The following is a 129,318-nucleotide window of genomic DNA, read 5'->3' on the forward strand; positions in this document are numbered from 1 at the left end:
ATTAAAAAAAAAAAAAAAAAAGACAAAGAGAGAATCTTAAAGGCAGCAAGAGAAAACTGTTACATATAAAGGAGTTCCCATAAGGCTGACACCTGATTTCTCATCAGAAACTCTACAGGTCAGAAGGGAATGGCATGAAGTACTCAAGGTAATGGAAAGCAAGGATCTGAGACCGGGATGACTATATCCAGCAAAACTATCATTCAAAATAGACAGTCAAATAAAGAACTTCCCAGACAAAAAAAGGCTAAAGGAGTTCATCACCACCAAGCCAGCATTATAAGAAATGCTAAAGGGAATGCTGTAAAAGATTGCTGAGGAGAAACAGAGAGAAACCTAGCCATACAGAATTAAAATGGATATAAATAAGTACCTCTCAATAACAACCCTACATGTAAATGGATTAAATGCTCCAATCCAAAGCTTTTGGGTAGCTGAATGGATAAAAAAAAAAAACATGACCCAACTATATGCTGTCTACAAGAGACCCACCTCAAAACAAAAGACACACACAAGATGAAAGTGAAGAGATGGAAAAAAATTTTTCCATGCAAATGGAAAAGAAAAAAAGCTGGAGTAGCAATACTTATATCCGACAAAATAGACTTTAAAAGAAATCATGCTAAGCAAAATAAGCAAGTTGGAGAAAGATAAATATCATACAGTCTCACTCAGTTGTGGAATATAATGAACAACATAAACTGATGAACAAAATTAGAACCAGAGTCATAGAAGCATGGAACAGACTGTACAACCTATGAGGGAAGGCAGGGGTGATGAGGTAAGAGATCAACCAAAGGACTTGTATGCATACATAGAAGCAAAACCAATGGACACAGACAATAGTGGGGGTAAGGGCTTGTGCTTGGGGGAGGTGGTGGTGGGGGAGAGGTCAATGAAGGAAAAAAGAGACTCATGTAATACTTTAAACAATAAAGAATTAAAAAAAATATAGAGCTGGGGGGGGGGATATTCTAGAAGTAATCCTGTTATTTGCAGATTTTTAATATTTCCTACAACTTTTGTGATACCATACTATGTTAGTACAGTGTTGGTAATATTATTAAACTTAAAATCCTTTTATTCTTGAAATATTAATGTTTATTGCATGTAACATCATTATATTTAAGATCGTTTTTCTTGAAATAAAAAAAGACTTAAAAAAAGGAACACTTGGACAACAAAATTACAGAGAAAAACACTAAACTTTAAATAAAATTTAATGATAAATACATATCGATAGAAATAATTAAATTCTTGTATGAAGGCAGCATCCAAGGAATCTCTTCATTTTCATGGCTCCCAGCCCTTCCCTCCGGGCTGATGGGGCAACTTGAGACCCACTAAGCCAGCTGCCTCCTCCACTGAGCGCTCACCCTTCCCATGAAATTCCTGATGAAGGGCCACGTGTTCCCGGATGCTACGGAGCAGGCAGAGATAGGTGGCAGCTTGGAAATGGAGCTCATGTTGGGCTCTGCACAGCTTCTCACTGGTGACCTAGAGAAGTAGCAAAGTCAGATACTTTATCAACAGCCCGGCTAAAGGCCAAAGAGTAAGATATAATAAACATTCTCTAGAATGAAGGAAAATTGCAGAGAGGAAACAGAAACCTGTATTTGTGTATACTTAATAGATATATAGAGGAACTCTGTAATTGTGATGATTAGGAAAGCTGACCTCCAGTTCACTGACAAGTTTTACACCAGGTGGCTCAGTTGGTTAGAGCAACATCCCCAATAGGCCAATGTGTCGGGTTCCATGCCGTCAGGGCATATACAAGAAGCAAGCAATGACTGCATAAGTGGAAAAACAAATTGATTTCTGTCTCTCTCTCTTTCTAAAATCAACAAATAAAACTTTTTTTTAAAGGTGGGGAGAAAAAAAGTTTTACAAAGTTTCACTGGGATGTTGCATTGAGTGATTGCACATTTTAGAAGAAAGTCATCTAGTTTCAATTCTCTCATTTTACAAATAAGAAAACTAAAGCCCAGAGAGGCTGGGTGGTTGGTTAATGGCAGAGGTGGGTAATTATAATCAGGTCATGATCACTTCACTAATATCACTTCAGAAATATAATGTAGAACTTTCTCCCCTTCAAACCAATGAAGGGCTGCTTCTTATGACTGTGGACTTTGGTTAATGTGGAATATGCCTTTCATTTCAATGAAAACTTAAAACTTATTTTGTCTGTAAAATAATAGCTTTGTCCTCAATAGTAACAAAATGGTTTTGCATATAAAATATGCACATATTCATATTACTTGTACTCACTCTCACAATTTACTTATCCACCTGAAAAATCTGGATTTTGATAACCTTAAGAAGCTGGAGACTTCATAGCCATTCTGAAGTTCTCTAAACCCTGTTTCTTCTTCATCATAATTTCCAGCTGAAGGAAATTATTTCACTATTCTTTATTTGACTAGTTTTGAGGTTGTGAGAAAGGGGCAGGAAGGTAGAGATGGAGATGTGTGCAAAGCCTCAAATGACGTAAGGAGCCCTGTCCAATGTCAGTTAATCTCTGGCACCACTGCCTACAGAATCCCCTTTAACTTTTATTTAAATACCTAGGGTTGGAATCTGAAAACTAGAGTGTGGCTTAAGATCTGCAGATCACATATGGGAAAATGCCACTCATAAGCTGCTCAAAAAGGCAAAATTCATCTGCTTCAATAAACTTAATTTTTTTTTTTTTTTTTTTTTTTAGAGTGGGAAGGAGAAACATCAATGTGAAAGAGAGAGATTGATCAGTTGCCTCCCGTATCTGCCGTGACTGGGGATTGAACCCTCAACCTAGGTATGTGTCCTGGCTGGGAATCAAACCCGAGACCTTCCGGTACACGGGCTGACACTCCAACCAACTGAGCCACACTGGCCAGGGCAAGCAATTAAAAAATTTTTTTTTATAATTAAAAATTTGAGATTAATACCATGTCAAACATCAACAAATGGTAATACCCACGTGTATAAACCTAAATTGATAGGATTTGAAACAAGAATTCTGTTAGTATAGGACAGTGGTTCTCAACCTTCCTAATGCCGAGACCCTTTAATACAGTTCCTCATGTTGTGGGGACCCCCAACCATAAAATTATTTTCGTTGCTACTTCATAACTAATTTTGCTACTGTTAGGAATCGTAATGTAAATATCTGATATGCAGGATGTATTTTCATTGTTACAAATTGAACATAATTAAAGCATAGTGATTAATCACAAAAACAATATGTAATTATGTGTTTTCCGATGGCCTTAGGCGATGCCTGTGAAAGGGTCATTCAACCCCCAAAGGGGTCGCGACCCACAGGTTGAGAACCGCTGGTATAGGACAAGGGAATACTGACCTTGATTTAGGCCTTAATCATAAGGAGTCTGAAGACAGGGTCAATCAAAATGTAACAGTATGCTTTGCCAGTGTGTTTCAGTGGACAGTGTTGGCCCTCCTAGAGAAGGTTTCCGAGTTCGATTCCCAGGGAAGGGCATGTACCTGGGCTGCAGGTTCAATCATCAGGAGGCAACTGGTTAATGCATCTCTCTCACATTTGATCATTCGCTCTCTCCAACGCCCTGCCTCCCATCCTTCCACTCTTTTTAAAAATCAATCCTCAGGTGAGGGTTAAAAAAAAAAAGAATATAACAGTAAATGAATCATGAGAGAGACCAAAAGAGCCCGGCCGGCGTGGGTCAGTGGTTGAGCGTGGACCTATGAGCCAGGAGGTCAGAGCACAAGCCGGGTTAGGGGTTGCAGGCTCCATCACAGTGGGTGCAGGAGGCAGCAGATCAATGATCCTCTTGTCGGTTCCTAATATTATGACCTTTGAACAATCAGCTAAATGTTAGTTCTGACATTTTGCATTCTAACTTCCATGGCTCAGAAATTCAGTATTTAGGTTAATGATCTCGTTTCCCACATTGTTCAAAGGACGGCAAGCTTCCTTCCACAGAGCCAAACTGACGCTCCGATTTATTATTTCTGAGATAGGCTGCAACCTCTCCCCAAGCCAGACCCTGACTTCAAAGGCGTTCATTAATGGACTCTCGTTTGGGAAGCAGGGAACCTACATTTTAGTTCTCATACGTGTCCTTGGGAGGGTCACTGTCCCCGAGTCTCAGCTGCCCCATTTGAAAAATGAAACTATCTTTCATCGCTCTTGCCCAAGGGTGATATGGAGAGTGAATTTCACAAAGCGATTTCTCAAGTATGTTTCCCCATATGTTCCTATTTATCAGCTACGGAAGGACAACAGGTATCTGGACATACATGGCGCTCATGTCATGACTGACAGTGCAACCTCATTACAAGTTCCTGGTTCCGTCCTACGCGGCGCCACCTGTTCGGTGCAGGGGATACAACGTCAGGTAAACAGTTCCCGATCCTCAGGAAGCTCCCAATACTTCATGTCCTATTACAGTTTCTCTTTCTGCCTCAAAACTGGCTTCTGAGAATCGCTTCGCCGGGGAAAGGGCAGGAAATGAAGAGATGCGGCGGCGGCGGCCCCCACCCGCCCCAGGGCGTCCACCTCTTCTCTTTCCCTCCGACTCTCCCCTTCATTCTGCAAAGGGCGGCCAGTGGAACCCTCGGGGCCGGCTCCACCCCGGTGACTGCGCCCCCGCGGTCCGGGCCAGGCTCGGGGCTGAGGCCGTGGACCCGAGCCTAGACGGGTGGAGCGGGGCCTTTGGGGCCGGAACCGGCGCTGGGTGGAGGGTCGGCCTCAGAAACGCGGGCGCTCAGGCCCGGCGCTCCCTCCCACCCCGGGGAAGGGACGCTGGAGCACGCGGACACGGGCCTCCGTACCCGGTGTGCTCGGAAAGCCTTCACGAGGTACCGATAGGCTTCGGTGTCGCGATAGGGTCGGCCGGTGCCGGCGCTCATGTAGCGCAACTCCCGCAGAAGACCTCGCAGGGTGCGCGCCGGCGGCCCGAGCGCCGCCATGTTCCCGTCCTCGGAGCCCGGTGCCCCACGACCCCTTCACCCCCAGCCCCGCCGCCGAATGGTACGGTCGAACCCAGCCTGCTGCTCTCCTCGACGGCTCAGCAGTGGAAGGGCTCACTTCCCCCTGCGGAGCCTCACGAGTCGAACGCCGAGCGCGCCCTGAGACGTTAAGGGGAAAGCAGCGGAAAGCCGAGCCGCGGCCGGGCCGGGCCGGGCAGAAGGAAGGCCTTCCGGGCTGCGCCATTGGAGATGCCGTTCGCTTAACCGACCTTTCCAGCCTCGAGAGAGAGAGAGCCTGGCGCGAATGGGTGTTGATTTGAAACAGAACACGCTGAAAAGACATTATTTCTAGCGGTGACAACAAAATTCAACGTATTGACTTCCCAAAATCAGAGGCGGAAAATGGAGTATGCTGACTCTCGTAAACTGTAACCTAACACCTAGGGGAACCACACATACATGTCTTATTTATAAAAAGTAAAATTGTTAGCGTATTTCACTACAGATGCTTAAGGAAAACACAAAAAGCCTCACCACCCCAGATGGGACTCGAACCCACAATCCCTGGCTTAGGAGGCCAATGCCTTATCCATTAGGCCACTGGGGCTTCTGTGAACGATGGCCTGAAACAACGTATTCAATTTTTTTTCCTTTCGTACGTCATCCTCCCTGACGTTCCTTTTGAGCCTATCCTGGGAGACCGCATCTAGCATCACTATGAGGGCCGAGGCATGCCGGGAGTTGTAGTTAAGAGAACAAAAGGCTGCGTTACAGCTCCAAAGGCTTTACCCTCCAAACGGCAACGTCGCGCCCAGCGGAGACCGGGTGCGCGCACGGCCGGGCAGACGCGTTTCCCGCGGGGTGGTCCCCGCGCCTGCGCAGAAGCAGACGCGACGTTGCGGAGCCGGGCGCGCAGGACACACTGGCCGAGTCTCCGTGAATCGCCCTTTTAGCCTCTGCTCCGTGGGGTCCTACCGGAAACAGCCGGCCCCTTCCGGTTCCAAGGCTTCCCAGACTGACTTTGCGTCTAGCCGACCGTTAGGTGGCGCGAGCCGCGGTCACTGTCTGTTTCCGGGTGAAGGGCTGAGGCCATTTCCGCAGGGCCCGTGGCGGCTTGGGATGTGTGCCTGGTCTTCCGGTTTGGCGGTTCCGGGATAGACATGGGAGGGCGGGGAGCGTTAGGAATGTGTTACCTAGAAATGGCCGGGAGTGAGTTCATTTTCCTGGGGCTGTTGCTCACTGTGTAACTCGGACAAGCCGCTTCTCTGGGACACGGCGGTCGCTAGCCCTTGGCCACAATCCAGCGGCTCCCCGCGGCCTCTGCTTGTCCCGACTCCGGGACCGGCCTGAACCGAGCCTTGTTTCAGCTTCATCGCTCACGGCTCCCTCTCACCCTCCGCCCAGGTGTCTGGACTGATGGTTTTCTTCCCCACCGTGTTACTCTTTCTGCCTGAAACTTAGCTGTTGTATTAATCTCCTGTTTACCTTGCGGGCCTCAAGTTTCTTAGGGAAGTTTAGGCCAGGCCTTCGCAGACAGTGTGGCGAGGTTGGAATGACTCACTGCACCTCTGCGGGCTCCTCTGGATGACCTCTGGCTTTATTTACTTACAGCAGGTTACCCCTGGGCCAGCTCCATCATCCCCGCACGAACCAAGATGCCACTCTTCAGGCCAGAAATGCCCACTCCACCAGGGCTCCCCAGGTCCCTGTCAGGGTCCCTTTCCTATTTTGGCTGCAATCCTGACACTTCCAGGATTAATAGACGAGGAAACTGGTGTGACAATATGAATGAATGACTCCCTGTTAAGCACATAAAATATTCATTTTATCAACCCGTAATTCACAAGTTTCTGATTTTAAAAGGCAAATATGCATGCAGGAGAGGTTAGGGAGAATGCTCTCATTTATCCTCAATATAAATTTGTTGAGGCAATCAGTAATTTTTTTTAAAATATATTTTTATTGACTTAAGAGAGGAAGAGAGGGAGAGATAGAAACACCAATGATGAGAGAGAATCATTGATTGCCTCCTGCAAGCTCCACACTGGGGACCAAGCCGACAACCCAGGCATGTGCCTTGACGGGGAATTGAACCGTGACCTCCCTGTTCATAGGTTAACACTGAGCCACACTGGCTGGGCAATAAGAAATAATTTTGAATTCCTTTTTACTGTGCTACCAAGAGACACTTCTTCCATCCTAAGCCATCCTCACACTAAAAGTAGATAATCAAAATGTTAGCTCTAAAAATAATTTTTTAAAAAAAGTTACCTCTAGCCCAGCCAGTGTGGCTCAGTGGCTGAGCATCCACCTATGAACCAGGAGGTCATGGGCTCAATTTCCAACCCCATCAGGGCACATGCCTGGGTTTTGGGCTTAATCCCCAGTAGGGGGCATGCAGGAGGCAGTCAGTCAATGATTCTCTCTCATCATTGACGTTTCTATCTCTCCCTCTCCCTTCATCTCTGATATCAACAAAAATATTTAATAATAATAAAAAAGTTAGCTCTTATGTAGTCACAAGCCGCCATAGATGCCACCCTCCCAAAAGTCGTGTGTGTGTGTTGTTCCTTATGTCAAGAGGAAATGCTTATTTCCCATCCCATGCATCCCTCCCCCTTTTGAATCTCAGGCAAGCCTTGTGACTAGCTTTGACCAATAGAATGTAGCAGAAGTGACATTCTGGGACTTCTATGGAATCCCAGGCCTTGAAACCAGCAACTTTCACTTCCCGCTTCTTATCTAGTTACCATGCTGGGAAAGCCTCAAGGCAGGTGAGGAAGTACTAAGACGGCCCAGCTTAGCCTCAGCTGACAGCACTAATTACCCACTCTGGGACTGAGCCATCTTGAATGTCCCAATCTAGAGGCACCAGATGACTACTGTCTCAATCAACATCATATGGAGCAGAGAACTGCCCACCTAAACCCAGTCAATCCAAAGAAACATTAAAGATAACAAAATGGCCGAGACCGGTTTGGCTCAGTGGATGGAGCGTCGGCCTGCGGACAGAAGGGTCCCCGGTTCGATTCCGGTCGAGGGCATGTGCCTGGGTTGAGGGCACTTCCCCAGTGGGGGATGTGCAGGGGGCGGCTGATCGATGTTTCTCTCTCATCGGTGTTTCTAGCTCTCTGTCTCTCTCTCTTCCTCTCTGTAAAAAATCAATAAAATATATTTAAAAAAAAAAAGATAACAAAATGGCAGTTGTTTAGAAATAATTCCACTATGTTTTGATTACTGCGCAGCAATCAGAAAACCAATCAGTCTGAAAAGTTTCTTAGAGACAATTTAGCCGAAGTTTTAAGTTTTGCAGCTTTAGAAATCTTTAAATTCCTAGTACAGGGCTACGCATTCAAACTCTACAGCTGGGACCAGGCAGTTAATAGATTGAATCAGGCCGTGAATTCTCACCTCCTCCAAAGGAGCTAGCTAGCCAGTGGTTGTCAACCTTCCTAATGCTGCGACCCTTTAATACAGTTCCTCATGTTGTGGTGACGCCCAATTTCATTGTTACAAATTGAACATAATTAAAGCATAGTGATTAATCACGAAAACAATATGTAATTATGTATGTGCTTTCAGATGGTCTTAGGCGACCCCTGTGAAAGGGTCGTTCAACCCCCAAAGGGGTCGCGACCCACAGGTTGAGAACCGCTGAAGACAATTCAACACAATCTGATTGTTGCAAAGTAGGAATGTCATGCCAGTGCTGATTTTTTAAAAAATTTTATTGTTTTTTTCTTTAAAATATGGAACACTTCTCAAATTTGCGTGTCATCCTTGCTCAGGGGCCATGCTAATCTTCTCTGTATTATTCCGATTTTAGTATATGTGCTGCCGAAGCGAGTACAGAGCTTCTGATTTTTTAAAGAGAAGTTATAAATCTAGAATTTTTATGAAATGCCATAACTTAAGTGTTAGCAGCCAGTTAAACACAACACTATTTGTCAAAACACTTCTGGTTGCAAGTGTGCGAGCTATGTCCCAGGGCATTTTACAGGTAATGTTTCATTTGATCTCACCACAATCCTATGAGGTAGTACTCTGATTTTACCAACTTACAAATCTCAGAGCAGTTTCATGATTTAGCCAACTGATCATTGGCGAAGCTGCTGTTTGACCCCACACAATCTTAACTCAAAACCTTTTTTTTTGCCCCCCCCCCCCCCCATCAGCCACACTCGCTGACGCAGCGGGAAGCGGCCAAAACCTTTTTTTTTTTCTTTTTTGAAATTATAAGAGAAAATGTATTTAGAAAGTCACCGAGGTTAAAAAAAAAAAAAAAAAAAAAAGTGATCCAGCTGAGCTGTGTGGACTCAGGAAATTAGTTACAGAGGCAAAAAAAAAAAAAAAAAAAAAGAGGCCCTTGGAGCTTAGGAAAAAGAGATAGACCTTACCTGGGGAAAGAAGAGAGGGAAAGGCATGGGCATGGTCCAGAGAACGAAAAAGCTTGCTCAAAGTCCCCCCCTTTTTTCAAAGTTAAAGTTTTATAGCAGAAAAGGAATTTTCATTAAAAAAATTCTGGGTGATTCTCAGAATTTCTTGGTATGGCTAGATATCAGGCTTGGAAGCTACACAGCCAAGAACTTCACCCTAAATTCTGCCCCAGATCTAGTCCAGTGAAACCACCACCAGGCACAGTCACTACAGCTTGCAAGGTTGACACAGTGACACTGGACTAGATCTGGGGCAAGCAGAGCAGGTAAAATGTCCTATTCATGAAGCTTCCATTCTAGAAAGGTGGACAGACAATAAATAAAACATAAAATTTGTCAAATGTTGATTGCTGTGGAGGACAATAAAGCTAGGGGCAGGGATTTGGGACCTGCTGCTTTATCGTGTCTTCAGGGAGATCCTAACTGATAAGGTGACATTTTTGTAGAGACCAAAATAATGTGAAGGCATCTTCAGCTTACATGTGTGCAAGTGTTGGGGTGGGGTAAAACCCACACTTTTAAGTAGAGACACCCTCCTCCCATTCCCCAGCCACTGTGAGGCCACCATTATTTTGTCCTTCAAGGTCTCTGAGGGTAATGAGTTGTTTTGGGACAAGTTTTCTATGCCCAGTGAAACTGTGTGAACAGACCCCCTGGAGTCCAGTCTTAATGCTGCAACTACAGCAGTGACTGGCCTTGCAAATGGATATTTGGGGGAAATTTTGGTGGGAAAAAGCCAGGACTAATCAAAGAGGGTGTATCTGAGAGTATACATCTGTAGGCACTCATTCCCATCAACTGTGATACTATAGATAAAAGTGCTGATTTCTTCTTTTTCTTTCACATGACCCACATTAGTTCTCATTCTGACCAGTGGGCCATAGTAAAAGTTAATCCATGGATTAACTGTAGCTCAGAGCTAATGTTCAATAATCCTCAAGTCCTTTCTCTATAGTGCACAGCCATCCTTGGCAAATGGTAGCGGATCCCATCGGAGAAGGCCAGAAGATTGCTACATTACTTACATGTGATGGCATCTTAGGGCCTTTTTCAAGGCTTTTCTGGGTTCCCTCCTTCATTGATGGGCTTTCAGGTCTGTGAACTGACTCTTGTCTGGGCACTGGTTATTCTGTGTGTGTGTGTGTGTGTGTTTTACTCTATTATGGCAGCTCATTTTATGCCTTTGTTATTTTTTTAATCCTCACCTGAGGATATTTTTCCTTTGATTTTTAGAGAGAGTGGGAGAGAGAAAGAGAGACATCAATTGGTTGTCTTCGTACACACTCCAACCAGGGACAGGAATTGAGCCTGCAATAGAGGAATCAAACACGGGACCCTTCATTCCCCAGGCTGATGCTCTTTCCACAGTCAAACCAGCTAGGGCTATGCCTTTGTTCTTTAGAAATAAGGGCTTTTGTTGTTTTCTTCTTGTTTATTTTTGTTTATATTTATTTATCGTTTTCTTAAAAATATATTTTATTTATTTTTTTACAGAGAGGAAGGGAGAGGAATAGAGAGTTAGAAACATCGATGAGAGAGGAACATTGATCAGCTACCTCCTGCACACCCCCTACTGGGGATGTGCCCGTAACCAAGGTACATGCCCTTGACCAGAATCAAACCTGGAACCCTTCAGTCCGCAGGCCGACACTATCCACTGAGCCAAACTGGTTAGGGCTATTTATTTATTGTTAATCCTCACCCAAGGATATTTTTCCATGGATTTTTAGAGAGAGAGGGAGAGACAGAGAGAAACATCAATGTGAGAGAAACACATTGATTGGTTGCCTCCTGCACGAGCCCTGACCAGGGCCCGGGCTGGAAAGGAGCCTGCAACCTTGGGTCCACAGGCCAACGCTCTATTCACCTAGCCAAACCAGTTAGGGCGGGCTGTTTTGTTTTTATATCAAAAGCCATCTTAGTGGGTTGCTCTATATTTTCGTACTGGGCATCCCAGGATCCCAAGATCACTTTGTTCTGAACCATATAATAATTGTACTGGCCCAATTACCTATTACCATAACCATGTCTAGCATGTCTTTTAAAAAACATTTATTTTCATTTTTTATGGGGTTTATTGGGGTGACATTGATTAACAAAATTATACACGTTTCAGGTGCACAATTCTAGAACACATCCTCTATACACTGTATTGTGTGTTCACCACCCCAAGTCAAGTCTCTGTACATCACTATTCATCTAAAGCACTGATTTCTAAACTTTTTTGATTGTATGTATTGATAGCAGTAAACATCTTGTGCCTCTGCCATAGTCTTTGTATCTTTTTTTAAATCACATACATGTACTACTGAGCCAATGTAGTGTATGCATTTAAAACATACACAAAACAGAAATAAAAGTGATGTTTTTAAAAATGAACAATATTTTGAAAACATTTTCATTTTATTAACAGTAAAAAAAAAAAGTCCTAATTTTTCTTAGTAAAGAACAACTATTACTGTTTATTTTATTGAAAACAATGTATAATTCAGTGTGTTTCATTATTTTGAAAATCTCGGTTTAACACATTACTTTGGGCAACAAAATCACATGGTGATAAACATTTCTAAACATCCATTTTCAAATTTCTCTCTTCATTACATGAGTTTCTTTTAAAAAGGCAGTTAATACCTCACTTATAAATTTAGAAAATTACTTCTAACTTAAAGGGACTCATTAAGTATGTCCACTTATTTCAAAATATCAGCAGGCAGCTTAGTCAGAAATAGAAACCATTGTAGGCCTTTCAAACTGAAAAAATTGAGTGCAGGGCACTGAGGTGATTATGCACTCTCAGAAGGACTGCAGGAATTAGGGGAGTTGCCATTAACATTCAGAAGTTCAGAATACTAGGAGGTTTCTGCTGTTACCCAGATCAGAAAAATGCAGGGAACCCCCACTGCTGATCAGAGTTGCCCCCAAGTACTGAAATGGGGGCTGAAAGGAGGTCACTTGGTGAGTACAGCAGAATTTTAAGCCTACCGTGGCCTACGTTTTGCTAGGTGTGGCCAGAGAAAAAGTCATGCCACTTCTTTCTCCCACCTATGAAATTTCACATGAATACACTGGCAGAAATGAAATCACACCCATAACCTTGAAGGCAAAGGTGTTTGGGAAATGTAGTTTCCGTAATTCTGTATAACACAGAGAGTAGCACAGAAGGATGTGGAAATGAATGCTGGCTGCCAAAAAGCAGTCTTCAGATCACACAGCAGCATACTCCTAACAGCCCCTTGTCATCACAGAGGAGGACAGCAAATGAGAAACACTTGCCTGCTTCGTAGAATTAATCCTGAAGTTTGACAATTCTTGTAAAAACTTTTCAGCAAGATAATCACTCAATCTCTATGGTTTACAGGATTTCCATGGGTACTTCCCATTACATCGTAGTTGCTGCTATTTAAAGGTCTTAACCTTATTGATAACATCCTGTAGTATATAAATTGCAGTACATTATAATACTCAGAAGTAAATGTGACTATTGACAAACAAGCTGGACTTGCTAGATGCTAACAGAGAGCATTTTACTCTTCTTAGCCCGGCTGCTGTTTTTGTTTTTTTTTTTTTTCTCTCCAGTATGAAATCGTGGGTGGTTCATGCAGCTTTTCCAGGAAATAACAGGACAATTAGCCGTTTTTTCTTTGGTTTTAAAAAATTCCAGTCTGTGTAACAGTGAAACTCCAAACCTCAGCCATAAAATGTCTCCCCATGGTTAGCTGAGGCTGGCTGCCAGGGGAAGAAAACTGGGCAGGACGGAGGACATGGCCAACCTCTCCATCTTCCTGATCTGCTCTTCTACTCTTCACATGCAACCTGCTTGTGGAACAAGCTAGACTTGTGATGTATAAACAGAAAGCAACTTTATTTTCTCACGAGTGTCCCTATGAACCTTCTGTAATAATTTGTTCTTATGTCTGGATGAAATGGATAGCTTTCCCAGTCTATTTTCAGTAACAAACAGGTTAAAGAGTTATCATCATTTTTAAAATCATCTCTTTTTCTAGGTATTGACAAGCCTCATCCAGTGTCCTATTAAAACTCCAAATATCAGTTAATTTAAAATGTCTCCCCTCCTCCAGCCTGGAAATCTAAACGAGAAAGGAGTTGACAGTCATTGTCAGTTCTAGTCTCATACACTACCGTCTCCTCACTTGCTAGCTGCTGTCCTTTGATGGCCAGGCAAGAAAGAGGGAAGCTCTTACTGATCGGTAGAGCTGTAAAGTGTGCCCATGTCCTCTGGGAGTAGTATTCCCAATGTTGATCCTTTTCTCATAGGTGCTTTCTCCTGGTTCTCCAGTTTCTCCATCACTGGGGATCTCTCCCCTGTTGTTCCCTTGTAGGCCATGCCTTCTCTGGCTACTTAGGATTCCTGTCCCAGCCCCTTAGTTTCCGGCAGCTTCCCCGCCAAGGTCATTTCACCCCTCCAAGGTGTTTCCTTGGGTGGATTCCTTCTTAAACTGATCAAATCTGCTCCCTTTCTTGAGAACCACATCAGGCCACAAGAACTCATGAGCACTGAGAGTGCAAGCTGTTCTGAAGGCAGCCTTCTCTCTTCTTCTGTCTTCTCAAGGAGCTAGTCACCTACCATTTGTCTTTAGACTGTTGGGAATCAGACACCAGTTCCTGTGTCCCTCAAACTCCACAGGATGCATCAAGCTCTCCAAATGGTCCTCTTGAAGTGCCCCCCATTCATTTGGCATGAGGTGCAGAGGGAGCACCCCCACCCTCCCAAGCGTGAGAAGGGAAATGTCCAGCATACTCTTATATAGCCTGGAGGTGGCGGCCGAGCTAATCCTTCCCAGTGTGGAACTGGTGCTTCCCAGTTTCTAGCTCCTCCTCCCTTTAGAGTGTGGACGGACTTGGCACCTATTGTTTTGTTCTCAGCCTTTGGGGTTTCTGGTGAAACTGACACAGAAAGAGTCCCATTTTAGTAAATGAAATTACCATTGTCAACCACTCCTCCCTATGGAACTCCTGTTCTTCATCAGGACACCTGATGCCCTGGAGGGGACATATGGGACAGTCTGACTTCTGAATCGGATATAGTGAATATACAGCTAATATAGCACTATTAAGTATTTATATATTAATGATCAATTCTAGTTTTATATTAATTACATTAATACTTACATATTACCTGTTTACAGATGTAATTATCTTTACACAAAAAACATATAGGACTTTTGTTTTTGACATTATGGGAGATTAGATGTACAGAAAAATCTCAATATATAAAATATCATATACTTTAAACAATAAAGAATTTAAATTAAAAACAAAAAACCCCCACAAAACAACAACAAAATAATCACAGAGTGCTGGAAAAATTTTAGCCAATACACAAAAATACTTTTTCAAAGCATGACTGAGCTGACAAAGTAAAGGAAGCCAGAGTAACTGGAGGTCAGAGAGTGGGAATGGGTCAGAGGGCACGAAAAGCATTTGCTTTGAGGATATCTGCTGATTCCCAGTGGCCTTGAGTCTGGATTTTCATTTGCAGTCAGAAGGAAAGAAAGCCTCAGACTAGAATAGTGGGAGGTCAGATCATAAACTCCTGCAAAATGATAGAATGCCCAATGATTGACCTCATTACTGGGAATGAAAAAACAATATCCCTTACCTCACCAAGAAGAGGCTTCTCTGAATCAACCTCAGCTCAGGGTGGGTGGCAGGTAGGGAATCTTCTACAGTTTTGTGTGTTTTTTTTAAATGTATTTTTATTGATTTCAGAGAGGAAGGGAGAGAGATAGAAACATCAATGATGAGATAGAATCATTGATTGGCTGCCTCCTGGGGGGGCAGGCCCCCTACTGGGGATAGAGCTGCAACCCAGGCATGTGCCCTTGAATGGAACTGAACCTGGGACCCTTCAGTCCACAGGCCGATCCTCTATCCACTTAGCTAAACCAGCTAGGGCTAAGGGAGTTCTAAACCACCAGCAATGCATATGTGGTGAAATTCGTCCTATTGCTGTGGCCCCGAAATCTTTAGCTAAACATTTAGTTTGAAGTGGTCCTGGGTTGGTAATGTTCCCAGGAGCCTGGAAGAAGCAAACTCAAATACTCTTCAGAGGAAAACACTTTAAATCCAGGTCTCGAAGAATGTCCATAGCTAAAGTCCCAAAGTGCAGGGATATATAATACAACATCACCAAACACAGAGAGATAAGCTACTGTGAACAAGTTAGAAGAAAACACAGTTGGGTTCAAGGTTTGACTCTGATGCCTGGGATCTCACTGTGGGAAATGCTCTCTTTTGCTAGAGACCTTGGCCTCTCCCCTTAGTGTACATCATCAGCTAAGAAAACTGATAACCCCAGGAAAAAACAAGCTCACAGGTGAAAATAATCAGTCACAATAAGAGACAGTCACAATAAGAGACAGTCACAATAAGAGACAGTCAAGTCATAATAAGAGACAGTAATGGAACAAACTGTATTAGACAAACCAGAATAGAACAAGACAGATCAAGAACTTGAGCATAATAAAGATCCTCACAGAGATAAGAGGGTAATAATAGGGAACAAGAAGTTATACAGAACCAAATGGAAATACTGGGTAGGAAATATGTACTAGTTGAACAAAACCAATAGCTTGGATAAACACAAGAATGGCTACACAGCTGAAAGATGAGTAATGATCTAGATCTGTTCAAGCAACTTTCCCAGAAGGCACTGGAAAGAGATGGAAAATATGAACATATAACAAATAATAATAATGTCAGTACCTATAAATATGAGTCCCAGGAAGAGAGAAAATGGGCTTAGGGAAGAGAATGCTTAAAGCAATCATAAGTAAAGAACTTAACAAAAATTTAAGATAAAAGGACTCCAATTCAAAGGTCTCATGGAGCACCACACAGAATAAGTATGGTAAAAGCAAAACTTTGACACATTATAATGAAATTTAGAAAAATTAAAGACAAAACAAAATTGGAAAAGCTTCTAGAGAGAAGAGACAAGCTGTCCACAGAAGAATAAGAAATAGATTGGCATTAGTTTTCCCTGACACAAACGCTGGAGACAACAACAACAATGAAGTTTATTTTCTAAATGATGAAGAAAAATAACTTAGAGACTATTATAGCCAGATAAATTATTACTTAAATGTGAGGAATCAAAGACGATACATTTAGATATACAAGCCTTAGAAAGTTTACAGCACAAAGAGTCTCTTTGAAAATTCTCCTGAAAGAAGTACTTTTATACTTATACTAATATAAGTAAATTACACTTAATGTAGTAAGTATTTAACAAGCACATGAAAAGATTGTTCAATACCATCAATCATTAGGGAAATACAAATCAAAAGGAATGTGATATCACTTTATACCTACCAGCTGTAATTTTTTTAAAAAAAGGAAAAGAGTACATTGGTGGGAATGTAAAAACGGTTTAAGTTACCATAGAGATCCAGCAATTCCACTCCTAGGTATATACCCAAGAAACATACATTGACATAAAAACTTGTACACAAATGTTCATAGCAGCATTATTTATAATACAGGGGTAGGTTTACATTAGCAATACAAATAAAAGTAGGTTTACAGTGTAATACAAATAAATAATACAATAATAAATAATAATACAATAATAAACTGTTTTGTGTAACTTAAACTGTAAACCTACTTTTACCCACCACTGTATTCAAAAAGTGGTAAGAGCCCAAATGCCTATCAGCTGATGAATGGGTAAATAAAAATGTGATATGTTCATACAATGGACTCTTATTCACGATATACATAGCTGATATATAAAATTTAATATTAGGACAAAACACATCATAAAGAAAAATGAGGGACATTATATAATGGTTAAAAAATAGATCAAAATATATAGCCACAATAAACATATATGCACCCAGAAAAATTAATGGTTCCTTGAAAAGTTAGTAAGAATAAATGTCTGGCAAGACTGATTAAGAAAAAGATGCATGTAAATAAATCAATATGAAAACAGGAAAACAAATACAGATACCACAGAGATGATAAGAATAAAAAATGTGCCATAACCGGTTTGGCTCAGTGGATAGAGCGTCCGCCTGCGGACTGAAAGATCCCAGGTTGGATTCCGGTCAAGGGCATGTACCTTGGTTGCGGGCACATCCCCAGTAGGAGGTGTGCAGAAGGCAGCTGATCGATGTTTCTCTCTCATCAATGTTTCTAACTCTCTATTTCTCCCTTCCTCTCTGTAAAAACTCAATAAAATATATTTAAAAAAAAAATAAAAAATGTATTATGAATACATTTCTAAGAAATTTTCTGCAAGTGTTGATCATATTCGGGTGTTATGGGAAATCACCTAATATAATTCAATTCATATTTATAACATTCCCATAAGATTAGGGATAGAAAACTATCTTAACTTCATAAAATTACATAACAAAAATCTAGAATAAACACTACACTTAATGAAGAAAATTTATATATATTTTTCCATTATCATAAGGAACAAAGATGCCACTTTCACCACTACTGTCTAACACAGTATCAAGGAAGCAGTCTAATGCTCTAAAACATAAAAAGTGAAAGAATTGGGAGAGGAAATTCACCTGTCATTATTTTAAGTTATATGAATATTTCCATGGAAAAGTTAAGAAAATAATCAGACTAGTTATAGAATAAGAGAGTTTAACAAAATTGCTGGATACAGCCAGGCTGGTGTGTCTCCGTGGTTGAGCATGGACCAATGAACCAGAAGGTCACAGTTTGATTCCGGTCAGGGCACATGCCTGGTTTGCGCCTTGATCCCCAGTAGGGGGCGTGAGGAGACAGCCTATTTACAATTCTCTCTCATTGATGCTTCTCTTTCTCTCTCTGAAATCAATAAAAACATATTTTTTAAAAAGTTACTGAATGCAAACTCAACTTCCAAAAACAACAGCATTCCTTGATATCAGCAAAAACCATGAGAAAATATAGTACTCATAAAAGCTGTATTGAAAGACATAAAAAAGGATTTGAATTTCCACAAATGAGTATAGATTACACTTATCTTCCTAAACTATCCTACAAATGAAATATAATATATATTTCAGCTTGGTTTTTAATAAAATTTGAAGATTTTATTCTAAAATATAAAAAGGGATAAAAATCCAAAATTAGCAGTCAACATAGAAGAGCAAAGAGGGAGACTCTCCTTACTAGATATAAGTCCCCCCTTTATCCCAAAGGGATAAGTGTTCCAAGACCCTCAGTAGATGTCTGAAACGGCCGACAGCACTTCACGCTATATATACTATGTCTTTTCCTATAGATATATGAATATCCACCCAACAGAAGTACTCTAAGGCTTCTCCTTGGCATATCTGAATTGCCGGCATCACTACTCTTGAGCTTTGGGGCCACTATTAAGTAAAATAAGGGTGACATGAACACAAGCACTGCGATGCCTTGATAGTCAGTCTGATAACCGAGACAGCTAAGTGACTAATGGGCAGGTAGTGCACACAGGTAGCATGGAGATGCTGGACAAAAGGATGATTCACATCCCTGGGTGGGACAGAGTGGACAGTGAGAGATTTCATATTACTCAGAATGGTTCGTAATTTAAAAGGTATGAACTGTTTATTTCTGGATTTTTTCCATCTAATATTTTTGGACTAGCGGTTGCCCATGGGTAACTAAAAATGCAAAAAGCAAAATCACAGATAAGGGGGAACTTCTGTATTAAGGCATACTATAAACCTATAGTACTGAAAAACATTGATACTGGCACAGAAATAAACAAAAACAAAATAAAAACAAAAATGAATGGGAGAAGTACTGACTTACTAGATAGGGCTGGGAAAATTGCCTCACTAAATGAAGAAAAGTAAAGCTGGATCCCTATATAATTATTATACAACATACAAAGGTGGACAAGAGCTGGATCATAAGTGAAAAACTGAAAGGCAAAACTATAAAGCCAATAGAAGAAAATGTAGGGCATATCTTTGCAACCTAGGGCTAGGCAAATATTTCATAACAAATCCTTCAAAACATAAATGTAGACAAAAAGTAGATTGATTAAACCATTAAAAAGTAAGGTTTTCTGTTTAGTAAAGGATGCCATTGACACAGTTAAAAGACAGGTAACAGTCTAAAGTCTAAAATATCTGACACATCTAAAACTGATAAGAGGTTATTATCTGTAACAAAAAAAATGGAAATGTCAAAAAAAAAAAAGAAATGTCATTGAATGATGAGCAGAGATGAACAGGCAGTTCACAGTAGACTACAGCCTTTCTAGTGGCAGTAAGGAATTAGAGGCAATCTAGATATCCACCTCTAGGGGGCAGATATGTAAAATTAGATGGATGTACAGTGTGGAATACTAGGCAGAGATAAGAAGCAACACATAGGATGTACATACAGCATCATGGATAAATTTAAGAAAAGTGAGAAAGGCAGGAAGCAGCAAAATTTATCACACGGGACTATTTGTATAAATTTAAATTGCATATTCATAAAATAACATTGTTTTAGAAGGGTGCAGGCATAACAAGGGCACCTGTTATAAAAGTAAGAGTGGGTGCCTATGGGACTGAAGACAATGGAGACTAAGGAAGGAAAAACTTAACTGATAATAAAAACAAAGTGAGTTCTTGTACTGAGTGATGATAATCATGTCCTATGAATTGAGGCACATGATTCATGCATTGCTTTGCACTTGGGGCAATAAAGCAAAAATAAAGTAGATACAACACACACTAACTTCTGGCTATAAAGGGAGAGCAGGAAGTTGTTGGAGGCTACCTGTGAAACCTGACACTTTGAATGCCAGAGCAGAGATAGGGCAGGGCCTTGGTGACATTAAGTCACTGAATAAAGCTTCACCTAAACTAGGTTTATTTCTACTCAGTTATATGAACTAAAAGATTCCCTTTACTGTTTTAACAGACTATATTTTAGGGTAGTTTCCTTTTACTTATTAAGCCAGGAGTTTGATACCTGCAATGAAAGAATCTTCACTGATATTTATCAATGCCTGTAATATATATACATATTTTTAAAAACACCGTGAAAAGAAAAAAATAAAATTTTAAAAAGGAAAAAAAAAATAAAAACACTGTGGTTTCTCTTAGGTATTTGGGGAAATTAGGAGAGCAAAGGGAAGCATGAATTTAAGAAGGAAAAAAGGCAGAAAACAGAATAGTAGCCACCGTTTATTAGCTCTATGTGCTAGGCACTATGCTAGGTGCTCTCTATACATGTCACTAATTCAACAAGGAACCCGCCACTGGGTCTTACCACTGTACAAATGGGAAAACAGGCTGACATCTTGTTGGAAGTGTCACAGTCATGTAAACTCAAGTTTTTAATGTCTGCCTGTTCCCTTCATGCTATGCCACCCTACTAGAAAAGATAGGGGCAAGTAGTGGAGGGGCAGACACAAGAACACAGAAGAGGTAAATACACAGACAGAAAAAGCAGGCCATGTTGAGGCACACATTGATGAGGAAGAGCGATTGTTTTTGAGCTAAGGACACTCATGACAGACCAGAGTATATCTGCATCAGAGGGGTTTGTCCTTTTCAAAGCTCATGATCTCACTTGCAATGGAACTCAACCCTTAGTGCACCCAGAATCAGCTCTTGTGCTTTCATCTCCAATTTTCAAAACTCTTTTAAGTAAAAGATTTACTTATTTATTTTTTTTTAAATATATTTTATTGATTTTTTACAGAGGAAGGGTGAGGGATAGAGAGTTAGAAACATCGATGAGAGAGAAACATCGATGAGCTGCCTCCTGCACACCCCCTACTGGGGATGTGCCCGCAACCAAGGTACATGCCCTTGACCGGAATCGAACCTGGGACCCTTGAGTCTGCAGGCCGACGCTCTATCCACTGAGCCAAACCGGTTAGGGCAAGATTTATGTTCTCATATTTCTCAAAGCTTACAGGGATATGAAGCAATCACAGATTCTAGGCAGACTTTCAAATCTAGGTTAGGTCATTATTATCTATGCCAAAATGAACTTTAAACTGTCCATTTGATATGCACTCACAGACTGTAGATATAGAAAGGATATTACAGTTTGACCTGTGATGGTAATCTAAATGCCCACCAGTAAAGAATGAATACAATACATTGTCATGATATCCCAACTATGGAATACCATGAGCTATAAAAAAAGAACATAGAGACTTCTAGGTACTGAGGTGGAGTAATCTCCAAGAAAATTGGAAGAGACCAGCCTGTGTGGCTCAGTGGTTGAGTGTCCATCCATGAACCAAGAGGTCATGGGTTCGATTCCCAGTCGGGGCACATACCTGAGTTGCAGGCTTGATCCTTGATGGAGGGTGTGCAGGAGGCAGCCAATTTATGAAGTTTCTCTCTCTCTACCTTCCTATCTAAAAAAAAAAATCAACAAAAAGATATCTTAAAACATTTTTTTAAAAAAATATATATTTTATTGATTTTTTACATAGAGGGAGGGGAATAGAGAGTTAGAAACATCAATCAGCTGCCTCCTGCACACCCTCCTACTGGGGATGTGCCTGCAACCAAGGTACATGCCCTTGACTGGAATCGAACCTGGGACCTTTCAGTCTGCAGGCCGACGCTCTATCCACTGAGCCAAACTAGTCAGGGCTTAAAAAAAATTTTTTTGGAAGAAATGCTAGGTATAGTATGAAAGATATGTATGTTATATTTATGTTTAAAAGTCACATACATATTTATAATTAGAACTGGAGAAATTGGTAACAGTGGTTGCTCTGGGTAAAGAAAATTGGGACCATGTGTAGGAAATAAATGCTTTGTATGGACTTGGTATTTTTTTTAAACTAAGTGCAAGAATAATCTTTTCCAAAAATTCACGATTTTAAATCAAGCAGGTCATTGTGTTTTGACCTCCAAGCCAGACCCAATTTTGGGATCCAGTAGGGTCTGAGTGGAATAAATTCTTTTCCTTTCTCCCAGTGATAAGTTTTCTTCCCATTTCTTTCTCCCTCTCTTCAACCAAGTCCACCTGTTTGTTTCTTAAAAAACAAAACAAAAAAACCCCCAAAAAACAAACAAACAAAAAAACCCTCAAAGAACTGCTCTAGCCAGTTTGGCTCAGTGAATAGAGCATCTGACTGCAGACCAAAGGGTCCCGGGTTCGATTCCAGTCAAGGGCATGTACCTTGGTTGCAGGCTCCTCGCCGGCTCAGGCCCAGGTCAGGGCGCATACAGGAGGCAACCAATTGATGTATTTCTCTCATATCAATATCTCTCTCTGCCTTTCCTTCTCTCTTCCACTCTCTCTAAAAATCAATGGAAAAATATCCTGGGGTGAGGATTAAAAAAACAAAAAACAAACAAACCCCAAAACAAACCCAAAGAACTTACTCATGTTGCTCATGTTCATTGAAAACACAATTAAATAAAACACAACTCTGTATTTTGGGGTGTGTGCCCTAAATGTTTCCCTGTGCCGAGGTGCATTTACATTTCTAACTGCTCTTCTATTTAATACATGCACATCTTGGTCTTATCTTAAAATTTTCATTTAATATTATTTTACTTACTGAACCAATCCCTTCTAACACGGCATTAGATTGTTTCAAACTTTTACTGTTATGAGCAACATTGAGATGAATATTCTTATACAGAAAACTGTGTACAAGTCCATGTTCCCCTTATAAAAATTTTGTAAAAAGCAGTTATTTTCCTGTGCCAAAACTCAGGTCTGACACATTTCCTGCCTACGTGGTCAAGTGTAAAACATACTTCCCATTTCATATATTTCCCTATACTCCCTTGAACAAACCCACGTTTTGGATACCTGATTCTCATTCAACACTACAGAATTGGTTGCACTTCTCTACCTGCTTACTTCTTGAAATCCTTAACTCCTTGGGCCATAGTTTTTTTTTCTTAAAAACTTAAAAAAAAATAAATATAATAAAACAAAACTAGTATGAGTGATAATAAAAAGGCATCCCAGCCCTAACCAGTTTGGCTTAGTGGATAGAGCGTTGGCATATGGACTGAAGGGTCCCAGGTTCAATTCCGGTCAAGGGCATGTACCTTGGTTGTGGGCACATCCTCGGTAGGAGGTGTGCAGGAGGCAGCTGATCGATGTTTCTCTTATCGATGTTTCTAACTCTATCCCTCTCCCTTCTTCTCTGTAAAAAATCAATAAAATATATTTTTTAAAAAAAGGCATCCCAGGGTCAAATAAGGGGAAATTGTGGGTTAAAAAAATCTTGTCTAACAGTGGCCCTTTAAAAATGTTAATATAGCACTGGCCGGTTTATCTCAGTGGTTACAGTATCGGCCTGCAGATTCCTGGTCCGGCCCCAGTTCGGGGAATGTGGGAGGCAACCAATAGATGTGTGTCTTTCTCTCCCCTTCCTGCCTCCCTTCCACTCTTGAAAAAAAAAAAAAAAGTCAATGGGAAAAATAACCTCAAGCAAGGATTAAAAAAAATAAAGTCAAATACATTTATAAGATGGCGACAACATAGTTAAGTGTAGTCAAATTATTTAAGCATACTTTTCTTAGGGGACTACTACTCCCAAGAACACACTTTTGCAAAACTGTCCTTAAACATTATTTTCTCTAATAAAGGCATTTCTATTCTTTCCCCCATGCATGAGGACCCATGCTTTTCAAAATTCTTCATCTGAGGACAACACACTGAAAACACACTTAAGTGAAAGGAAAAATAAAAATGACTCATACTACCACTCCTTTTCTATATACACTTGTAAATGACAAACTTTTCAATTTCTGACAAGTTGCTTTCTAGCTCTTCACCTTTTTCCCATTCCCTAGTTAGGTTTCTGAGGCTGAATTTTTTTTTTTCTACTCTTTTCTCTTAGTAATACGGTTCCTAGAAGTGCTCTATAAGTAAGACTTTAAAAGATGATCACTTTTGCAGATAATTCCCATGTCTACATTTCAAGCCTTGACCCTAGTAGCATTCTGGAATACACACACAAACCCTATAACCCAAAGTCCTGCACTCCAGGACTCCCTCAATCTGGCTGCTACTAATCCCTATGTATACTTCGTACCAGACTGGTCTACTTACTGCTCCATCCTGTCCACTCGGGACATTCCTTTTTCCTTCTTCCCAGCCAAATCCCACTTATCTTCAGAGGCCCAGCTCAACTACCATTCACTTGACAAAGTCTTCCCAAATTTCTCTGGTCCAGTGATGGCGAACCTATGACACGCGTGTCAGAGGTAACACACGAATTCATTTTTTTGGTTGATTTTTCTTTGTTAAATGGCATTTAAATATATAAAATAAATATCAAAAATATAAGTCTTTGTTTCACTATGGTTGCAAATATCAAAAAATTTCTATATGTGACACGGCACCAGAGTTAAGTTAGGGTTTTTCAAAATGCTGACACACCGAGCTCAAAAGGTTTGCCATCACTGCAGTCTAGTCTAATTTCTCCCTTGTTCTCAACTAAATGTCAGGTGGCAATGGACCACAACTTTGTGACAAAGTTTGAACTGGCATCTTTTAACCTATCATGTGATTGTAAACTGTCGATATACTGAGGGTGGGGACTGTGTACTTTACTTCTGTATCCCATAGTGCCTAGTGCAGTGAGATACAGACAACAAATACTCAACTACTGAAAGAATAAGATGTTAAAATCCAAGTTAGCCCAATAATACAACAGACACAAGAATAATATGCACATTCCTCTTTATTTAATACAATAAACACGTAACACATACAAAAAGAAAAAACCACGCATGTAAAAGGCCCTGTCACAAAGAATTGACAGGAAACAACTACACTAAATCAAATAAGGCTCCTGCTTTAAAACAGGGGTTCGCTAGCTACACCTGGAATATGAGCAAGGCTGTTGCAAAAAAAGAAAAAAGAAAAAGTTCCCCTGCACTGAAGGAGTATATCCATGGGGTTAATTTACCAAATTCAAAGATCCATATTCAGGAATGTTTAAGTCCTCTCACATATCCATAACTCATCAGGGTTTTATGAAATGTGTGATTTTGGTTAAAAAAATTATCTGTCCTTCTTTCTTAGAAAATAGTGATAAGAGTTCTCTAAAAACTAGAGACCAGTGAATCCCCCAAAGATTGGAAAGCTTTACCATTAAACTTCAAAGGGTATGCGAACTCAGAATACAGAGCAAGATGGCAGTGGGAAGAATTTAAGTTCTTAGTCATTTCTTGGTAGCTCGTTTCTAATCAACCACTGGGAAAGATAAAATGGAAATACCTAGGCTCAGTGCAGAGTACAGTAGCAGCAGTTGTCCATATTCCTGCTCTGATTAGAGCCGGAAATTAAACAAGCACCAGTTCATCTCATAAGAGCCTTATACAAACACACACACATACATACCACACCCATTCACATGTCATTACCACCCCCTTTTATTTAAATTTATTATTATTTTTTTACTAAAATAATACAAAAAAGGGAGACAGGTATATTTACAAAAATCCATGGCTGGTACAGTACATAATTTTTAAGACACACTAAATGCTACAATCTTTCAGGTCCTGAGATTATTACAAATATCAACTCAAAGCTTTGTTCAGGTCCAGTTTTAAAGGAAGAAAAATAACCCCAAAATATTAAGTCACACACTTATTTAAAATACAGTATATCCCTTCAAGTTAGTATAAATGCACCTCCCTATAAATACACGTGATACAATAAGCAGTGCCTTTCCCTCAAAGGAGCAGCAATTATTCAGGCTCCTTCCTTCAAGATTGTGGAGAAACACACTGGCATCTCTAACAAGTGTGGAGGTGGCTATGGTAAGAGGAAGATGTGCAACTGGAGGGAAGTTCCTCTACAGAGTGAACATTCACTGTATAAGTTAAGACCTGTTTTTCCTTCTGTTAACAAACAAGTCTTTCCCTTATCAAAATTTATAGCGTAAAAGTTGGAAATATGTGCTTAGCCAGATTAAAAATCAGAATCCGTATTTCCAATCAGCAAATAGATCTGCAGTCCCACAATAATTTTTACAACTACAAATAAACTTTCTTGCTTATAAAAAAGGGAGAAAACACCCATCACTTCATTACCTTAGTAGACTTTAACACATTATTTGGGGCACAAAATTTTTGCCAGCCAGAGATTTCTTTTCCTCTTCTTTTAAGCTTGATAATGATTAGCAAGCAAAACACAATGGCAAGCCTCAGATCTGCCTACTCTCCTTAAGAACAATTAATATTTTTGATACTTTCTATAATACAATTTTTCCGTGACAGCCTACAAAGGACAGTACCAAGCTTGAATCTGTTCTCTGGAGACTGGCCTTGGACCCTACCTCTCCTGGTGGAAGGGCCCCTTGTTTATCTGAAGGTCTATGTAATTAATTATGTAGGCAGAGCCGGGACTTTAAAAGTTGGCTGAAGGTGGCCAACTTTCTCACTAACTATATAAAACCTTTGTTAATTGAGAAAAACTCTTTTAATGCCTCTAGCCCAAATTGGGGTAATCCTTGGTAATTTTGCAGGTATGGGAAAGAAAATGCCATGTGCTGGCACAGAGCACAATACCCTTGTAAGCAGCAGAGATAAGCAAAAAAACAAAACAAACAAAAAACATGAGGTTATGGCTGCAAGGACAGAAAATACAAGACAGCTGAGGTCTGACAAATTAAGGGCAGGTTGTCAAACAGAAAAACATATCAACAGCTGGTCTTGGTTACTGCTAACTCCTAAATGTGCTTAGAGGCTGAATGGAGCTGTTGACTTAAAAAATTGAAGTATTTCCGAGTTATCTTGGGTAATAGTCATCTTGCTTGAATTTAATTAGGTTTCCATCAATGCTCCATTATAAAATATTTTAACACTAGATTTAAGATAAAATCCTATATAATAAAAGCCTAATATGCTAAGTGTCCAGTCGTCTGTTCAACCAATCAAAGCATAATATGCTAATGATATGCTAAGGCCGCTCAACCACTCACTATGACGTGCACTGACCATCAGGGGGCAGATAGTCGACTGGTCAACCAGTCACTATGACGTGCACTGACCACCAGGGGGCAGACACTCCTATTGGTAGGTTAGCTTGCTGCTGAGGTCCTGCTGATCAGGACTGAGCGAGATGGGCTGGACATGCCCTGGAGCCCTCCCGCAGTCCCTCCCAGGCTAGACAACCTCCCGCGTCCCTCCCCGACCCCAACCATGCACCAGTGGGGGTCCCTCAGTCTGGCCTGCGCCCTCTCGCAATCTGGGACCCCTCGGGGGAAGTTGGAGAGCCGGTTTCAGCCTGATCCCGCAGGCCAGGCCGAGGGATCCCGCTGGTGCACGAATTTGTGCATCGGGTTTCTAGTAGAATTATATTATTATTAGCAAAATGGGAGCAAATGATGTAGAAAGAGTTTTCTAAAAAAACATAAAATTCGTACTAAGGATTCATATGACCTGTTTGACTTAACTCTTTGCAAAGTAGGTTTTTTTCCCCAGGGAAGTATGAAAAAAAGCTAGGCAGAGAATTATGAGAACTAAACTCCTAACAAAGGCCTGAACAACCTCGAAAGCATCAAGAAGAAGCCATAAACTGCAGCTACTACATTATATAGTAGAGAAATCTATTTTTTAATACAAAGGAGAAGAGAAAAAAAAATTCTGGTCACCAGTGATAATTCTAATTCCTGGAAATATCAACCCCGTTAATTACACTACTAAGACTTCTGAAAGTACTCTTGACCTGTTTGGTTAACAGTTCGGGAAAGTGTCAGAAACTTAAGTATTAATCTGTTATAAACTGAAAATATGTAAGAAAGATTGAGAAGTAAAGTAGAAGTATTACAGTATGAGGAAATTAAAGACCACAAATAGTTACTTTCAAGCAAATGGTACTTTGGGAGTAGCTAAGAAAAAAGCAATTTAATGTCAAGTTATTCAGTGGCAGTCTAATTAAAGCCCTAGCGTCTCTCTCTCAGTCTGTGCTGGGATGTGAACAGTCTCCTGGAACAGACTGTAGTCTTTACTGCTGAATTCAATGGGACACAGGGTAGATAGCCATGTGAGTGAGAAAAGGAGGTGAAAGACAGGTTAACCTTTCCTCCCCAGATTCTTCGCAATACGCAATACTCCAGTGTAGCAACTGGCTGACGAAATGGTTAACTTAAGAGCTCAAATTAAAGGAAAGAAGAATGAAGACTAAAGGAAATAAAGAAGAATACAACATTAATATTCAAAGCTATTTTAAATTAGAGTTGGACAATCTGTTCAGTTCTACGAACCTGAACACTGTGCTGCAGAACCTAAATCTTTCTCAGAATTGAACGCTGGGGTGATAATGTAACTTAACAACCCAATGGTATTCCATGATTCTAAGTTTTGCACCAGTGAAAGGATGTGCACTTAATTTTTTAATATAAGATTCACATTTTATGAGAGAAGAACAAATAAAATATCTCTATTTTATGCTTCTGTTAATTTTCTCTAGCGGAACAGATACACATTCAACAAAACCTTAATGCCTTATTTCTTTGGGTAGAAGTCTTAACATGTTATTTAAAGAATGGATAAGAAAGGATGTGTAAAATAAAGAGTACATTTATCTGCATAGTTGATACTCAGAGGCTACTAAGGCCTTATCTGGAAAAAGTAATAAAAACGTCCCGTCACTAGAGGTTAAATGAGCCTTGGCAATTCTGGGTATCAGTCCAGTGCTTTGCCTGCTGGGGCTGCTGCTTTCTCCTGACTCACTTGAGCTAGATAGTTTGTTCTTCACCTCCCTTCATGTTCTTTCCTAATCCTGAACATGTGCTACGATTTAAATCAGCACTCAACCCCCAGCAATTGTTGCTCAGCATTTACTCCTAACTAGAAAGGCAGCATCCATTTTTCCTGTGGTTTAAATGATAGAGGAAAATTCTATGTATTACTATCCTTTCCTCTTCAGAGATGGGCAAACCGTGTTTCCTTCCACCCCCGGTCTCCCAACCCTGCCCCAGCTAGAAAGTGAATCCTGCCTCCCCTCTCCCATTTCCTACAACTCTTCCATGGGTTGAAGAAACATAAATCACAAAGGGAAACTGGCTAGAAGTGTACCCTGCTGACTGTGTGTAGTGCTTGCCCCTTCAGTGCAAAGATGGATAAACCTATAGTTGCAGGAACAGTACACTGTCTCCAATTTACAAGAATGAGGAGACTCCCATTCTTTCTTAGATAGTTAAACGCTTTGCTATGCATCACCAAACAACTAATACAAGAAAATTAGATGGAGAAGATGGAAACGTGAGGCAGATAAAACTTTCGGGATCATTAACCAACTCCAATGACAAACCATCCAAATTTTACATAGTTTCAGCTCTGAAACCTTGGCAAAAATCACACCTGTAATAAATAACACCATAAAAGGCAAAAAAAAAAAAAAAATCTACATATGATTAAGAAACAATGTGTTACTTCCCCCTTCCCACTTACTAATCTGAAAGTAACCATTTTACCCCACCACAAATATAAAATACTTAAATAACAAATATGTATCTTAACTAGAATTCCAGTGATTTATTTTTAAAATTAAAAATTAAATGGTGCTTTTTATACCCATTCTTTAGCCTCTGCAGGACGATGATAATACTTTTTTAATTACATAGGACATTTTAGAAAAACTCAAAGTATTTTTGAACTAGTAAAGTCTCTGATATCCCTGGGAGGTAGGTGAATATTATTATACCCAACATTCTAATGGGTAATCTGAGGCACGAAGGTTAAATGATATTCCCCCTAACGTAGTAATCCAAGAGTAACACGACTAAACAGAGGCTGCCTAATAACAGTGTTGCTATCAGGTAACACTACCAGGAGCCTCTGCTTTCTCCTTTTAGCCACTAGTCTCCTCTTCCCAATTAATATGTATTTAAGAGGGAGCACTTACTAGATATTTGTACTGGGTTTTGAGGATTGGTTCAACTTAGTCTCCCTTAACATGTCAAACATGTTTTCAACAAAAAACAAATGAATCTTAGATGCTGAAAATTATGTTATTTGGCTCAAGGGAGGGATTTAAATAGTCATAAAAGCAGATTAAGCCAAATGTAATTATCTGGCAAATGAAAACTGAAGATCTTTCAATAATGCTATAGGTTATATGAGTGTTTTCCCCGGCACCTGAAGTCCTTCTACTTCTAAATGTATTAACCTTTGACAGATATGCAAAATAGCTATATGAATTCTCCAAAAAGAATTTCCCCAAAATGCAGTTTCAATGTTGACAAAGTTGCTAACTTCCTTGAAAACTTATTCAAATACAATATCATGATTCTAACTCTAGCTCCCCCATGGCTGTCTGCCTGCCATAGTGCACCTTACTGGCTTGACCCACAAAAGACTTGTTACTCCAATGCTCTCTCCAGTATTACTCATGCCAAGTTTGAAGGGCATAGGGCAGTGGGTTCAGCCCAGGAATAGTCAATGAGTTGGCTAAATTTATTTTACTTGTAATAACTACTTATTTTATATATATATATATATGTATGTATGCACGCACACACACACGCACACAAACAGATGCTCTTAGGGGGAAAGACAATTTCCCAGTCTATCCATTTGAATTGATTAAAAGCAGTGGAATAAACAGGCAGAAGTCTTGCAAACACTGACAGGAAGTGTTCAGAAAGGATGCAATGGTACAGCAGCTACTAGTTTTATATATATATTACATATGTATACATATATATATACACATATATATGTATGTATGTATCTTATACACATATCCATATACATATAAAGAAAAGGAAGAACATTACAGCATGACATGAAGTTGGCAAGTTTGAGATTCCTCCTCCTGAATCCCCTGACTTATTAGCCTGTACTTCAGGGTATATGAGAACAGTTTGAAAAGGGTGGGGGGAGGGGAGAGAAAAAAAGGCACTTAAAAAAGAGAAAGGCCTGAATTGAGCATGTTTTAGAGGAGCAATATAAGCATTTTACCAGAGCTAAGAAATGATTTACAGAGAGTTAAACTTTTCCCCTTAGATTTTATAAAATAAAACTGCATAACATGTTTGTAACCAGTCATTGACCTACTACTGCATTTTTCTTCTGCTTCATTATTACAAAAACAAAAGCCCCCAAAGCAAAAAACAACAAAACAAACACAATCATACATGCACAACATAAAGTAAAAGTGCCCCATCTGAGGACGGACGGTCAGCAGAAACGACAGTGCTGAAGCACAGGGAACTTTTTGAGTTTAGCCTGATTATAGGTTTTATCACTCTTCTAATTTAAAACAAAACAAAACAAGCAAACTCAAATTCAAAGCCTAAGTGAAGATAAAAATACAGGGACCAGTATTCTGTTATGGTATACTCCTGAAATAAAGTATCCTAATTCTATACATGGGTCAAATGATAAGACAAAACCTCTAGAAATAAAGAACTGTAAATTAGGTTAAAGTCGATCAATACAGGCAAAGTTCATTCTACAAATGTAGCAGCAAACATGATAGAAAACTGGAGTTCTAAGAGGTGATCCCAAGAGACACAGAGTTCTCACAATCAATGGCAGTTTGAAAAACAGTAGAATTTCCATTTCAGAAAATGTCTTGAACCAAGTAGAGCTGGAAAGGGGTGTGGTAGAGGGCAACCAGAGAAGCAAGACTAGAGGTGTCTGCCCTTTCCAACCCTGGGTAGTAAACAATTTAGATCTGCTTTGGGAGAAAAAAAAATTCTGGGTTAAAACTCTTGTTCATTAAGTTGTTTTCAAACAGGTGTCAAACCCACAGTATTTAAACATGTATGTGCCCCAATCTTACTCCTACCTTGGCAATACAATAACCCTATTCAACTTCTATGATATAAAATGTTATTTGGGCTAACAACATCCATCAAAAGGGGAGTAGGCATGAAAGAATGTACTAATACACCATCAGGACTTTGTGACTTCAGATTAACCTCACTTCTTTTCCCAAAACCTTTTTCTTCAGGCTGTTTTAAAACCATGATTTCTCTTACCCTTCAATTTCAGAAGCACAGGAGAAAGAATTATAATCGACTTGTAATGGAATTATTGCTTGCATTGACTTTGGAGGCTCCGAATGAGCTTAACACTTTGCTCCCAAACAGTCTCCAACAGGGGCTCAGCACTGCTATCTCTGAAGACAACTCTGCCGACCATTATTGCTTGTGAATACTGAGGATTAATTTGTATGTACAGTAATAGCTTATACATCAGTGAAGGCAATTTAAAATATAAGACAATTGAAAACAAACAGCTTAATTTTCCTGATTCAAGAATCCCACTGAATGGGATGTAATTAAGTGTGCTGATTATTTTTGCATTGGGATGTTATTAACGCTCTTCAGAAATACACACTGCTCTATATCCTTTTTAATAACTTACCATTTTAAAAAATAAATGCAAAAATATACTATGAGTCACAAGTCTCTGTCCTAAAAATAACCAATTTATATGTTTGTTTTTAAGAAAACTGTAAAGATAGCTGACCATAAATATGGACATCATTTTTAATGTTATGATCTAGAAAAGAAATAGTTTTGTATTTACATGTAGAAATTCGCTGATCATACTTATCTATTAAGAAATATAAGGATGTTTGTTTCACTTGTTTAACATAATAAAAAGGGTAGTCTTGACTGAAATGGATATATGTTTGTGAAAATAGTGGGGAGGGAGAAGGAGGGGCGGAGGAGGTTGGGTCTGGCAGCAGTTCCCAAGATACCAAGACTGAAGAGAACAGAACATAATCTCCACATATGCGGACTTCTCAGAGCCAAGGGCCTTCAGATTACTTTTTTTTTAAAAAATATATTTTATTGATTTTTTACAGAGAGGAAGGGAGAAGGATAGAGAGTTAGAAACATCGATGAGAGAGAAACATCGATAAGCTGCCTCCTGCACACCTCCTACTGGGGACGTGCCCGCAACCAAGGTACATGCCCTTGACCTGAATCGAACCTGGGACCCTTCAGTCTGCAGGCTGATGCTCTATCCACTGAGCCAAACCGGTCAGGGCCTTCAGATTACTTTTAATGGTTAGTTATAAAATGATACTGGGGGAAGAACTGATAAACCAATGACAGCAGAATCACCAGTGAATCCTCACAAGGTATAATTCAGAACTGATGATGGAGTTATTAAGAAATTAAAATTATTATTTCTTGACTTAAAATAGTAATGAAGTTATATATGAATAAATAGATGCACACACACACACACACGCACACACATGAGTACATGCACAATTATCAGCAGGAAGAGATTAACATGCACTCTGACTTCCCTCCTGGTATGGGAAGTAAAACAAAGGCTAGCTTCCCAAAGGAAAACTCCTATATAGCATTAGCAAAGACCTTCCCCGCCCCCCCCCAAATTAGATAAAACTTCAATAAAAGAGGTATGCTACATTGGAATAACTCAATTGGGTAAGCTTGCCTAATTAAAAAAACAAATTGTAATCAAACATACTCAATTCAAGCCAAACCTCTCTGCAACATCCCAATATCCTCCCAAAATATCTACCAGGGCTGATGCAATATTCAGATTTGTTTTACTGGTAATCTAAATTCTGAGATGCAAGTAATTATATCAATGATTCCTTTGAAATAATCTTTTGCTCTTACTGTAACAAGTTCTTGGAACTAAAGTTTTCAGTTACTTATTAACTTTTTGCTGTGAAGCCAGCCAATGTGACTTTGAATTCAAATATAGGTTTACAGATCTAAACAGATCTGCAGTAATTTATTCACAGTCCTACCGGCTATTTGGGACTTTTTCTTATAAAAGGAGAAAAAGGGCCTGATTAATACTCTTATTTGAATAAACCTAACAGTATAGGGTGATGTGTGATGAAAACATACACAAGCAATGTTGCGTCTATCAATCTGATGTGGCTCTTTAGGTTAGTCTATCATTAAAAATGGACCAAGCTTACACCATTCTTGGGTACACTTTGAAACATTTAGAAGCCTAAACAGGAAGGAAAAAAAGAGAGAAAGAAAAGAAAGGCTAGAATGATGAGGTGTAAAAAAAAAAAGTATCCAAACAAAGCCATAAATTTCTCCCTTAATGTCCTCTGTTGAATGCTATTTGCATAAGGACACCATGATAACTACAGAGTCTTACTATCTGCAGATTTACTCACATGTCAATATTCTGAGTCAATATTAGGAAATGATCCAAATCAATTTCACTACACTGGATATAGGGAGTAAAAATACACTGTGATTTTTATAAAAAATAATCCCTTGTACACACATGATTCGAATGTAATTTCTCCCTTTAAAATACTATCTTGAAAATTCCAAAAATATATATATATATGCTATTTGAATGACCAATGTAGAAGCATGTGTAGTACACACTTATAGCTGTTTATATCAATATTTAATAGTCACCTGAAGTACCACTTAGCTAACAGAACAGAAGTTGTGAACTGAGGTGAAGCTGGGAGAAATTAGTTCATAGTGTAGACCTGCAAGGGCTAAGAGCATCAAAGCCGAAGCCCTACAGCAAAGATCCCCATTTCTCAAGAGAAAAATGTGAATAGTCACATTTTAACATCAAGAATGGAAATAAGAATTAATGTCAATACCAGATGCACAAATCACCTGAAGAAGAGAGTTAAGTACCTGCTTCTGAAAGGAAGATGAAATTGACCCTTTTATAAAAAGGGGACATCTAAGTTTCGTCTGTTAAGAGCAACAGGCTCAATTTCGTGACTTTTAAAAATCTCGATGATTTAATAATACATATCACTGTGCTAAAATAACTTTCCTGAAGCATCTCTAGTCCACTGATTCACATGGGGAGTTGCTACACACTGGGGAAGATTCAAGTTTGTTCAGGATTTTTGAGGGTATAGTATTTTCTACGGTCTGTATCAGACATAAAGTCATTATTTTTTTTGTACGGCAAATTTGCTCCACAGTCCACTCAAATAGACATGATCCTTACTCCTGACAAACTGACCTAATTCCAGATATATTGCCTTTTATTATGCAATTATGACTATACATGTTCAGATCCAACCCCCAGGATGGATGGAGTTTACCCAAATCCTCAATTTTCCTTCTTCCTCCCTCAGGGGGAAAAAACAAATTTGTACTTCTGTGGGTTTGACAACTGAGTCTCTTTTAATTCAGTTAACATGGTAACTTTGTCTTTCTTTAGAAGAGACCAAAAGTCACTAACTTTGCAAGAAAACATTTCTTCCTCCTGCACCTGGCTTTACATCAAGTAATGTTTTCTTTTCTTTTTCCTCCTCACCACAGTGCTTGGGACGAGAGAATGTAAACATCGACAGAACAGCAGCCCTATGACCACATGAGTACTTTCCCATCAGGTAGATTCCATCAGCCAGCTGAGTGTCTCATCTCCTTTGCTTGTTTGGAAGTCACTGAGATTTCCGTGGCAATTTAGTGTCCCCTTTACTTTGGCCTCCATCTAAGAAAAGAGATGTTTAATTGGTATGGGAAGGCATGGTATTAAAAATAGATTTAAGAAGCAAAGCAAAAAGAATTAACTTTTAATTTTTATATGGATTACATTGCTAAAGAGATAACCTTTAACATAAAACATGCTATATATAGCATTATAGAGGTTGAAAAAACATATAGGAGATAAAAACTCAACAAGAATGATTCTCTTATCCCAAATGACTGTGGTTTAGTAGGTTTTCAGCATCCTACAAATACTATTTCAACAAGTATTTATTCCTAGAGGCCTGGTGCAGGGATTTGTGCACATTGAAAGGAAATTACTTAGAAGGTGGCTGGCGGGGCAGGACTGGGCGAGACGGCCGGACACACCCTGGAGTCAACCTCCTGCGGTCTCTCCCCAGCTGGCCGCACCTAGGGTGGCGCCGGGCTTGAAGGATGTCTGCAGAGTGAGCAGGGCCCTTCCAGCAGGTGGGGTCCCTCGGCCTGGCCTGCAGGGATTGGGACAAAACAGGCTCTCTGACATCCCCCAAGAGGTCCTGGATTGTGAGAGGGCGGTTCTCAGGTGATGCACCCTGGAATCAGGCTCCCCCCTCTCTGGTTCCAGGTGCATCACCCGAGAACTGCAGCTGCCAAGTCACCACAGCTCCTATGTTGAGTGTCTGCCCCCTGGTGGTTATTGTGTGTCATAGCTACCGGTTGGACAGGACAGTCAAATGGTCGGGTGGTCAGTTAGGCTTTTATATATATACTAGAGGCCCAGTGCATGAATTCGTGCACAAGTGACAGGTGGGGTCCAGCTGGCCCAGTCCCAATTAGGGCGGATTGGGGCAGGGCCTCTTGGGAGGAGGTGGTGGGAGGTTGGCTGGCCAGCCTGCCCCCATCAGAGCCAGGCTAGCTGGGGAGAGGGGCCGTGGGCAATTGGCCGGCGGGCCCCGCTCCCTATTGGGGTGGGGGGCCGACCATGGGGAGGGGCTATGGGCAGTGGGCCAGCCAGCCCTACCCCCAAGTGAGGTGGGGGGGCTGATCGAGGGTCAGTGGGAGGTTGGCTGACCAGCTCCACCCGATTGGTGTGTGAGGTGGGCAACTGGGGCAGAGCTGGTTGGGGGGAGGGGCCACAGGCTGATAGGGGTGGTGGGGGCTCATCGGGGGGTGGGCCGCTGGGGGGAGGGGCTGCAGGAGGTTGGCTGGCCAGCCCTGCCCCCTACTGGGGTTGGGGGTGTGATCAGGGGCAGGGCCAACTGGGGGGAGGGGCCTAGGGAGTTTGGCTGGCTGGCCCCACCCCCCGATTGGGCCAGTTCGCTGGACACAGTGGGCGTCATAGTGACCAGTCATTCCAGTCGCTGGCTTTTTATATATATAAATAGGATTCTACCTCACAGACAATATGCTAAATGCTGTGAGGATTATAAAGGATCATAAAAACATAATCCCCACCTTCAAGGGACATACCACATAGATTCATTTAGAAGACAAGGTCAATTTCATTCTTTTGCAAGTAAAGTTAAATTTCTTGCCATGACATAGCATTTGATAATTCACAATTATTTATGTAAATGATGGGGCACATTGGTAGTGAAAAATCCAGCTGAGTCTTTTTTTGGCCCTAACCTATGAAAGTTTAGCTGATAGGAAAGTCTGCTACTAGGAATAAGGGTTTCCAGTTCTACGTGTGACTATTTAACTTTTACTAGAAAAATGCTGTTTTCTCTATTTAAACTGGGTAAGAGTTGGACCCAGTGACTTTGAAAGCCAAAAAAATATAGAGGGAGTCTCTAACAGGTCATTACCTTAACAAGGAATAAGACACCTCCCATCCCCACCCAATAGGATTAACAGAAAAAGACAGGGAGGCATGGTAGAAATACTACACAGGTGAAAAGAACAAAATATTGTACTACAATAACAAACTTAAGGCTGGAGGAGAGCACAAAAGTCATATTGCTAGGTCCACTCATGTGATATCTAAATTACTCTGGTAAAACACAAACCGAAAAAATTCCTCTACTAAAGAAAAGATGTATCAACAAAATATGATCATTTCAAAAGCTGTATAAACAGAATACTAGTAAAATAAGTTTGGCGACAACATCTAAGGAACTGGCTTTTTCATTGATAATGAGATATTACATACTTACATTTGTAGAGAAAAATGATTTAACTTTAGGCATAATTAAACTTATAAAATGGCAAGATGGAATTTTGCTCAAAGAAGCTTTGGTTAATTAGCAAAATAAAATGCTCATATTAAATGGACTCTGAGAGTCTTTAAAGCAAGACCTTCCCAAGGGCCAAATCTGGCCACCACCTCTTTTTTATTTGTTTGTTTTTTTACACTTCTTTTTATAAATAAAAAGTTGTATTGGAATTCAGCCATACTCATATTAGATATTCTCTATGGCTATTTTCACTACACTACAGAGTTGAGTAGTTGTGATAGAGACTAAATGGCCTGCAAAGGCTAAATATTTACTATTTGGGCCTTTAGAGAAAAAAGTTTACTGATCTCTGTCTTTAGATAAAGTAAGAGAATTGACATTAATAATCTGAACTCTTACTATGTATAAGGCACTATGCTAGAAGCCTTAAATTATTTTCATTAAATTCTCATAAGAAGCCTATTAAAAACATCTTCTTGTCCCCCGTTTACAAGCAAGAGATTGTGATGGTCAAACGAGTTAAGAAACTTGCTCTGAGTGGCAGTTTTGGGATTAAAAAATCAAAGCCTAATTCTCAAATTCGGTGTCTTATACTTTTAAACGTCTTTAAAATAAAAAAAATTGTAAACTTTCCTTTCTCCCTCTGGAAGAGTGGTGCTGCTCAGACAAGAATAAAAGCTGGATTACTGGGGTCATGTTGAACCATGAGGTTCCTGTTTGTCTCATTCCTTACAAGTCCATACCAGTCCATCCATGAAAAAACAGCTCTAAACTGAACTCATTATACCAGCAACTGCTTTAGTCACAGGGCAGTTTTCCTTAAGCATTAAAACCTAGTTCAGGAAGATTAGGATTGCTGAATCTGTGTCTATTTTGTGTCCCCCATTTGTACAACAGTGATTTTATATTCATTCTTACCATGTAAGGTCCGTTACAGGATTCATTACAACTTGTTGCTTTGAGATTGCTACATAGCTTTCATTCTACTTTTGACCAATTGTAAACTTGTTCAAAGATAATATGAAATGCAGTGGCCAAAAAGAATAGTGAAGCCCCAGTCAACTTCAAAGTTAAGAGGGCAGATGAGCAATTATTTCTGCTCAAAAGATCCTCAAAATGGCCTTCCGAATACTATCAGCAGTCTACTGAGGTCAACTGCTGGAGGTTGATGTGTATGTCCAGTATCTACTACCTAATTTCAGAAAGATACATCTATGCTGCAAGAATATAATGTATAGAGTTTAGATGATATTAATTTAAGGACTGCAAAGTTTAATGGTTAAGAGCTGTCTGTGGAGTCAGACTTCCTGGATCTGTATCTCAGATCGAACACCTTAGTGTATCATCTTGGGAAAGCTGCTTATCTCTGATTCAGTTTCCTGGTCTATAAAATGGAGATTGTTATCTCATTCACAGGCTTGTTGTAAAGATTAAATTAGCTAATATAGTAAGTGGTCACAAGATTATCTGGCACTTGGTAAACTTCCCATCAGTATAAACTATTACAATTACTGGATATGACTTTTGCACATTGCCTTATGAACCCTCTTCTTTGTCATCACTTCTATATAACACTTTCAAAACCACTCTCTTCACATGTAACAAGAGATTTCATTTTACTTATTTCCTTTCTCTTAAAAGGAGTTTGTTGCTAATGAGGATTCAGTCACATCAAAGTCTGTTTTTTTCAACCTTTGTCATTTCATTCACGTTTTCAGAAAAAATGTTCAGTCCAATCTATATAGCTATATAAACAACAAAGAGATGAAGAAAGAGGTGGCTTTCTTACCATTAAATGTTTGCTGTAAATGTGTAGGCAGAGGTGAGTGGGAAAGTGTTGCTGCATGCTGAGCTCCTGGCTGTAAACCCTTTAGTAAATCTGAGAGGAAAACAGACTTGTCAGTGATCTTCTTAAATCTGGTTGAGCCCTCTGAGAGCAAAAATGAAAATAGTTTAATTTATCTAATGCAAGCACAGCCCTGACTTCAAAGGCCTTCTTTGAGTATATACATGTTAAAAAATTTACATACATAAATGTACCTGTGAATGCAAACACTCAGCAAATCTGACTTCCTCTTATTATAAATTTTTTTTAGAAATGTGGTACAGTGGTTCATTTAAAAATTATAAATAAAATCTCAGAGTCCAATAATTTGATTATACATAGATAAAATACATTGCATCTCTTTTTTTAAAAATTCTATAATCTATACAAGTCCAACTGGTATAATGAGTATAATTTTGTTTCCTGTTCTGTCAAACTAGGTAGCCACGTAAACAAAGGCCCCACTTACTCTGAGTTAAGCTATGGTGGAGAGCGGCTGAGGTAGATCCCGAGGTGGTTGTCACTCCAGCTGTGTCCGTTCCAAAGCCAAGTAGCTCCAAGGGAAACTGGAAGGGCATGGTCACTGGAACAAGGCCACCCAGCATCCCAAAAGGAGTCACATTTTGATTTGTTACAGACAAAGGTGATGTCATGAGAGTCAGAGGTGAGGCATTAGCCAATAATGATGCTCCTGCTGTGGACTGCAGAAACCAGGGGTCAAAATACATAAGAAATCAAATCTTTAACCTGAATTGATTTATTTAATATCCTCATGGGCACAAGACTATGTTTTATATTTGCTCTAACAGAAACCTTGATATAGAAATGAAGATGGAGGTGAACAATACAATTCAAAGTGCTACTTAATAATTCTATACTCAGCTCTTCATCACGTTTAGACTCTTCCTTAAGTTATTTTATTGCCTATATTAACACCCATCACCCTCTCAATCCATTCACTTCTTTTTTTAAATTTTTTTTAAAAAATATATTTTATTGATTTTTTTTACAGAGAGGAAGGGAGAGGGATAGAGAGTTAGAAACATCGATGAGAGAGAAACATCTATCAGCTGCCTCCTGCACATTCCCCAATGGGGATGTGCCCGCAACCAAGGTACATGCCCTTGACTGGAATCAAACCTGGGACCCTTCAGTCTGCAGGCCGATGCTCTATCCATTGAGCCAAATCAGTTAGGGCAATTCACTTCTTTTTAAAAAAATACATATTTTATTGATTTTTTATAGAGAGGAAGGGAGAGGGATAGTGTTAGAAACATGAGAGAGAAACATCGATCAGCTGCCTCCTGCTGGGGATGTGCCCGAAACCAAGGTACATGCCCCCGACCAGAATCGAACCTGGCACCTTTCAGTCCGCAGCTGACGCCCTATCCACTGAGCCAAACTGGTTAGGGCTCCATTCACTTCTAATCTTAGATTCCCCTAGATCTGAACCAATTTCAATGTGGTCTCTGAACATGCTCAGTCTCTTTGCTATTTGTCTATACTGTTTCCTGGCACAGTCTCTGCAGTTGCTGCTACAGATTATTATTACTCTCTCAGAGCCCCTAACTCTGTGTCCTTTACTTCCATCCTAACACCTTACAGAGATGAGGCCACCTGGGATGTTCTTCCTCATCAGACTCACCCGCCTCTTCTCCAAAAGCTATGACCTATGAACTGGCCTATGCCATGAATCCCATTAATGTAGAACTTCCTGGTACAAATAATCTAGTATTCGCACTTTTTCCATGTTTCCTCTGCCTTCTCATATACAGAGAATTCTTTTTTTCCCTTTATTGATTAAGATATTGAAAATGTGTCCTTATCCTCCCAATCTTATCTCTTTTTTAAAAAATATCTTTTGATTTTTAGAGAGGAAGAAGGGAGAGGGATAGAGAGATAGAAACATTGATGAGAGAGGAACATCATCGATCAGTTGCCTCCTGCACAGCCCCTACTGGGGGATTGAGCCAGCAACTGAGGTACGCGCCCTTGACTGGAATCGAACCTGGGACCCTTCAGTCCAAAGGCCGACGCTCCATCCACTGAGCCAAACCGGCCAGGACTCATCTCTTTTTACAACCACTTATTCCTGGCTCTTCCTCAACTTTGGAAACCACTTGACTTATTTGTATTCCTTTTATCTTCAAACTTAGTGAATGACAGCCTCCACTTTCCACATTATCTAGTCCAGCCGTGGGCAAACTACGGCCCGCGGGCTGTATCCGGCCCGTTTGAAATGAATAAAACTAAAAAAAAAAAAAAAAGACCGTACCCTTTTATGTAATGATGTTTACTTTGAATTTATATTAGTTCACACAAACACTCCATCCATGCTTTTGTTCCGGCCCTCCGGTCCAGTTTAAGAACCCATTGTGGCCCTCGAGTCAAAAAGTTTGCCCACCCTTCTAGTCTCTCCTTAACCCCTGTAAGTTGGTTTCCATCTCTACTACTTTTCTGAACTTAGACTCTCTAAGGTAAAGGCAAATTAGAGGGTGTTTTGACACTCCCCTATCTGTTTGTTCTTTTAATATATTTTCATTGATTTCAGAAAGGAAGGGAGAGGGAGAGATAGAAATATCAATGATGAGAGAAAATCATTGATTAGCTGCCTCCTCCACACCCCCTATTGGAGATCAAGCCCGCAACCGGGGAATGTGCCCTGACTAGGAATTGAACCGTGATCTCCTGGATCATAGGTTGACATTCAACCACTGAGCAACACCAGCCGGGGACCTACCTGTGTTTTAATGCTGTTTATGAGTAAAAACAGTGAAATGAAAAATATGCTAACATTGAACTTTCATTGAGAAATTACTTAAATATACTTCATTAAGCTAATTTAATTCTTTGAACAATTTTCTATACAGCAATTAAGTAATTTTTTCCCATTTTGACATTTATTTTCTATGTGAATTTATCAACAAAGATTATAAGCTTTTCTCAGTATTAGATATTATCTATTATAGTTTCTGCAACTGTTAAGTTTTCTTTTGTAGCCTTATTTTACTAATTCTAAATTTCCCTGACTAAATATTTTACATGTTAGCCACTGTCAGGCTGATTTTATGTGTTTATTATTCAACCAGTAAACATTATTCATTAATAAAGGCTGAATCATTTTGCTTAGTTAATATATGAGAAAATATAGGTGATCTTCCCATCCATCTATGCCACATTACATAGTACTAGTATATACTTAGTGGTCCATGCTACTGCTGCACATGAATTGCAGAACAACCTCAAGAAGCTTCTCATTCTGTTTTTTCCACTCTCTCCAATAGCCTTCCCTCCCATTATCTCCTTTAATTTTAATTTCTCAAATTTATATTCACACTCCTGACCTCTCATCTCAATTTCAATCCTGTATATCTAGAAGTTCAATGAAGAATCTAACTTGGATATCTAACACTCACCTACTTGGCATGTCCACAACTAAACTCATCATCACCTGCTATGTTAACTGCTATCAGCAATAGTCTTGTTCTTACCTGCCACTTAGGTTTGACACCTTAGTTTTCAGGCATTAAAAAGTAAAGGACAAGGTGAGCTTGTGGGCAACATACACATTCTTTCTTTTTTTCCACAACTTCCTCCAACACTTACGTATAAGTCTTTATCACTTTCTGCTTGGCATTAACTATCTTTCTTATTTTCCAGTCTTCTTCTCTATTGTGCCAATCGTGATAGACAAAATGGGCACATTAAAAAAACAATTACTAAGTAAATAATAAGTGAAGCAATTTAGATAGAAAGGATCCTGTATCAATTTGAGAATTAACAAGAGTTCTTTCTTCTTTTTAGTCGTAATTCTATTGCAGTCTCAGGGTAACATGAGGCACATACTTCAAGGCAGTACACCATAAACAGAGCCCCCTAGTGAGAAACAGCTAATAAAGAAAACTTTTTCTGGAGGAGGCTAATTGAACCATTAAAATCTATGGAAAATGCCCTGTCCAGTGTGGCTCAATTGCTTAGAGCAGCGGTTCTCAACCTGTGGGCGCGACCCCTTTGGCGGTCGAACGACCCTTTCACAGGGGTCGCCTAAGACCATCCTGCATATCAGATGTTTACATTACGATTCACAACAGTAGCAACATTACAGTTATGAAGTAGCAACAAAAATAATTTTATGGTTGGGTCACAACATGAGGAATTGTATTTAAAGGGCCAGAAGGTTGAGAACCACTGGCTTAGAGCGTCATCCCACACACCTGATTTCTGGTCAGGGAACATACCTAGATTGGGGGGTGTACTCAAGGCAACCTAACCATATCTCTCTCTCTCAAAAAACAAATAAACAAAAAACCCCAATAAACATAGATGGAAAATGTAAATTAAGGCAACTTCCAAAATTAAATAATTGAGTATTAGCAATAAAAAACGGTGTCATGCCATAAGTGCCTAACATTTTTGTATGGTCAGCATTTCTGTATCTAATTTTGTTTTTAAAACTAAAATGAAATATCAGATTATCTATGTTACATGGGTATAAATTTCTCTCTCCTAAACATGGAGACTTTTCAAAGGGGGGCATCCCACCAGTGGTATCATTCAGAAGCATACAGGAGAAGTTGTCAACCTGAAGTAGGCAAACAGCTCAGGATAATGCCCCATAATCAAAAATATTTTCTATGATCTCCACATTTCATTCCCAAGGGAAAATATGAAGAGAATCCTTGCTCTCTCTTCCCATGGTTAGCATTACTTTTTTTTAAAACCACGTTTTATATTTTGGTTAAGTGCATCCACCCCCCTCATTCCCTACAACATCCAGAGTGATCTTTAGAAATATTAGTCAAACCATACCACTGTCCTCCCTGTAAAAGACCCTCCAATAGCTTCCCACTGCACACAGAATAAATTCCAAAGTCTTTATCATGGCCCACAAGGTCCTTCATCACATGGTACTGTTGAATTCCAACCTCATCACCTACCCATCTCTTCCTAGTCTTGCCATGCAGGTCCACATGTCTTCTACAGGCCTGTTCTTGCCTCTCTTCACACCACCCACTTTGCCTGGACTGTTTGTTCTCTCTTATTTCCAAAGGCTGAATCCTGCTCATTCAATTCTCCACTTAAATGCTGCCCCCTCAAAGAGGCCTTCCCCAACTCCTTTATCTATGTTAGCAATAATCATACTTTATCGTATTATCCCATTTTATTTTTTCATAACACTTTATATATTTTTAAAATTTGTGTTTTGTTCATTTTCCTACCTAAAATATATGCTCCATAAAGAGGAGGGGGTTTGAATATGAATGTTTACCCTATTTCCCCAGCACCTAGAACAGTGCCTGGCACATATTAAACACTTAGTAAGCATTTGCTTAATAAAGCAATTATTTTCAGAATTCTAAAGTGGCAAAGACAGGATTCAGAGAAAATCAGTAAGTTGAAGGGCAAGAAAGAAGAGGAACATGTTGAGTAGAAAATTATTCAATAAAAAGCAGGTAGAGGTAATAATCTGTTAAACTCAAGACCTGTCACTTTCACTCTGCAAATGAGTAGACAGCTGATGATGTATTTCAGACAGGAGTTAAATACTTTGCAGGCACAGATAGGAAATCTGTTTTTAGTGTTGGAGGACTTGAGAGACAGGATCTAGAGGCCACAGATAGCTGATAAGATTTCAGTGAGATGCTATATTAAAAAAAAAACAAACACCAAAAAAACCCCTTAGGACACCAATAGTTAGAAACAACCTTACTCAATTATTGACCTTTTCTTCAGTAAAACCAGTAAGAAGTGAACGAAAAGGATCAGATATGAAGGCAGGAACACTAAGGGTTCCAAATCATAAAGTCATTTTGGAGAGGAAGAAAACCAGGAGGGAGTACATTTTAGAAACACAAATTTTGTCATGTAGGTTCATGGTGAGAAACTAATTGACAAGTAACTGTATACCAAGTATATGTGTTCTTTTATAGCATAAATGATTGATTACAAGAAGGATTTCTGGAAAGAAAATAAAACTGCTAGATTCTGGAGATGACAAAGGATAAAGATTTAATGTTAAATTCAGAGAAAACAAAACAAGTGAAAAAAAATTTTTTTAGCTCCAAGGAAAAACCCAAAATATAATAAGAAAGCAAATGAAACTATCGTGTGCGATATTTAGCTCAACAGAGACAATATTTTACATAGTCATGGATTTTACCAAAAGTTGTTATTTTACTCTTTCAGGAGAATGGAAAAAATATAAGGGAGCTAAGAGCCTCATTATCATAATGAGAAGTCAAAGATAATACTAAAAAAATAAATTAAGAGTCTTCCATTCATTCTTATTTAAAATCCCAGAGAAAAAGCTAAGAGAGTTAAAAGTAGTAAGCAGGAGGATATGGGGTAGGGAACTGCCATTTTTGTGATAATCCTCTCAAATATTCCTTTGAACAAATTAAAGATTCGAAAACGTCAACATTTTAATAAAGGTAATACAAACAGGAATGTGGGCTAACTTGCAGATTTAAGTTATAACTTAGATTTTAACATACAATCCCGAATCAGTTTGTTTTTAGTGTTACTTTCATATTTCTGATTAAAAGTAAAATTACATAGATAAAATATCAATAAATCCTAGATTCTAATTAATAAAATATCAGTTAACTGAATTTTGTTCTATATTAGAATTCTGGAATCAATTCATTTCTAAGACTACAGTAATGGCAGAGTGATGATTTTGGTTTTAAGTGTACACTGAATACCAATGCTTAGCTTATACTGAATAGCAGAGAACCTCTATGAACACCAAGGGGAAAATTCTTTCATAAAATGTTCGTATTCCACATAACCAGGATGCAGTATAAAGTTAGAGCATTTTGTTAGAGAACAGAATTCCATAAATCAATAAAAGTCATGTTTTCAAAGAATATTTAAGAACCTAAGAACACATCATAAAATGTTATATTTTTAAAAAGCTTATTATGAAACAGAATATTATGTAAAACGCACATTCTTAAAAAAGTCTAAAAAAGTACCAGGAAAATATACACAGTGATGGAATAATGGATGATTTTAATTTTCTTTTTTGAATTTGCCTACAGTGAGCATGTATTTCTTTTCGGTGGGGGGAGGGGGCGATATATTAAAGAAACTAAGTCAGTAATGTGAAAGTCTCAGAATACAAAGTGGGAGATAGATGGAAATAATAACAGAGAAGATGATATGGAAGGCAGAGAAATGAAATACATGAGTAATAAAGAGTTCTCAAAAATTCTAGGCCAAATGGGTCAGAAATAATTATCACATGTAATCAAATGAAATATTCTTGAGCTGAAAAAAAAAAAAAAAAAAAAAAAAAGCCAGTTTGAAATTGAAAAGACTTTCCATGTTCTAGGTACAGAATTACTGAAAACAAGATAAACCAAGCCAAAGTCTGTAAACCCTTGAATTGCAACAAAAAAGAGAAAATCTTACTAGCATTTAGGCAGAGAAAACACATTACTGATAAGAGAACCTCAGAATTCTCTATAATCCTAAATACAAAGGGTCAGTGGAACAGTATATATAAAATTTGAAGTGAGACAATTAGTGATCCAAGAAATCTGTAACTATTCAACTGTGATAGCACAGAAATGACCATATATGTAAGAGCTAAGGTAAAATAGCTTTCATTTTAGCCTTTTTGAAAACGTTCCTTGAGTGAGGAACGCCTATTAACTGAGAGATATTTTAAAATCTCACAAATGGGGAAGCTGTGGTATAAAAGGATTAATGATACTAATTTGACAGAGAATTATAAATGAATAATTGCAAAATAAAAATTTTATTCAAAAAGACAGATTAAAGGAAAAAATAACATGCATGTATAAATTTGATTAAATAAAAAAGTTGGCAGGAGAAAGGGGACTATAGTGGAGAATAGAGGAGACAAGTGAAGGTATGTTAAATTCCTAAGTTACTACTTTGTTCTGGACTTTAATAAGATAGTTTTAAATATGCATTTTAGTTATGTCTTTTGACATTTTTGAAAGTGAGCATGTATTACTTGAATGAAAAATAAATAAATCCACATTCCAACAAAAATCTCACCCCCAAGTATCCCCATCACTGTTATGTCAACATTAGGAACATTCCTTGGCAATAAACTATTGGCTATTTGGCTATTACAAACAACCTATATACTGTAATAAGGAAAGGTTATACACTAATACATTTTACCCCATGAATGTATATAACATACATACCTGCACACTGGCTGTTACCACTGAAGACCCTGAGGCAGAGGATGGTCTATGTGGAGTAGACAACGGTTTAGTAGCACCCTGTGTTCCACCTCCTGTTCCCCCAGATAGACTAGTCCTATTAGCTCCGCTTGAGTTAAGGTTGCTACCTCTGCTGGCAGGTGCATTCACTGCAATTCCACTCAAGCTATTCTTCCCAACAGTTCCAGTGGATGATGAGTTTGGTAGCTTTGATGAGGCCTGAAGATTTTTTGTAGACGGAAGGCCTGAAGTGCGATTAGAGGGCAATAAATTCAAGGTGGGAGACTGTCTGCTGATATTTATTCCACTGGGTTGTTTATGGACTGGGTTGTTACTGCTGGAGTGGCTACTCTGGGCTACTAGTGCACTTGGACTGGAAGAACTTGAGGATACAGTAGGCTTGGGAGTTGGGTTCGATTTAGAAATAAGTTTAGTTGATACTGAAGGCTTAGCTGACAGAGAGGGCTTGGGGGAGGCAGAAGGCTTAGGTGAGGGCAAAGGTTTAGGGGATGTGGCAGGTTTGGGAGATGCGGCAAGTTTTGGGGATGCAGCCATTGAGAAGGGAGATTTGAAACCCTGCGTGGAGATTTGTGACACCATAGCCTTAGCTAAGTAGTTACTGGAGGTAGTGGTGCTAGGTACTGTCCTAGAAACCAGGGAGTGGGACCCTTGAGAACCATTTCCAGGTGAGGGAGTAGGTAAGGGAAGGCGGTACATAAGTGACTTATCTGAAGTCTTAACAAGTGGGGATGAACAGGAAAGCTGGGGATTATTACTTAATTTCACCACTGGGTTGCTCTGTGATTTACTAATGGTTGCTTGCAGTGGAGACACATAATTTTGTTGGACAGCTGAATGCTGGTGCACCTTTGTTACTTGTGTTAACGAAGAAGCATCTTGGGCCTCTGATGTTCCCAGAGCGTGAGAGGAGGCAGCAACTTGGGCTTGGGAGGAAGAGGAGACATGGGTCTGTGAAGAGGAAGAAGCATGAATCTGGCTTGACCTCTGTAGTCCTTGTTGAAGTAGCCTGGCTGGCAAAGGTTCTAAGGAAACTTTAGGGTTCTGAATTGAAGAACCAGCAATAAGGCCTGAAGAGATGCCAGTATGAGCTAAATCCTGGGGTTTCTTTGGTACTGGCCCGGTGTGACCAGCAATAAGACTAGATGAATGTGCAGTCTGAGCAGAATCTAGTTTTTTGGGAGTAGCCAGTGGCAGCTTACTCATTATACTTGCTAATTTTTCTTCTCTCAGTCCTGGACGAGGTTTTGCAGCTGGCATGCTTATCTTTGAGCCAGCTGGAGGGCCCTTGTTCCCATTGTTGATAACAGCTAAAGCTTCAGAAACAAGATCCAGTGCAGGTGGGTGGAAAGAAAGGTCTTCATCTAGTGAGTCATCAAGGCAGATCGTCTCCTGGGCTGGAGTAGAGCTAGAGCTGGTGGAGGCCATGGCAGATGTGACAGAACTTGAAGGACCACCAATTGAAGCCACCAAGGATGCAGGAGTTTTCTGGTCCTTTTTTGGACTACACTCCTAGTATAAACAGCATTGTATTAGAAAAAAACGCAATGATTAATAAAAAATTACAAGTATTGGTTTTTAAAAGACTAAGAAGTTCTCATGATTACTAAAATTCTACTGGAACTCTTCTTTAGAGACTGTAAACACCACTTTTTTTTTTTAAAGCATAGAGGGGGTGTGGGAGGCAGCCAACTGATGCATCTCTGTCACATCAATGTCTCTTTCTCTCTCTCGCATCCACTCTTTCTAAAATCAAGGGGAAAATATCCTCTCTCCTTGGGTGATGATTTAAAAAAACCAAAACCAAACCCAAGCCCAAGGTCTTACATTATATATTGATTTATAGGACCACAGCACTTACCTTAACCATAGTGGGAAAAAATGGAGAGGAAGGGTCTTTACCATCACTTTCTAAGGTACTACAGTAAAAAAGCTGTTAAGAATGCTGTTATACTCTAAATCCCTGAGCAATTTTTCTAAGTTTCTGTTCTAAAAGTCCTGACTGAAAACATCACTGCCTCTCAGAAGTCTGCATGGTAACTGCATTAAGATCAAAATTGTCTGCTAGCATGAATGGCTAATGCAGATGTGACGTGTTCACTTTGGCATGCCATGTAATTACATGATTAGTAAAAATCCCATTATAATAAAAAGTACAAAAACTGTGGGTTGGGGAGTATATCAGAATAATATTGGCAGTGTTACCAGTATAAAACTGCTGGTTTTGTTTTTTAAAAAAATATATTTGTATTGATTTCAGAGAGGAAGGGAGAAGAAAAGAGAGATAGAAACATCAATGATGAGACAGAATCATTGACTGGCTGCCTCTTGCACCTCCCCGCCACTGGGGATGGAGCCTAAAACCTGGGCATGGGCCCTTGACCAGAACTGAACCCAGGATCCTTTAGTCAGCAGGTCGATGCTCTAGCCACTGAGCCAAACCAGCTAGGGCTAAAATTGCTGTTTTAAGTAACCTTTTTATTAATATTTTTCTTTATAAAATTAACAAATCATGCCCCGGTCAGTGTGGCTCAATTGGTTGGAGCTTCATCCCATATACTGAAAGGTCCCAAGTTTGATCCCAGTCAGGGTATATACCAGCCGTGGGCAAACTACGGCCTGTGGGCTGGATACGGCCCGTTTGAAATGAATAAAACTAAAAAAAAAAAAAAAAAGACCGTACCCTTTTATGTAATGATGTTTACTTTGAATTTATATTAGTTCACACAAACACTCCATCCATGCTTTTGTTCCGGCCCTCCGGTCCAGTTTAAGAACCCATTGTGGCCCTCGAGTCAAAAAGTTTGCCCACCCATGGTATATACCTAGGTTGCCAGTTTGGTTAAGGTTGGGGCGCATACAAGAGGGAACCAATCACTGTTTCTGTTTCTCTCTCTCTCTGTCTCTCTCTCTCTCTCAGATTGGTAAATATATCCTTGGGTGAAGATTTAAAAACAAAAACAAAAAAACAGATCAGGCCCTGGACGGGTAGCTCAGTTGGGTAGATCGCCACCCTGATATGCCGAGGTTTTCGGTTCAGTCACCAATCAGGGCACATACAAGAAGCAATCAATGAATTCATAACTGGAATGACAAGTCAAAGTTTTTCTCCATTCTCTCTCTCTAAAATCAATCAATAAAAAGTTAAAAAACAGTAACAAATCCACTGTACTGTGGAGATTTACATCGGCAGAAAAATTGTTCAGGACGTATATTTGAGTAAAAACACCAGATTATCCCACTGACACAAAATGTTAACTCAAGCTGGATAAGTGAATGGTTGGACAGATAGACGGAAGGAGGTGAGGTAGGGTCAAAGATCCAGAAAAAGGGAGGGCAGCTGTGAACCAGAAAGTTAAAAGTTTTTTTTTTTTTCTCTGAGTGAGCAGAAATTTCTACTTTTCTCCTTCTTACTGTTCCCAATTGTTTGCATGTTCTACTGTAAGCATTTCTTTATATTAACTCTCTAACTAAAATAAGTATTTGAGGGATGGCAGGATGGGAAAAAAAGTCAGCAATACAGTTTTTCCATTTTGGGGAAAGGAAAAAGTAATTTAATCATAAACAAACAAAACAGGTAACTTCCCTATAGTATCCTAACACTTCCATTATTAGAGTTCTGATAAATTAATCATTATCTAAACAGATGCATCAAAATTTAAAAAACTCTCAATGAAGGGTATTAGTTGTTTACAAATAAGGTGTGAAGCCGAAACCGGTTTGGCTCAGTGGATGGAGCGTCGGCCTGCGGACTGAGAGGTCCCGGGTTCGATTCCGGTCAAGGGCATGTACCTGGGTTGCGGGCATATCCCCAGTAGGAGATGTGCAGGAGGCAGCTGATCGATGATTCTCTCTCATCGATGTTTCTAACTCTCTATCTCTCTCCCTTCCTCTCTGTAAAAAATCAATAAAATATATTTAAAAAAAAAAAAAATAAGGTGTGAAAATAAAGCATGAACTCAACAGATTTAATAAAATATTGTCTCAATATTATTTAGAAGACAAAGTAGGTTACTAAAAAAAAGGAGTGTTGCTCTGTATTCAAAGAGCCTCTAAAAGAAGGCACACAGCTGGTGTAGCTCTCTTACATCTATGTTTCTTTCTCTCTCCCTTCCTCCTTTTCTAAAATCAATAAAAAAAAACAAAAATAAAAACTTTTTACATATAGCTGGTGGGAAGGCCAAATTTGTCCAGAGTGGCTCTGCCCCACCTTTACAACAAAAAAAGCCCTGGCAAGTGTGGCTCAGTTGGTTGAGCATTGTCCCATGCACCAAAAGTTCACTGGTTTAATTCCTGGTCAGGGGACATACCCAGGTTATGGGATAAATCCCTAGCCAGGGTGCGTGCTGGAGGCAGTCGATCAATGTTTCTCTCTCACATCAATGTTTCTGTCTCCCCCCCCGCTCTAAAATAAATAAAAACCTATCTAAAAAATAAACCAATCAATTAATTAAATTAAAAATAATGCATTTCAACAGTCATCATTATGACTACTATAAGACTTAATTCAGAACTTACCTTTACTTTGGGTTTAGGTGCAGGAATCACCTTTTTCTTTGCCCTAACACAAAAAATTAAAAAGGAGAGCATTTCAGTAGCAGTTAGGTCACTCATTAGGAAAGTGTAACATAATCTTGTAATTACATGGGTAAATAATTTCTTCTGCTATTTAGAAAACTCTCTGAAGGAAGGAACTATATGTAAGCGCTTAATTCATATGTGAATAGGCAGCAACATTTCCCCCAATTTTGATGAAAAACCAAAATATGAAATGTAGATAAAGTTTTTTAAAAAATTAAATGTGAATATTCACAATAAAATAAAAATAACTCAAAATAGGCTAACAAAGTTGCCTAAGGCTTCTCACTTCAAAGAACTGGTAAAAATTTAAATTATTTATAGGAAAACAGCTTTGAAAAACTTCCAGCTCAAATTAAATCATGCTAAGAAATTGTAAATGAGATATTTGAAAAACAAAACAAAACCCTTGCTGAATAGCTCAGTTGGTTAGAATGTTAGCACAATATGCCAAGGTTTCTGGTTCAATCCCTGATCAGGCACATTCAAAAGTCAACCAATAAATGCATGAATATGTGGGACAGCAAATCATTGTCTCTCTCTGTCTCCATACCCCCTTACTCTCTATTTCTCTAAAAGGAAAAAAGTTTTGCCCGGCTGGTGTTGCTCAGTGGCTGCATGTCTACCTATGAACCAGAAGGTCAACTTTTGATTGACAGCCAGGGCACATGCCTGGGTTGCAGACTCGATCCCCAGTATGGAGCATGCAGGAGGCAACTGACAGATGATTCTCTCTTATCATTAATGTTTCTATCTCTTTCTCCCTTTCTCTCTGATTACACACACACACACACACACACACACACACACACTAGTGACCCGTTGTACCAAGATTCGCGCAATAGGCCTTCCTTCCACTGGCTGCCGACACCGGTTCTCCTCTGGCACCTGGGACCCAGGCCTTTGGTCCAGCCACAGCAGCGAGGCTTGGCTTCTCTGCTGCGGCTGCTCCCAGGCCCCCCCCCCCCCCCAGCTCTTTGAGCAGAGCCCAGGGGTGGCTAGAAGCCTGGTCGCTGGCAACCCAGGCCCCCAGCCCCTCCTTGAGCGGAGCCTAGGACCAGCAGGAAGCTTGGCTTCCTCTGTCGCTGGGACCAACCCAAGCCTCCTGCTCGCTCCAGCTCCGTGCCTGCCGCCATCTTCAGTCTTTGCTCCGTGCCTGCATATGCAAATTAACTACCATCTTTGCTGGGTTAATTTGCATAGTCACTCTGATTGGCTGGTGGGTGTAGTGGCGTGGCAGAGTGATGGAGTGATGGTTAATTTGCATGTTTCTCTTTTATTAGTGTAGATAGATATATATATATTTTTTGCAAAAATTTGTCTGAATTATTTTTTCTATTTTTTCCCCAATTACAGCTGACATACAGGTTTTCTTTCCTTTTAAAAAATGTTTTTTAAAAATTATTTTTAGGAAAAATACCACATGATCTCACTCATTCATGGATAATAGAGACCATTATAAACTTTTGAACAATAATAGATACAGAGGCAGAGCTGCCTCAAACAGATTGTCAAACTGCGTTGGGAAGGCCGGGGAGGGTTGCGGGGCAGGAGGGAGAGGGGTAAGAGATCAACCGAAGGACTTGTATGCATGCATATAAACATAACCAATGGACATAAGACACTGGGGGGTAGGGGAGGCCAGGGGATTGTCAAGGGCGGGGAAAAAAAAGGACACATATGTAATACCCTTTGTAATACTTTAAGCAATAAAAAAAAAAATTATTTTTAACATAAAACTCAAATAAAAATGTTGAAACAACAGAAAAAAAGGCAAGAAAAAATACCATGGAAACTTTGGAAGCCAGTGTGAAAAAGTTTGAAGATTAAAACACTCATAAGTTCCATAGTAGGAGAAAGTACTCAAATATTTGTTGAATAATTAAAGAATTGACAAGCTAAAATACCTCACATTGTTTGAATATTTGTATTTCACTTAATTGAATGTCATTACTTAGATTAACAAATATCTTTTTTTTAAAACAAATTTTTATTGTTTTCAGAGAGGAAGGGAGAGGGAGAGAGAGAGAAACATCAATGATGAGAATCATTGATTGGCTGCCTCCTGCATGCCCCCAACTGGGGTTCGAGCCTACAACCCAGGCATGTGCCCTTGACCAGAATCGAACCTGTGACCTTTCATTCCACAGGCCAACGCTCTATACACTGAGACAAACCAGCTAGGGCAGATTAACAAATATTTTAATTAAAACTGCCAATCTACAACTTTATTAAGACAACAGTAATATTCAAAGTGTTTTTTGTTTGTTTGTTTGTTTGTTTTTTTAAGAAACAGCACTTGAACAAAAGATTTCCAGTCTCACCTATCCCATAGATTCCTACGTTCTGGTACAAAACAAAACAGAAAATTAGTTATATATAGCTCCCCACTGTAGGATAACTAAACCACTTGCAACAAAGTACACCTATAATATATGAAACCAAGCTACTCCACATTTATAATAAAACTAGTGGTCCAGTGCACAAAATTCATGCACGGGGGTGGGGGGGTGGGGGAGTGTCCCTCAGCCTGGCCTGCACCCTCTCCAATCTGGGACCCCTTAGGAGATGTCCGACTGCTGGTTTAGGCCTGAAACCTGCAGTTGGACATCCCTCTCGCAATCTGGGACCACTGGCTCCTAACCGCTCACCGGCTTGCCTGCCTTATCGCCCCTAACCATTCTGCCTGCCAGCCTGCTGGCCCCCAACTGCCTCCTCTTGCCGGTCTGCTCGCCCCCAAATGCCTCCCCACCCCCGCTGACCTGATCGCTCCCAACTGCCCTCCCCTCCTGGCCTGATCGCCCCTAATCGCCTCTGCCTCAGCCCTGCCACCATGGCTATGTCCAGAAGGTCTCCTGGTCTAATTAGCATATTACCCTTTTATTAGTATAGATAATAAAAGAATTGAAAACCACAACTAACTCAATACATCTCTGATGGTGTACTAAGAAACTGTCCTTCCTACCAGCTGCAAAAAAATTCCATCTATTATAACTTATACAAGGAGAGGGGGAATTTTGTAATGTTACCCAGAGGATGTTACCAAGACCTCTTAGCAGAATACTGAATTAGAATGCTCAGTAAATTCTCAGTAACTTGCTAAATTTTATGCTTTATTAACCCCTTAATACTACACTTTTAGACTACAGGGAATTAGCCCTAAGTTGAAGGTAAAGATAAAATTCTTGTTGAGTTAACCAGTACTCATTAAAAAATGTAACCATGCCTTTTTATTACTGTGTACAGGAGGATAAGAGAGCTTTCTTTAGTAATCACATCACTAAGGAAATACCTGGTTTTGAACAGAAGAAAGGACACAAAGAGTAAGTTAATTTTGTGGAATAAAACACTGCAAGGCCAGGAAGTGTAGTATGTACACAGAACTGTCTTGGAAAGCACAAGGTGTTGGGCTACCTAAGTAGATAGTCATTAACAAGGGGGAGAAAAAGGGCACAAAAGAACTGAAGGGCACATACCCAGGTTATGGTATGTTATGGTTCCCAAGAACAAAGGAAACCACCAGAGCCTTGTTTACATGGCTCTTTACTACCATATCTCAGGCCAATGTTAACATTATGGATTCAGATTTTTGAAAACCACCCTGAGAACTGTTAATAGATAAGTGTGTTCCAGGTTATATAGTCAACAGTAAAAATAATCTTTTTAAAAGAGGCAGTGGTAACATGGAGATTGTCTAAATGTACGTTTAAGTCAGATTTCAAATAGCAATAAATAAATGATACTTTTGTTTACTAAAGCATATGATTTGAATAAAAATAGAATCTGAATTTACTCACGGGGCAGAAGTAAGATGATTATGTACACTCCGACTTTCCTTAAAAAGCATTCTGGAAAAATTTAAAGGACACAATTAATTTTTTATAGTAGATAAATAATATGATAATCACTTTATCATTTCAATCATTTGATTTTCAACAATCTATTATTTGCTTATTTACCAAGTAAAAGTTATCAGTAAATTCAATAATCAATTTTACACAGTTTTATATTACCTCTATTTTAAATCATTAACAGATCAACAGATGTCTTCTGTTGATTTAAGATGGAATGCTTTAAGATGACAGGTTGAGACAGCCAAGTCTAATACTTAACTCTTTAAATTGTAAATTAGTTTTGAGATACCACTCTATATTGAATACTTTCAACAGAACCTATTGCTATGCCTCTTTTTCTGTACTATTCTAGATCTTGTATTCAGTCCCTTATCTTCACAATACCCATATGAAGTTCCCCTTCCAAAGTTCAAAGCCATCTTTCTCCCTACTACAAAATTTAGATATGAAAAAGAAAAAGTGGTCGGTTAAAAAAATCACCTTATGTATATTCTACATCACTATGTCCATGTGACTCATTCTTTAGTCTTTTAAGTACTTGAAGTTTGCAAAGCACAGAGCATCTGAGATGATTATACAGAATTTTAAACGTATTAGGTTCTTAGCAAAATGAATGTCATGTATGTGTGTGTACAATGTATCTTTAATAACAGCAGTAAGAAGAAAGTAAATAAATAAAATCTAGGATGTCATATTTCTTACCTTGCCTGCATCCAGCCCTTAGGCCACAATGGTTTCACCTCTGTCTCCATAAAGGATTTAAGATAATCCTCAGCAGACTGGCTTTTATTTGGCTCTAACTCATAGCATCCCAATTTGATCTCAACAAGGTTACATAACAAAGTTCTAAACAGATTAAAAATATATATTTATATATAAATCTGACTGAAAAATTTTAGAAAATTAAGCTTGAAACAGATTTTTTTAAAAGCACATAAATCTGACAGCAATAGTAAAGAATTATTATCTGAAGAAATCAGATAACATGAAGATAAATAATTTTTATCATATATTATTCATTGCACTATAGCTAAATCCCCACATGAAACAATTTCCTTTGATACCTTTAATCTAGGCACCAAAGACTGAAAGAGATAGTCCTACAACTAAACCCTTACTTGGGGTACCGAACTGCTGATAAGCAAGATGACTGACAACACAAGTATATTGAGTCCTTTTCCTTCTGAAACCAGTACATGGCTTACTCGATAATTGAATAATTAGCTTTAAAAAATCATTATATAAAAATAAAAGTTATAGCATTCTAAAAATAATAGGACCATGTCAACCTTCCCTTGAATAAATTTTTTCTATATACTTATCTTTGGTTGTTCCCAATCTAGTCTTCGACTTATTGTAGATTCTTTTTATGAAAACCTTACATCTCCATTATCTACTTAGTTACAAGTGAAGGCTTTGGTTACAACTTACCTAATGGTGTCATCCCAGTGGAATTTCTTTCTTGGTCCTATGACACGTTTCCCTGGTTTCTCATCATCATCTTCCTCGGATCCATTTTTTTCTCGTTCTTCATCTGTTTGCAACCTAAAAATAAAAAACATTTTGTAAAGCAGAGTTTTAACTCAACATTGCATATAATAATACACTCCCTAGAAACTTGTTGAATTGCTTCACTGGATGTTAATTTAAAAGACAAGGTAAATAGGAAATCTACCATTCTACGTAATACTTTGAATTTCATTTGGGGTTATAAAGTCATTTGGTAAATAAGGTCTTCAAACTATAATATAAAGGCATGAATACTTATTTTTTAGTTCAGAATATATTTGTGTCCAATCTCAGATAGTCAAGTTGGTCAACATGTGAAATGTCTGACCAGTGGTGTCAGCTCTTGCTTTGACCACACCCATACAATAAATCAACAGACCTTTCACCTTTGAAATCAAAGCAATTAAGTGGGAAGTGAAGTGTCATTTAGAATATATTTATTAGGTAAGTTTTAAATATTTTGATAAAAACCCACCTATTGGCATAATACCCACATATAGTACAAAAACCCACATATACAATTTTAGAGGTAAATATATATCTCTACTTGGTGGTAAAGTCTACTTAACACCAACCCTTAACACCTAAAAATATTTATCAAACAAAACCCAGTTCAAATAGAATAAGTACATACTTGGCACACTTAGCTTGACTACGAGCCTGGCAGTCCTCCTGGTATTTAAATAGCTGTTGAGGCATGACATTGCTAACAGCCAGTTTCAGTTTTTGCAGAGGTTCTCTTAAACGATCATCCTAAGAAAAAAAAAAGTTTTTTCAAACATATTTACAAAACTTAATTTGTAAGCAGGTCCTGAAATGATGAACATTTATGCTTTTAGACATTAATTATAAATATGAAATGTTTATATAATTAAGTACAGACATTGGTTTTACAATACTGACTGTTCATAATGCACATTGGATATAAAATTAGTATGACCATACTTCCCAAGGAAAGTCTGTTTTTGCCTATTGCCCTAGCATAATTATTAATAATGCTCCTTTACATTCCTAGAAATGCCTCATGTTTGGCTGACGAATTACATGAATACTTTAACTGTAATACAAATGATCAAATAGAGAACAAAATCTACATTGTGCAGACCACTACTGGATAATCTCATTATGATGGGGAACAAGTACCACAAGGAGAGAAACTGCTTCCGAACACTGCAACACATGATACAGCATGGAAGACTACCAACAGGATGTTGGTTGACATCCTGTTCTCTCATTTATTGTTAGTAATTGTGACTTATGTTGCAAGCAAAAATGCAAGGTAAGACCAAAATAAAAAAGGAAACTGGAAAACTCTTATTCACATGGGTTCAGAGCAAAAAGCAAGTAAATTTGTATCTGCCAGCTTTAACTAACCAATTAAATTATTTTCATCTTGCAAATAACAATATATGTAATTATTAAAACACATTTTTATTACTGTCATAGGTGCAGATATATTATACAACTTTTCTTTTCTTCACTGACACAACTATTTTTAAAATGTGATTTCTGGTAAGGATAGGATTTTTAGGAATACAGTTACCATATTATGGCAGGTATACTTTACAAATTAAAACATTTTATTTCATCAATAAACATTTATCTTATTAATAAAACCAAACTCAAATATTACTACTAATAAGCATTTACCTCTTTCAGGCATGCCAATGAATATTATTGCAACATCAAAGTGTCTGCTATAAAATCCCCATTTTTCAAAATGTGAACATCCAGTATATCACATGGTTCCTGGGTGATAGTGTTCACACAGCAGTAAAACTGTATGGAGGCACACTCCGCGCTTTCTTCCCTCTCAGGCCTTCATCTTCTAAACCAGGGGTCCTCAAACTTTTTAAACAGGGGGCCAGTTCACTGTCCCTCAGACCGTTGGAGGGCCGGACTATAGTTTAAAAAAAACTATGAACAAATTCCTATGCACACTGCACATGTCTTATTTTGAAGTAAAAAAACAAAACGGGAACAAATACAATATTTGTATTTGCATGTGGCCCGCGGGCCGTAGTTTGAGGACCCCTGTTCTAAACTCTATGGGACCCCACAAGACTTGCAACCAGGGGAGCAAAAGTCAGCAGCATCTCATCTTGGGCTAACCCCCTAAACCTGTCTCCAAGGCCCCTTTTCTTTGACTTTCCAGAGAACCAGAGCATCCCCGCCTAGAGTCTCTCTTGTTGCTTCTTCTATCATAAGTCCTTTCTTGTTTCACTTTAATAAACATACCCTCAAAATAAAATTAAAAAAACTGTATGGAGTTCCACCACAGGTAAAGACAGATAAATTTGAATTACATAATGTTGAGTGTAAAAAGGCAAGCTGCGAAACAAAATAGACAGTATGACTCAATTTATATGAAGATCAAAAACATGTAAAACCAAACGATTTAATGCTTAGGTTTACAAACATGTGTGATAAAAGTCATATAAAGAAATGCAAAGGTAAGATAAACACCTTTCTGCCTTAGCCAGTAGATCTATACTAACCGGTCATCTTCCAGACATCCTTCTGGACAAAGCCACAGTGGTGAGGGCCGAGGCAGAGCTAGTTAGGGGTGATGAGGACGGCAGGGGAGAGCAGTTGGGGGTGGTGAGGCCGGTAGGGGAGAGCAGTTGGAGGCGATCAGGCCGGCAGGGGAGGGCAGTTGGGGGCAATCAGGCTGGTAGGCAGAGGCGGTTAGGGGCGATCAGGCAGGCAAGCAGGTGAGCAGTTAGGAGCCAGTTGTCCCGGATTGCGAAAGGGATCCCAGATTGGAAAGGATGCAGGGCGGGCTGAGAGACCCTCCCGCCCTGTGCACGAATTTCTTGCACTGGGCCTCTAGCATTAAATAACTTCAAATACCAAACCTGAAATGTCCCTTACAAAATATTTTACAATATGCAAAAAATTGTCTTCCTACTTCTAATTATTATTTTTATTAATAAGGAGCTAGGCATAGACACAAATTCTGAGACCTTAGATAAATTTCACTAGTTCATTAACTGCTTTGAATTGAGAAAGAACTATACTTTCTCAATTCAAAGAAGTATTTTATTAACAGAAGCTGAGTACCTACTGTAAAGAATTCCATGTCTGCCTGGCTAGATGTGGCTGAGCGGTTGAGCATTGACCCAGGAACCAAGAGGTCACTGGTTCGATTCCCAGTTAGGGCATATGCCCGGGTTGTGGGCTTGATCCCAGAAGAGGCGGGTGTGCAAGCAGCAGCCAATCGATGATTTTCTCTCATCATTGATGTTTCTACCTTTCTCCCTCTCCCTTCCTCTCTAAAATCAATAAAAGTATATACTAAAAAAAACCCACAAAAAACATTGTCTGTCAGATCACACCTAATACAGTGAGCCAGACATATTTATTCTCCCATTAGCACCATGATAGACCTTGGATAGCCATATTGTGCTGTGTGACTCCCACCCCCAACCAGAAAAGTTTAGGTTGACCCAAAATATTAAAATCAGATTGTCTGACCTAGGAATTTGGACTGGGATGAGTGAACTGAGTCAGTTTCTGTGTGTGGCTTTTCTGTGTAATGTAAAACCTTGAGAATCAAGTAATCTTATCTGCAGATGTACATAACAGGATAAAAATGAGATGTGGGGAGAGAGGTAGAAAAAGAGTTAATCCAAATGATCAGTTCCCATCCTTCCTGGCTGCGTTCTTTTTTTTTTTTTTTTAAATATATTTTCTTGACATTTTTACAGAGAGAAAGGGAGCGGGATAGAGAGTTGGAAACATCGATGAGAGATAAGCATCCATCAGCTGCCTCCTGCACATCTCCTACTGGGGATGTGCCCGCAACCAAAGTATATGCCCTTGACAGGAATCGAACCTGGGACCTTTCAGTCCGTAGGCCGACACCTCTATCTACTGAGCCAAACCGGTTAGGGCCTGACTGCATCCTTGCCCTTAGTTCCATGAAAAACCTTTATTCATAGAAAAAATGTCCTTGTTTGTCTTAAACTACATTCAAGTTATTTTCTGTTACTTGTAAGTTATAAATATTTTTTAATTATAGAGGCAAAAAATCATTAAGTGAAAAGTAATCAGGACAATAAAGGCATGAAAAACCATTTTATATGAAGTGAAGAAGGAGACATAACAAATGCTTTCAAAAACATGAAAGCGATGAAGTGGACAAATGATTAGATTTGTGGATGAATTCAAAGGTAGAATTAGGACCAACAGCTTAGAAAGCACCTGGGTTTGGCACAGAGCATGGAAGAACTTTCTGATATTATCCTATACTAGAGGCCCAAAGCATGAAAATTCATGCAGGCGTAGGCCTTCCTTCCCCCAGTTGCTGACACCGGCTTCCCTCCAGCACCTGGGACCTGAATTGGCTTCCCTCTGTCCCCGGCTTTGTCAGGAAGGACGTCTGGAATGACATCTGGTCTAATATGCATATTACTCTTTCATTATTATAGACTAGAGGCCTGGTGCACAAAATTCGTGCACAAAGGGGTGGGTCCCCTCAGCCCAGCCTGCACCTTCTCCAATCTGGGACCCCTCAGGGGATGTCCGACTGATCCCTGGGATAGGGCCTAAACTGCAGTCTGACATCCCTCACACAATCTGGGACCACTGGCTCCTAACTGCTCACCTGCCTGACTGCCTGATGGCCCTTAATTGCCGCCCCTGCCAGCCTGGTCACCCCCAACTGCCCCTCCCACCGGCCTGGTTGCCCCTAACCGCCCCCCTTCCCCCCGGCGGCCTGGTCACCCCCAAATGCCCCCCCTGCTGGCCTGGTCGCCCCACGCAGCCTGTTATTTAGTAGTCCATCTGATTGTTTCAGTTGTGACAGCCCCTGGCTTTTTATATATTGGGATAATATAAGCCCAGTGACTGAACGGCAGAATGACCAGAACGACCAGAACGACCGCTCGACCAGTCGCTATGATGCACACTGACCACCAGGGGGCAGACGCTCAACGCAGGAGCTGTCCACTGGTGGTCAGTGTGCTCCCACAGTGGGAGCGCTGCTCAGCTAACCGGGATGAGCGCTGCTCCCACAGCAGCCGATCCCCGCAGGCCACGCCCCCCACCAGTGCACGAATCCCGTGCACTGGGCCTCTAGTAATGAAATAAGTTTCTGACCATGAGAGCATTCATCTTGGACAATCACTTAATGGGGTTGCAGTAGAGGACAATCTAGCAAAATATGGATAATTACACTAGATAATTTTTAATTTTACATGCAACCCTGTGATTCTTTCCATTGGTCTGCATAATATCTGTAGAGATCCATTTCTGGAGTAAGAAAATTGAATTATAAATATGTCAGTTTATTTGCTGAAGGCAAAGTTGTGTTAGCTGTGCAATAGGTTAATTTACTAGTCCAAGAATCTATGCCTTAGAAAATATTATTTCTCACCTAAACCTATCTATTATTGAAAAGTAATTTTTTTCAGGGGATCCAATGTGCCATTAATATTCATACAACATGACTATAAAGCAATTAATATGCAAAATCCCCCAAAAGAAACCAGTCTCTTTATAGGTTATAAACCTCTCAATGTAGATATCATTGTTTCTCCTCTTACCTGGACGTTAAGATGTAGCTTCTTTAGACGCTTTACCAGTGTTTCTTTATTGCATGGCACAAACGCTTCAAGATGGGCGTAGACACCACTACGAATGACGGGGCCTAGTTCCTGCAGCTGTAACTCAATGCTGACCAAAAACAACAAATAAATAGTAAAGAATTTCTTTCAGGTAGCAACAGCCAAGCAAGGAGGCAAAGGAAGTGATTCTTTTCTCATTTTACATTTCCTAGACTGTATTTTTCAAGGAAAAGTAATTAATAGTGATGCTACAGAAAATTTCGATGAGCTTAGTTTCAGAGAACTTATATAATCTCAAACAAGCTGGCAAGTAATATTTTTCATGGCTGCAACCAAGTCTACATTTTTGGGGAAAGCACAGGAACTCCATTATTAACCAGAAGTTCCTTTTCTCGAAGAGATATTATACGCCCTTCAATCCTTACAATTACTATACTAGTGAGTCACATATGAGTTCTTAGAGTACTTTTTCCTTGGTTGTTTGAAAATTTCAGATTCAAAAGAGGTAAAACTTTTCTGGCTGCACATACAGACTGTTTCATCCATCTTTGATTACTTTATTGGGCCTGTATTACAAACTAGGTATTTAACAGCCTGTTTGAACAATGAAATCGTTTAACAATGCATTTCTCAGAATGTACCCCCATTCTTTTTAAAAAAATATATATTTTATTGATTTTTTACAGAGAGAAAGGGAGAGGGATAGAGAGTTAGAAACATCAATGAGGGAGAAACATCGATCAGCTGCCTCCTGCACACCCCCTACTGGGTATATGCCCACAACCAAGGTACATGCCCTTGACCGGAATTGAACCTGGGACTCTTGAGTCTGCAGGCGAATGCTCTATCCGCTGAGCCAAACCGGTTAGGGCCTTTTTTTAAAAATAAATATGTATTTTACTGATTTTTTTTACAGCGGGGAAGGGAGAGGGATAGAGAGTTAGAAACATCGATCAGCTGCCTCCCACACAGCCCCTACTGGGGATGTGCCCGCAACCAAGGCACATGCCCCCAAATGGAATCAAACCTGGGACCCTTCAGTCCCCAGGCCGACACTCCATCCACTGAGCCAAACCGGTTAGGGCTGTACCCCCATTCTTAAGCAGTGTATTTAAGTACACATCTCTCACAGATCTATATTATTTTTTCCTAAGAATTCCAATCTTCGAAGGCTCCAGAAGTAGCCAACTAAAAACACCTGGCACCCAAAGTGTGATTTTCAGTTATTTTTACATTTATTTCACAGAGAAACAAAGTTCTCTTGAAGTGGTGAACTTTCTTGAGCCCTGCCTCCTACTTTCTACCAGCTCCTTTTCCTTCTTTAAGTGAAATCTATCCAAAGGCAGATTTCTATGCATGAAAGTTACTATGAATGGGCCTTGAACCTGATAACAAATTATGAGTATGAGATCACTACAGGTTCTAAATGAATGAAAATATACTGGGACCATCTGCTATTAACCCTTTGCGGTCGTTTGTCTACTCTCAGCCACCAAAGCTTTTTTACCGTTCCGGTTGTATGTCTGCTCTCAGCCACCACAGCAAGGAACCATACGCATCTTAACTCTATTTATTCATGTGTCAGTTCGTAATTTCTCTGAAAGCTCTTAAGTGTCTAAGCGACCTTGTCATGAACCAGAACAATGCCTCGACAAATCGGAGATATCGAAACTCAATATAAACAAACGCAGTCGTTCCACACTCGCCATGCAAAACACCGTGGCGAGTCAGTCGCCTTTTGAGAGTGAAGAAATCGACAAGCTTCGGAGATACTTCGCAGAATTTCAAATAAAGCTTTACAAATGACGTTTAACTGTAATTAGGCATTCTCGCTTGTTAAGATATTTCAAAATAATACTCCAAAATGGCAAAAAAAAAAAGTTACCGAAAGAAGTGTACTGCGAATCTGAAAGTATCAATGAAGAGTTTTATTTTGGCACCTTGAATACTGACTCTGACATAGAAAGTGATAACGTTTGTAGTGATTCTACTAGTAGTGACGTAGTTCCAAAAAAGAATTAATAAATCTTGTTTATCCTTCATAATCTTGCATGTTATGTATCACTGCTCTTTCAATGGAAATTAATTCCGACCAGTACGACACCCATGTCCAAATTTAATATGACCGCAAAGGGTTAAAGGCACTAGAGAACAAATATTGGGTTCTGTTGAGTAAATAGGCTGGAAACTCACTTTTATATCCCTGTCTACACAAAACTCTCCTTTGTCTCTGGAGAAGTTTCAAAGAAATGAAACATGGAAATCTGTAGTGGAAGCAATAGCTATCTTTGTAAACAAGATTCTCCTACTGAGGAATATTTAGTGATAACTATGGTATCATCCTTTCTACACAGAATTCTAGAAATACAGTCATTTTCCCAAAGGTGATATATGGCACATCTTCCTACCACGTAAACTTCCTCTTTCTAAAAAAATCATTCTTTTTCTTTTTTTAAAAAAATATATTTTATTGATTTTTTACAGAGAGGAGGGGAGGGAGATAGAGAGTTAGAAACATCTATGAGAGAGAAACACAGATCAGCTGCCTCCTGCACAATCCCTAGTGAGGATGTGCCCACAACCAAGGTACATGCCCTTGACCGAATTCGAACCTGGGATCCTTGAGTCCGCAGGCTGACGCTCTATCCACTGAGCCAAACCGGTTACGGGGGGAAAAAAAAATCATTTAAAACACTAATAATAAGAAAAACTCAGTCCAAATGAATTCTGGAATCTACTGAATTTCCTGGAGTTTCCTCAAGTATTCCAGATATCCTACCAATATTGTCCAAATAATACAACCACTGAAAACTAACTGAAGAAATCTTAGGGAACAATAACCCAAATTCAAAATCCCAAATATCTCTTTACCTTAAAGCAAAAATTCAAAAGCCTGTTGATGTGTTAACTAATACTAGACAAGAGGTGTGTTCATCCCTCTTGTCCCTGAATAACTACTTAATTCAGGTGGGCTGGTTCTAGGGTTACCTAAATGAGACTTGGTATGGAACAGGTTAGAAATATGTTTGAAAAACTGTTTGGGATTCCTCCAATTGCAAAGCAGCCCCTCAAAAGAGTAAGGAAAAGCTGTGGCTTGTGATCAACCCTTTCACTTTGCTAACCTTCAATTCAAAGAAAGAGAAACAGACAGACAGGCAGACCAATTGGTAAGCCCATTTATATTGAGACTAGAGGCCCGATGCACAAATTTGTGCATGGGTGGGGTCCGGCCAGCCTGCCCTGATTGGGTCGATCAGGCCAGCTAGCCGGGGGAGGGGCCTCAGGCAGTTGGCTGGCCGGCCCTGCCTCTTGGTTGAACTCCTAGTCAAGGGAAAAATTTGCATATTAGCCTTTTATTATATAGGATTCACATCACACTCACAAGCTCCTTAAAGGAGCATCTAACAATGAAGGAAGACAGATCTTACTGCCAAATATCCAATAGGATTGGTAGTACCTGCCTAAAGCATTTGTTGAGCAGAATTGTCAGGCTGAATTAGAATAATAGGCAAAGCATCAAGATTTTATTAGCAATGTCAGCTTGAAGTAAAGGAGGAAATAGGGGATGAAATCAAGCCAGCATGTTGTTAATTTTTTGATCCAGGTCAAATTCATTAGGCTAAAAGTAAAAGGGTACTCTATTCCAACAAACTCATCTCTTTTTCTCTCCAGCCATGGTGAAGAGGAAGCAATGGTGAGGCAGAGCCAATACACCTGAATAACTTCATGGGAATAAACTAAACCAAATAATCATCTACCATATGTCCTTAGAAGATCAACTCAGTCTAGAGAAATAAGGGATTTTGGGTCAGGAAAGTGGACAAAGAGGCCAGGGTGGTATAATAAAGTGACTAAAAGAGAAAAAAAATTCAACTCAACACTACGGCTTGTAGAATTGGAGGCACACTTTCTATGAAATAAAAAATAGATGGGCCCTGGCCCACTAGCTCAGTTGGTTGGAGCATCATTCCAACATACCAAAGTTGCAGGTTCCATCCCTGGTTAGGGCACATACAATAATTAACCAATGAGTGCATGAATGGGTGGAACAACAAATCAATCTCTCCCTCTCTCTCTCAAAATTAATAAATTTTTAAAAAATTTAAGTAGATTGGCTCCAAAAAACCAGAGGATTTGTTTTAGAATAGACATGAGAGGAACTGACAGAGAAGCCAGTTAATGGAATGCTGCTATTCTGCTTATTTGAGATGTTATTTCCTGAGGATGGTCTTTTGATTCTCTCAGGGGAGCTATACTAGTAGCTGTTCCCTCTTACAGAAAAGTAAAATAAAAAAGAATTGTCTCCGTCTCAGGAAAAGGACCTGATCTAGTAAACTTAGGGCTTTCAAATGGAAAGAAAAAGAAGAGCTAGGCAGATCCCTGATTATGGAATCTGGGTCAGCTCTGATGAGAAATGTTATATTGTTTATTGAATCTGGGGTTTTACAGGAGCTAGGTAAAAGGAGCTGGTGCCAACAGGAAGCATTTGCCTTGCTTTCAGGCAAAGAGAAACAACTTGAAAAGCCCTGGATTAAATAAAGAAGAACAGGAACAAAATTTCACCATATTAGAAGTAGCATACTAGGTTGTATGTTTCATGAAATCCATGGTACTTAAAACAGTTTCAGTACTACAGCATAAGAGAATGCAATTCATTAAAATAGTTATCAGAACCAACAAACCAATCCATCCTTTATATCTTGAGAAACTATCTTCATTATATATTTAAAAGAGAAATAATAGTATTAAAAACATTGCTTTTTTGTTTCTTTCTAAATGATGCTACTGAACTACCAACACATTATTTTTCATCAGAGAAGTAAATTTTGCTGCTTTCCCCAGAATCATTTTTTTGTTTGTTTGTTTTTGGCGTTCTGCTTGCAGTCAATTACATATCCAATTTCCAATGGTCAAAATTTATAAGCCAATAGGTTTACATCTTATGAGAGCACAATATTAGAATCTGCAGCTTTATTAGAATCAAACTGTGAGAGTGAAAATGATCACTACTTTAAATATAACCTATATCATATATCAGCCTTCACCCTCTCCTCCTAAATCTAACTTCTGTCTTTTCCACATTGGACTCAATCTTATCCCACAATCATGATTTCTTAATTAAACCATACTTTCCACTTGGCTTTAAGAGTTCATAATGTATTTTTCCAAAGTCTGAAAAGTAGACAGAAAATTATACCAAATTTAATATAAACAGAGCTATCACAGAATGTTTTATATAAGTTGGTAAAATATACATATAAACCTAGAGTACTATTCAACCTGTACAGTGGTCACTTATAATATTGGAAGTTATAATATTGGAAGCTTTGATTATCGTAGGGGTCCAAAAGAACCAATACATGCAGAAGCATAATTTTGCTGAGAAACAAATGTTCATCATACATACTGGGAGGCTGAAAGGGAAGAGCTAATGTATGAGACTAGCCAGGAACTCAGTATTTGCATTTCAAAAGCCTACTATATACCTTTTATATTTTAAAATATGTTTGTATTAATTTTAGAGAGAGAAGAAGGAAGAGGGGAGAGGAAGAGAAAGGAACATTGATCAGCTGCGCCCACTGCCCCCCCACCCTACCCCATGCACCTGACTGGGGATTGAGCCTGCAACCTGGGTATCTGCCCTAACTGGAATCAAACCAGTGACCTTTTGGTTCACTGGACAATGACTAACTGAGCCACACCGGCCAGGGCGAGGCCTACTATATTTTTAAATAAATTCTTAAAGTTTAAATAATTTTTAAGAATTTTAATCAAAGAAGAAAATACTTACTCCAGAAGAATATTATTCATATCCTGTGTAAAGAATTTTTTCCTTCCTTCTTCATCAAAAAGTTTGGCAGCCTAGAGAAACATAAGATTGACAATATAACCCCTAATAAACACATTATTTGCTTCCATATTTATTTACTAAAGAATCAGCTCTTTGAGGATGGGGTTATAATTTTTTTCACTTTGTATTCTTAATACTCAATTTCATACCTGGCATAAGGAGGCAATTAAAGAGTGCTGAAACTATTTTAGTATACATACCATTCTTTCCGACTATGTCTGTATTTCTTTTCAATCTACCTAAATTCACAAAATTTCCATATAAGATTTTTTTAGTGTTTTGGTTGTCTTGTGTATTTTATTAATTTAAAAAAAATTTTTTAAAATATATTTTATTGATTTTTTACAGAGAGGAAGGGAGAGGGATAGAGTTAGAAACAACGATGAGAGAGAAACATTGATCAGCTGCCTCCTGCACACCCCCTACTGGGGATGTGCCCGCAACCAAGGTACATGGAATCGAACCCGGGACCCTTCAAACCGCAGGCCGAGGCTCCATCCACTGCGCCAAACCGGTCAGGGCTTGTTAATTTTTGTTGTGGTCTCCAAGATAACAGAAAGCAGATGTCTCACTTTCTACAGACATTATTGTTTACAATGTGTATCATATTCTACACTTTATACCCATTACCTTGTTAAATACTCATAACAACTGGTGAAACTGGTATTAAACCCTCATTTTACAAATAAGGGACCAAAATCTTTAATAGGTTATAGGATATGCCCCCAAATCACACGGCTACTAAGTGGTGGACCTAGGACTCAGACCAGACGCGTCGTAACTTCTCCTCTGTAACACTAACACCCTTAGTTCTACCTAATTACATACTAACAAAGAAAACATTAGCCTAGGTATAAGCAAAAATTAATTCAATGAGCTTAAGGATAATATTTTCATCATTTTGTTTGTCACCTTAACCAGCCTGACAAGAAACAAAGAGTGTACAAACCAAGACAATCTACCATAAGCAAATTTTACTGGGGAAATTACAAAGAACAGTTCATCTTGATTTCCATGAGATGTAAAAAATCAAGCCTGATCTAATAATCCGATATAGTCACATGCTGATTCTGTCAATCTACCAAGCATCTGACAATTTTACATGCTGTAAATAGAAGAATAAAATTTCTGAGATGTATCTCAGCACTTCTTAGAAAGGATGCAGACTGGTGTGTGTAGGGAGTAGAAATAGGAAGAAAGCCAGAATGAAAACTAAACTTCAAGAAAGAGAAACAAAAATGTCAAGAGGCTGAACACTGGAAGAATGTTTCAAAGCGAGAAAAGAGCAACAAGGACAAACTCCTCATCAGACAAACACAAGGATGAATTCTCATCTCCTGAAGAAAAAACACCATCTTGTATTTTAAAGAAAAAATATGGAGAATTCATAGACATCAGTAAATAAAACGAATCTTCTTACTCCTGGCATTACTATTACAGAGAAAAATTACAGTTTTTGATATCTGAAATGTGACAGTTTTACAAGATTGAAACACATTCATTACTAAGCAGTTTTGTTTATTAAATGAGAATGAATTGCATATAACACAGCAGAGGAAGTGCAAACTATGGAGCTTGATGGTCCTGCCTTTAAATCTTCACTTTGAAATATGTCTCAGCCACTTAAAAATCACATGGCCATGGCCAAATGACTTAACCTTTTGAACCTTGGAATACTACCTATCCCATATGATTGTTCGAGGGTTAGACTGACTATACAGTATGTAAAGTACACTAAGTCCAGTCAGGGCACGGTCTCCTCAATGGTAAATGGTGCCTTGTGACTGTGGGACACTGTACACTCAATACACAGTACAGGCATTTGCTAAATAAACAATAGCAATTATTATCAATTACATGTTGGAAAACCTGGGTCACATCATCAGCACTTTTTAAAACCTATAAAGCATCTAGCGGTGGGGCAACATGGGAATAGCAAAAAGGATATACTTTGGAATCTAGACAACCTGTTTTTAAGTTCTGGCTCCACCACTTACTAGTTGGACTTGACCAAGCTATTTAACCTATCACTTAAGTTTCTCAACCACAAAAAGAAAACAATACGCCCTAGCCAGTTTGGCTCAGTGGATAGAGCGTCAGCCTGTGGACCACAGGGTCCCCAGATTCGATTTTGGTCAAGCGTATGTACCTTGGTTGCAGGCTCCTTCCCAGCCTGGGCCCTGGTTGGGTCCTGGTTGGGGCTCGTGCTGGAGGCAACCAATCGATGTGTTTCTCTCACATTGATGTTTCTTTCTCTCTGTCTTTCCCTCTCTTTTGCACTCTCCCTAAAAATCAATGAAAATATTCTTGGGTAAAGATTAACAACAACAACAACAAAAAAACAAAAAGAAAAGAAAAAGAAAACAATACCTATACTTCATACTTGGAGTAGTTGAGAAGATTAAATAAACTTTTAGATGAACAAAACTGTAGATTATACTGTGTCTTTAGTTATATGCTTAATTTCCCCAATGTTAACCAATATGCCAAATGAGGGGACAAATTCAGTAAACAGAAAAACTTGTCTGTATTTATATAGACATCTTTAGTACTGTTTTGTTTTTAGAACTTTTTTTTTTATTGGATTAAGAATGTAGTTCCTATTTGCCCTGGCTGAGTAGCTCAGTTGGGTAGAGCATCATCCTGCTATGCCAAGGTTGCATGTTTGATCCCCAGTCAGGCACATACAAGAATTAACCAATGGGCCCGACTGGCGTGGCTCAGTGGTTGAGCGTCGATCTATGAACCAGGAGGTCACAGTTCAATTCTCATTCAGGGCACATGCTCGGGTTGCGGGCTCAATCCCCACTGTGAGGCATGCAGGAGGCAGCCGATCAATGATTTCTCTCTCATCATTGATGTTTCTATCTCTCTCTCCCACTCCCTTCCTTTCTGAAATCAATAAAAAAAAAAAAAAAAAGAATTAACCAATGAATGCATAAATAAGTGAAACAACAAACTGATGTTTTTCTTTCTCAAATCAATAAAAATATAAATTAAAAAAAGAAAATAAATATAAGTGAACAAAACTCATCATTAAAATTCAAAGATTGTCAAAATGGAGTAAAAACGAAGTGCTTTTAGAATGTACTTGAACTTAAACACCTATCAGGTTGAAATAGACTGTTATAGGGTGTGGAAGCAGCTGGGGAGATGTCAATGGGGGAAAAAGGAGATTTATGCAATACTTTAAACAATAAAGAGTTAACAAAAATAGATTGCTATAGATACAGATTGGTATATATGAACCTCATGGTAACCACAAACAAAAACAACAACAACAAAAAATACAGAACAATAAAGAGCAAAAGACTCAAACAAAACACTAAAGAAAACCAGCAAACCAAAAGGAAAGAGATCAAGACAAGTAACAGAGAATGACAACAACAACAACAACAACAACAAACAAATAACAATGACAATAAGTACATGCCTATCAAGAATTATTTAAATGTAAATGGCCTAAATGTTCCAATCAAAAGACTTAGGGTGGCTGAATGAATAAAAAACAAGACCCACCTATGTTCTGCTTATGAGATACTCACTTTAGATAAAAAGACACACAGATTGAAACTGAAGGGATATAAAAAGATGTTACATGCAAATAGAAGGGGTAGCAATACTTATATGTGATAAAACAGACTTTAAAATATGGACTGTAAAAGGAGGCATAATGATAAATGGGTCAATGCAATAAGATACCGCAATTGTAAATATATCTATTCACCTAACACAGGAACATCTAAATACATAAAGCAGCCCTAGCCTGTTTGGCTCTGTGGATAGAGCATTGGCCAGCAGACTGAAAGGTCCCAGGTTCGATTCCAGTCAAGGGCATGTGCTCAGGTTGTGGGTTTGATTCCCAGTAGGGGGTGTGTAGGAAGCAGCCAATCAATGATTCTCTCTCATCATTGATACCTCTATCGCTCTCTCCCTCTCCTTTCCTCTCTGAAATCAATATATTTAAAAAAATAAATATATAAAGCAAATATTAATGGGCATAGAAAGAGAAATTAACAGCAATACAATATTAGTGGACTTTATACTCTTCTAACATCATTGGGCAAATCAGAGATAGAAGATTAATATAAAATAATGACATTAAATGTTATATCAGATCAACTTAATAGACAATCCTAGAACATTTCATGCAAAAACTACAGAATACACATTTTTTTCAAGTGCACATGGAATATTCTCCAAGACTGACCACATATTAGGCCATAAAACAAGTGTCAATTAATTCAATAATATTGAAAATAGAGAATTTTTTTCCGACCACAATGATATGAAACTAGAAATCAACTACAAAAAGAAAACTGGAAAAAACACAAACACATGTAGACTAAACAACATGCTAGTAACAACCAATGGATTGAAGAGGAAATTCAAAAATATTTTGAGATAAATGAAAATGAAAACAAAACTCCCTAAAATTTATGGGATGCAGCAAAAGCAGTTCTAAGATGGAAAGTTAACAGCTATACATACCTATCTCAAGAAAGAAAAATCCCAAATGAACAACTTAACTTTATACCAAAACTAGAAAAAGAACAAAACCCAAAATATATAGAAGAAAGGAAATAATAATGATCACAGCAGAAATATAAGAGTTAGAGACTAAAAATACATAATAGAAAAGATCAATGAAACTAAGTGCTGGTTCTTTGAAAGGATAAACAAAATCGACAAACCTTTAGCCAGATTGATTCATCAAGGAAAAAAGAGAGCCCAAATAAATAAAATCAGAAATGCAAGAGAAGAGTTTACAATCAACACCACAAAAATACAAAGGATCATTAAAGAATAGTATGAACAATTATATGCCAACAAATTGGACAATCTAGAAGAAATGGATAAATTCCTAAAAACATACATCTTTTTAAGACTGAACCAAAAAGAATCAGACTCTGAATAGACTAATTACTAGTAATGATACTGAAATAGTAATTAAAAAACACCCCCCAAAAAACAAAAGTTCAGAACAGACAGCTGCATAGGTGGATTTTACCAAACATTTAAAGAAGAATTAAGCCAAAGCGGGTTTGGCTCAGCGGATAAAGTGTCAGCGTGCGGACTGAAGGATCCCGGGTTCGATTCCGGTCAGGGGCATGTACCTGGGTTGCGGGCACTTCCCCGGTGGGGGATGTGCAGGAGGCGGCTGATCGATGTTTCTCTCTCATCGATGTTTCTAACTCTCTATCTCTCTCCCTTCCTCTCTGTAAAAAATCAATAAAGTATATTTTAAAAAATAAATAAATAAATAAATAAAGAAGAATTAATACCTATCCTTGAAAAAATTAAAGAGAAAGGAACTCATTCTACATGGCCAGCATCTTAATACCAAAATCAGACAGGCACTACAAAAACAAAGAATTGCAGGCCAATAACACTGATGAACATAGATGTAAAAATTAGCAACAAAATACTAGCAAATGAAATTCAAAAATACAGTAAAAGTATTACATACAATGATCAAGTGGGATATATACCAGGAATGCAAGGATGGTTCAATATCCACAAATTAACATGATACATGAATCAACAAAACCAAGCATAAAAATGACATGATCATCTCAATAGATGCAGAAAAAGCATCTGACAAAATTTAACATCTATTTATGAAAAAAATGTCAGTAAAGTAAGTATAGAGCGAACTTAGCATAACATAATAAAAGCTACATACGTCAAATTCATAGCTACAACTTACTCAGTGGTGAAAAGCTGGAAGCTTTTCCTCTAAAATCAGGAGCAAGACAAGAATGCCCACTATCACCACTATTATTCAATATAGTATTGGAAGTCCTAGCTACAGCAGTCAGATAAGAAAAAGAAATATAAGGCATCCAAATTGTAAAGGAGGAAGTAAAACTGTTACTATATGCAGATGACATAATAACAAAAATCTGTCGCATTTCTATACACTAATAACGAATGATCAAGAGAAATTAAGAAAACAATCCTCTTCACAACTGCATCAAAAATAATAAAATACTCAGGAATAAATTTAACCAAGGATGTAAAAGACCTTTACTCTGAAAACTTTTACAAACTTAAGAAATTAAAGAGGACACAAATAAATGAAAGGATATACCATGCTAATGAATTGGAAGAACTAATACCATTAAAATGTCCATACTAGTCCACCCGCTGTGGCTCACTGGTTGAGCGGTTGAGTGTCAACCCATGAATCAGGAGGTCATGGTTTGATTTCTGGTCAATGCACATGCCCAGGTTGCAGGCTCGATCCCTACGAGGGGGCGTGCAGGAGGCAGCTGATCAATGATTCTCTCTTATCATTAATGTTTCTATCTTTCTCTCCCTCTCCCTTCCTCTCTGAAATCAATAAAAAATATATTTTAACAAATTATAAATATAAACATTATCACTAATAAAGCTGATTAAAAAAAAAAAAGAACAAAGCTGGAGATAACACATTCCCAGGTTTCAAACAACTTATAAAGCTACAATAACCAAACAGTATGGTACTACCACAAAAACAGACACAAAGATCAATGAAACAATAGAGAAGCAAAAATAAGTGGTGCTAAGAAAACTGGACAGATGTGTGCAAAAGAAATTGAACTGTACCACTCCTTCATACCATATACAAAAATAAACTCAAATTGAACTAAACATTTTTTTAAAATATATTTTATTTATTTTTTACAGAGAGGAAGGGAGAGGGATAGAGAGAAACATCAATCAGCTGCCGCCTGCATACCCCTTACTAAGGATGTGCCAGCAACCAAGGTACATCCCTTTGAATGGAATCGAACCTGGGATCCTGCAGTCCGCAAGCCGACACTCTATCCACTGAGCCAAACTGGTTAGGGCTGAACTAAACATTTTTAAAAATATATTTTTATTGATTTCAGAGAGGAAGGGAGAGGGAGAGAGAGATGAAAACATCAATGATGAGAGAATCATTGATTGGCTGCCTCCTGCACGCTCCCTACTGGGGCCAAGCCCGCAACCCAGGCATGTGCCCTTGACCAGAATTGAACCTGGGACCCTTCAGTCTGCAGGCCGCCACTCTATCCACTGAGCCAAACTGGCTAGGGCATCATTTATTTATGTTTATTGATTTTTTTTTTCTTTTAGAGAGAGAGGGAGAAAGACAGAAACATCAACTTGTTGTTCCACTTATTTATGCATTCACTGATTGATTCTTTTATGTGCCTTGACCAGAGATCAAACTCGAGTAGCCTTGGTATATTGGGACAATGCTGTAACCAAATGAACTACCAGGCCAGGGACTGTACTAAAGATTTAAATATAAGACCTGAAATCATAAAACTTCCAGAAGAAAAGAAAGGCAGTACATTTCTACATAAGTCATAGTAATATCATTTTGGCTATGTCCTCTTAAGGAAGGGAAACAACAACAAAAATAAGCAAATGGGACTGCATCAAACTAAAAAGCTCCTGCTTTTTAGGATACCATAAATAAAACAAAAAGACAACCTATTAAATGACAGAATATATTTGTGCAAATGACATATCCAATAAGGGGTTAATATCCAAAATATAAAGAACTCATACAACTCAAGATAAAAAAATAAACACTCCGATCAAAAAATGGGAGAGAACATGAATAGAACATTTCTCCAAGGAAGACATACAAATGGCCAACCAACATGTAAAGATGCTCAACATCACTAATCATCAGGGAAATGCAAAGCAAAACCACAATGAGATACCAAATCACACCAGTCAGAATGGCTATTATAAAAAAAGTAAAAAAATAACAACTGTTGGTGAGGACATTGAGATAAGGGAATCCTTGGTGCATCGTTGGTGGGAGTGTAAACTGGTGTAACCCCTATGTAAAAGTATGGAGATTACGCAAAAAACTAAAAACAGAAATACCCACATCACCCAGAAATTCCACTTCTGGGTATTTATCTAAAAAAATTCAAAACACTAATTAAAAAAGATAAATGCATCCTATGTTCACTGCAGCATTATTTACAATAGCCAAGATACGGAAGCAACCTAGGTGTCCATGGAAAGAATAAAAAAGACGTGCTACATATACAACGAAATATTCAACAATAAAAAAAGAATGAAATCTTGCCATTCGTGACAAAATGGATGAACCTAGAGGTTACTATGCTAAGTAAAATTAAGTCAAAGTCGAATACCATATGACTTCACTTATATGGAGAATCTAAAAAAACAAATGAACAAACAAAACAAAAACAGACTCATAAAGATCAAACTGAGGGTTGCCAGAGCTGAGGGAGGTGGGGATAGGTGAAAAAGGTAAAGGTGAATATAGTCATCAATATTATAATTTTGCATAGTGATGGATAATTACTAGACTTCGTTTAGTGTGATGACATCATAAAGTATATAAATGTCAAATCACTGTATTGTAGACCTGAAACTAATATAATATTGTATACCAACTATACTTAAATAAATATAAATAAAATCAAAGGTTTATGCACACAGCCAAAAACTAAGAAGAAATTATATGTTGCTTATATGAGTATTGGGATTGTCAGTTGTTATTTTTGTCTTAAAAATACATTTATTGTTGTATTTGTGCAACAAATAAAAACACACAAAAAAAACAAGAGAATTATTCCACTTACTACACGGAGGTCTTCAATACGTTTTTCAAGAAGGACAGGTAAACCCTCTGGGAGTATAGGTACCACCTTGGGCATAACCTGAGAGGCGTAGGTTGGCTGGGTGGTGTTTCCATTCTCTCCCCCTGACTCAGAGAGGGGGCTACCATCAGAAGTAGCATCCAATAATCTGTCAAAGTCAATATCATCTAGTATCTTTAGGGCACTTTCAGCTTCTTGAAAGAGTTCATGTTCATTTGTGCTAACAAAAATGGGAAGGTCCGGATCGGCACTGTTCATGTTTAAGTCGGAGACATCATTTCCCAATGTTACAGCAGCAGAGGGGGGTTTATTAAAAGAGGTGCTCATTAAGTTCACTGAGACTTTAGGGTTAGATTCCTTCTCTAATGCATCCTTCTCTTTCTGAAATTTTCGTATCATGGCAGCTAGAGAAAGAGAATCTTTGTAACGTTTCTTCTTTTTTTCAGACTTGTGTGAATTCAGAGCTACAACTCTGTGAAGAAAAAAAGTAATCAGTTAGGCTACGTATGATTTTCAAGATTAAAGCCCCATGTAAATAAGCAGGCATAGATTATCATTTGACAGGCAGGAAAGTAAATCACTTATCTATAATAATCTATAATAATAAAAGCATAATATGCTAATTAGACTGGATGTACTTCCGGACGTCCTTTGGGACGACCTTCCGGACGAAGCCGGGGCTGCAAGGGAAGCCTGGGTGGGCAGCCAGGAGAAGGGAGGCCTACTCTTGCACAAATTTCATGCATCAGGTCTCTAGTTAAATTATAACAATATCATCTTCATCATCATCATCTGGATTGTTGCTTATGAAAGGTAGATAAGTAAGTGAACATTAGAGTGAGGAAAATAAAAGGAATAAAGTCAAGAGAAAAAAAATGAAAGCAGCTCAGGTTTACTAAAGTATACTAAGTTTAACTTACTATTCCTTTTGGACTGTTCACATTCTTTAGCACACCTATAAAGTAGTTACCTAAACAATTAACCAAGTAAAGAAATGTACTTCTGCTGAAAACAGTTGCTTTACAACCAGAGAAGCCCACCTAGTACACCTTCAAACTTGTATCCCTGGAGGCTGTGCTACCAACTGCCAAAGAAATACAAAATCCTGTGTATCAATCTATGAGCCTTCAACCATCACCATGCTCTCTAACTAAATCCTATTCGATCTGCTACTACCTTCTGGTCATTTTTCACTTTCCATTCCAGGAACAGCTGTGTGAGGCAATCAGCTAGATAAGAAATCTTTTCTAAATTCTATGGTTTATATGTTTCTAACATGTACTTATAGAACCTAAAAGATTGTTAGAACCTTGAAGGTAGGCCCATGTTTCATTTACTCTTATATACACATACAACCAGAAGAGTGCCTGGTATACAATAGGTACTTAACAAATATTTACTCAATGAATAGATTATAAATTTGAGAAAATGATCTATTTATATAAAAGCCAAGCAACCGGAACACCGGAACGACCAGAACTGGTTGCTATGACACGCACTGCAGCCAGCCAACTGGCCTGATGGGGGGGCGGGGGGGGCTCTCCCAGGCCAGATCTGGGGCAGGGTTGGACAGCCAACCTCCCACAGCCCTTCTCCCTGGCCGGCCCGATTGGTCTTCCCACCCCTATGGGGGTGGAGCCGCTCGCCAACCTCCCGTGGACCCTCCCCCCAGCCAGCCTGGCCCCGATCGGATGTCCCCACCCCAATCGGGGGCCAGCCAACCTCCTGTGACCCCTCCACCCAGCTGGCCCTGCCCCTGATCACCTTCCCACCCCGATTGGGGCAGGGCTTGCTGGACCCCACCCATGCACAAATTCGTGCACTGGGCCTCTAGTAAATTCAATAAAAAGCATTGTGTATAGTTTTTATTCCCAAAGAAGCTTACTTGTTCTATATAATAAAAGGCTAATATGCAGAATGACCGGTCGTTATGATGAGCACTGACCACCAGGGGGAGTGCCACTCAGCCAGAAGCCCTGAGCCAGGTTCACGACTGGCAAGTGCAGTGGCGGTGGCGGGAGTCTCTCCTGCCTCTGGGGTAGTGCTAAGGATGTCCAACTGCCGGCTTAGGCCCACTCCCCTAAGCCGTCAGTCAGACATCCCCCGAGGGCTCCTGGACTGTGAGCAGGTGCAGGCTGGGCTGAGGGATCTGTGAGCCTTCAACCATCACCATGCTCTCTATCTAGATCCTATCTGATCTGAAATTCATGCACTGGGTCTCCAGTAAATAATAATCACTTAAAACAACCTTTAGTTATACACACACACACACACACACACACACACACACACACAGGGTGTCCCCAAAGAATGTATACACACTTTAAAAGCTGATTTCTATTACATTTTGAAAATGAAATGTATTTTAATAAACACTGCCTTTATAATTATTCAAAGTATGCATATGTTTTTTTGGGACATCCTACTGGGGATGGAGCCCACAACCCCGCCATGTGCCCTGACCAGAAAATGAACCTGCAACCTTTCAGTGCACAGGACAATGCCCAATCAACTGAGCCACAGGAGCCAGGGCTTAACAATTTCTTACTAATTCAAATGTCACTATAATCTCATGCTCAGGAGGGTATAAATACCTCCCTACATCAAATTTTTGGATATCGATAGCCCAAAATTCAGATGTACTGCCTTGGTAAGGAGGGGAGAAATACCTAGCTTCTCAAGTTTCTGTAACTTAGTATTTTTAAAAAGCCATAGAGAGATAGGGGCAATTGGTAATTTTATGATTACATGGTACAAACATTTTATTCTTATGACTGATGTTTTCTGTGAAATTCTACTTGGTTTTTAGAGGCAAAATCACATTAGCTAAAGTCACAAGTGTTAAGGATACGTAAATAAAATAAATGACTGTTTTATATTAACACAATATAACTCGTTTACACATAGACTACTGCCAATCCTCAATCTCCAGGCATCTAAGTTTAGTTTTAGTACAAAAAGATTAAAATCATTTTTTCAATGTTATACCTTCTTTTCAAACTGATTCTTATTGGTAAAATATTGTAATAAGCAAAATACTTAATGAACCAATTTCTAAATCTGATCTAATACACTGTGAGGCTCTAAGGCAGGGGTGAGGAACCTTTTTTCTGCCAAGGGCCATTTGGATATTTATAACATTATTCACAGGCCATACAAAATTATCAACTTAAAAATTAACCTGCTATTACATAAAATAAAGTTTTCAACACTTTATACAAACCCCTAAAAAAAAATTATCCTGCTATATTTGGCAAGGCCAGACCAAATAATTTCGAGGGCCTTAAACGGCCTGCAGGCCAGACGTTCCCCACCCCTGCTCTAAGATGACAAACCCTTCTACTTATTAATAAACTAGAGGCCCAGTGCACAAATTCATGCACCAGTGGGGTCCCTTGGCCTGGCCTGTGTTGAGCAGCTGACCCTTGGTGGTCAGTGTGCATCACAGCGACCAGTTGACTGGTTGTTTGGTCATTTATATATATACTAGTAGCCCGGTGCACGAAATTCATGCACGGGGGGTGGGGGGCCCTCAGTCTGGCCTTAACCCTCTCCAATCTGAGACCCCTCAGGGAATGTCCGACTGCCTGTTTGTGCCCACACTTTTAATAGATAACAGCTCCATTGTTGTTTCTTTCTTATGCTTAAAACCACTGGAATTAGTAGGTATTCAAAGTGTGTATACATTTTGGGAGGACACCCTGTATATCTCTAGTCAGCGGTGAAAGAAACCAACAGCAGATTTGGGACCCCCAGACAGGGAACCTCGCTCACTCCCCACGTCTCCCCACTTCACTTTCCACCTTCGTGGGCTGCAGGAGAATCAACGTTTTCTCTCATTAATTCGGAAAAGCACGTCCTGTCACCCGCTGCCCGGCAGGAATGCGCTAGGCCCCAAGCAAGCGAGGCTCAGTCAGAGCAGCCTTTGCTCATGGGTGCTGGCACCCAAAGTGCACATTCCTCCTCTACAGTCGCCCCAACTATCCCACTGTTTCACTGAGAGGACGGAATTCCTCTCCACCTCTGACCGAAGGCACCTCAGCGAGGGCCGCCCGCGCCCACCAAGTGTGTCTGTCTGCATCTGCTCCCGCCTCAGCACCTGCATTAACCCCCTAGAGGTGATCTTGTAGCTGCACTGGCCTCCGTGGGAACAGGGCATCACCACTCCGCCCTCTCACTGTCATCTCACAGGCGCCCACCCTCAGCACCCAGAACACCCAAACACTCTCCAAAGGACGTGAGCACATCAGAGGGGATGTGTGCACATCCTGTGGGGGTGTTAGGCATGCTGTGTTGATGGAAGTGCGGTGGAGAGGCGGGGGGAACTTGTGCACACCTTGGTTTGCAACTGTTGCAGGCGTGGGAGGGTGACAGTGTGCTGGGGGATGTTCGCACGCCAGGGGGGGAAGTGCACACCGGAGGCCTCTGGCTTTGCAGATCCGCAAACCCCCGTGGTGCGGCCAGGAGGACCTCAGTCTGGCCCGCCACGGTGGCTGTCCCTGCGATCCTGCACCTTCTGGGCCAGGAGGCGGATCTTGTGCAGCCACTTCTGGGCGCTGATGGCCTCTAGGCGCTACTTCAGCTCAGCCTACAGGCTCCGCTTGGCGCGCTCACAGCTGTCACCACAGCCATGTGGGGAGTACAGGCCGCCCTCCGCCGGCCTGCCTCCCCTGTCCAGAGGCTCTCTGCACTGTTCACCTGCCCAGAGTGACTGGGGCTGGGCAGAATCCAGGTGTCCTGCCCTGCCCAACCCCGGCCGATCCGCCCCTGTGTGAGCTGCTGCCCCGCCAGGAAGGGTCACAGATCCGTGTCTTGGTCCTGTGGACAGCCTCAAGCACTGCCCCCCGCCCAGCAGGGTCACAGATCTGGGTCCTGGGACCGCGGACAGCCTCAAGCACTGCCCCCCGCTCGGTAGGGTCACAGATCCGGGTCCCGGGACCGCGGACAGCCTCAAGCACTGCCCCCTGCCTGCCAGGTCATGGATCTGGGTCCCAGACCGCGGACAGCCTCAAGTGCTGCCCCCCGCCCGGCAGGGTCACAGATCCGGGTCCCAGACCGTGGACAGCCTCAAGCACTGCCCCCCACCTGCCAGGTCACGAATCCGGGTCCAGGACCATGGACAGCCTTGCCCATTGCCGCCTGCCTTCAGTATGCAAATTAGCCGCTATCTTGTTGCTTCAGGGTGGGGGTCCCCACTGGGGTGCCTGGCCGGTCTGGGTGAGGGGCTGAGAGCTGTTTTCAGGCTGGCGGGCAACTGAAGCTCCCAACCTCTCCTTTTTTTCTTTTTTTTTTAATTCTGGGATTTATTTACCTTCTATGGCTGTCACTGGAGCTGAGAGCCGGCTTGAGCTCTGAGGCCCGGCTGCAGCTCTGAGACCTCGGCTGCTGAAAGCAGGTATCTGGGTTTGTTCTATAATTGAAACACTGTTGCGGTTCTGCTGGCTGAAGCCCGGCTGGCTGAAAGCAGGTTTCTGGGGATGGTTTTGCTCCTATAATTGCAACATAGTTGCTGAGAGTACAAGCTGAGAGCCCAGCAGCAGCAGGTGGGAAACCTTCCTCCATCACTGGAGCAAGCAAGCCTCCTGTTCGCTTCAGCTGCCTGGCTGCCGGCTGCCATCTTGCTTGGCAGTTAATTTGCATATCACCCTGATTAGCCAATGGGAAGTGTGTCGGAGGTACGGTTAATTGCCATGTTTGTCTATTATTAGATAGGATAGATACAATATTATCAAAATATAAGTTAATAGGTCATTGGTATTCATAAATACTGAATTAAATTAGACCCAGCTGAGTTACATTATTTAATGCTAAATATACCTTTCTAAAAGGAGAACGAGTCACACTGTGACAATGATTCTCTTATGTTTAATTTCACATACCCCAGTTGTTTGGGTACTTTTTTCCTTGGCTTCTTATCCTTTTCTCCTTCCTCTTTCCGCTTCCGCTTCTTTATCTCAATGCTGTCTTCTTTTATTTTAGGAATCTGCAAAATGATAAAAGAATGCATCACTTATCTAAGTATCAATGCTTTTCTCTGATGCTAGTGACTCAGCACCAAGGGCAGTGTTTTTTCTCAAATTTCAGTCTGCATTAATTTTTAAAAATGCAGATTTTGCTCAGCTGGCGTGGCTCAGTGGTTGAGCATCAACCTGTGAACCAGGAGGTCCTGGTTTGATTCCTGTTCAGGGCACATGCCTGAGTTTTGGGCTTGATTCCCAGTAGGGGGTGTGCAGGAGGCAACCCATCAATGAATCTCTCTCATCACTGATGTTTCTATCTCTCTCTCTCTCTCTCCTTCTCCCCACACCCCTGAAATCAATAAAAACATATAAAAAAGAAAATGCAGATTCTTGTGGTCCATGAGCACTCCCACCCCAGTTTAGATTCAATTATCTGTGGTAGGTCCTTATAATCTGTATTTTTAACAAACATTTTGGTGATTTTGGTACATCTTTGCCACACTTCAAAGAACACTTATCTAAGGACACTCTCTCCATTTCCCAAATACAATATATATATTCTATAGAATTTGCTTTAAAAATTGTATCTTAGAAAAAGTAATGGTTATTAAGTCATTTCTATACCAAGACTTAACATATATCCTGGAAATTTAACCATATCCCAGAAACAGATTATTAGACAACATATGTAGAGAGAAATTTTTAAAATATAGTTCTGTGATGTAAATATCACTTCCCCATATTTACATAATTTTACTTTAAAGCATGTAATTAACTATGGATTCATTAAAGAATGGTTAGCAATTTATTTTCCCTTCTAGTCACAGTGTAAAGCACAAGTAAAATTCAAAAAGCATATCTTAGTAATTGAATGCTCTCATTACTGTTGCAATTTTGAATAAACTCACTTTGGATGGTTTGTGCTTTTGGTCGTCTGTAATATCTTCTTCTTCAGTATCTGAAGCTTGGCGAAACTGTAGAGTGCCAGTGTTGATATAAAATCCTCCATATTTTGTTGTTAGAGAAGCAGGAACTAATTCATCATACTAGATTAAGAAAAAAAAGTTTCATATATATCCTATTATCTTTAATTCTATAAATATGTCAAATAAATTCAATCACCATGTCAGCATCTTCCTTAAATCCTAACTGCAAAAACTAACAGCAATGAGTATGTTTCTGGAATAAGTTTAGAAAAAGTTAGTATCTAGAATAAAAATGAGCTCTAATCATTCAGCATTTATTAGAAAGGCACTTCTGGAACAATGGAACAAATTCTAAATATATCATCTACTGAGAAAAATTTAAGGATCACTGCTACTATTTTTAATGACAATAATTCTGATGAGAAATTCAAACAAGTTAAAACAGATAACTAAAAGTCCAGGCAGCCCTGGCTGGTTTGGCTCAGTGGATGGAGTGTTGGCCTGTGGACCAAAGGGTCCTTGGTTCGATTCTGGTCAAGGGCACGAACCTGGGGTGCAGGATCCTTCTTGGCCCAGGCCCTGGTCAGGTCTCTTACAGGAGACAACCGATCAATGTGTTTCCCTCACATCGATATTTCTGTCTATCTTTCCCTCTCTCTTCCACTCTCTCTAAAAATCAATGGGAAAATATCCTTGAGTGAGGATTTTAAAATAAAGAAGAAAGAAATAAATAAAGCCCAGACAAATAATAAATTTCATTTCCTACTACATTAATATATAATTTTATTCATAAGGAGATTATAAAAAATAACAAGGTTAACAAGGAAAACCACTATAAATGCATAAAATGTTTAAGAAAAGAAAAAAAGTAACAAAATTATTTCTTTTGTCTTAGCTCTAAGTTTCTACGTGGAGAAAAAATTTTAAACGTTCAAAAGGACAACAGCATGTACATGATTTAAAGGGAAGCAGGAAAGGAACTGCGAGTTCAGTAAGCACACGCTGGGGCTAATGAGCTACACACTTTGCTTGGAGCAAGAGACTCAAATTGCCTAAATCGGACGGAAGGTCTGACCTAGAATATCCTTAAAGCTGATGTCCTCTAAATCTGAATTTTAAAGCTTATCATATCTCACTTGATGAAGATGGACAAAATGCAACCATTAAATGGTCAATCTTAACCAAATGAAGGCATTTATAGTGGGAGAGAAAAAAGGAACTACTTATCTAACAGAAACGAGATATCTGCTACCTGAAGTCTCCAGAACTCTACTTAAGGGTTCTTATTATATAACTAGTCTTTAAGGAAGTCAGATTTTTAAAGAAAGTTCTTTGCCATTGGCAAGAAATCTATACAACATACTAGTTACTATAAGAATATTAAGGTTAAGTACAAAAGTTCTGATTTTAACATGTGTTCTTTTAAATTATATGGAAAATGGAAAAGAAAAAACATCCATCAAGTCCTTTCTTGTTGCTCCACTCCATGGGCCACATAAAGATCTATAGGTAAGACTTTCAGAAGGGGTCTAGTAATATCTACAAGTAAAGAACTGATGGAAGGAGTAAGGATTAAAAGTGAAAAGACTTTTATTTCATAATTACTTTGAAAATGTGTAATTAAGATAAGATAAATACACCTGTACTTTCGCTTACAGATACTTGTACACTGCTTTATCATTTACAATTCTTCTTCTTATACACTGTTTCACTTGGTCTTCCAGACACCCTTGTGAGGTAAGGGAGACAAATATTTTCCCATTTGAAAACCAGATTCAGAGCAGTCAAGAACCTTGCCAGAGTAATTTCATTAGTTTATGGCAGAGTTACTGGCTGACTCCCCACCATCCACGACACCAAGCAGCTTCTCACCTGGGAAACACCCTCATCACTAAGTTATCAAGCAGGTGGATGTGCTTAACATGTGTCTTCTTCGGTATTCTGCTGAACTTTCCCTACCAGAGCACTCTTCAGGAGAACAAATTCTCTATGCAAATGTAATTTATTCTTTCAGGTAGAATGTGTTAAGATCCAATGGAACACTGAACTTGAGAATCAGAAGACTTGGATTCAAATCCTTTGCCAATGATTAGTTATTGTGACCCAGAGCAAATCACTTAACATCAATATTTTGGAAATGTAAAACAAGAGGAAAGTTCTAGTGAAATTAAAAAGACAATCTAAATAAAAGTGTTACTCGTGTCTGGTATTATTATTTATTAATAATAAAAAAAATTTTCTTTCAGTCTTTTAAAAATTTGGCAGCATTTAAGTGTGAGACTAAAAATATCTTCAATGTCATTTATTTTCATGTATTTATAGCAATAAGTAGTACATGATTCTGAAAATTAATTATAACCAGATTATTTTCACTCTCTATCAAATAATATAAGAACAGTAAAAGCCTACTGGCAACATAATCAATGATAAGAACAGCGAATCATTTAGTTGGATCACACTATTTTATGTTTGAATTATCTCATAAAAAGAACCAAATAATTTGTTAAAGACAACAATATACAATTACTTGTTTGTCATTAAACAACCTGAACTTTGAGTTTGATTTTCTGTTATAAAACAGTGACCTAGCTTATTCTATAATGTAAGTAATTATATAACTTTTATACAACTTATACCTACAAAATTTATCCTTATTTATTAAAGCTGTAGCTTTCAAATTTTCTTTACCACAACCAGGTGAAAAATACATTACACACCAACATCAAAATTCAGTGCACATGAACACACACATGCACATCAACAAAATCACAGAGCCGATCAGTGGTTTACCATGACAGCTTCTATTATTTCCTATCTCACTTTCTTTAAAAATGCTGGTCCCTCTCTAAATTGATATATAATCCAATTATGGACTGCAAAAGTCAGTTTGCAAAACACTTTATTTGAAAATTCTGAATACTACAAAAGGAGATATTTAAGATGCTATTTGTGAAAGGCAAAACCCATTATGGAGACAGTAAAAAGATTAGTGGTTGCCAGGGCATAGGGAGGCACAAATAGGCAGGGCAGAGATTTCTTAGGGCAGTGAAACTATTCTGTAAGGTACTATAATGGTGGATACTTGTCATTATACATTCGTCAAAACCCACCAAGAGCAAACCCTAAAGTAAACTATGGACTTTGGGTGATGATGTGTCAATATAGGTTCCCTGTAACTAATGTACCACTCTGGTGGGGGAGTGCTGATTATGGGGGAGGCTGTATATGTGTGAGGACAGGGAATATATGGGAAATCTCTGTACCTTTTGCTCAATTTTGCTGTGAACCTAAAATTGCTATTAAATTAAGTTTATTAATTTTAAAAAATGCCGCAGTACATGAAATGTCCATTTATATATGACTAAGTTCCTTCTTGGGTTATTTTGAATTCAACCTGTTTTACATATAATGTTGGCTTTAATGCTTTTTTCATGCTTTACACTTTTCAGCATGTCATTATCTTATTGGAGTCTCAGAGTAATTCTGCTGGACAAGCCAATCATAGCAAAGTGGATGATGCTAAAAGACCTGCTCTGGGTCTATGGCAAATTAGAAATTGAGTCAGGTCTAGAATCTAGGACTTTTGACTTGAGTTCCGAATCAAGGTCAAGACTCTTGACAATATGCCATGGCCTAACCTACTCATTGACAACCTCTACTCTAAAGGGTACGGTCAGTATTTTACTGCTACAAACCAGGCTGCCTGGTAGGTTAACCAGTTTATGTCAGGGCACCAAAGTAACTTAGAAGTATGACAGGGTCTCCAGTATGTCTCATGCTGGAAGCCCATCCTATCACTCTCTCCTACCACACCATATGCCTTGTCGTCATCTATGCAACCAAGCACTGTCATAACAGGAAAAAGACGTATTAATTTATGGGTAGTATAATAATCACTTCAGTGTCACTTTCTCTATATCCTACGTAATCACTGTGCACTGAAAATAATATCATAACAACATTATTTAGACTACTCTAATACACTGAGAAGATATACCTTACCTACCCAAAACATGACATACCCTCCTTCATTTGCTATGGGATCAACGGACTGCCATAGGCTTTAAATGCTCTCTTAAATTCCCTTCCTTTTTATAAGAGAAAGAGAGTTCCAGGGGAAAAGGCATAGGGCTTGATTGAAACAGGCTGGTAAAAGGCTGGCATTAAATTACCGCCATTGTAGTAAGTCTTGGCAGCAATAAAAAAATCAAAGTCTTGCCCTAACTGGTTTGGCTCAGTGGATGGAGCGTTGGCCTGTGGACTGAGGGGTCCCAGGTTTGATTCCAGTCAAGGGCATGTACCTTGGTTGAGAGCACATCCCCAGTGGGGGGTGTGCAGGAGGCAGCTGATCGATGTTTCTCTCTCATCGGTGTTTCAAACTCTCTATCCCTCTCCCTTCCTCTCTGTAAAAAATCAATAAAATATATTAAAAAAAAAAAATCAAAGTCAAGTACATTTTAAAGATGTCTCCAGATTAACTTTAACCCAGTAGCTCCAATTCTCAAGATCACATGATACTTATATGGAAGTCATTTGAAAACACATCTTGCCCAAGTTTGGGAATATCAATAAAAATTCAAGATATAAATACCCTTTGGTCAATAAATTCCACTGCTAGAAATTTATCCTACACATATATTTGCACTCTATAATTACCTTACATATATATTTACTCAAGTACACAAAGTGTACACAGATGCTCAATTATTTATAGGTGTATAAAACTAGAAACATTTTAAATGTATATCAACAGGGTATCAGTTTGTAAAAACATTCACTGAATTATTTTACTTACTTTACCTTACCCTTGACTCCTACTATTCCAGACAAATAATTACTGATATATTAAAGATGCATTACTCACAGCCTCTGAGTTATCAATAAATGGATCTGTCTCATCATAGCCAAAGCCTATATCAATTAAATCTTGTAGCCGATCCTTCCGATGTTTACGGGGTTTCCCACCCTGCAAAGAACAAATACGTTAGACTGATTCAGTACTCATGCTATTTCCATAAAGTTGAAAAATACATGTTGGAAGAATCCCAAATAATTTCTGTAGGCAATCTCCCCTCCAGGAGGTTGAATTTAAGTCCTCTGACATCTTGAATGTAAGTTGTGCTTAGGAACTTGCTCCCGAGGAGCAGAGTATGAAAAAGAGCAGCCAAAGTAACCTTACAGTAAATAACCTGGCCACCATTACCTCAGCCAGGTGATCAAGGTCAACATCAACAATGATAAGCCATGTTGATAGTATACTGACATCATGTGATAAAAATGGCACTTTACCTTTGTGCTCTTTCTCGAAAAAGCCTATAATCCCAGTTATGGGTTAACAATGAGAAAAGCATCATGACAAACTAAACCATGAGAAAAACATCAGACAAACTAATTTGAGAAATATTCTATAAATAACTGACCAGTATTCCTCAAAGCTGTCAAGATTATAAAAAACAAGGAAAGCCCTATCTGGTTTGGCTCAGTGGATAGAGCATTGGCCTGCGGACTGAAGGGTCCCAGGTTCAATTCCCAGTCAGGGTACATGCCCGGGTTGCAGGTGATCCCCAGTATGGTGCATGCAGGAGGCAGCTGATCAATGATTCTGTCTCATCATTGATGTTTCTACCGCTCTCTCCCTCTCCCTTCCTCTCTGAAATCAATAATAAAAAAACCCCACAAAGAAAATATAAAACTGTCAGTCTAGGTGAGCCTCAAGAGACATAATGACTAAGTGTGCTGCTGTACTCTGGATGGTGTCCGAAAAAACTAACCAATGTTGGTTTGTTAAGGTAACAAATGTACTATACAGCTGTAAGATGTTCTCGGGAAGAGTGGTTAAGGACTATATAGGAATTCTTTGTATTAGCTTTGCAACTTTCCAATAAACCAAAATACTCTTATTTTTAAAACTGCCATATAATTATAGACATAGACATTCAAGAAAATAAAAAAATGAGTACTGGGCTGCGGGCACATCCCCAGTAGGGGATGTGCAGGAGGCAGCTGATCGATGTTTCTCTCTCATCGATGTTTCTAACTCTCTATCTCTCTCCCTTCCTCTCTGTAAAAAATCAATAAAATATATTAAAACAAAAACAAAAACAAAAATGAGTACATGCAAAAACTGGTGAAATTTGAATAAGGTCTGTATTACAGTTAATTGTATTGTGCCAGTGTCAATTTCCTAGTTTTGATAATTCTACTTACATAAAAGATATTACTACCTGGAGAAACTGGATGATGGGTATAAGGGACCTCTCTGCACTATTATCTGCAGTTTCTTGTGAGTCTATTATAATTCTTTCCAAATAAAATTTTTTTAAAAAGTGAAACAGCCAGGCTGGTGTTGCTCGGTGGTTTGAGCGTCAACCCATGAACCAGAAGGCCATGGTTCAATTCCTGGTCAGGACACATGCTGTGGTTTTGGGTTTGATCCCCAGTAGGGTGCATGCAGGATGCAGCTGATCAATGACTCTCTCTCATCATTGATGTTTCTATCCCACTCTCTCTCTCCCTTCCTCTCTGACATCAATAAAAAATATATATTTTTTTAAAAAAGAACTGCTACAGAAAGCAATATGTTAAATGCCAGAAGGAATTTAAGTTTTGTCCTCAAAGAATTTAAAACAAGATAATCTACTCAACAAATTTACTGAGCGCCTATCAAGTGCCAGACTTCATGGATTTAATAATACTGAGGAGAGGAGAAAAATTAAACAATTATTTGTGATAAATGGTAGAAAGAAAAATGTAAATGGTACTGAGATGTTTTTAACAGAGGACCTAACAGGAAGAATATAAAAACTCACAGACAAAAACTAATATTTGTGCGCAGACAAGGATGAGTGGAAGTACCCACTTGTAGAGGCCACTGAAAAGATTAGATCAGAGAAGTAACTTGACAAGACTAGTGCTTAACAAAATCACTCTGACAATTGTGATAGGGAATAAAAACAGTGGGGAAGAGATCAGTTAGGAAGGAAAAACATGCAGATATTTATAAGAACGTCACAAGTTAAAGGGGCATAAAATTATATTTAAGTATCAATGATGATGATGATAGTTACCATTCACTGAATGCTAATTTGCATTAGTACCTACAACTATCCATTATTTCACATTTGACAAATGGAGAAAACTAAAGCTTGGAAAGGATAAATAACTTGTTTAGGCTCATACAGAAAGTAACAGAGCCAATCTTCAAATTCATGGCTCTCTAACTCGAAAGTGCCATTCTATTCAAAGTCCTATCACAGAAGTTGTAGAACCCCTGAGGTCTGTCTTTTTTCCACTCAGAGTCAGCCTATACTCCATACTCAAACTGCAAGCCATCCCCACTGTCACTCGTCTATAAATTAACTTCTCCCACTTGATGCTCTCATTTTATTCATTCTATTTCCCTGCCTTAAAACTTTATTATTCGCTAAAATTAAAAAGGCTGGTAATACCAAGTGTTAACAAGAGGAAGAATTAAAACACTCTTACACAGCTGGTGCAAAATGATACAGCCACTTTGAGTCTGTTTTTGTTTTGTTACTTCCTTTATTCTGTTCTTTAGATTCCACATATAAGTGAAATCATACGGTATTTGTCTTCCTTTGTCTGACTTATTTATTTCACTTAGCATAATACTCTCTAGGTCAGGGGTGGGCAAACTTTTTGACTCGAGGGCCACAACGGGTTCTTAAACTGGACCGGAGGGCTGGAACAAAAGCATGGATGGAGTGTTTGTGTGAACTAATATAAATTCAAAGTAAACATCATTACATAAAAGGGTACGGTCTTTTTTTTTTTTTTAGTTCTATTCATTTCAAACAGGCAGGATCCGGCCCGCAGGCCGTAGTTTGCCCACGGCTGCTCTAGGTCAATCCATAATAAGATTCCACTCCTTTTTATAGTCAGGTCAAGTAATACGTATTTCATTATATATATGTATCCAGAGCAGCCCTAATCATAGCATCCAAAAACTGAAGACAACCCAATGCCCATCATCCAGTGAATGGATCTGGATTACTACGCAACCAAAGAGAAAGGAACTACTAATACATGCAACACACGGATGAATTTCAGAAGCATTATGCTAAGTGAAAGAAGCATAAGATCATAAGATTCCATTTACAGGAAATTCTAGAAAAGCCAAAAAAAAAAAAAAAATGCAAAAACCTGGTGACAGGAGGTAGATCAGAGGTTGCCAGGTCAGGGCTGGAGGAAGAGGATTATCTGTAGAGAAATAAAAGGGAACTTTCTGGGGTGAAGAAATTGTTCTATATCATGATTGTGGCAGTAGTTAGAGTATGTGTGCATTTGCCAAAACTCATCAAACTGAACATTTAAAATGGATAAATTGTATCTATTTTAATTATATTTCAATAATGCTGATTTTTAAAACCCCTTGTGATTATTTCTACTTCAACGCTCTCTCTCTACAAAGTTTTATTCATATGATTACTCACACCTACAGCTTTCTTTCCATTCTGCCATGGCTATAATGCTGGCTATTATTTTTCACTTAAATGTAATGACTGCCTAATTAGCCTCTCCTCCCTTATCCTCAATTTATCCTACATAATATCATTTAATTAATATTTCTAAAATACCATTTCATATCATTCCCCTGCTCAAAATACTTTAGAAACAATCTACCTATTATAAGCTAAATCTAAAACCCTTACTATGCCATTAATAAAATGTTTTCTACATGTTGACTCAAAACTAACTTCCCAACTTTTTTCTTAAAATTTTCCATCTTAAACACTTTGATCCATTCAATCTATCCACTCAGCCAAACACATTGCTTATCTTTCCTCATTCTTTCCCCTTATTTGCAATAATCTCTTAATCCTCTTTAAATTCTCCCACCTTCACAGCTCAACCCAAGTTTTAAATCCTTTCTCCTTGGTGCTTTCAACTTAAATCACAATGATCTTTTTTTGCTGTCCTAACATATTTTTTTGTTTAGGCATTAGCTGCCTATGAGATTGACCTAGGAAAAACTGAAAAACCCACAACAATAAAACCCAAATAGCTTCTATTGTAATAGGCAGAATCAGCCATATGCAGAAGTACAAATAACTTATGTATAATTGGAAATTTAGGAACATTTAAGTCTAGTCAAGGAAACCAGCAGTTACCACAGGAAACATTAGTTGTTTTTAATAATTCTGAGACCATAATAATCTAATATATGCAGAAAATGGTTAAATAAGTAAATGAGTCTAATCCAGTGGTTCTCAACCTGTGGGTCTCGACCCCTTTGGCGGTCGAACAACCTTTTCACAGGGGTCGCCTAAGACCATCCTACATATCAGATATTTACATTATGATTCATAACAGTAGCAACATTAGAGTTATGAAGTAGCAACAAAAATAATTGTATGGTTGGGTCACAACATGAGGAACTGTATTTAAAGGGACAGAAGGTTGAGAACCACTGGTCTAATCAATGACAGTAAACAAAATGTGTAGAGCTTTACTTAATTATAACTGTATTAATCTCAAAAAGGATCATACAAACTTAAGATCTTTACTAAGTATTTTATCAATTATAGTACCATAACAAGGATGAAGGTATAAATTGTACATACTATGTATGACACATCCATTCAATGTAATAGTCATTTTAAAACATGGTTGCCCTGAAAAAAAAAGAAAATGGCTGGTCTGGCACGGTGGATAGTGCGTTGGCCTTCGGACTGAAGGTCAAGGGCACATGCCTGGTTGTGGGCTCAATCCCCAGTAGGGGACATGCAGGAGGCAGCCAATCAATGATTCTCATCATTGATGTTTCTACCTCTCCCCCCCGTCCCTTCCTCTCTGAAATCAATAAAAATATATTTAAAAGAACAAACAAAAAACATGGTTGCCCCGGCCAGTGCTGCTGTGGCAGTGTCAGCCCACACAGAATGGTTGCAGGTTTGATTCCCCGTCAAGGGCATTTACCTGGGGTACAGAGGCAACTAATTGATTATGTCTCTCACATCAATATTTCTTTCTCCCCCCACCCATCCCTTTCACTCTCTAAAAATCAATGGAAGATTAAAAATGGCAGGGGAGTAAATGGATGCTGCACCAACATGCTCCCAGGAACAAACTGCAATTACAACTAAAATAAAGAAAGACTTCCTGAATAATCAACTGAAGACTCGTTTGAGAGAACCCTGATAACCGAGGACCGAAAAGTGGAGACCACGATAGAGAATGGTAGGAGGAGCAGAGGCATGAAAGGGCTGGCCAGACTTCCACAGACAGCAACTGAAGTTCCGGAGAGATATCTCAGCTGTGGGGGGTTGCCATGGAGAACTCTGGGGTCTAATCCCCAAGCTGGGTCCCCCACCAGAGAACAACAGAACTGAGAAGGGTACCCACATAACATCTGGCTGTGAAAAGCAGTGGGGTTGTTGCCTGCAGAGAGATGGCTGGAAATGCAGGCACCCTCTTAAAGGGCCAATGCACGAAATTCCGTGTGCAGCCACCCACCTTGTGCTCCAACAGAGGGAGGGCAGAGAGGAGTGGAGCTGTGTGAGCAGAAGTCAGGATCGGGGCTCGGGTAAGAGCTCACAAGGCAGACACCCCAGTTTCCTGTGAGGTCATCTTTCTCACACAGACATTTGCTATACAGGGTGGATCCAGAGACATGGAAGTATGGAACAGAGTGTGGAATCTCAGAGGGAAGGGAGGGGAGGGTGGGTGCGTGGGAGGTAATCAAAGACCTTGTATACATATATGCATAAGCCATGAACACAGACAATAGGGTGGTGAAGGCGAGGGGTGGGGGCGAGCTGGAGGGGGGCAAAGAGGGAAAAGGGGGACATATGTAATACTTCAAACAATAAAGATTTAAAATAATAATCCTATCTAATAAAAGAGAAACATGGTAATTGGAGTACAACTGCTACCCTTCCCATTGGCTAATCAGGGCAATATGCAAATTAACTGCCACCCAAGATGGCAGCCGGCAGCCAGGCAGCTTGAAACTAACATGAGGCTTGCTTGCTTTAGTGACGGAGGAAACCAATGGTCCCCGCCTGCCGCTGCAGGCCTCTGAGCTGCAACTCTAAGCAACTATGTAACAAATATAGAAGCTAAACAAAACCCCAGAAACCTGCTTTAGTCCGCCGGGCTTCAGCCAGCAGGATCGCAACATTGTAAGCAAAGGCCAGAAACCTACTTTCAGTAGCGTAGGCCTAAGAGCTGGAGCCAAGCCTCAAAGCTAAAGCTGGCCCAGAATAAAAAAGAAAAAAAGGAGCGGTTGGGAACTTCAGTCACCCCCAGCCTGAAAACAGCCCTCAGCCCCTCACCCAGACTGGCCAGGCACCCCAGTGGGGACCCCCACCCTGATCCAGGACACCCTTCAGGGCAAACCAGCCGGCACCCACCCGTGCACCAGGCCTCTACCCTATATAGTAAAAGGGTAATATGCCTCCCAGCACCGGGATCAGCGGAGCCAAGAGGCTTCCTGGCACTGGGATCAGCGTGACAGGGGGCAGCGCCCAAAACCCCTGATCGCCCTGCGGCTCTGTGTGTGACAGGGGGCGGGACCATAACCTCCCTATCCACCCTGCTCTGTTCGTGACAGGGGAAGGCACCCCAAACCCCTGATCAGCCCTGCTCTGTGCCTGATAGGGGGGAGCTCCCCAACCCCCTGATCGCCCTGCAGCTCTGTGTGTGACAGGGTGTGGCGCCCCAACCCCCTGATCGGCCCTGCTCTGTGTGTGACAGGGTGCAGCGCCCCAACCACCCCCCCTCCCCATGGGCCCTGCTCTGTGTGTGACAGGGTAGAGCCATAACCTCCCCATCGGCCCTGCCCTGAGTATGAGAGTGGGGGCGCCCCAACCCCCTGAAGGGCCCTGCTCTGTGGGTGATAGAGGGCGGCGCCCCAACCCCCTGATGGGCCCTGCTCTGTGCATGACAGGGGGTGGCGCCGCAACTTCCCCATCGACCCTGCCTTGAGTGTGACAGGGGGTGGTGCCCCAATCCCCCAATCGGCCCTACCCTGAGTGTGACTGAGGGTGGCATCGCAAGCTCCCAATCCACCCTGCTCTGTGCATGACAGGGGGCGGCGCCCCTACTCCCCAATCAGCCCTGCTCTGAGCCCGACCAGGAGGCTGCACCTAGGGATTGGGCCTGCCCTCTGCCACCCGGAAGCAGGCCTAAGCCAGCAGGTCGTTATCTCCCGAGGGGTCCCAGACTGCAAGAGGGCACAGGCCGGGCTGAGGGACCCCCTTTCCCCCCGAGTGCACAAATTTTTGTGCACCGGGCCTCTAGTCCTATATAATAAAAGCCTAATATGCTAAGTGTCTGATCATTTGACTAGTTGCTATGATGCGCACTGACAACCAGGGGGCAGATGCTCCAACCAGCAGGTTAGCTTGCTACTGGGGTCTGGCCTATCCAGACTGGGTGAGATGGGCCGGACACACCCTGGAGCCCTCCCATGGTCCCTCCCCAGCCCCGATCTTGCACCGGTGGGGTCCCTTGGTCTGGCCTATGCCCTCTCGCAATCCAGGACCCCTTGGGGGGTGTTGGAGAGCCAGTTTCAGCCCGATCTCCGCAGGCCAGGCCAAGGGACCCCACCAGTGCTCGAATCCGGGCACCGGTCCTCTAGCATATATATAAAATGCGCAAAGAATCATAATAAGCAGATAACTATGGTTATTAGCAATGAAAAAGGATATAATTGGAGACAGTGGTGAAGGAAAACTTTGGCTTAATATGTATTACTTGAATTTGTTTTTAATAACAGGAAAGTATTCATGTGTTACTCAGGTAATTAAAAGAAATTTTTAGGTGCAAGAGAGCATATATGTAAGCACACATGCATTTTAAAAAGCTCTGGAAGGATAATCATCAAGCCATTAAGAGTGGTTATGCCGCCTCGGCCAGTTTGGCTCAGTGGATAGAGTGTTGGCCTGTGGACTCAAGAGTCCTAGGTTCGATTCCAGTGCAAATGGTATAAACTGGAACCAAACTTCTGACAGTTGCAAAAAGGGCACAAACCAGTTAATTCATAAATATTAACATTACACTAAAGTAACTCAAAATAGATTGGCAAAGGATTATTTTATAGTGTCTTCCCTACCACTTATTTTGAAGTGCCTTTTCAGCATCCTTAACAAGAATATTCCTTGCAGCAGAATCAAAGTCTTACTTGATAAGTTCTCTGGATCTCTGTGGTCGATGTTAACAGTTTACATAATAAATACATCTTATAAAAATATAAAGCCCTAACTGGCCTGTGGACTGAAGGGTCCCAGGTTCGATTCTGATCAAGGGCATGTACCTGGGTTGTGGGCACATCCCCAGTAGGAGGTGTGCACGAGGCAGCTGATCAATGTTTCTCTCATTCATGTTTCTAACTCTCTATCCCTCTCCCTTCCTCTCTGTAAAAAGTAAATAAAATATATTTTAAAATATATCTATATAAAATGTACTAGAGGCCCAGTGCACAAAATTTGTGCACAGGTAGGGTCCCTAAGCTTGGCCTGCAATCAGGGCCTATCAGGTTCCCTGCCTCCCCACCTCCTCCTTCCCTTGTTCCCTCAGCGCCCTGCCATCACATGTCATAGCAAGCGATCGAACTCCCATTCTCCCAAACTCCCGAGGGGACACTTTGCATATTAACCTTTTATATATACAGATTTTCCAAATTGAAAAAAAAACCTTAAATTTTTGCTACATCTAAAATGAAGGAACCCCTTTAAGATTATTCCCTTAGGGTATTAGTTGACTATGACTCAGAAGAAAATTACTTACTGAGTCATTAGTACCTGCTTAACTTGATATTCAGTGTTTCAAGCCAATGCAGCCTGATTACACTGTAACACTAAGCTGGAAAACATATAAACAAGCTATTCTTGGTACAGGACCCCTTATTGCTTCCAGGAAATAAGAAATCTAATTAATAACCAACATCCATTTATCACCTATGGACGACAGATCAAGCATGACACTAACTGCTAAGATCCAGTCTTACAATTGAGAAGAAAATATCCCCTGGGCACAAGGCTTCCCTATTTGTCCCAGTCCTATCACAACCTAATCTTTCTCCACCTTTGCTGATTTTCTTAACCTATCAACAAGAAATAGTAGAGATTTAAATCAATGGAAAGAGAGCCAAGAGCCGATTTCACAGCCCAGAAATAGTAACACCCAGATTTCTATAATCACCACTTATGGATACAGGGCCTTCCCCCCAGATACCCTAAAACTGCTGATTCTCAATTATTCCAAAGGGATTTAAGGAAGTTGAAGAGAGTTATTCAGCTCAAAGAGGCCAAGGAATTAAAAGGGCAAGTCATGACAAGTGGTTACAATCAATAACTGCAATAAAGAAACTATTATTTGAGTTGAGAATTCTTTCTTGTCCTTTTTAACATCCCCCTTCAGTTTGTTTTAAAATGTTATTATATTTTTATTGTATTATAATATCATACTGTTGTTGGTCTATAGAAACTAACACTGTTACTTGTGCTTTGTAAGTAGAATTTATTTTGCTGGTGTGGTAAGAAGTTTACCCAAACTGCTTTACCTGAAGCCCTTCCAAGTTGATCCTTAGTGAGCAGACACAACATAAGGTCAAAACAAACAGGAAAACCAGTCAAGGAAGTTCCCAAAAAAGTTGTAACCCCTCAGCAAGTGTGAATGATCAACTAATAATGTGAGTAAATGATAGAATTCTTAAAACTCCCAGAAAGAATGCATAAGCACTTTATAACACCCACTTGTGTCAGTCCCATATTTGTGGGCATTAAAAAAAAAAATCCATAATTATTATGGACTTTTATTATACATATCCTTTCCACTCAGTTGAATGGTACTTACTATAAAGAAGTCACTCATTGGAAATCATATAGTTATTTTAAGATATTACCATTCTTTAAAACCTCTCTGACCTGGCTGGTGTGGTTCAGTGGTTGATGTCAACCTATAAACCAGGTCACAGTTTGATTCCCAGTCAGGGCACATGCCCAGATTGCAGGCTCAATCCCCAGTAGGGAGCGTACAGGAGACAGCTGATCAATGAGTCTTTCTTTTTTTTTTTTTTTTTTAAAATATATTTTATTGATTTTTTACAGAGAGGAAGGGAGAGAGATAGAGAGTTAGAAACATCAATCAGCTGCCTCCCGCACATCCCCTGCTGGGGAAGTGCCCGCAACCCAGGTACATGCCCTTGACCGGAATCGAACCTGGGACCTTTCAGTCCGCAGGCCGATGCTCTATCCACTGAGCCAAACCGGTTATGGCCAATGAGTCTTTCTTATCATTCATCTCTCTCTCTCTCTCTCTCTCTCTCTCTCTCTCTCTCTCTCTCTCTCTCTCCCTCCCTCCCTCCCTCCCCCTTCCTCTCTGAAATAAATAAAAATATACTAAAAATATATTTAAAAAAAACAAACAACAAAAAAAACCTCTCTGGACAAAGTCTGTTGTTTTTTAAAAAATATTTTTTTATTGATTTCAGAGAGGAAGGGAGAGGGAGAGATAGAAACATCAATGATGAGAGAGAATCACTGATCAGCTGCCTCCTGCACATCCCCTACTGGGGATTGAGCCCACAACCTGGGCATGTGCCCTTCACCGGAACTGAACCCAGGACACTTCAGTCTGTAGGCTGACATTCTATTCACTGAGCCAAACCGGCTAGGGCTGGACAGTCAGTTTTAAAAGACAAAAGACACACACACACACACACACACACACACGAGACTTTTTATGAATATACTAGTGACCCGGTGCACGGATTTGTGCACATTGAAAGGAAATTAATTAGAAGGTGGCTGGTGGGGTGGGACTGGGCGAGACGGGCTGGACATGCCCTGGAGCCAACCTCCCGCGGTCCCTCCCAGGCTGGCCACACCTGGGGTGGCACTGTGGCTCAAAAGGCATCTGTGGAGTGAGCAGGGTCTCTCAGCCTGACCTGTGGGGACCGGGCTCAAACCAGCTGACATTACACAAGGGGTCCCGGAGTGCAAAAGGGCACTCTGCAAAGTTGCTGTCGTACAGGGTGTAGAACACAAATGCAAGTGTGCAGTAAACCAGATTTGGGGCCGACAGTGCCCCAGCAACAACATAATCCATGGCTGAAGATGGAATCACGCGGCCCTGCGAGGAATCGGGCTCCCTCTTCTTGGTTTTGGGGTGCATCACTGCATTGAGCATCTGCCCCCTGGTGGTCAGTGCGCATCACAGCAACCAGTTGGATGGAGAGAGGGACACTTAGCATATTAGCCTTTTATATAGAGAGAGATTTTGTTTTTTAGTAAAAACAATGTTACTTCCATTTGATCAACTTTTATTTATAAGATTATTCAGAAATTACTCTCATACCATCAAATATATTCTTATCTTTTCTTTAAAATAAATATGAAGCTACTAGGCTCTGAGAGTCCAAAATCACATAGAATTAAGCATCAAATTTGGTATTCAAAGTCTACGCAGTATAGTAAGTAGATTTTAAAGTCATAATGTGATTTCATAAGTACTAATAAATGCCTGGCAGAATACATATCTTCCTATTCAGAGAGTCATTCAGATTCAAATAGTCTTAACTCAACCACTGCTAGACACCAATTATTGTGCTACACACTTCTATTTAGATTGCAGAGTTTATATCCAATTCTAGGATAGCATGACCTTTCAAGATGGCTGGGTAACAGAGTGAGGAAAAAAAACCCACAGAAAGAAATCTTCTAACCATCTGCCCTAGAAGGCTTAGAAACAAATCTACACCCATCAAACTCAACCTCATTCCCTGTTCAAGAATATACATGGCCCCAGAAAAAGCAAACTCAACCTAGAAACTATCTAAAAACTGAATTGGAAACTAGGATATTTAGCCTAAATATTTGGAGCCTTAAAACTGAGAATAAGACCTGGCCAGTGTGGCTCAGTGGTTGAGCATCAACTCATGAATCACAAGGTCAAAGGTTCTCTCTCATCATTGATGTTTCTATCTCTTTCCCTCTTCCTTCCTCTCTCTGAAATCAATAAAAATAAACATATACAAAACTATATATAAAAAACCAACAACAAACAAATAAAACAAAAACTGTCAACAAGGAAGGCAGGGGGCCTATTTAAACTGTATCCTGCTTCCCTCCGACAGTAACCAATACAAATTTGGAGCCCATCGAGATGTCAAAAGTTGGACCTAGTTATTTAATAAGATTTATGTACAACAATCAATTTAGTAATCACTAGGTCATAATACCCCTTCCCCCAAGCCCCCAAAAATTTAGCAATCGATGCTGACTATGCACTGCCACATCGCCTAAAGAGCCACACAACAGGAAATAGGACATAGGCAATAAATATAGGACAGAACAGGAAAAGAAAACCAAAAACTATTCAATACTGGGTGCTCCTCTAACCAGTTTCTACTCCCTGTAATTTCTATCACTGCTTTTCAACTACTGTCTCAATCCTTCTACCCCAAGCAACTGCCACAAGAGAAAGGACACATCCTATCTAGGTTATCCTTCCCTTCTCCCTTAAGTGGTAGCCTCCTCCACTTCATGCAATTCCTCTCCAGCACAAGCAACAGCTACACATGTGAAATACCACAAAAAGCCTATAAACTTAACACTCGGGTCTTCCTCCAACCACAGCATTCACTAACATCACCAGTTATCTTTGCCCAAATCTGGAAACTCCCAATTGAATTTAACTTGCTCAGTTCTCTGAAACTTCTTACAAACACATTCTCCTCCACAATGGAAATGGCATATCCTCCCACATATACCACCAACCACTCTGCTCACAGAGGAAAAAGGGCAAAATGTAAAAGTAGATGGACTGGTGAGTTAAATATATTAGGAAAAAAATAGTAAAGCAAGTTCACCAACATCTCAAACCAGGCTTTGAGAAATGACCCACAGTTGAATTGTGTTTGGCCCAGTAGGTGTTCTAATTAGAAACCAATATTTAAAAGAAAGAGATGTTCTTTCAACATTAAAGTTAAAAACATAAATAAAAACAGCCCAGCCGGCATGGCTCAGTGGTTGAGCATCGACCTATGAACCATGGTTCATAGGGCATATGCCTGGTTTGCAGGCTTGATCCCCATTGTGGAGCATGCACAGGCAACTGGTCAATTATTCTCTCTCATCATTGATGTTTCTATCTCTCTCTTCCTCTCTGAAATCAATATTTTAAAAATAAAGTAAATAAATAAATAAGAAATGTTAAAGAGATTATCTTGGGGTGGCGAATACACTATACAATATACAGATGTATTAAAGAATTGTACACCTGGAACATATAGAATTTTATTAACAAATGTCACCCCAATACATTCAGTAAAAACATAATCTACACTAATAAAAGAGAAACATGGTAATTGGTGTACGACCGCTACCCTTCCCATTGGCTAATCAGCGAGATACGCAAATTAACTGTCAGCCAAGACGGCAGCTGGCAGCCAGGCAGCTTGAAACTAACATGAGGCTTGGTTGCCTCAGTGACGGAGGATCGTTGGAGGAAACCAACGTTCCCCGCCTGCGGCTGCAGGCCTCTGAGCAGGCAGTTTAAGAAACATTGTAACAAATACCCCTGACTTCAGCCAGCAGATTCGCAACATTGTATGCAAAGGCCAGAAACCTACTTTCAGCACTGGAGGGAGGCCTAAGAGCTGGAGCCAAGCCTCAAGGTAAAGCTGGCCCAGAATAAAAAAAAAAAAAGGAGCGGTTGGGACCTTCAGTCACTCCCAGCCTGAAAACAGCCCTCAGCCCCTCACCCAGACTGGCCAGGCACCCCAGTGGGGACCCCCACCCTGATCCGGGACACCCTTCAGGACAAACCAGCCGGCCCCACCCATGCACCAGGCCTCTACCCTATATAGTAAAAGGGTAATATGCCTCCCGGCACCGGGATCAGTGTGACAGGGGGCAGCGCCCAAACCCCCTGATCGCCCTGTGGCTCTGTGTGTGACAGGGGGCGGGGCCCCAACCCCCTGAGCAGCCCTGCTCTGTGCCTGATGGGGGGAGCTCCCCAACCCCCCCCCCCCCACGGGCCCTTTTCTATGTGTGATGGGGTAGAGCCATAACCTCCCCATCAGCCCTGCCCTGAGTGTGAGAGTGGCGGCGCCCCAACCCCCTGATTGTCCCTGCTCTGTGGGTGACGGGGGCAGCGCCCCAACCCCGATTGGCCCTGCTCTGTGCGTGACAGGGGGTGGCGCCGCAACCTCCCCATCGACCCTGCCTTGAGTGTGACAGGGGACGATGCCCCAACCCCCCAATTGGCCCTACCCTGAGCGTGACTGAGGGTGGCATCACAACCTCCCAATCTGCCCTGCTCTGTGCATGATGGGGCGGCGCCCCAACTCCCCAATCGGCCCTGCTCTGAGCCCGACCAGGGGCTGCACCTAGGGATTGGGCCTGCCCTCTGCCACCCGGGAGCAGGCCTAAGCCAGCAGGTCATTATCTCCCGAGGGGTCCCAGACTGCGAGAGGGCACAGGCCGGGCTGAGGGACCCCCCCCCCCCCCCGAGTGCACAAATTTTTGTGCACCGGGCCTCTAGTAAATAAATAAACAAATAAATGAGATATAGAGGAACCTAAGCCCAAGTTCCTGCAGAGTAACAAAGGGATGGAGCTGAGTAGCAGCTGGTCCTTAGATGGGGCACGTGCTATCTGCTATTTCTGACAATTGCCCACATTTATTATCCATCTGGCCTACTTCACTGATTGAGCAGCAAAAACCATGGGGACATGAGAATTTGCTACTCCTAAACGATAGGACAGTAAACTAAGTCAATAAAGATTTTTGTTTGCTTTTTAAGAGTGATCTTTTGTGAGCACCTACACTGGACAAGTTATCTTCTCCCAGGTCACTTTTAGTGTGATGATTTTCTTAAAAGGTTCCAAATAATTTGTTGTGGTCTTTAAGAAGACCACAATAGTTAAGAAGAATCAATTAAAAGTGACTGAAAGGCCATTTGGAATAGAATGCCTGAGCTAAAAGATCAAAATCAGTGGGGTATTCAATTAACAGAGGTTAAAATCCCATAGATCCTTATGTTAAAAAGCATTTATGACATGTACAGAATAAAAGAGTAGTTCTTCACAAGAGTGATATGTTTACATGACTAAAAAGTATTTCACAGTTAGAAAGCACCAATATTTCACATACTAATATTCTTTTTTTGTTTGTTTGTTAATCCTCACCCAAGGATATTTTTCCATTGATTTTTAGAGAGAGTGGAAGGGAGAGGTAGAGACAGCGAGAGAAACACTGCTGTGAGAGAGACACATCAATTGGTTGCTTTCCGCATGTGCCCCAACCAGGGCTGGGTATTGAGCTTGCAACCAAGGTACGTCCTTGACTGGAATCAAACCTGGGACCCTGCAGTCCATAGGCCAACGCTCTATCCACTGAGCCAAACCAGCTAGAGCTAATATTCTAATTTTTAATCTGATGTTGATAAAACCCTTGTGCTGTAAGGTTGGCTAGGCAGATCTTATTGCCCCTCACAGATACCAAAGCATAAAAAAGACAAGAGCCTTCACTAAGGTCACCCTAGTTAGTATGGCATAGATAGGCTCAGAATCCAGTTGTGTTAACTCGTAAGTCCTGTGGCTCCTTCCATTACAATACACTGCCTCTACTGCCTCTCATCTACTACTGTCCTACAAAGTGTACAAAAGCTATTCAGGGATTACAGAGAAACGTGGTTCAACAGGAGACTGGAAGTATCCATTCAATGACTCTGCACCAAAGTCTACAAAATTCATTCTGATTTCAAGAACAGAACTGGCCCTTCACCTACTTTCAGATCCCCAAAGGAAAGTCATTCATTTCTATGGAACTGCTTGGCACTGCATTTGTATATCATACATATCTCTTGTCTTACCAATTATTTTGAAAGATTTTCCAGGAGACGGCAACTGTTATGCTGCATTTTGCGTCCAGTGTAAATGCTCAATACTTCATTATTTATACACAAAATTTAATAAATAACTCATCTTTCATTTCAAGAAACAAAGGCTAGAAACAGCCTTCATTAATTTTCAGATATAATGACAAAGACATTTAAATTGTAATATGAAGGAAACAAAAATAAGAAAAAGTAGCTAGGGATATAAGTTTTGTGTTTATAAACCTTAAAGAATTAAGCCCTTTTTTTCTCATCAGCTGAAAAAATAATTAGAAAAAGAAAATCTAACTTTAGAGGGTTAACATGATTTTACATATAATATTTAAGATTTTTTTTTACTTAAAAATATAAAAATACATATAGACATCTGAATTTGCTACCCCTAAGCACCAATAAAAATCTTTGTTTTAGCTTAATGATTTTCTTGTTTTTAATCCTCACCCAAGGATATATTTAGTGATTTTAGAGAGAAAGGAGGGAGAAAGAGAAACATCAATCGGTTACCTCTTCTACGTGCCCTTTTAGGTTTATGCACATAAAGCCTTCATGAGGCATGGCATTTTATTTATTTATTTTATTTTTTGTTAATCCTCACCATTTAAAAAATTTTTTTTATTGCTTTCAGAGAAGAAGGGGGAGGGAGAGATATAGAAAAACCAATGATGAATCATTGATTGGCTGTGAGGAAAGGCATTTTAAATCTTTACTTAGAATGAAAATCAGCCCTAGCCAGTTTGGCTCAATGGCTAGAGTGTCAGCCTTCAGACTGAAGTGTCCCAGGTTCGATTCCGGTCAAGGGCACATGCCCAGGTTGTGGGCTCGATCCCCAGTAGGGAGCCTGCAGGAGGCAGCCAATCAATGATTCTCTCTTATCATTGACTAGAGGCCCGTTGCACAAAGATTCGTGCAATAGGCCTTCTTTCCCCTGGCTGCCAGCACCAGCTTTCCTCTGGCACTCAGGACCCAGACCTTCCCTCTGGCCACGGCCTTCCATCTTCGCTCTGGACACAGTTTTCGCTGCGGCTGGAGCCTTCAGTCTTTGCTCCTCGCTCCAGCAGGAGTGTTCAGTCTCCGGCCAGAGCTGCTCCTGTAGCTCCTTGCGCCCCCTACTCTCCCCCTCATAGCTTGATGGCTGCTTTGCCTGAAGACCTCGCCAACGGGCTCCTGGGTTCCAGGGGGCCACCTTGCCTGCGGCCCGGCCTTCCGATCACGATCACGGGCCGCAGGCAAGGCGGCTCCTGGGACCCGGGATGCCGCCTTGCCTGTGGTCTGGCTTTCCGATCTCAATCACGGGCCGCAGGCAAGGTGGCTCCTGGGTCCCGGGGTGCTGCCTTGCCTGCGGCCCGGCTTTCCGATCACGATCACAGCCGCAGGGTCCTGCCGCCCAGGGCCACACACAGAGGTCCCAGCTGGGGGCGGGGCATAGGTGGCACGTTGGCACCCTCAAGCCCCACTGCCCAGGGCCGCACACGGGGGTCCCAGCTGGCGACGGGGCTTAGGCGGCACACGGGGGCCCGGATGGCGGCTGGCACTGGCTCACCCTGCCTGCAGTATGCAAATTAGCCGCCATATTTGTTGGTGGTTAATTTGCATATCGTGCTGATTAGCCAATGGGAGGCGTAGCAAAGGTATGGTCAATTACTATGTTTGTCTATTATTAGATAGGATGTTTTTCTCTCTCTCTCCCTCTCACTTCCTCTGGGGGTGGGGAATGAAAATCAGAGAGTAAGTAGGTAAAATAAAAATCTAGAAAAGAAATACAGCCCCTTAATTTGGATTAGAACAAGAGCAACATTTTATCCCTGCACAATGACAATGCCTGGATATACACCAATGAGTGGAAACTTAACTTTACACATCAACTAATTTCAGAACACTTATTTTTCTCTGTCAAGTACTATCCAAGGACTCCCCAGCAAGACTTAATGCCATGCTACTAATAATTTACTATAGCACCATTTACAAGAGCAGATTTTTGGAAAACTAAATCATTTGGGGATTGGTTAAACAATGGAATACCATGCAACTTTTAAAAAAAGAGAGAAAAACCTCTCTTTGTATGTTGTATTTGTTTGTTTGATTAAATATGTTTTCACTGAGTTTTTGAGAGAGAGAGGAAGGGAAAGGGAGAGAGAGATAGGAAACTTTGATGAGAGAGAAACATCAACATCGAATGGCTGCCTCTTGCACATCCCCTACAGGGTATTAGGCATGTGCCCTGACGGGGAATCAAACCAGGACCTCCTGTTACATGGGTTGACCACTGAGTCACACTGGCCAGACTTATATTTGTTTTTAATCCTTGATTTTAAAAAAACTTATGGTTTTAATTTTGCTTAGCTTCAGTTTGAAGTGCAACTTTCACTAATAACTGCAATAAAAAGAAAAGCTTTGCTACAAAAAGGAAACAATCTACTGTGGCACAGAATATTAGAAGTACATAAAGTTTTAAGGTAAACAAAACACTTTCAAAAAAATGTCATGCTGCTTCTAATTCTGATCTCAGGGGCCTAGAAGTACACACATTTATTCTCTTAACCCCTGAAGAGGCAGGAAGGGTTGAGAACTACTACACCAAGGACATTAAAATAGCATTCTCAATGGCAGTGGAAAGGGCAAAGGATTCAAGCTAGACAGATCTTGATATGCAGCCCAGTTCTTGCCACCAGGTGACCTTAGATCAGTTCCTTAACCTTGAGCTCAGAGCCTCAGTTTCACCATCTATAAAATGTGGTCAATACCACTTACCTTGTAGTTTTGTTATAAGGATTGGAATTAATGTATGTTAAGCAAACTGCCTGACTCTAGAAGGAATAAAATAATGATGGCTATTATTACAGCCATCACAAGCCTATTAGAATGTTTATTTGACTATCTATAACCATTTATTTTGATTCAATTTATGAGAACAAGATAAGGTGGCCAATGGATATTATATGCTCTCTCAACCAATCACAGAAAGAAAATAGGCCAATAGGATAAAATTACCTAGGTGAAACACTTTATTATACTCACATATTTCATTTCAAACTTCTTAGCCAACATTTCCACTTCTTGCCTCTCTTTATGCTCATCATTAAATGGGTCTTCTGTGTGAATGGGCTTCTTCTGATTCAATGTGAATGGGAAAAGAAATAGAAGTATTAGTATTAATTCAATCAGAGTTGAATATATATCCTTAAATTTAATAATGAGAATCATTTTTTCCAAATATTAACAAATAATAAGTTAAAAGCATTAAAAAAAACTAGAAAGAAATGTTGGTTTGTAATAAAAAATATTTACAGTTTTAACTGATTTTTATACATTGTAAATTTTTTTTGGCGGATAAGAACTTAACAATGCAAACTGTCGCTTCTGTAAAATGACTGTATGGTCACCCCATTCAAAAGAAGGCAAAAGAACTGTAAGAAAATTAGGTAAAAATAAAAACCCTGCCCTGACCGGCTTGGCTCAATGGATAGAGCGTCGGCCTGTGGACTGAAGGGTCCCAGGTTCCATTCCAGTCAGGGCATGTACCTTGGTTGCGGGCACATCCCCAGTAGGGGGTGTGCAGGAGGCAGCTTATCGATGTTTCTCTCTCATCGATGTTTCTAATTCTCTATCCCTCTCCCTTCCTCTCTGTAAAAAATCAATAAAATATATTAAAAAAAACAACAAAAAAACACCCACTTATAACTATAGTTTGAGATCGTCCCAACAAAGATTAACTGCTTTGGTCAGGAAATGCTTCTAAAGGAATCTCTAGGTTATTAATTTAGAGTCAGCATTTAATCATCTGCCCTGTGTTATCACTAGGTTATCTATAGCTGCTTTGGCTTTCTGCTGAGGCCCAGCATCAACCTCTACATCGCCTACATCCTGTCAACGGATATCCAATCAGGGAATACATTTCACTTTTAAACAAAGCTAGAAAAGCGAAAAAACTGCAAATAGAAAACATTACAGTTTACTTCTATCAAGGGAGAGTGAAAGTTTATTATAATATGTATTAATCACACACAGCTAGGATCCCACATTTTCCATTTTTACCAAAACAAAGTTTAAATAAACAAAACAAACTAAAAAATAAATAACATCTTTTACTAAAGTTTACTATTTTAACAGAAATATTTCATACATATGGCTTTTCAATATACAAAAAAGCCAAAACAAAGAGCTACAAAACAATTGACTAGAAAGTTAATTTTTTTAAAAAAAGGGAGGCTACATGTTTTTATTGAAGTAGCATCTCAAGTAATTAATAATGAAAGTATGTGAAAATTTGAAATACTGGATAGAGATTTGGTTAACCCTGAAGGGCAAGCAAAAAAAATGCACAAAGGACAAATATGTGCAAACTGTGAAATTGAGACACTTCATTCTGGATACAAAGGCTGAGATATAATCAGTCTAAAAAATATGACAGAAAAAATGGACAAGATGAATCCAAAACAACTCATCATACTTAGGACATTTTTTAGAATAAAGGGATAATCATTAAAGTCTAAAGGAAATAATTTTAGAATCAATTTTTAAAATTATTATAACTAATAAACTACAGAATCCTTTATAAGAGTTACCAATGGAAAATATAAACATGGTCCGAAAGGAAATAGACTAATAATAAAATAAGAAATACTAGGCATGTTCAGGGTATGACTTTATGTTAAGACTAAAGTTAAGGACATTAAGGACAGTGAGCAACCACCATGCCTTGCCATTATAAACTGTTCATGTCACTGTGAAGTCCAAATATTAGGTCTTACTACTGGTCTGACTAGTTTTACATGTGCAAACAAACACTTTTTTTTTTTTTAAATAAGAACACCTTATATGACATTCTAAAATATCTTACGTAGACTTTATATAGGCATCAAAAGTAAATCTCATATTTACTCGACAATCTACAAATATAACTTTACAAAACTTACTCACTTACTTTTCTTTCACAGTTAAGAAATAACTCCCTACCTATAATCAAGGCTCTAAGTAAGTTGTATGATTTTTCAGGTGAAAAAGATCTGAAAATTAGTAAATATCGAAATTACCAACTGCCACCAGGCAAAACTGAGACAGTAATTTTGTTCTTTGACCTTAACTCAAAACCATTTTCAGGAGATCTTTCATATATGTTAACCAAAATATGCAATATAAAAAGCAGTGGGCCCTGGACTGTGTGGCTAACTCTGTGGTCGGCAAACTACGGCTCGCGAGCCACATGCGGCCCTTTGGCCCCTTGAGTGTGGCTCTTCCTAAGCCTTAGGAGTACCCTAATTAAGTTAATAAGAATGTACCTACCTATATAGTTTAAAAAATTTGGCTCTCAAAAGAAATTTCAATCGTTGTACTGTTGATATTTGGCTCTGTTGACTAATGAGTTTGCCGACCATTGGGCTAGCTTGATTGAGCACCTTCCCATGCACAGAGAGGTCACCAATTCAATTTCTGGTCAGGGCACATGCCAAGTTTCAGGTTTGATCCCCAGTAAGGAGTATGCAGGAGGCAGCCAATCGATGTTTCTCTCTATCATTAATGTTTCTCTCTCTCTGACTTCCTCTATCTCTAAAATCAATTGAAAAAAAATTCTGAATTAAAAAAAATACATTTTTTTCAAAAGGCAATGGAATACTCTAGAATTCTATAACCGTATAATCACGTTAACACGATTATCTTTATTTTTCCTTTTATAGTAAACTAGAGGCCCGGTGCATGAAATTCATGCGGGGGGGCGGGGGGGGCGGGGGGACCCCTTGGGGGATGTCTGACTGCAGGGATCGGGTCTAAAATGGCAGTCGGACATCCCTCTTGCAATCCGGGACCACTGGCTCCTAACTGCTCCCCTGCTGGCTTGATTGCCCCCCTAACTGCTCCCCTGCTGGCCTGATCACCCCTAACTTCCTGTCTGCCAGCCTTATCGCCCCTAACTGCTCTCCCCTGCCAGCCTTATAGCCCCTAACTGCCTCTGCCTCAGCCCCCGCCCCCATGACTTTGTCCGGAAGGATGTCTGGATGGATGTCCAGAAGATGTCTGGTCTAATTAGCATATTACCCTCTTATTAGTATAGAAAATATTCAATGAATCATTCTGGATATACAAAAAGCCAAAACAAGCCCGGCCGTGTGGCTCAATGGCTGAGCATAGAACTATGAACCAGAAGGTCGCATGCCAGGGTTGCAGGCTTGATTGTGAGCTTAATCCCCAGTGGGGGGAGTATAGGAGGTAGCCAATCCATTATTCTCTCTCATCACTGGTATTTCTATTCCTCTCTCCCTCTCTAGAATCAATAAAATTAAAACAAAAAACAAACAAAAAAAAGCCAAAACAAATTCATGTTCGGTTTTTCTGGTTTACTAGGAGTCAAAACATTTTTTCTTTTGTAGCAATTACTGCCAAAATGTATTCCTAAATTGTACTATTTCCCTTTAGCCAGAAATGGTGAACAAATTAATCTTTCAGGATAGAGATGATTGCAATGCCTCAGTCATCATCCTGAACCACTTAATGAGGACTCAATACTCTACAGAAGTAACAAAGGTTAAGGGGTTTAGCTAACCTGTGTCCTGACAACCTGGAAGGATATTTTGATTTTCATATTTTGCCAACATTTGCTCATTTAATTTCACTTTTCCTCATTAATAAAAAATATAGAGTATAGAAAAAATTCTATACTGCATTCAGTTAATTAGGGTTTTATTGTTCATTTTGTATTTATGAAGGGGGATGATTTAAGTACACCTCAATATAGATGGTATTCACAGGTAACACATTCTTTATACCTATACCTATCAACTTAAGGATCTAAAGCTAAAATTTTTTTATTCAATGATAGATGGCTATTTCAAAATTTTAGAATCTTTTTCTTTTAACTTTTATAAGATCTCTCTTCCTCCCCTTTCCAGTCTTACTCTGCTATATGGTATGCTGTTCAATTACAATAACTCAAAATTAAAACTATTTAGAAAATATTACAACGTCCCTAAAAATAACTGGATTCCCCCTAAAGGGAAGAAAAACCAAATTTGGGAATTATCACTTTCCAGACCAATTATAATGTCCACACTTTGCTTTTTAATGGTCTCTCTTCCTAGGATTTCCTTTCATGGGTCTACGACAACTTTATTTTAGAAAAGTATTTTCTATAATTATGTAATGAATATGTTCATTGGAAGCAATCATAGGAAAATCTGACAAATCTTTGCTGCAAAGATGCATTAACGTCCTCCTTTGTAAAATGGAGATAATGGTTCCTACCTCATGAAGTTCTGCTGCACAAAACTAGATAAACCATGCACCATACTTACAACTGTACCTAGCACACTGTAAGAAATAAGTAAATGTTAGATGTATTTTCACTCAAAAGGATGCTTTTCATCTGCAATTTATAACAGATTAAGAAGTAAAACTGCAACCTACTTAAATTAGAAGAAATACAATTTATTTGAAAAATACAGCAATCCAATATTTTCAAAAATATTTTTGGGGAAAAAGTGACATAATATTTGTAAGTAACAGGGGCACTAAAATGAGCTTAATAGGCAAAATGTTATGAGGAAGTAACCAAAATTATCTCTGCCCTTAATTCATTTTGGTTGAAAACATTTAGTAATGATTTGACCAAATAGCATTTGTAAATAATGATCAAAAGATTAGTTGGCCATAAAGAAAACCTAGTGACACTGTTTAAAATGATTATTTTTTAAACTAAGAAGTCATTCATTTCAACTATAAAGATAGTTGAGGATTGCCTAGCTCGCATGGTTCAATAGATGAGTGTGGACCAGTGAACCAGGAGATCACCGTTTGATTCCCAGTCAGGGCACATGCCCAGGTTGCTGGCTCGATCCCCAGTGTGCAAGAGGCAGCCGATCAATGATTCTCTCTCATCATTGATGTTTCTATCTCTCTCTCCCTCTCACTTCTTCTCTAAAATCAATTAAAAAATATATTTTTAAAAAAGATAGCTGAGCCCTGACCAGTTTGGCTGTGGATAGAGCATCCGCCTGCAGACTGAAGGGTCCCAGGTCCAATTCTGGTCAAGGGCATGTACCTTGGTTGCCGGCACATCCCCAGAAGGGGGTGTGTGCAGGAGGCAACTGATCCATGTTTCTCTCTCATCAATGTTCCTTCCTCTCTGTAAAAAATCAATAAAATATATATTTTTAAAAAAATAGATAGCTGAGGATAAAAACAAAACAAGTGATTTCTGGAGTCCCCTAGACCTGTGCTTAAAGCAAAACCTAATAAAGAACATAACTTCTAAACAAGGGGAAACTATTCTCTTATTACTGTTACTCTATCATTTCCCTTTTTAGTTTACTTCTGAAAATCACAAACGCATGACAAAAATTACAATTACCAACAAACCTCTCTTCTATCTCCATTGTTACCATTTCGGTCAAAGGCACAGCTATACATTATCAAGTTTTTAAAAATTCAAAGCTAACTTGCTTTTCATCCTTCTCCAAAAATTACAATGGCCGAGTGCAATCCCCTTCAACTCAAACTTAAGAACTAATGATACGCTTTCAAATAAGAAAGTGGTAGTTGGTGCCAAAGGAAACAGGAGAGTCACCTTCCCATTCAATTACAAAACGAAACCCCGGAGAAAACAAACAGAGAAAGGCTTACCAATATTCACACAGGAAAGAAAAGCAAGTAACCAGGTAACTAACACTTCCCCTCCATTTTTAAAGTGGAATTCTTAGTCTGAAAATGTCTAGATCATTTTTAAATCCCCTTCCATTCAGAAAAGCCCTGCACGCTCCCCAGCGCGCCTCAGCGGCCACAGCGCCGAGCACAACAAACAGGGATGGAGACCGGGCTGACACGCGAGGGGACACGATTCCCTGGCCCGACTGGGAGGAGGGGCGTGTCCCCCAAGGCTCTCGCTTCCTCTCTACCGGAAAGGACAGCTGGAGCCCCACACGGAAAACCCACCCACACGACTTGCAGGGCCCTCCGAATTTGTGTGGGAAGCAAGAAGAAAGGAGGAAAATCGGCTGTTTCGAAAGGTGCGGAGGAAAACCGGCTCGGAGCGGCCTTCGGCTCACGATGGGGGTCGGTGGAGCCGGGGGTGAGGGGGTGGGGTGGGGCCCCGCGGCTCACCCCGAGAAGCAGAGGAAAACTAGCGCCAACCACTGGTCCACCCGCTCAGCCCCTGCCCCCTCCACCAGCCCGCCCTCCAGGGCGACCCGAGCCGCGCAGAGTGGGCGTCAGGAAGTGCAAACCGCTGGGGCAGGCGGACGGGTCCCGAGGCTGCCGGGGTCTCGGGGAGGAGGGAGGAAGCTTCTGTACCCGTTGTTCTCCGCACAGGAGCAGCTCCGGGTAACTGAACTCCACGCAGCTCTCGTCAGTCGGGTCCTTGAGCACCAGCTCCAGGCGCACCGTCTCCCTCGGCGGCCTCGCCGGCGGCTCCGGCCGGGAAGCCGCCTCCCGCGGCGGGGGAGGCTGCAAGGGAAGCTGCGGGAGCGGCGGCGGCGGCGGCTCGGGCCGCGGGGGCTCGCGCTGCAGCGCCATGGGCGGCTCGGGGCGGCTGCCCTCGCGCTGGGGGAGCGGCTTCTCCCGCGGCGGGGGCTGCGCGTCCGACCGAGGGGCAGCCTCCCGCGGGACCGGCTGCTCCGCCCGGACCGGCTCGCGGTGCGGCGGCGGCTGCGGCTCCAGCCGGGGGGGCTCGCGAGGGTACTCGGGCTCGCGCTCGGCCCCCGCGAACTCGGCCTCGCGCCGCCTCACCGGTGACAGGCTAATAAACGCTACTCTGCGTGGCTCCGCCATCCCTACTGTTCTGGCCCTCTGCCCTCGCTCGCGCCGGCGCTCCGGTCTACGCCGAGTTGTTTGCTTGTCCGCCCTTCCTCTTGCTCTCCGTCGTTTTTCTTCCCTCCACCGCCCTCCGCCGTTTCCGCCGACGCCACCGTGAGTGCGGACCGTGCCCGCTTCCCCGCCACTATGTCCTGACGGGCTCCACCGCCATCGCCAGGGTCGCCGCAGCCGCCATGTTGGATCCCCCACATAAATAGAAGCAGGCCGCGAGCGGGCGCATGCGCAGTCGGGAGACGCTCCCGTCCACCTTCGTGGCCGGGGCTCAGTTTTCCTCCCAACAGTCTGGGAGTCCAGACAGGTCAGCGGAAGTGACGTATGTCGAGGCCGGTTTCCTTGGAAACGGAGACGCTGTCTGCGCCCTTTCTAAAAGGGAGGGGTTTGGGGGAGTGGTGTTCCCGAGAATCTTCCTATTAGCATTCGGAAACCCGAGGCGCTAGCCGAGGGCGAGCGTCTGGATGTGCTGGGGACCGACCTCGTCATGGCGCTGGGTCTCCTCAGGCACGTGCCACCCGCTCTCGGCTCTGGAGTTGGGCTGTCAGGTGGTTATTCCAGGCGGATTCGGGGAAAGGGTAGAGGGACGCGAGGACCCGCCGAGGTACCTGCCCGCCCAGCGCTCCCGCAGCCCTAGGTTGTCGAGGGAAGAAAGGAAATGGCTAACTCCGGCCGGACTCGCCCGGCGGCTTCCCTCCGCTGAGCGCAACACTGACTCCCACAGGCCGCCCTTCCCGGGACCGACTGTTTCCTCGCTTAGCCGAAGGGGGAGGGGAGATTGTGTGTGGCAGGGTCGAAAAATGCTCAGAAACGTTGTGTAGTTGGGAAATGGAACAAGCAGCTCGGGGTCTCTCATAAGGACTAAAGTGTTTATTAATCGCAAAGTGCTTAAGAGGGCTTGGTGGTGTTTTAGGGGGCATACTCCCGAAGTGGGTGCTGAAGGATTCACTTCAGGGTGGGGGAGAATCCTGGATTGGGCACGCCTTGCAGGCACTCCCAGATAAACTAATTAGATTACACATTAAATGCGTGACGATTACTGTCCGTTTTCAGCCTTGAAGTAGGAAGTAAATTTCAGGGCTCGCCCTCCACATCCTGAAGGAAATCCTGTTAATTCCATTAACCGGATAAGAACAATGTCACCCATTGGCGATGCTCTGAGTCATGTGACGTCACAGACGAATTCCAAGTAGTTTCTCTCTTTTTTGCTCTCCTATTACGTTCCCTGAAGATGATGATGGAATATCAGTGATGGCGAACCTTTTGAGCTCGGGGTGTCAGCATTTTGAAAAACCCTAACTTAACTCTGGTGCCTTGTCACATATAGAATTTTTTTGGTATTTGCAACCACAGTAAAACACATATTTTTGATATTTATTTTATATATTTTTAACAAAGAGAAATCAACCAAAAAAATGAGTTCACGGGTCACCTCTGACACGCGTGTCATAGGTTCGCCATCACTGGAATAGATGGATCCAGAGGTCCCTCCCGGCTCTGAAATGCTGTCATTTTCCCTTGGCACTCTGTTTTACCTCCAGAATCCTCTTTCCCTTTGCTCCTCTTCTGATTCTACATGAGAGTCGCATTTTTGTCACCTTTCTGTCTAAAGCAGCTGTGGGCAAACTACGGCTTGGGGGCCTGATCCTGCCCGGTTTTGAAATGAATAAAACTAAAAAAAAAAAAAAAAAAAAAAAGACCGTACCCTTTTATGTAATGATGTTTACTTTGAATTTATATTAGTTCACACAAACACTCCATCCATGCTTTTGTTCCGGCCCTGGCCCTCCGGTCCAGTTTAAGAATCCATTGTGGCCCTCGAGTCAAAAAGTTTGCCCACCCCTGGTCTAAAGTCTCTTTTCCTCCAGTCTTGCAACAGAGTGATATTAGTATGTCTAAAATACTTTTATAGTATTATATCACTCTCTGTCCTAGCTGCAATGTAAGATGGTTTGCCCTCTGGAGTTAAAAGTTAGGAAAAACTTAATTGGCAATAGCAGAGACAAACAGAATCAACATTAATAGATAGTCTGGAGCCGAAACCGGTTTGGCTCAGTGGATAGAGCGTCGGCCTGCGGACTGAAAGGTCCCAGGTTCGATTCCGGTCAAGGGCATGTACCTGGGCTGCGGGCACATCCCCAGTAGGAGATGTGCAGGAGACGGCTGATCGATGTTTCTCTCCCATCGATGTTTCTAACTCTCTATCTCTCTCTCCCTTCTCTCTCCCTTCCTCTCTGTAAAAAATCAATAAACTATTAAAAAAAAAAATAGATAGTCTGGAATACAGTTCATGACTTCTTATGCTAGTCTTCTCTGAGGAAGGCATATTTAAGACAGAATGTCTTGAGAAGATCATAAAGGAGGGTACCACAGAGAAAGAAAAGCGAAGGGAAGATCTGCAGAGGGAGTGAACTAGGACGATTGGAAGAAAGGTCAGGATGGCTGGAGGACAGCGAACAAATAGGGGGGAGATAAAGGAGATAAATCCCCAGCAAGAGGTAGGGGCCAGGTCACGAGGACAGGGAGATGATTCCTGCATTTGGCAAATGGAGATTATTGGTGGTTTTAAGGAGCTTCTTTATTTTGTGGCACATTATCCTCATTGGTCTATGCAAGGCCCTTCTCAATATCTCTCTTCTTTCTCTCCCTCTCTCTGAAATTTTTCGTATTATCCTGTACCTCCTACAGAAATTCTAAAGTTTAACTTTTCATTGGTGTGGGAGCTTGTAAATATGTGTATTATTTTGCATGCATATATTATGAATTTGTAAATTCATTGTTATATATCTAATTTTGTTTCCCTTTTTACCATATATTTTTTAAATCTTTATTGTTGAGAGTATTACAGATGTCCCCCATTTTTCCCCCATTACCCCTCTACCTGGTTTCTGCCCCACCCCAGGCCATTACCACTCTATTGTCTGTGTCCATAGGTCATGCATGCATGCATATAAGATCTTTGGTTAACCCTAACCGGTTTGGCTCAGCGGTAGAGCGTCAGCCTGCAGACTCAAGGGTCCCAGGTTCGTGCTGGAGACTGATCTAGTCAAGGGCATGTACCTTGGTTGCGGGCACATCCCCAGTGGGGAGTGTGCAGGAGGCAGCTGATCGATGTTTCTCTCTCATCGATGTTTCTAACTCTCTATCCCTCTCCCTATCCCTCTCCCTTCCTCTCTGTAAAAAATCAATAAAATATATATTTTTTTAAAAAAGATCTTTGGTTAATCTCTTCCCACCCACCCCCCTTTCCCTCTAAGATTCCTCAGTCTGTTCCATGTTTCAATGCCTCTTGTTCTATTTTATTCATCGGTTTATTTTGTTCATTAGATTCCTTGTTTATTTTGACTTTTAGATTCAATTGCTGGTAGGTATGTATTTATTGCTATTTTATTATTCATATTTTATCTTTTTCTTCTCCTCCTTCTCCTTCCTCCTTCCTCCCCTCTCCTTTCTTCTCCCTTCTCCTTCCCCTTTCTTCTTCCCCTCCCCCCTTCTCCTTTCTTCTCCCTTCTCCTTCCCCTCTCTTCTTCCCCTTTCTCCTTCTCCCTTCTTCTTCCCCTTTCTTTTCCCCCCTTCTTCTCCCTTCTCCTTCCCTTTCTTCTTCTCCCTTCTCCTCCTTCTCCTCTTCCTCCTCCTCACCTTCGTCTTCCTTCTCCTCTTCCTTCTTCTGAAAACCCTTCAACATTTCGTGTAATACTAGTTTGGTGGTGATGAACTCCTTTAGCTTTTTCTTGTCTGTGAAGCTCTTTATCTGACTTTTAATTCTAAATTATAGCTTTGCTGGGTAGAGTAATCTTGATTGTAGGTCCTTGATTTTCATCATTTTGAATATTTCTTGCCACTCCCTTCTGGTCTGCGAAGTATCTGTTAGCTAACAGTCCTATGGGTGCTCCCTTGTAGGTAACTAACTGCTTTTCTCTTGCTGCTTTTAAGATTCTCTTTTTGTCTTTAACCCTTGGCATTTTAATTATGATGTGTCTTGGTGTGGGCCTGCTTCTTTGAACACCATATATATTTTTAAAAAATATTTTTATTGATTTCAGAGGGAGAGGGAGAGAGAGACACAAACATCGATGAGAGAGACATGGATCGGCTGCCTCCTACACACCCCCTACTGGGGATTGAGCCCACAACCCCGGGCATGTGCCCTGACTAGGAGTCAAACCGGGACCTCTTGGTTCAGGGGTCGATGTTCAACCACTGAACCACACTGGCTGGGCTGGTTTATAACTTTTGAGTAGTAATCTGCAATGCTATGTTTTGTCTATTCACTTAGTGATGGGCACTCAAAGTGCCTCCTGCTCCCCCCTTATCACCCCAGAGCAGCTATGAACATACTCATTCATGTGTCCTTTGGATCTGTGTGAAAATGTATTTGGGACAAATACTTAGGTTAGAACTGTTGGGTCCTAAGATACCCATACACATTAAGGGGCTGCTCTCCAGAATAGCTGAAGCAGTGCATGCGAATTCCTGTATCACTTCCTGCCCTCCACTGCATTGCCACCACCAAATCCAGTTTATTTTTTGCCAGGTATTATTTTAATTTGCATCTCTCTGATGACTAAGGAATTTGAACATCTTTTTTATATGCCTGTTAGTTTTTTAAATTTCCTCTTTGTAAATTTCCTGTTTATAATCATTGTCTATTTTTCTATTTGTCCTTCCATTTCCTGTTTTTCTCTTGTTGAATATACAATAATTTATTTTCTTTTTTTAATTTAAATTCTTTATTATTTAAAGTATTACATGTCTCCTTTTCCTCCCCATTGACCTCTCCCCAGCCACTCCCACCCCCCAGCACATACACTTACAATAATTTCTTATCAGTGAGGAAAGAATGAGTTATTCAATAAACAGTTTAAGATAATTACACAGGGATATGGAAATGAATAAAATTGTATCACATGAATAAAATTGTATTCACTAGAAAGTATAAATTTCTAGTGAATCAAAGATTTAAATTTAAAAAATGAAACCATAAAAACTTTAGAAGAAATCACTGAGATTTTAAATAATCTCACACTAGAGAAGGCATTTACAAGTATTTTTATAATTTCAACTATTTAAAATAAATTTCTGATGACAGGAAAATAGTCTTTCAACTAATAGACATGACAAACTAAAAAAAAAAAAAAAATTGCAACACATTTCACAAAGGATAAATTTCCCTAATTTATAAAGAATTCCTATAGATCAAGGAGAAACAATAATAATAACCTAATACTGGTATACTAGCAAAAATGGAAAAAGATATCAACAAATAGTTCACAGGAAAGGAAATTAAACAGCAAATGAAATATATTAAACCTGGCTCAATTGCTGTATCAAAAAATATGTGAAAGAATATAGGCACCCCCCCCAAAATATATATACCATATATATATATGTATATATGGTGTGTATGTGTGTGTATATATATATATATATATATATATATATATATATATATATATATATATATATATAAAATCTCCCTATGTTCATAGCAGTGCAATTTATAATAGCTAAGACTTGGAAACAGCCTAAATGCCCATCAGCAGATGAGTGGATAAAAAACTATGGTACATTTATACAATGGAATACTACATGGCAATAAAAAATAACTCTTGCCGAAACCGGTTTGGCTCAGTGGATAGAGCGTCGGCCTGCGGACTGAAGGGTCCCGGGTTCGGTTCCGGTCGGGGGCATGTGCCTGGGTTGCGGGCACATCCCCAGTGGGAGATGTGCGGGAGGCGGCTGATCGATGTTTCTCTCTCATCGATGTTTCTAGCTTCCTATCTCTCTCCCTTCCTCTCTGTGAAAAATCAATAAAAAATATATATATATAAAAAAAAAAATAACTCTTACCATTTGCAACAGCATGGATGGACCTCGAGAATATTATGCTGAGTGAAATAAGCCAGTCAGAGAAAGGTAAGTATCACATGATCTCACTCATATGTGGAATCTAATGAATCAAATAAACTGATGATCAAAAATAGACCCAGAAGCATAAACAGACTTTTGAACCTCAGAGGGAAGGCAGGAAAGGGTGGGTGGGAAGAGATCGACCAATGAACTTGTATGCATATATGCATAATCTGTGGACACAGACAATGGGGTGATGAGGGTCTGGGGCAGGGAGGATGGGAGCAACTGGAAGAGGTTTATCGGGGGGAAAGGAGGACCTACGTAATACTTTCAACAACAAACATAAAATAAAATACAGCTCTAACCGGTTTGGCTCAGTGGATAGAGCGTTGGCCTGCAGACTCAAGGGTCCCAGGTTCTATTCCGGTCTCGGTCATGTACCTTGGCTGTGGGTACATCCCCAGTAGGGGGCGTGCAAGAGGCAGCTGATTGATGTTTCTCTCTCATCGATGTTTCTAACTATCCCTCTCCCTTCCTCTCTTTAAAAAATCAATAAAATATATTTTTTTAAAATAAAATAAAATAAAAATATGTGCACTTCTAACTTTGATAAATTGCCTTCCATAGAAAGTATTAATTTCTATTCCACCAACAATGTATAAGGGTCTCTATAGCTCTATACGTTGGCAACATGTTTTTTGAAAATATATTTTTGATTTTTTTAGAGAGAGAGGAAGAGAAAGTGGGAGAGAAAGAAACCGATAAGAGAGAAACATTGATTGGATGCCTCCTGCATGCCTCCTACTGAGGATTTATCCTACAACCTGGGCATGTGCCCTGACTGGGAATTGAACTGGTGATTTCTTGGTGCATGGAACGATGTTCAACTAACTAAGCTACACTGGCCAGTGCCAAACTATTTTATCTTTGCCAAATTGATATATTTTACTTAAGTGATTTTGGTGTATATCTCTCATGAATCAATCCATACAATGGAATTCTATGGAATCTTTTTTTTTTTTTTTAAATCCTCACCCAAGGATATTTTTCTGTTGATTCTTAGAGAGAATGGAAGAGAGAGGGAAAGATAGAAATATCCATGTGAGAGAAGCACATCGATTGGTTGCCTCCTGTACACACCCTGACCAGGTCTCAAGCTAGGGAGGAGCCTGCAACCAAGGTACGTGCGTGCCCTTGTCTGGAATAGAACCTGAGACCCTTTGGTCCACAGGCCGATGCTCTATCCACTGAGCAAAACCAACTAGGACTCTATGCAATCTTAAAAATTTTATCACTAACCTCTATCAAGTGAGAAAAGCAATATGCATTACAATATTTAGTATACTACAATTTATGTAAAAAGAGAAAGAACTGTGTTAAAAGGGAGAAATAATATATTGTTTATGTACATAAAATATCTTAATGTATATGCATAAAACTGACAAGCAATTTGGGAAGAGACACTGTGTGGCCAGTTTTAGGAACAGAAGAGGTTTAACTACCTCACTGTGCATGTGTTCTCAAGAGAGAGGCAGGCATGGGGGGGGGGGGGCTGGGAAGAGAGAGAGAGAGAGAGAGAGAGAGAGAGAGAAACATCAATTGGTTGCCGTTACAAATGAGATCCAACCCACAGCCTGGGTATGTGCCCTGACCTGTAATCGAATCTGTGACCTTTCAGTGTATGGGATGATGCTCCAACTAACCAAGCCACACTGGCCAGGGCATAGCTGTCTTCACTGAATGAATGCTTTATGGATCCTTGAAAAGGAAGTCTGTTCTCTGTTTTCAAGGTATAATCTATATTAACAATATATTCCTTAGTACTTATGATATTTAAGTTATGTATATGCTTTGCTTACATTTTTTCCATTTCAACTGTCATGAACTGTAATCTACTACTGTCACCGTACCTCTGTTTTGTTTTTTTAATATTGATGCTATTTCCTTTGCTGCATGTTCATAACTGTTATATCTCCATTGAGAAATGGACCCTTTATCATTCAAAGTGTGTTTCTTTGACTTGCTTAATGATTTTGACCTGGATTCAACCTTGTTTGATTGTGACACCTGCTCTCTTTTTATTTGCATTTGCCTGATTGTACTATTGCCCATCTTTTATTGTCAACATTTATGTGTAAACAGCACAGAGTTAGGTTTTGCTTTGTGATCCAACCTGCCAATCTTTTTCATTTAATAGGTGAGTTAAGCTCATTTACATTGTTGACATGAGAGGTATGTCTGAGCATAGATCTGCCAAATTATCTTATGTCACATTTTTTCCTCTCGACCTTTGTTTTAAAACCCACAAAATGATGTTTGCTTTGTTTTATGTATGTTGCTTCTGTTAATTTGGAAGGCTTATCTTTTGTTCTAATGGGATGATTTTATAATGTGCTTAATCCTCATTTTCTTTGGACAATGTCTATAATTCCATACTATGATCAATAAATTATAAAATGTATTTTCTCTTTTTCTACACACTGATATTGTAAAATATGCAAATATTTATCACCTTTAAAGATACCATAAAGATAAAATATCAATAAACTACCTTTTTTTCTACCTTCCTGTCAGAGTTTTACTATTTTATATTTGGTTACAGCTTTCATATACATATCACCAATTTTCTGGTGATATTTTCATCCACCATTGGCCTTCCTTCCTTCCTTCCTTCCTTCCTTCTTTTTCTCTTGTATTAATTTTCTATAGACCCTTAGCTGTTCTGGTTACTAATCTTTGAGGATGAAGAGTTTTCCTGGACCAGCCATTTTGGTGAATATGCATGCCAGGGGACCCCAGGGCCATGTGCCCACCTGCGGGCATTTACTTTATGATGCCATGTTTTACATTTACTCTTCCCTATCTCCTCTGATTCACACCTGTGGAGCTGTTCACAGTGACGTCTTCTGTGTTACAGGGCAAAGTGCTTCCTGCAAATATGGCTTGACTCTGTGATTCTTTGGTTTGCTCGGTCTCCTCTGCTTCTCAGAACTAAATTGAAGACTTTTTTTTTTTTAATTCACCATAGGGCAATGAAATATGAAGGTCTAGCTATTTCTCACCTCCCCCACCCTGGGAACATGGACACTTTCCAGCCCACATCTTCCCAATACTGTTGGACCCATTTTTGGTTAAATTCTGTGTTATCTACTCTATACCCCAGCCCATTCCTGATAACCTTCATCCTAATTTCTTTGTTCAAAATTCTCCTGCTTTCCTTTGATTGCATATTTGTATTTGATTGTCTTAAAATATATTGCTGTAAGCAATATATTGCTAAGTTTCATTCACCTTGTTGTAAATTTCAGTACACTTACTTTGTATAATATTCCATTCTGACTATACCACAGTTTATTTATCCATTCTCCTGTCAGTGGGCATTTGGGTCGTATCCAGGTTTTTCTGGGGGAAAGTGCTGTGAGGATCATTCACATACATCTCTCCTGGTGTACATGTACAGGAGTCGCTCTTGGACATGTACCGAAGAGTGCAATTTCTGTGTCATAGTTTGAAACTACACGTTTACAAATAGGTCCATACTGGTTTTTAAAGAACAAATTAACCTCTGTATGAAAATTAAGTATAGGAACAATTAAAGTTAAACATCTGTAAATATTATTTATGGTTTCACTTATGCTGTTCTGGTCATCTGACATCTGCTTGTTCTCTACCTAAATTTTGTATTTCTAGTTTCAGCTTACAGTTCACTGTCCCCATTTAGGCTTTTCTATTTAACCTACTTCACACTGTTGATTTTCCTCAGTAAATGTATAAGCTATACTAGCCCACCATTTCATTGCTTTTACAGTACCTTGCAATTATTCTTTAGGTCACTATTACTTATATTTTCATCCTAGCATACGCTTATAATTTTTAAAATTTGAATGACTTGTTCTGGCCAGTGTGGCTTAGTTGGTTGAGCATCGTCCCAAGCACTGAAAGGTCACTGGTTTGATTTCTGGTCAGGGCATAAGCCAGGGTTGTGGCCTCAATACCCAGTAGGGGTGTGCAGGAGGCAGCCAATTGATGTTTCTCTCTCTCCCCACTCTCTAAAATCAATAAAAAACATGTATCTTTTAAAAAAACTTGAATGACTTATCTCAACTCTACCACATTAATAACTACTCCCGTCAAAAACTAGCAAAGAAGAGTATAATTATATGTTTATAGAGGAAATTAGAAATAGATGGACATGTTTATTTAACTAAATAGTAGGAAAGACCTGCATGTTTATAGGGCAGTAAGATTTCCGTGAAATTTTTGTTAACGCATATAGTTGCATCTAAGCTACAGTGCAGAAAACCTAATTCAGAAACCCATGAATAGTCAGAGATCACTAAGAATCCAGGTTTTTCTTCCCATTAGGGCCTTCATTCACATACACAGACTGTGAATTTTGTATCTGGTTGTGTTTCACTCTTTGATTTGATTGGTAAGAAACTTGAAGGTGAATTTCTAGCCCATTTTTTGTAATTCTGGTGTGTACGTTTGTGTATGAACTTTACTTGTGACTTTATTCTTAAAAGCCTTCAATCTATTCATATTTTAGAAAATCATTTCAAATGTCTTCTGGAACACAGTGGGATACAAGTAACTGACCAAATTAATATATAAGTACAGGAATGAATATATAAAAAAATATGATGAATCAATTTAGATAAAATGCATCCACAATTTATGCTGTGGATGCTCAAACCTGAGTTTCCCATTGTTCTTTCACCTGAGGATAACTTAGCAAGGTATTTATTTCCTGTATCTGAGGTTTGTAAACTGTGTGGCCCCAAGAGGGGCAGCCTGAGTGGTGGACTTGCTGTGTCTGCTTCCTTTCCTCCTCTTTGCTCCAACCAACAGGGCAGTTCCTAGTTGTATCTGGCATTTAGATTTTATTTACAGAAAGAGTTTTGTTGCCGAAAAAGAAAGTGCTAACTTGTCTATAGACTACCAACTCAGTATGTACACATCAGCTTATTATATTCATACTAGAGGCTCAGTGCATGAAATTCATGCACTGGGGGGAGGGGAGTCCCTCACCCAGTCTGTGCCTCTCTCAGTCTGGGAGCCCTGGGGGGTATGTCCGACTGCAGGGAGCGGGCCTAAGCCAGCAGTCGGACTCCTTAGTGCTGCTGTGGAGGTGGGAGAGGCTCCCGCCCCCACCACTGTGCCTGTCAGCCATGAGCCTGGCGTCTGGCTGAGCAGCGCTCCCCCTGTGGGAGTGCACTGACCACCAGGGGGCAGCTCCTGCATTAAGCATCTACCCCCTGGTGGTCAGTGCGCATCATAGCAACCGGTAGTTCTGCTATTTGGTTGATTTGCATATTAGCCTTTTATTATATAGGACTAGAGGCCCGGTGCACGAAATTCGTGCACTTGCGGGGTGGGGGGGTCCTTTAGCCCAGCCTGCACCCTCTTGCAGTCCAGGACCCCTCGATGTCTGACTGATGGCTTAGGCCTGGGCCTAAGGCAGCAGTTTGAAAACCTTAGCACTGCCGTAGAGGTGGGATAGGGTCCCCTCACCACTGCTGAACCTGCCAGCAGTGAGCCCAGCTTCTGGGAATGCACTGACCACAAGGGGGCAGCTCCTGCATTGAGTGTCTGCCCCCTGGTGGTCAGTGTGCATCACACGACTGGTCCTTCTGCCGTTTGGTCAATTTGCATATTAGCCTTTTATTATATAGGATACTGTCTTGTATTCTTCATATATTCTTGCAGTCCACAGTTAAGGTGGGTTACAGGCACATCACCAAGCTTCTAGCTCTGCTTCTTTGAGAACATCCCTGAATAGGCCAAATACAGTCTGAAGATATCATAAAATATATATAAGCCTTAGAAATATTTTATAGTATGAAAAAGAGAAAGAGGACTATTCATCTAAGTTAGATTGAGACAGTCCTAAATATAGACACTAGTAAATAGCAAATTCATTTTTGCCATTAGAAAGTAGATAAAACGATCCTATATAATAAAAGCCTAATATGCAAATTGTCCCCTCAACCAGGAGTTCTACCAGGGGGTGGGGCTGGCAGCATTGGCAGGCAGCCGGTGGGTGGGGGGGGGGAGAGGGAAGGGAAGTGTCCCTGGCCGGCAGCCGCTAGGGACTATACCCATGCACAAATTTTGTGCACTGGCCCTTTAGTTGTGATATAATGCCCACCTGCTTGCAACTTTTCGAAGGTGCTAAGCCAAAGAAGAGGAAAGCAGTCTCCTTGTTTTTGTGTACTTGGATGTCTGTTGCATGTGTTGTACACATGGCAGAAGCCTAAGCATCTTGCTACCTGTTGAATTTCAGGATCATTCTGACTGCTTCTCCCAAATAAGGCAGGCAGTGTCCCATTTACATGCATATACAATAATTTCCAGTGCCTTCTCTTACCTCTCAAGACTTTGTTCCTACTGATGACAACCACATCTTACTCTGTTTACTTGTGTAGACTTCTGGTTAAGCTTTTTTTTAAAATTAAATTTACTGGAGTGACATTGGTTAATAAAATTATATAGTTTTCAAGTGTACAATTCTATGATACATCATCTGTATTTTGCACTGTGTGCCCAGAGACTGCGCTCCTTAAGGGTCAGGACTATGTGTGATATTTGAATCCCCAGCACCTAGTATATCTTAGCACATGATCAAACAATAATTAGATGGGAACCAAATTACATGAGGTCACAAGTCCCCTGCCCTACCAATTACTATATGCATGACTATTAAATTAACAAGAATTTGAGAGCTTTCTATGTGAGGTGTCTTATGCACCGGAATGAGCTGTAACTCAGCAAAGAGCCAAACCCAATATGACTTAGCAGGAACCATGAGCCTTAATGGACAGGGATTCTTAGGGATTATCTACTTTCCTCTCTTATAAGTGTAATTTGTGGAGCCCCAAACTTTGTTTTTTTTCCCTTCACTCTGGGGTCAGGAAAGAAAGGGGAGAAGGCACATGACATACCCAGGGCTCGCACTCACCACACTTAGAATATCATAATAAGAACGAAATAATAAACTTTAATTTTAATATGTTACAGTAGAATTATTATTTTGAAGTACAAAAATAATTGTAATTTTTTTTTTACATTTGCAAGTAATATTTTCTGCAGACTATAAATACTACCTGGATGCTGTTAGGGCTATATGATACTTAACGGCCATTTGTAAGCTTCCTGCCACAGGAGAACAGAGACCAGGGAGGGGGAAAAACTTGCGTGACACCAGGAATCAGACCATAAAAGGAACTGAAACTGTCCTGAAGACACTTGATCGCACACCTGCATTCCATCCACATTCCAAGCCCACCCATTCAGCCCCCAAACCCACTGACGACAAGAGCTTCCCGCCAGTGACTGCATATAAGGATGAAACTCCAGCTCCTGAGTGTTGCCATCATCGCCCCAATGTCCCTTGGCTTGGTGCTGTGTAGCCCTTCCCTTAGGATATCCTACCCCCCATCCCCCAACCCCTTTCCTTAAATAAATTCAATTCTTCTTTGTCCACCATCTGAGATGGCTATTTAGCCTGCCCGTGCACCACAACCATGCTAACCTTTCAGATGCTATGAACTGCACACGTTATACAACATTCCTAGGCCTGGACCTACCTTTCTCCTGTATCTTCACATGGAGAAAAGCAGTTGTGCAAACCACTCTGCAGTCTTGAGACCATATCAAGACCTTTTAGAAGTAGTTATCCTGAATGGCGGAACTGGATGGTATCTTTTCGAAACTAGTCTTTATGGTTTTTGGTTTTGTTTGGTTTTTGTTCAATTCTATAGATTGAAAACTTTTTAAGAATTAGTTTAAAATTCTGGGAATTGCTAGTTTTGGAATATCAGATCCTACCCCCCAAAAAAGACAGAAAAACACAGGGAGAAGTATTAAATTCAACAAAAGCTCATTTAAAAGTAAATCACCATCAGTGGGAAAGCTTTTCAAATATAGGGAATTTGAAAATAACAGCAATTAACTAGAAGGCACATTTCATCGCCAAAAGCCACTGAGGAGTTCCATCTTTTTTCCACTATTACTTTTCCTAA

General features: G+C 40.2%; 2 protein-coding genes and 2 non-coding genes across 9 annotated transcripts; all 4 read right to left on the bottom strand.

The window, feature by feature from the left end:
* Positions 1-1,186: 1,186 nt before the first annotated feature.
* On the bottom strand, positions 1,187-5,000 carry FMC1 (formation of mitochondrial complex V assembly factor 1 homolog). Its single transcript, XM_036329075.1, has 2 exons — positions 4,795-5,000; positions 1,187-1,497 (listed from the first exon to the last, which is right to left on the bottom strand). The coding sequence occupies exons 1-2, from the start codon at positions 4,930-4,932 to the stop codon at positions 1,294-1,296; spliced, it is 342 nt and encodes a 113-aa protein (XP_036184968.1). The 5' UTR covers positions 4,933-5,000; the 3' UTR covers positions 1,187-1,293.
* Positions 5,001-5,466: 466 nt separating this feature from the next.
* On the bottom strand, positions 5,467-5,539 carry TRNAR-CCU. The gene has a single exon. It is a non-coding gene; the product is annotated as a tRNA-Arg (tRNA).
* Positions 5,540-8,675: 3,136 nt separating this feature from the next.
* Positions 8,676-8,782, bottom strand: LOC118666735. The gene has a single exon (XR_004971062.1). It is a non-coding gene; the product is annotated as a U6 spliceosomal RNA (small nuclear RNA).
* Positions 8,783-27,520: 18,738 nt separating this feature from the next.
* On the bottom strand, positions 27,521-115,665 carry UBN2 (ubinuclein 2). Of its 6 annotated transcripts, XR_004970983.1 has the most exons (18): positions 114,929-115,665; positions 108,668-108,760; positions 89,649-89,750; positions 84,767-84,904; positions 83,778-83,881; positions 77,881-78,370; positions 69,218-69,288; positions 63,406-63,535; positions 58,491-58,609; positions 57,779-57,892; positions 57,050-57,193; positions 56,291-56,341; positions 52,434-52,476; positions 47,880-49,427; positions 40,163-40,394; positions 39,658-39,747; positions 35,465-35,716; positions 27,521-31,958 (listed from the first exon to the last, which is right to left on the bottom strand). XR_004970983.1 is itself a non-coding variant. In XM_036329007.1 (17 exons), exons 1-17 carry the CDS (start codon positions 115,403-115,405, stop codon positions 35,667-35,669), a joined length of 3,996 nt encoding a protein of 1,331 aa, XP_036184900.1. In that variant the 5' UTR covers positions 115,406-115,665; the 3' UTR covers positions 33,211-35,666. The 6 variants fall into 6 exon arrangements, 5 of the variants coding, with proteins under 5 accessions (XP_036184902.1, XP_036184900.1, XP_036184901.1 ...); XM_036329007.1 differs by lacking the exon at positions 27,521-31,958 and having other exon boundaries at positions 33,211-35,716; XM_036329011.1 differs by lacking the exons at positions 27,521-31,958; positions 114,929-115,665 and adding an exon at positions 112,886-112,980 and having other exon boundaries at positions 33,213-35,716.
* Between the last annotated feature and the right edge of the window lie 13,653 nt (positions 115,666-129,318).

This window comes from Myotis myotis, unplaced genomic scaffold (assembly GCF_014108235.1).
Source record: "Myotis myotis isolate mMyoMyo1 unplaced genomic scaffold, mMyoMyo1.p scaffold_m19_p_11, whole genome shotgun sequence".
In the NCBI taxonomy this organism is placed as follows: domain Eukaryota; kingdom Metazoa; phylum Chordata; class Mammalia; order Chiroptera; family Vespertilionidae; genus Myotis; species Myotis myotis.

Bases quoted from the DNA above. Each gene is read 5' to 3' on its own strand.
- FMC1 (XM_036329075.1), bottom strand. From the start codon at position 4,932: ATGGCGGCGCTCGGGCCGCCGGCGCGCACCCTGCGAGGTCTTCTGCGG. The intron at 1,498-4,794 runs GTACGGAGGCCC...CTACTTCTCTAG, and splicing joins AGGCTTTCCGAGCACACCGG to GTCACCAGTGAGAAGCTGTG.
- UBN2 (XM_036329007.1), bottom strand. From the start codon at position 115,405: ATGGCGGAGCCACGCAGAGTAGCGTTTATTAGCCTGTCACCGGTGAGG. The intron at 57,194-57,778 runs GTAAGTTGTAAC...TAATCTGTTTAG, and splicing joins CACTGGGATGACACCATTAG to AACTTTGTTATGTAACCTTG. The intron at 52,477-56,290 runs GTGAGTAAATTC...TTTTTGTGTTAG, and splicing joins AATCATCTTACTTCTGCCCC to GGCAAAGAAAAAGGTGATTC.